Genomic DNA, 144,179 nt, shown 5'->3' on the forward strand with positions numbered 1-144,179 from the left:
GACTGCATTATAGAGGAGAGAGAGGAGCAGTTTGTTATAAACCTCAATGAAAACAGTTCACGTTCGACAGAGTGAACCTTGTTTCGTCCTTTATCATTATTATTACTGGTACTGTTATTGAAATTAACAATTAATTGTTCTTGAATGAAGCGTTTTGTTAGCAACCTGAATGAAAATAAATCTGATTCGACAGAATGAACTCAGTTTAACATTATTGTTAAATTTATTTCGTACATTGTTGCCCAGGTTTCTCACGGTCCGCTGTGACAGCTCGGCAGCCAGCCGAACGCCGCCAGCTGCAAAGCGTGCGCGAAGGATTTTCCACACCCCTACGTATCACGTGAACAACGAATGCTTTCTATGGAAACGAGCGTACTCGCTCATGTGACACTGTTTATGTTTCGTCCCAGCTCTCGGTGAATAGACTTTAGTGCCACCTATTCACAGTTCCCGTCAATTATTTCTATGCTTCCTACTTTGAGATCTCTGCCAGAGTACAGGTGTAATCGGGCATCTGCACTGAAGGCGATAGGTTCAGCCCCAACGAGACGCATCTGTACATAAAGGCGTGGTGTCTGTTCTTTCTCCCAGCATAATTCAAGATGAAATCGTTCACTCATGAACAGGGGGATGTGAGTGTCTAGAGGACACGATATTTTGCAAACGACTCATAGTCATCATGAGGCGCGCTGACGAACTGAGCTGACACAGGACTTATATCTCCTCCACCCTCCCTCATACCTGGCATTCTGTACAAGGTCCATAGCTAGATGTGAGTGTGCATCCACCGTCTCCTCTATCCCTCCTCCTCCTCCTGTCAAGTTGTTCCATCAGAGGGTTGCACCCAGAAACATGAGCTGATGATGTCTCTGCTGTAGCTTTGATTGCCTGGAAATCAGGTTGTTGTAAGATATCTTCTTAGTCATCTAAATCAGACACGGCTTGGGTTCCCAGGCTTTAGTGAGTATGTAGCCACTATCCTTATTTATCAATAGCTCCCTTACTTGAATACCGATATATTCTTTAACGACACACTTTCGTAAGTTAGACATCTTTATGTATGGATGTAATCGATTACATATAATTCCGGTAGGCAGTGTTCTGTGACTGTTGACATGTTAGGCTGCTGCAATCTTGAGTGTCTTTGGTGTTTTCGGTAACAATTCTCGGCAGTGTGCACAGTTTGGCCTATGTTAGTCATGCCACTTTGGCAGGGGATATGATGGGCACAGGATTTCTGTAGTCCAAGGTCATCCTTCATACTACGAAGCTGGAGAGTGGAAGACAGTTTGGATTTGATGCCTGTGTATAATTCTCCCGATCTTCCCAGATAATGAGACACAAAGTAGAATAAAAACACTGCCACGTCCTCCTGAGATTCCTCTTCTGCTTCTGTCAACTGTATGGTTGGCATAGGATGTACAGCTCTCCAAAAGTGCCGTTCTGTGTAGTCGTTTTTCTGCAACACCACCCTCAGATTCCAAGTATTTAGTTCAGGGTGTTAATGTTACAGAGGGTGCGAGCCCTTAGTACCAGTCTTTTGAGCACATAATTCCTCTGCCTCTGGTGGTGTCCGCTGCCCGAGTGTAAGTTGATATGTGTCTTTTTATGGTGAATTCTGTGGCCCAATGTGTGGTCTGTTCTTTTCGTTTTACCAGGGCATGCAGAAAGGAGTGCACAGGGTAATTCCAATTCGATGGTAAAATTGATGTTCTGCTGAATGGAACTGAATGTCTGAAGAAATCATCCATATAGTCTCTTCCATGTGGCCATATGACTAAGATATAGTCAACATTCCGGAAGAAACGGGTGGGTTTCCATTGAACTGATTCCAGGGCTTTCTTCTCCACATTTTCCATATACATTTTGGTGACAGTTGATGAAAGTGAGCTCCCCAAGGCTACCCCTTCCACCTAGTCACAGGAGCCATAATCGAAAAGAAAATATGACGATGTCAAGATATGCCCAGAAAGGTTGGTCGTCTCTATGTTAAATTTCTGGTCAATAAGTTAGAAAGATTCTTGTAAAGGCGCTCTGATGAAAAGAGACACAACACCGAAGTACACAAGGATGTCACAATCACAACTTAAAGTTGTTATAGTGCCTACAAAATCCATGGAGTTTTGAATGTGATGGGGACTTTTCTGACATGAGGGTAATGCATATCTTTCAGGAATTTAGCAAGTGCATACACTGGGAGCCGATGTTTTAGCATTAGGGCGTTAAGGCACACCAACTATGTGTAGATTTGGAAGTCCATAAAGTCTCGGGGGAATAGATGCTCTCTGTCATACTTTCTTAACAACTTCATTTAGGAAGCTGTCTTCTTTGAGTAATTCCATGATCTTCCTCTCAATTCTCGTGGTAGGATCACTGTCAGTCTTCTGATATGCACTGTCTTCTAGCAGGCCCCACATTTTCTTGATGTAATTCTGGTGAGATAGGCTCACAGTTGGGTCGCCTTTGTTGGCTAGTAAGATCATGATATCCAGATCTTCTCTCCCTGCCACAAACGTTTGTTTCATAGGATGTGTTCATATGAGAGCACGACAGTTTTCGGTACGTACGTCTTCAGCCGCTTCAGGTCCAGTTTGCTGTTACCTGCTCCACTGCACTGATGATTCCATGATTGGTGTAGGTTTTGGAGTTGGTGCTAAGCTGAGGCCTTTCTGAAAAACTGGAACTGTATCATCCAGTTACTTGGTCATAAGAGTTATGATGAACGTGTGGGGAGTGTCTGATTTGCACTTAAATTACGATATTTATCAGGTGACCCTCTTTGGAGCGAAGTCTGCTATGGTCTAGATGACACCAGTATTCCATTCCCAAGTCCAGGAACTGAACTGGTTGGCCTGCTCGAGATATGATTTCAGTAGTTCTCTGTTGGTGGATTCCAGGCACCAGTGGCAGGTACATTTCTTGTTCCTTCTGATTACTGCCGAGTCGATGCAGATGCCTGAGTGACTTTGCAAACAGCTCATCTGGTGGCATAACTTGTCGAATCTTGTCCTGATGCAATACACCTTCTCCCCATAGAATTCGTGACGAAATAGTTCGTGAGGGATAGGCCAAATGTCCAACAGGCACAATATTTCAGTAAACGACCACCTTGCCATGATCAGGTGCGCTGATGAACTGAATACCTGGGAGCTGGAACAGGGCTTGTACCTCTTCCCCTCCTCACCACCATCCTCTCCCCTTTACACAGATGTATCATTGGAAGGTGCACACTGATCAACACCTACATGCTATCAGCTGTCACCGACAGCTGCAGACGAATGACGTGCTCAAAACATTGGTACACAGGCCTCGCACTCTCTCCAACATAAAGAGCCTCAACCAAGATTTTGAACACCTGAAGATGATGTTCCAGGAAAACAGCTACACAGAATGGTAGGTTTGGAGATCTCTACATCATGTAAGTAGGCTGTTTAGGTTTTCTTATTGGTAACGCCACGCAGCGCTCTGTATAAAAAAAATACTGGCTGTGCTGTGTGCAGTCAGTGGCTGGTTGGCATTGTTGCAATATTCACCATTGTAGTGTTGGGCAGCTGGATGCTAACAGCGCGTAGCGTTGCGTAGTTGGAGGTGAGCCGCCAGCAGTGGTGGACGTGGGGAGAGAGATGGCAGAGTTTTGAAATTTGTAAGACTGGATGTCATGAACTGCTATATATATTATGACTATTAAGGTAAATACACTGTTTGTTCTCTATTAAAATCTTTCATTTGCTAACGATGCCTGTCAGTAGTTAGTGCCTTCAGTAGTTTGAATCTTTTATTTAGCTGGCAGTAGTGGTGCTCGCTGTATTGCAGTAGCTTGAGTAACGAAGATTTTTGTGAGGTAAGAGATTTGTAAACGTATAGGTTAATGTTAGTCAGGGCCATTCTTTCGTAGGGATTTTTGGAAGTCAGATTGCGTTGCGCTAAAAATATTGTGTGTCAGCTTAAGGACAGTCGTGTATAAATTGTTCTAAGGGGACGTTTCATATGTCGACCCTTAGCCAAGGATACCTCACTGGAATCTTCTGATTTTTTCTTGTAGTTTGTGTAGTTAGTGTAGCCTTTGTTTATTGCTAGCGCGTAATCATAGAGAGAATTTCCTTTGTAGTTGCAGTCTTTCATTGTTGTACAGTAAAACAGTTGTGGCATACATTTAGATTTGCACCAAGTATTTCGCAGCTGCGCTTGCAATTAACCAGATATTATTTTCAGTGCTACATTAATGTGTTCTCTTATTTTGCTTTTTAAATTGTGGTTTTCTGTGTTGTTGTGTGAAATATTGTGACGATAATGGCGTGTGACATACGTAACACTAGGCTCCAAAGTAAACTGAGAAATAATAGTGACGACGAGCGTAGCTTACCAGCACCACTGTGTAATGAATTAACAGACATTCTAAGTAGTAATTTGGTAACCATGCATAGGGAAATGGAGCGGGCGTCAAATAATGGTGTAGACAGTGAAACAGGTAGTGAACAGGGAAGCATTATCGATCGATCGGTCGGCAACAGCTCACCTCAGGAATCGGGAATGACAGGACACAACCTTGCAAATACTGTACATTCAGGCTTTGCATCCTCACCGTTTTCTCAAATAAGTCAAGACACATTTTTTGCCTATCAAAATGTAAATGTTGCCGGTGAAAATGCACTGCTAAAAAGCATAGAAAAACAGATTCCAAACACTAATACATTATTATTGCAATTAATGCAACAAATGAAACAAATGGGACAAAAGCTTCAAAAGTTAGACACAATGGAACAAAATCTTCAAAAGTTAGACACAATGGAACAAAATCTTCAAAAGTTAGACACAATGGAACAAAATCAGAGACAAACACAGCAAAAGTTAGACGCAATGGAGCAAAAGCTTCAAAAGTTAGACTCAGTGGAACATATGCTTGAACAAACACGTGAAGATTTAACTACTGAATTACATAAAATCGAATCGAAATGTCAAAAAGTCTGTAATGACGTAAAAACACAAATTTGTGATCATTTCCAACCTATTTTTTCGCGGCATGAAAATGCATTACAGAATCACGAAGCAGCCATAAAAGAACTGCAAACAATTGTTCATGAAAATCATGAGACCTTGCAAGCTAAAATTAACTCAGTTGCATCTACCGATTCGGTTACGCAACTTACAAAAACTCAAGAAAACTTAAAGGACACAGTAGATACTCTGAAAATTGGTTCAGAAAGACACATGGAGGACATTAGTTCATTATCAGAGAAAGTAGTTGAACTTTCGGATCAGCTAAATAATTTATCTACGAAGGTAGATGATAATCTGAATGACACAAAACCGGTAGTCTTTAATGACACAGAAGAGTTCGAACAAATTAGGAAATTCAAACAAAATCAAAATCAAATTAATACGCAACACCAAAGAGAAATCCGGGAAGTACAAGATCAGCTGACACAGGTAATACAAGAATTACGTATTTCAGAGGACTCTCGCACACCAATACGGGAAGAGGGACATAAAAATACGGAACCGCCACAAAATAATAACACAGGGCACTTTGGAGATTATGAAAGAAATTGGCAAAGTACACCGAATTTTGAGATGGAACCGCCGAAACGACGTAACAATGACCGACATGCAACCCGCCGGCACGATGATTTTGACTATAAGCTGTTCATTACTACACGTAAATTCAAAACATTTAGGAATTCTGGCAACGACATTCATCCACAAGCGTGGCTTCATCAATTCTTTCATTGTTTCCCCCTCCCCCAACTGGTCATTAGAGCACAGATTAGAATTTATGTGTGGCTATTTAGAGAATGAACCAGCTATAAGAATGCGATCGGTCATTCACGATTGCCACAGCGAAGGAGAATTTTACCATGCCTTCCTCTCAGCATATTGGTCTCAAGCCACACAAGACCGAGTAAAACATGGCATCATAATGATGAAAAATTTCGAACAATCTGAATTTTCAGGTCTTGTGAAATATTTTGAAGACATGTTACATAAGAATCAGTATCTTTCAAACCCATACAGCCCATCAGAACTAATCCGCATTTGCTTAATCAAATTGCCTGAACATTTACGGCATATTATTTTGGCAGGCCGTTGCAAAGACGACATTGAAGCTTTTCAGGGACTCTTACAAGAATTAGAAATTGACACTGACAATCGCGGAACGCAAAAACTGGAACACAACAATTACAGGTCACATCCGTCGCAATTCCGCGATGAAAGAAATAATAACTGGACACGACAAGGCTATTCTCACAATACAAATCGTGACCAAAACAGACACCACCCGTATGACAACCGTTGGCAGAGTAGTAATAATTACAGGGAAAGATCACCTCTCCGCAGTAGTGACTATCACAGAGACAATCAGAGAAACAGACAATATGGGAACCAAAATAATTATTATCAAGGGAGACAGAATAACTTAAGACGCAACGGTCCAGCGCGCAGTTACGATTCAGGGAGAAATTCTCCACCACGTGACCGACAAGAAATTAATTACAGAAATTACCGACATGACAACAGACGATATGATCGTAACGACAGACCTGAACTGCATCAGAACTGTCGGGATTCAAACAGAGCAGGGCCCTCTCGGCAAGGTGAATTTGTAGAAGGTCTCCTAATCCCAGTAACGACGCGCGCCAACAGACAGACAATGACTCGCACCGCAGGCAGCCGCGTGCGCCGGCTGGCTCAGAGAAAAATAACATAGACGCTAATCTTGAGAAAAATTCCAGTATTCTTTACCGAAGTATACCACATGATAATTGCGTTCAAGTTCAAACTCTGAGTACTAGGAAGAGTAAAGGTTTACACCACATTTCACATGTAAAACCGTTTATTGAAAGATAATCTGCTTTTTAACTTTGTCTTTGCCATAAAATTTTTCACTTCACGCTACTAGTACAATTTGTCAGACTTAGAATCTGTTAACATGCAACAGTGTTTGAAGTTAAATATCCAGTCTATAACCTAGGGAACATTTTTAAACAGAAATTACGAATGCATTGTTATAGTGAACAGACGACACAGTGTTGTTATTTGTACATTCTTGCTTGTTAGTTGCACGATTACCTAACGACTATAAGGCTTACATACTTAGAACATATACTGTTAATGAGGTTTTAATGCAACATTTTGGTTCAGTTGAAAAGACATTCTTTATTTGAAGTACTTTCTGTGAGATTAAAGATGACTTAGCGTTTGGTTTCTTTGATAGCTACACGATTATATCACGACGCTACTAATGAGTGACAATTTACAATGTTGCTTTCGCGGTGTATCTGTTTTATATCTACACAGTTTTTCTGAATTCTTCTGGAAAGGAAAACATGTTTTAATAGTAACTTTGTGTTATAGCTACAATGAGACAGCCTTTTCTGTAGCACAACAATACGTTACAGTACAGTACTTACTTCATCACGGCAATAAGCGTAGTAACTACGATATCTATACGCAAAGCATTTCACTTTTGTTTATCATGAGGTAAGTACATTGACTTCTGCAGAACTTAGCTTTCAGAGGACGATAACTACGACACTTCCATAGAGATTATCTCACAACAAGACGCACAGTTTAGCGCTACAATACGCGCATTTGAGTGCCTAATTTTGTACTTAAAACATTTATTTTTAAAGATATTTGAAATACAACGATACAAAGGTTTTCCGTGATACATTTCATTCCACTGCTGTAACCTGTAACATCTGAGGATATAATTACATTAATCCTCAGGGGGTACACGCCTACTTTGTGTACCATGTGTTTGGCAAGCACAAGGAGCACTAGCTAATATGGTATTTGCTTATACAACTTTACACATCGGTACCATATTTCTCTAACACATTAATTACACAGCTATCTGATCATTTAAGTGGGAGAGACAAACATTCATTTTACTACATCAGTGACAGATGTTTACGTAATTACACAGTTGGATAACTTCACACTTACGAAATTGTATTTTTTTTTCTGTACTTCGTGAACTGTTCATATTTTTTCAGAACCATTGTGATACTATGAGAGCTTTGAATGATGTATTTGGTATGGGATCATGATTTTTAAAGTACGTTTGAGGTAGATGACACTTTTGACATGAGCAGAGAATTTTTTTTAGGTTTTGAAATTGTTGGAGGAAGCTACGACGATTTTGAGAATTTAATTGAGGTGTTATGATGTTATTATTACGACGACTAAGTGAATTATGCTGCTGAGGTATGTTTAAGCTGATGCTATATGAGTTATTTGATTATGCTACTTATCTGTTATGATGGAATATTGAAAAATTGTCGACGAATAAGGTAAGAAATAATGAGTAGAGGTTAGGGACTCTGATTTGTGAAAAAGGATGTTGGAAACCGAGAATCGTACTTTAAGAGTTATGAAATGAGTGTATATGCGTGAATGTATCACTATGCTGGCGAAAATTTTTTGGACACTGTTATATTTAAATGATTTTGTTTCTACAGATTTGTAATGCAAATTCTTGATCTGTGAAATATTTTTATATGAGACTGTCACTGTAGCGGAAACTGGTGTCGTAAATATTTCCGTAAGACAGTTAAGTGACCACCTGCACGTAATGCGTCGTGGGCACCCAGCTGGGCGACAGCCACCTGGAAACAAGCCATTAGTGTGTGCCTTTCAGAGGCACAGGTAAAAAAAAAAGAGGGGGGGCCATTATGCTCGCTATTGACATTTCTTTGTAGAAAGCGTCGCAAATACGACACGCTCAAACTTGAAAACATATGATTACACTTTGGAGTTCTTAATTTATGATATTTACTTAAATGAAATGATGAGAAACATTCCAATCTATTGTCTTGCTAGTTGGAAGATTGTTTACTGCATTATGAAATGACTTATGGCTAGCAAACGACGTTTCACGCCTTGCTTCGCCTATTTTGTTTAATATCTAGTTTCTAGCTGCCCTGCAGCATTGGTTAAAGTAAAATTTTATAGATGTACTAATATAAATATTTTATGCCTACAGACCAAGTAAAGAATAACTTCGTGATATACATCCAAAAAAAAAAAAAATGAGGGAGCACAAAAAGACATTGCCCTTCACAGGAACTGCATACATAATTTTCTTTTCAAGTACTTGGTGATATATTTCATTGAATAAGTAGTGGTGCACCATTTTAATTACATAGACATTAAGATGCGAATATACATTTCCCTTATCTGCGTTGTTGTCTTCAGTGTACTATTTTTTCTGCTTGTGGGTTTGTCATGTTTAGATATAAGTTATTACATTTATTGCTGCTTGCTTTGTTTACCTGCACCTTTTTTTAATTGCTGTTTGTATTAATTGTTTTGATCTGCTGCATTGCCTCGTCCCTTAGTTAAGCATCTGAGCTCAGTAGATTTCAGTTAGCTTAAGAGGGGGTAGCCTATATAAGAGAATGAGTTGCGATGGATTTGAAGAAATGCACTGAGAGGTTATATGAAAAAAGTACAGAAAGCAGGTATAGGTAGGATTTTCTTGGAAATAAATGATGAGGTAAGATACTGGAAAATAAATGAAGAAGTAAGAAATATGTGAACATATAAATACAGAAAGCATGCTTGGATAGGATTTTTTTTGGTGGAAACAAATGTTGAAATAAGACAAAAGATCTAAGGAATGAAGTTTTGGGTTGGACTGCAGTACCAAATGTTACACTGAAAACAAATCCTGCCCTTTCCTCTTGTGTTAACCCACTATGTGTTTGTGTAGCCTTGGGTATTTGTGTTCTTCCTGTGTTTATGTGTTTATCTGATGAGAGTTACGTAGTAGAATTTTTATGATAGTGTGTTATTTACTTTGTGAAGATGTTTAGACATTATTTATCTGTTCTGTTTTATTGCTCATGTGTGAAGTTGATGTTTCAAAAGTTATTCTGATCTTTTATGTATGTACTTATGTCATAATTTTTGCAACACTGATGTATTTGTTATTTCGATTCTTTTGTAAAGCCTGTACTAAAACAAATGTTATCTGTATTGTTTTGTTCTTTAATGATATATTTTGTACCTTTGTTATTGTATTCTTATGTTATAAAATTGTAATGGACACCAGTTCATCAAATTAAGTAACTTGTAAATTACATTTCACTGCACACGTTTCTGTTGGTCATAGTATATGGACAATATGTGAGAAGTAGGGACTGATAGTGTTTGCACGTGTGTTAATAATTCAGTAAGGTACTGGATAACAGCATTGCTGGTTCTAAGGACATTTCAAAAACAATTTTTGTGAGTGCACAAGTGGTGGTTATGGACTTGCTATATTATCCGCAAGACTCTTCAATGGTGATTGTGCGCCTTCACAGTCAAACAGATGGCTGCTGGCCATCTCTACAAGGACTACAGTGGGTCTGCACCTTCGATGGCCCACCAATATCATTATTTCTACAAGGACTGCAGTGGGTCTGCACCTCTGGTGGCCCACCAGTAGTAATCTCTGCCAGGACTATAGTGGGTCTGCTTTTTGATGACCTACCTACCGATAGTCTTCAACATTGACTGACTCTGCTGTGGCCCATTGCCTGTCTGCAGGTCAAGAGTCAGCACTGTCTGTCCGCTGGAAGGACAACACTACTTCTTCAAGTCTGCTTAGAAATCCACTACTTCCAAGTGCAATTTCTTTTATTGCTCAGTCTTTGCGAAAAACACTGGAATTTTACTGTGATGAACGATCAGGACTGTCTTTATGGACTGTGAGAAAATTTTAGCCTTTGACCAACATTGTATCAATAAGTGTGTGCATTTGATATCTTTGTTATTGTAATTATGAAAAATTTTATCAAATTATTATTGGCCACTGCCCAAAACAATTTGTAAAATTTTTTGTGGGGAGCATGGGGGCTATGTAAGTAGGCTGTTTAGGTTTTCTTACTGGTAACGCCACATAGCGCTCTGTATAAAAAAAACACTGGCTGTGCTGTGTGCAGTCAGTGGCTGGTTGGCATTGTTGTAATACTCGCCATTGTAGTGTTGGGCAGCTGGATGCTAACAGCGCGTAGTGTTGCGCAGTTGGAGGTGAGCCGCCAGCAGTGGTGGACGTGGGGAGAGAGATGGCGGAGTTTTGAAATTTGTAAGACTGGATGTCATGAACTGCTATATATATTATGACTATTAAGGTAAATACACTGTTTGTTCTCTATTAAAATCTTTCATTTGCTAACTATGCCTGTCAGTAGTTACTGCCTTCAGTAGTTTGAATCTTTTATTTAGCTGGCAGTAGTGGTGCTCGCTGTATTGCAGTAGCTTGAGTAACGAAGATTTTTGTGAGGTAAGTGATTTGTAAACGTATAGGTTAATGTTAGTCAGGGCCATTCTTTCGTAGAGATTTTTGGAAGTCAGATTGCGTTGTGCTAAAAATATTGTGTGTCAGCTTAAGCACAGTCGTGTATAAATTTTTCAAAGGGGACGTTTCAATCACACACTGACTGTGCAGCTGGTGGAAGCGCATGAGAAACCTCGGGAGGATGCAGCCATTGTAATTATTCCATTTTGGAGCATTATCCAGCAAGAGTGAAAAATGTCTTCTGCACACCAGCTGAATCACAGGCACTGCTTGGTAGTGTCAAGCGTGACCTCAGAGTACAGAAATCCGCAGTCTATCATAATCCCTGCCAATGTGGCATGACTAATATAAGTCAAATTGTGCATACTGTCGAAGACCATAGCCGAGAACACCAGCGTCACACCAGACTGCAGCAGCCTACATCTACATACATAGTCTGCAAGCCGCCATATGGCGGATAGCGGAGGCTACCATGTATCAAAATTAGTCTTTTCCCTTCCTGTTCCACTTGCAAATGGAGTGAGGGAAAAACGATTGTCTAAAAGCGTCTGTATGAGCCTTAATTTTTCGCATCTTACCTTATATGAAACGCGAGTTGGTGGCAATAGAATCATTTTGCAGTTGGTTCAAATGGCTCTGAGCACTATGGGACTCAACTGCTGTGGTCATTAGTCCCCTAGAACTTAGAACTACTAAACCTAACTAACCTAAGGACATCACACAGATCCATGCCCGAGGCAGGATTCGAACCTGCGACTGTAGCAGTCGCACGGTTCCGGACTGCGCGCCTAGAACCGCGAGACCACCGCGGCCGGCTTTTGCAGTTGCCTCAAATGCTGATTCTCTATATTACTGTAATAGTGCCTTGTGAAAAGCGCTTTGCTTTCCCTCTAGGATTCCCATCTGAATTCGTGAAGCATCTCTGTAATACTTGAGTACGGATAGAACCAACCATTAACAAATGTAGCAAAGTACCTCAGAATTGCTTCGACGACTACATTTAATCCGAACTGGCGGGGATTTCTAACGTTACTCAGGAATGGGTCGTTCTAGCATTCTACATGCTGTCTCCTTTGTGGAGAGCTACACTCTCCCATAACTCTCCCAATAACACAAAGTCGAGCACTCACCTTCCCTGCAACCAACCTAACTTGCTCATCTCATTTAATACCACTTTGGAACGTGGTTTGTTGGATGTCATGTGAGAAAAGTGCAAGCTGAGTTTCGCACTAATGATGCTTTTCAAATCCGTGCTGATATATGGACAGAAGCTTTTCTGTTTCAAGGAAATCTATTATATTTGAACTCAGAATTTGTTCAAGAATTCTGCGACAAATCGATGTTAAGGATATTGGTCTGTAATTATACAGGACCGTTCTTTCACCTTTCGTATATACAGAAGTCACCTGCACCTTTTTCCAGTCGCCTGGGACTTCGCGCTGTGAGAGAGATTTACAAAAAGTGCAAACTAAGGACGGGGCCAATGTTGCAAAATACCCTCTGTAAAATAGAATTGGACCTGGCGACTTGCTTATTTTCAAATTTTTCGCTTGGTTCTCTGCACCATACGTGCCAATTTCTGTGGCCATGCAGAAGTCTGTACAGCAGTCAAACGGCGCAATGTTTGTACGATCCTCCTCCTGCGTGAATGATTTCTTATACGCGAAATTTCAAACTTTAGCTTTCCTTTTGCTGAATTCTACTGCCACCTCAGACTGTTCTATGAGTAACTGTAAAGAAGCCTTCGATCCGCTTTGTGATTTTATGTATGACCGGAATACTCTAGCATTCCTGGCAAAATACTTTGCTAAGGTATGATGGTGGAAGTTGTAGTTTTGCGCATTGATCTACTTACAAACACACAGATTTCTACTGAATTTTTCTATCAATATTTATGTGTTCTTTTTTGAACCAAGTGTGCAGGAATCTGTTTCCTCAGCATTTTCCGAATTTTATTATTGAACCACGAAGCTGTCTTTCCATCCTTAATCCATTTACTTAGCACATGTGTCTCCAGAGTACGATTTACAATCAGTATAAACTCTACCCATTATTCCTCTATGGCCGTCATAATGGAGCCCACATTACATTTTTATTTTACTTCTACTTGCTACCAGTTGGACAAGAACATTCAGTAGCAATAAGGCAGGGAGAGAGTACCATGTATTGAGCTATGTAGCAGATGGTTTCAGAGCATGGGGATGCACCTGTTACTGGTGACTAGGTTGTGCTGCAGTACTGTATAGACAGCTGGAAATTATATACTGAGTGTGGCATGAAGCAGTACAATGTTGTTAGTTAATATTCATTATCTGAACACTGTTATTCTCCTCCAGCAGTACTGTCGACATTAGTTGTACCGGTAGAAGATTAATAACAATTTCATAAAATCATTAAGTTAAGTAAAAACGTAAATGATAAGAACATTTGAACTTAGACGTTACTGGTGAAAGACGAAAGGACCAACCAGAAAAGCACACTGAATAAGGAAGTCACAGACTGTTAAGTCTAATTGGGTAATGTTATCGAACCGCTACATTCCGAAAGGTAAGACCAAGAAATCTGTAACTCTATATCAGAGGCCTTATCAAGTAATTTAAACAACATTGCCCTTAAGCGTTAAGCTTCAATTACCAATTCATACAAGTATTAGTCATGTCAGGTGTCTGAATCCGCTTCAGCGTGCTCCAAATACGTTGACACAAGTGTCGTCATCCATTGATGGTTATGGTATGGGTAGGAGGAAGAAGGAGAAGTCCGGAAACCTTGCACAACCTGTGGATTAAGATCAAGAAAGTAGGAGAGAATAGTTTACATTTAGTGTAAGAATATATATGGTTGAAAGATAAGTTGGGTGACACCTTACTTAGATGCATAAGTGATCAGTGTATCAGCTGAGGTTCAGAATAAGAGGAAATAGTTTTGTTCATATTATACATAGTGTTATACTTCTATGGTCATTTGTGTGTAAGCTGGGAATTTTAGGGCTGAGTTTTCTTTTTGTATGTCTATGAGGCAGTAGACATTTGTAAGGGGCAGGGAATGATGGGGGTTTCCTGTTCCCAGGTTGCCACTGGTTGGAGTAAAGATAAGGGGATTCGTTACAGCAAGAGGACATAGTCAGAAGCCATCGTTGACCACTGAATCTGACCCTTAAAGCTTCGAAATGGATAATCAGGTGAGACACCCAGAAGATGTATTTATGGAGCTATGGTGAGAGAGGGAAGATAAAGATGCGCTGTAGGAAGTGAGCAAATATAGTAAGTTGCACTAGCCATATGAACAATAGTGAGTGCAAATGCAGTATATAATCGAAGTAGTGCCATTCACAGTACGGTGATGTAAGTGAGTTCAGTTAGATGCAGGGGACGGGCTGTTGAAAACGGTTTTTGGGACTGTGGACATCTGGGAACTGAACGGTAAAATGGAAAAAGTGAACGATGCAGAAACAAGGAAAATGGCCACCATGGAATGACATACTACATAGTTAAACAGGCTGGAACAAGGGGTATTGAACAATACATGGATATTACGATGGTTAGCAATGGAGGTAACGCACCCACTAAAAACGTCAGTAAATACTGTAAACTGGGACCTGTAAGTTATACAGGCTCAGGAAAATATTTGGACAAGAGAACGTCAGTAACAAGATCTTGCAGTCTTTAGCTGATAGCTTGTGGAATGTTCTGGTAGTGGTAACAGAGTTGCGGGAAGCATTCTTATATGCAGCTCGGGGCAGCTGAGTCCCATTCTGTTGATGCCGGAGCAGTTCTTGGTAGGTCTGCAGAAAATGCAGAAAGGATTGCCACTTCAACAGGAACTTGCGATTGAATCAGAAAAGACAAATGTACCATTGTATATCACATAGCAACGTTTGAGATTAGGACGGCTTGAGCACAACTGTATGTAATAACTAGCGAACCAGTTTCAAATGTCGTGTTAAACTAGAGAGCATTGGTGAAATCTGCCCAAGTAAAGACATTAGAGGTAATACCAACTGCAGAAGATATGTTGAACTGTGTGCCTATCTGCGATTCAGTATCTCCGCTATATGGTAACAACTTGCCTTTTCATAATATCGTTACATTCCATCCTGGATTTTCCAGTGTTTGATTGTAACGGAACTCAAAAATTGTCAGAGGGAGGCGGTTACTATCCTCCCAACTTTGGTGATGCACATGGGTATCAGCACTTTTGACATGCAATTGTACTTAGGTAAAGCGGAAGGTCATGGTTGTCCCCATGATGTCCTGGAGCCACGACATTATTTCCAGCGAGTGGGTCCACAATAGGGTTACTCTGTCAACATTGCTGAAGCTGTATTTTGCAAACTGCTATGTGCAAGGCAGTCTCATGGAGGCTAAACGTTTGGAAGTGCACGAAATTGGAATAATTATTAATGGGATGGTCTGTGATGGAACAGGGCAGATCTTTAATCTGTCAGCCTCTGTTACAGGGGAAACCAAGTTGAACATAACGCAACTGGAAGCGCATCGGCCAGAGAAGTCATTAGCGATCCTTCCAACGAGAAATATGACGTACCTGAATGAAACGTTGTATTTCAACCTAGTCCTATCCTTATATCAGCTAATAGATATGCAAGAGGGGCGTGTTATCTCGTAGAGCAAACACGTCTACATCTACAGCAGTAGCAGTATGAATAGTAGCACACGATCAAGACCTCAAGCATCACAGCCACAGGCACTATGTTGGTGCTGCCTATCTTTCTCAAGTGGGGGCAACGGCCTTGCCGCAATGGATACACCGGTTCCCGTCAGATCACCGAAGTTAAGCGCTGTCGGGCGTGGCCGGCACTTGGATGGGTGACAATCCGGGCCGCCATGCGCTGTTGCCATTTTTCAGGGTGCACTCAGCCTCCTGATGCCAATTGACGAGCTACTCGACCGAATAGCAGCGGCTCTGGTCAAAGAAAACCATCGTAACGACCGGGAGAACGGTGTGCTGACCACACGCCCCTCCTACCCACATCCTTATCTGAGGATGACACGGCAGCTGGATGGTCCCGATGGGCCACTTGTGGCCTGAAGACAGAGTGCTTTTTTTCTCAAGTGGAAGGCTGCCCGTCAATGTAATTCTCCACTAGATTAGAAACTGTTGAACTGGTTAACTGTTCGTGCATGAGAAGGTGTGAGTGCTGCAAGAAACTGGTAAATAAATAAACGTCGTGTGACTAGGGCCTCCCATCAGGTAGACCGTTCGCCAGGTGCAAGTCTTTCGATATGACGCAACTTCGGCGACTTGCGCGTCGATAGGGATGAAATGATGATGATGATTAGGACAACACAACACCCAGTCTCTGATCGGAGAAAATCTCCGACGCAGCCGGGAATCGAACCCGGGCCCTTGGGATTGACATTCTGTCGCGCTGCCCACTCAGCTACCGTGTGCTGACAAGAAACTGGTTATAGTAATGCGAGACAAGGGACCCTGAGTGGTGTTAAAACAAGCGTTGTTGCTTGCTGTGCAAAATGCAGTAAGGTCACAATGAGTGAACATTCATGTAAATAGGTGGTTAGTGTTCTGAAGAAATTAATCATCAGATGTAGCTTAAATGAGAATGGAAGTTGTGTGTAGTAGCACAAGGGTAGATGGGTAAACCGATCGACTAAGAATTGTAGAGGGAATATAGGGCTTCTGAGCTTTGTTGCTTAATGTAGGAGGAAATTGTAAATAATCTAGGTTGTAACTAAATGTTGAAGTCTTCTGTTGCATACAGCTCACAGTTTCACACTGGGGGTCCAGGTCTTCTCCAAGAGGGGAGGTTTGTAACGCCATCGCTAAGTTTGTGAGTTACTATATGAGAAACAGCTGCATTGCAACTGTATGTGAGACAAAGAGTCAGGCACAGAGGCACTGATAGGTAGCCCCACAACCGTCTGTTTTGCACCCTACAAGGCAGCTGTGTCGAGCTACGCAATCACGCAGTGACGTTCCAGAAAAGTCATGGAACTACGAACCAGCCTGCAGAGTATTTCCACACCACTGAGACACGAAGGTATTGATCTGTATGTACATTTTGGTACTAACTATTTTAGTGATTTTTTCATCTCCCTCCTCTTCAACTTCAGTGACTTTATTAATGCATGTAATAAATTTTGCACATTTGTTTCCAGATTAGCTACCAGTTGTTCAAGTTGACTGCTATTGAAGTGAACAAAAATGCCACACGTTTGTGTTAACAGTGCTGACACATTTTGCTATTTTTTTTGGAGAAGTGACATTTGCTTCACAAAAACAGCAAATGACTCCATTGATCAAAAAAGCTTACAGTTGTTTTTTTGGGTACAAAATAGGTGATCAGGATAAACCCTGGGTTCTACATGTGACCTGCAACATTTGTGTCAGCAACTGCAGGAACTGGATGCATGGGAAAGGCCATTCATTGCCCTTTGCAGTGGCCATGATCTGGCGTGAGTCAACTAACCATGTCAGTGACACACTTTTAAATGGTTCCTATCAAGAAGGGAACGTCTAAGAAGAAGAAGTGAACAATGATCTATCCTAACGTTCCATCTGCCATATATCCAGTTCTACATGAGGAAGGATTGCCAATACCTGAACCACCGGCGGAGTACGAGATTACTTCTGAATGTCTTGAACCATGGACATCACAAGATCTAGAGTTTCTTCCAAATATATCATCAACTGATGATCCACAAAAATTGTCTCATTGGATATTTTGGAGCTCTCTAAAGCTAAGGCTGAGATTTTAGTATCAAGATTGCAGCATCACAATTGTCTAGAAACCAATTTAAATGTTTCATTCCACCACAGAAGAGAGCAACAATTCACTCCTTTTTTTATCATGCAAGATAGTCTTGTGGCATGTGTGGATATAAATGTCTAATGAATTACAGCCCTGATGAGTGGAGACTCGTCATTGATTCATCAATGTTGAACTTACAAACAGTGCTTTTAAATATTGGTAATGAGCTTCCTTTTATTCCTGTTGGGCATAGTGTGCATATGAAAGAATTATACCAAAAAATGAAAATTTTACTAGAAGCCATCACGTATAATGACTCTCAGTTGCACTGCTATTAGGCATGCAGTAAGGGTATAGTAAATATTGATGCTTTCTCTGTGAATGGGGTAGCCGAGCTCGTGATTCTCATTACAGTAAACATGAATATCCCACCAGAAACCTCTTCAACTAGGCATAAAGAAAATTAAAAGTGAATCTCTAATAGACCCTAATAAAGATTCTGCTCTCGTCCTTGCACACCAAGTTGGGTCTCATAAATAACTTTGTTAATGGAGTGAACAAAGATGATGACGCATTTAAGTACTTAAGGCAAAAATTCCCTTACATAAGTGATGCCAAAGTAAATGAGGGCGTCCTTGTAAGCCCAAAGATTCGAGAGCTTTTTGAGACAATACTTTTAATGGAATCGTACAAAGTGATGAGAAGCAGGCACGAGAATATTTTAAGACAGTCTGTTTATACTTCTTAGGGAACAAACGAGTAATAAATTACAAGGAGATTGTAAATAACATGTTGTCACCTACTGAAAAACCTGTCATTGAAAATGCGTTTCTTACGTACTCATCTTGACTACTTTCCCAATGATTGTAGTGCAGTCAGTGATGAACATGGGAATCGATTTCATTGAGATGTAGCCACTTTTGAGAAGAGGTATGCCGGAAAGTGGAGCCCTACTATTTTAGCAGATTACTGCTAGACTGTCATAAGGGATGTTCCCGAGTATGTGTGTAAATGTCAAGCCAAATGAAAACGATCATCTTCTGAATTTAGCTCTGAACAAAATAAATAATTGTATATACTGTACATATGGACATTTAACATTTGTAATCCTTTATATACATTTGTGACCGGTTAATTTATATATTTTCTTTTGTATTTTACATAGTTCTGGCACAAAGTCGCTTACAAAGTATTTTTCTTCATGCTACATTATCTTTATTTTTTCTTAATATTTTACTTTTGTACTTACAGAATGGAATTGAAGTTTATCAATGAATAACACATAACATAATTCAAGTAATTATTCACTTAAAATTTGTTATGCTGAATCTTGAAACATGAATACATATTTAGTTAGTGAGTTATTTATACAAAAATGTAGATTACTTTAAAAAAACTAAAGCTAAATATTTATGAAGAGGATGATTTTGTACCATTTTATACTGAAATAAACATAACTAACTCAAAATCATGCAATGTACAGACTTTCACTTAAAATTTGTTGTTCAGTGTAATCAGTATGTTGATTCCATTTTAATGTATTATCCATTTGTATTCCATAAATATTAGATGTGCAGTTCCATTTATTTTCTGACCATTGATATCAATTTCAAGAGCCTTTAGCTTGCTGTTTTCTCTCTGAATCCGCATTAAATTTGTTTTTGAGATGCTTTATGGTAGACTATTTACTGAAAATCATCTGTATATTTGTTGTATTACTGTTTAAGTTGTAATCTGCATTGAGGGTTTCGTGCCCTTGATCGATGTACTTGAGTTATCAGCAAGCATTTCTATGGTTGCATTGTTGTTTACTGGTAGGTCATTAATGTACGCAAATTAGATTAGTGGTCAAGGATCAGGCATTGGGAAACACCATACTTAATATTTTCCCGTACTGGGTTTATTGTTTCACCAGTTAAGGCGACTCTTTGATTTTTGTTGTGTAAGCAGGATTCTAGCCATGCTAATGGTTGGTCTTTGATGCCATAATGTATGGGAGTACTAATATTTTTTGTTGTGTTTTACACAGTCAAAAGCTTTAGCGAGATCACAGAAATCCTTACAAGATACCTGCTACAGTTCAGTTAATCTTTCTTCTGTGGGACTGTATATTGCTCCCACTGTGGACAGTCCGTCACAGAAACCAAATTGGGATGGTGTCAATGAGGCAAAGTATACTGAGTGTTCAATAGCCTGTTATACATTACCATCTGAAAATTTTTTGAAAGAACTGACAGCAGAGAGATAGGCTGATAGTTAGGTATCACACATCTCTCACCAGCTTTTGTGTATTGACATCACACTGGTATGTTTTCATCTATTAGGAAACTCACCATATAATTTTAGTGCCCTATTGGATATTCTGTAGTACCCAGGAAAGCTTTTCCTTTTTAGGGATCTGATCATTTTTATAATTTCGTTGCTTTTTGGGGATTTGTGGTGTATGATGGGTATAGAGAAGAAAATTTTATTGAATTCAGAGGCAGCCCTTTTCATATTATTGTAGTCATTTCCATTTTCTAACTTCTGATATTTTGTCCTTAGTTGTTTCACATTTTATGAGTTCTTGTATGGTTTTCGTTTTATTTTTTGACCTGTTAATTTCCTGGGTGTAATGCAGATTTTCGCCTTCTTGATTACACAGTTTAAGATTTTGCAATATATCTTATAGTTTATTTTTACTGCCTTGTGTGTACTATTCCTCTGTTCTTGGTAAGTTCCCTCTTTCTGGCACACATAATATTCTAATCCCTGATGTTATCCAGAGTTTTGGCCTTTTGACATTTGATTTAGTTTTGATTTATGTTTCAGGGAAGCTGGCTTCAAAGTCAAAAGCTAGATTCAAAAATGAGTGCAATTTCTTATCCACAATATCTTCATTATAGGCTTCTTCATATAGTTCCTGTTGCAGGATATTTCTGAACATATTAGTTGAGTCATTGTCTATTGTTCCAACATGCCTGACTTGGGTGTGTGCAGTAACCATCTTCTGTTAACATGTTTTAGGACTGCTATGTGACCATCATATTCAATAGGTCATTTACTACAGCCTGTATTTTTACATCATAATATTGTGTGAGTCCAGGAAAATACTGTCAATAGCAGTTTTGCTTCCTTGGTGGAAATGAGACCACTGAGTGTAAGTTAAAGCAAGACATAAATGTCTTGCTGTTTGTTGGTATTAGCTGTGCTGATTGTCGTTTTACTATTAGAAACTGCATGTATCAATACAACAGAACAAAACTACACATAAACTCCCTCAAAAATTAACATTACTTTATTGATCACAGCCACAAAACACAGAGAGAAATACAAGCTCGTTTGATGATTACGAGCTTGCAGTTCCAAATCATTGAACATACTGAGAACAAAGCATCAGTGTTATCTCTTAACTATGCACCAGCTCCACTACATGTACGGTAGATATAAAAAGCTTAATCAAATAATAACAAAACCAAAACACATACATACAAAACACAGTGCCCTTATACCTCATTCTAAATGTTTCACAGTGTGGTGTTTGTAAACACATGGACATGGCATGCATGATTCAACACTAAGTAACTGCACAATGTCGCTACATCAGCGCCCATGGAGAAAGTAGAAAATTATCCAAATAGTGGGCAGGAAAGTGGATGCGTGGATGCGATGACTGGATCTTGAGGTATGTATTGTCAGCTTTGCTAATGTAATTTGTGCCATTGGCTGTGAAGGCAGTGGTGAGGTGAGACTGTTGGGTGAGACTGTAGTCTTGGGAGATTTGATTTTGTTGCTTCTTGGAAGACATAAACTGGTTTAACCCTTTCTATAGCAACAATGGTCGCCTTTCCATTTCGGAAATGTCAAGTGTCTTGTCTCCCCTTTTGACTACATGGTAGGGTCCTGAGTATGGCGGCTGGAATGACTGACTCCTTTCAGGCATAACATGACATGTGAACAGGTTTTCAAGTCTTGATGCACGAAGGTGGTAGCTGTATCATGTCTTTGAGGCTGGTGTGGACGGATTCGCGCCATGTGCTCTTGCAGTCAGCATACGTAATCTGGCTGATATTCTCTTGGTTGTGATGGAGTGTTTGTTTCCTCGAATTCTCCTGGGAGCCTCAACGTCTCGCTGTGCACCAGTTTCACCTAAGAAGCGTCTAGATACGATTTGAAAGTGTTTCTGAGGCCGAGTGGTTTCGTGGAAAGGACCCTGGTTCACTCAGCATCATGACACATTAGTGCTGCCTTAAGTCAGCAGTCCCATGTCTCAGTCATCCCATTACTGACTGGGTGATAGTTCATCGTTCTGTGGTGATACGTGCTGCAAAATTTCACGATCTGTCTGAACAGGTAGGATTCAAATTGTCGTCCTCTGTCTTGGAATGGACAGCCAAAGCGCAGGACCCAATACGACATGAAACCGAAAACCTGAGTTTCTGCTGTTTCTCCAGTGGTGCAGCTTCCATCTCCTAGGTAAACATTTCATTTTCTTTCGGCGAAAGAAGCAAGTTAGCCATTTGTGTTTCGTGTAGATAATAATGTCTCTAGTTTCTAGGTGAGTTCTGAAGTATTTGACAGACCCATAAAGAGCCAGAAGTTATCTGTCGTAGGCGCTCCATAACTTGCGAGGAAAATGCGAGTGGCTGTCATGTGTCACTACACCATAGTTGCAATGCTGCGCTGATTGCCATCTGGCTAGCGACAATCACTAGTGTGTGTGTGAATTCCTAAGGGACGAAACTGTTGAGATCATCGATCCCTAGACTTACACACTACTTAAACTAACTTATACGAAGAACCACACACACCCATGCCCGAAGCAGGACTCGAACCTCGGGCGGGAGGGGCCGCGCAATGCGTGACATGGCGCATCAAACCATGCGGCCACACCGCGCGGCTATTACTAGTGCCAAAGATGCAAAAGGCTCAGGATGCGCCAAAAGTGGGGCTTCTGCGATGCTCTTTTTGTCTGTGTCAAACGCCACACATATTATATCAGTTCATGCTATAGGCGAGTTATCGTTGTTGTTTGGGTCGGTGAGTGGTGCAATTAACATCGCCTGTAACTCAGCACAGTGTGGTAAGTGGCGACAATAAAAATTTAATGTACTATGGAATCAAGGCAATTCCTTGGCCGTATTTGGGCGTGAAATCCTTAAGAAGGCTTCCACCTTCTCTGGTAGAGGTAGAGATGCTGCTGCAGTTATTCTATGCTCTCGTAAATTCACCTGGGGCTGGCCAAAGACACATTTAGCCTTGTTTAGGACGACGCCATCGTGTTCGAACCACTTGAACACTTCTGTAATGGAGAGTCAAGGTTAAAATTCCCATATGCAATAATCATACTGTTATTCTTGCAAATTTTTACAAGGACAGTTTCCAGCTGAGCAAGGAATTTTGGGATATTTCGTACTGGTGCCCTGTACATATTTATAATTATGATTGCCTGCTTTTCTGGTTCTAATTGCAATGTGAAGACATTTTCAGTATCCTAGTAATTGTTGATCAATGTATGTATAAAGCCACCACTATTACTACTACACCTCATAATCAAAATTTCACTGATCAAGCCTGGACTAAGTGAAGTGATGTGTGGACATTCATCTAAAGTAAATGTTGCTTCTCGTTTGCTTCTGCTGAAACCCAGTGTATACTGAACTTAATTCTTGTATTAGAATGCTTTACCACAATATGATTTCTATGTAAATTCAGTTTAGTATACGCTAGTTGTTGGTTTTTTCCTCTTTGTAACGTTTCTGTGAGATACATGAACAAACCTTTACAAACTCATTAACGAGCACACTAAGTGCTTTATTTGTTTAAACAATCATTTATCAGGTGATTATAACTGAACTTTTCCTATTTAACACATTATAACATGGAAACTAATTATCATGCTTGTACCAAACTTGGCAGGCTTAATGTCCAGAGCATGGGGTGCACTATTTCCATGTGTTACAGCGTCACCTTCCAGATTCACTATGGCCACCAGGTGCCATGGTAACCCATCGTGGTTCATAGTCGAACACACCTGGCTAGTTGCAATGCACTTTTTAATGTTTAACATGAGCTTGGACAAAAAGAGTAGGGCATTAGTTATGAAGCTCTATTATCAAACCAATGGTACTGCTGCAGCTGCACTTCGAGAATATCGTCGACTGAAAGGATTATGGAAGGGTCCTCTTTCTCCACCTGCTTTGCGGAGCATAATGAAGTTCGAATCAACTGGAGTCCTGGATGTCACTCCAGGAATAGGTCAACGACTTGTTGCACGAAAGGTGGTTGATGAAATCGCTGTTGCTACAGCAGACAATGCTGCACACAATTCCCAACAGTCAGTCACTGCGCATGCTGTCACAACAGTTGAACATCCCTTGGTCCAGTGTATGGAAGTTTCTTCAAACCATTCTCAAATGGTTTCTGTACAAGATCCGTATCATACAGCAGCTTACACTACAGGACATACAACGACTTATTGATTTTACTCTCCATTTTCTCACAAGGATTGAAGTTGATTGGGGCTGACCCTGGACAAACCTATCGTCAGATAAAGCTCATTTTTCTCTGATGTGTGAGGTGAAAAGACAGAGTGGGGGGATCTCCACGTCCATTCACTGCATATCAAGTTCCTCTGTATGGTGAATGTGTCACTGTATGGTGTGGTTACCTAGCTATGTTCATCACTGGGCCAATCTTTTTCAACAGATTGTCCCTAAATGACCAAAGACTTGCAGTGTGACAGGCTAGCATTACTGTGATATGCTTCGTCAGCATGTCATACCTGCCCTACAGAGAGAGACACATTGAACTCAACGGTTTTCATGCAAGATGTTGTCCTGCCACCCTTCACTCGTGAAGTTCACCTACTTATCTGAAACACATTTGGAAACGATCGCATTATCAGCCGATCATTTCCAAAAGCTTGGCCAACACCATCATGTGATCTTATTCTCTGTGATTTCTGGTTATGGGGCTACTTGAAGGTCAGGGCTTAGCAGGGGAACATTCACACATGTGCTGATCTGAAGCACAGCATATCAAGAGAGGTAGCCAGCATACTTATAGACATGCTTCGTTTTGCTGCGCAGAATGCAATCCTGTGCTTTCAGACTCTTCTGGACACTGATGGGAGCCATATTGAACCCCTTTTGTAGGAGTAATGATATGCTGCACCATAGCACCAAATTAAATGTTTCTGTTGAATTGATTCCGCATATTTCTCTTTTCCATGTCCATGATATTAATGCTACCAAGTTTGGTACTCGTGCAGTAATTAGTTTACATGTTATAATGTGTTAAATAGGGAAATTTAATTAAAATCATCTGGTATATTGTAAAGACGTAAGTTGAGTCTAAAGAGAGACACCACCTATCCTCTGCTGACAATGGGTGTTGAACGTTTCTGGAGATGCTTGTGCAATTTTTCGTGTCGGTGGGTACCTGGCTTTAAGCAGGGTTCACCCAAGCATCTAATGTGGCGCCACACCTTGTGACTTTCTGTAGCGACATCGTGAGTTACCGTTCACACAGGTCGCCACAAATTCTACGTAGTTACACAATTTTCAACATGACGTCAACTGAAATCATATGGGCTGGTATGAATGTTATAGTGCATGTTATAGCATTAGAACTGTGACAATAGTTAAATACAAGGAAGACGAAACTCAAATATTAGATTCGAAAATAGATTTCACATAGGGATAAGTCAGGAGCCATAAACACACTTGTAAAAGAAACAACAGACAGAGACGAAAATGCTGTCTGCAATAGCAAACTAAGAGCTGAAATGTAATTATCATATGGAGACACGCCATTCTTCCAAGATTTTACAGTCTTGATGTATTTATTGATACAAGCATTTTGAATAACTAATCTTTAGTTCAACAACTACCACATCGCATTCCGGAGCTATTTTCTGAATATAATCTACGATTTATAGATTGCTTGGTCTCACAAATCATGAAGCTTATACGAGTCGCTTTTTATGATTACATATATTAAGTTAACTGATTAATTCGTTCCAAAATTTTTTAAGGTTGTGGAATATGTCATTGGTTTACAAATATTCCCCCCCCCCCCCCCCCCCCCCCCCACACACACACACACTGCTGCAGAAAATCAAATATAGGTTGCCGTTCTTCAGTTCCAGAAGCTGTGGAAGCTTACCTGTCGACCTCTGTTTTACTTTTTTCAGTTATAAAACGAAAACACTGAAATCGAATTGAGTACAGCAGCAATTACACCACGATCATTGCGACAGAATCCTCGTCTTTCGAAATACTGTCACCAGGGTGTATCGGTGGAAGAAAAGTGGCGCAACGAATTGCTACGAAGTTGAGCTTTATGCGGCGTGACAATAGTAGCGTCTGTTAAGTTGCTAAGTTGCGCCACTAAAAGCTTGGAATTCGCACCTGCAGCTAAGTCATAACTGCAATATGCCACTATCTGTGTTGCCGGCTTCAGAACATCTTCAGGAACAAATAGTACTTCGAAGCGTAAAAGCTTTGGTCACGAATGGCCAATGACAAATGAATAACGCATAGAAGCGCGCCAATATTTCGTTTTGCAGTTCCAATGGTTGTTCGAAATGTTTAGTAAAGAGGGTTTAAGAGAGCAGTTTTTGTCGATGGGCGTGAGAATAAGTGACGTAGCGTTAATTAAATGTGAGTAATAACTAGTATCTTTTGTAGTACTGTACTTATTTTAACTATCTGTCTCATGGGTATATTATTAACGCTGTAATGTTAAGTGTAATCGATGGTCGTTTATGAATTCCTACCCTCAGTTTGTCATAGTGGCTAGTAATGATTGAGGTTAAAACACTTTCGGTCACGCGTAGTGGCACTGGAGCTCGATTCTGACGATCATGTGTGGGGATTCTTTTATCAAATATCCCACTCCCTTTTCACTTGACGTCTCGATATTTTTTTCGATGATCTTTATGTTCTGTAACAAATTTATTTTCATTGATCCCAAAGTAGTCTACAGTTTTGTACTTATTTTGTTCGTGGCAGTGTGTAGTGTTGGCTTACTCTTTCTGTATTGTCAGTAAAATTAACGTAGCTTTTATTTTTTAATTCACATTAGACTTTAGTAGAACCAATGGTTTATTTCTCTATTGGTTGGACTGTTATCAATAGGCCTACTATATCTTACGAGTATTATCTTATTGTACATGCTCATTCATTTGCTCAGTCATGTGTTCTAGAACTTATTTGTAATAAATTCTGTACAGAATGGAAATGGAAAGAGTAGGCTATACATTGTTAACTGTTGTAAACAATTTATCCTTACTCAAGGCGTGTTAAATTTGAGTGTGCCGTTCTGACATTCATTGTATCAGTTATTCAACAGTTGCTATTTAACATATTGCTGAGTTTTCAGTTGACTGCATTGAATTGTATCACAGAGATGGTCATCTGTATGACAAAAATAAGAAATGCACATTTAAAGAATATTACTGCTTGTCATGCAGCCAACAGAAAACATTTAAATGGGGGGGGGGGGGGGGTTGGTCATAGGGAGGTTGTTGGTTAACTCAGTTTTCAGGCGATCACTTTAAAAGAAGTTAATTTTGAGCCTAAAATTTGCAAAATGTAAAGAAGTTACAATGAATTTGACATAAAAATATTTCATGGTTAAACTCAATGAACTGATGATATTTTAGAACTGCAAGTCGTGTATCGTGTGAATGTAATGGGCTTCTGAACATTGTTCGAACACAGATACAGAAAGGTTGCATACTGGTGGATACAACTGAGCAACGAAATGGACAAGTATGCTCAAGTAGATTTTCATGGAAGATTAATAATACTGACAATAGGATGGGCCCCATGCAGTTTTTTAAATTAATTTACAAAAACTACTTGGTGCATTATTAAACTTCATATCATACTAGCAGAAGGGTGATTCCATGTCAGATCAACAAATGACAGTATGGTTTTAAACCTGAACATTTTGGATTTATTTAAAATTGAGTATGCATGTACTATTCATAAATACTATGGATTTTGATAAAATATTTTATAAATAAATTCTCGAAAGTCAAACATATACTGAAAGTTGGGATGATAATTGGATCACTGTCAAAAATAATTTTATATTTACGATGGTGCTGTAAAACATGTTCGAAAATTTATTTACGATACAGTCCATATCAATTCAGGCAGGCTAGGAAAAAATCTGACCTTCGTATTCTTTGATGTTATTGAATTTAACATGTGTTAAAATGAACGAATAGTAAGGAAAACACATTTTTTTGTTTTCTCTATAAAAGAATTTCTGCTACAGGATACAACCCTCCAAAAATGACACTGTGCATCACATTTTAAAGATGCGAATTTGGAAAAAATGTTAAAATGATGGATCCCTGTAACGGTTTTACATATTTTGATGTTTTATTTGAAAGATAATTGCTTGATGATTACAAAGACTTATCTGTCAAAAGTTCTTACTACAGTGTTATAAACATTTGTTATAATTTATGGAAAAAAATTTCAAAAATGCCAATATATAAATTTTTTCTTTATATATTTTTTTATATCAGTACCATATAGTTCTACATTTCCTGAAAAGGAGAGCTTCCACTTTTAGGTTAAACAGGTTTTATAAACAATTCAAATTTTTGCTGTACATAAAACATGTTTTATTGCCACATTCTAACATAATTTTAGCTTTGAAGGATAAGTGAGACTCATTTCTCAGGCATTTTAAATGGTCCCAAAATGTATGTGAAAGGTCCGAAGATGGTTTCAATTTATACAATTTCTGTGCACTCTGGTTTTTCTTCCCCCCCCCCCCCCCCCCCCTCTCCCAGTAAGAGCAGTCAGTGAACTAAAATGTGTTCCACTGCTTTGGTATAGAGTGATGCCTTCCTGTTGAACCAATAGGAATTGGAGTACTTGCAATCTTCAAACCATTGTGAACAGGAAGTGAGCACTGATGGTGATGGTGCTGTCCTTCAGGTGGAAACCTGTATCCAGCAGCTGGCCCATGTGGTGGAATAAAGTTCACAACAATTTTGTTTAACTCATAACTGGTGTCCATAATCTCTGTAATCCACCGGTCAGTCATACATAGACGCCACAAACATCCCCCTTCTCAGGTTGTGACTCTGAATATTGCACTGCTGTTTGTGAGGTGTTGGCCGAACGAACGAAATTTCTTCTTTCTTGGTCTTTGAAGTGCGTGCAGTATGAGTTTTCCCATCATTTTGAATCCAAAAAGTTTTCTAAATTCCTTTCACAGGAGTAGTTTGTTTGCACCATTCTTCTTTTTAACACGCGATCTAGTGTTAGATTTCCTCTTTGGACAAGAGAATGAGAGCTGTGGATATGTAAGATTTCACGACTCTTTTAAAATCCTCAGCATTCTGAATCGCAGCTGTATTTGGTCTGGAAAAATTTTGTTGTGTGGTGCTTCTGCATGCCTCCTGCACCATCACAAGGCTCTTTCCTGTGACCAGTAGCACTGTGTACTCAGTTGGCACAAGCGACTTACTCAATTCAAGCAGCTGGTAACGATTTTTAAAATGACTAAGAGTACCATAAGAAATAATGATGATTTTCTGTGCCCCTGTTTGTAGTTGAATTTTGCGCATTGCTAGCAAAGCATGTGCTGAGTCCTGTCCTGTGTCATCACTTCTAACTGTAACACTTGTGATCCTGTTTTGAAAATATGTCACTCCTGTAAAAATTGAAACTTGATCATTACTCCAATGATACCCTCATACTTCTTGCGGTAGAATTACAGACCACTTCTCAGCAAAATCACAATGAAGCACTAAACTTCTGAAATGAAATGTGTAGTTATCGCAATTTCTTCAGATTCTGTTGTGTTATTGCTTTCACTGACCATTTAGCATGTTCATCAGTGAAACTGCCAAAGGCAACAGTTTTCTTAACTGTTTGTTTTCCTCCCATGTTACATGTGTAATTTCTCCAGAGTTATCTGCTACGTCTTCCAGGTCAAGTGTCTGTAAAGACATTCCTCCTTTCCAGGGCAGTCACCACATTCTTGAAACAAACAAGTCTCTTGATTTACAAAGACTATTAATGACTTCACATGCCCAAGGTATCATATGTGACATGCTCCAGTGAGTTCTTGAAAGTTACCACACAAAGTTCAAAATTTACACCGTACAGACGTAAGACATCTCTTCACAACTTTCTGACCTTCGACTGTTATAGTGTCTTTTTTGTTGGCATTCTGGTGAGAACAGCCCCATATATCTTCCAGATAAAATGAGTGCACTATTTGAATTTGAGCTGCTTCTACAGGATGACCATAATAGGGATCTGGTCTTGGAAAGACTGCTTTTACAGACCTCGCATTTCTTGATTTGTCTACCATGTACTTTGATACTGATGGAATGCAGTTCAGAATTGTTTTCTTTGAAGATTTCTCTGGAATAATAGTTAAAACTTGCACCTTATCACTATAGAATGCACAATATTCAACATCTGACTTGATATTTGTGAAAAATTACTGGTTAGAGGTGCAAGAGTGCTTTGGTTCATTTTCTTCTGAAGATGGAATTTCTACTTTGAAGAGAGTGCACAGTTTTGCTGTAGTGTATTCATCCATAGCTTTCGTAATTTCTCTGCACATTCTTAGTATATAGAGATTATGAATCGACTTCACGGACCACAGTTTCTTAACAGGACTAACACCCCCCTCTGTGGTTGACTGATTGAAGGTATTTAATTTTTCCTCCATTGATGGAAAACCTGAATCATCTGTACCATGGGAGGCTTCACTTTGTTCAGATACTATCATTATTAGTCTGTATTTTTGTTTGTCTCATATATCACTCTTTTATGGATATGCAAATAGTCAGCACACTTCACTCTTTTGTGGCTCCAGTTAGAAGACATTTCAAACAGTCCTTTTCACAAAACACATTGCAACTATGTCAACTGGCAAATTCCTCACAAAAACTCAGAACTCACTGGATGATCCCAGATTTCTTAGAAGCCTCTTCAGTAAACAATTTAGCACTGAACGACTACAATACAGACACCTGCAATGAACAACCATAACAAAGAAACAGAGTGTAAGAAATATTTGCAACGAAATAACTGCAACAAAGATGGTGACTAGAAGTAACTGCAACAAATCAATAGAAATAATCATAGTAACAAAGAAATTAGTAAGAAAGAACTTTAGTGAAGAAAAATAACCTGTCCAACTTAAAAGTGGAAGCTCTCTATTACTGAGGATATAGTACTATATGGTACTAAACAACAGCAAAAAATCTAACTTTTCTGTGTTGGCATTTTTGAAAAAGGTTTTTTCCCTAAATTATAAGGAAAATTCAAAAAGCGACAGTAAAAACTTGGACAGATATGTCGGAATGGAGGATACCATTGTTACCGTTAAGCAATTGTCTTTCAAATGAAAAACTTTAATGAAATATCTAGAACTGCTTTAGTGACAGTACTCAGCAAATGCCTGAAGATGGCCTTGTAAACCGAAAACTGGTTAACAACGAAAGAAATTTTGTAGAACAAAAGCAAACCGGTGCTTTTCATTGATTATCCAGAACTGCATTTTCAAAATTCTTCAGAAATTTGCATCTTCAAAATGGTGTTTCACAGTGTCATCTTTGGAGGCCGGTATCTCAGGGCACACGGCAGGAATTTTTTTGGGGAAAACAAAAATTAGTGTTTCTTATGTATGCCAGAATTTTAACATATGCTAAATTCAATAACATCTGAGACTATGAAGATAACCCCCCTGCCTGAAGTGACACAGATCATGCCAATTGTACAGTTCACTGCAGCATTCTAAGAACCACCTAGGCCTAAATCATCTTGGTTGCATATAGAGTCTACTGTGAAATCAGAATGAATAGCTCACAACTTTGTGACCTGGAATGTTAGTTATTAAAAAAGCTATAGCTTTTGTTAAGTTAGTGTTCACATGTGTTTGGAAGGTCATCTGTTGATATCAGCTCATGAAACTCGTGGACAAGCAATTTCTTCTATTTTATTTACTTTGTACAGTTGAATCTGGCCTTTCTGGATATTTGTATACAAGCTGTCAATATGTTTGTCAGTCAGTCCATTGGCTCATATTTTTAACTTCAGCCATTGGCCTTGCTGATGTGGAATGGCTTGGTTCCTATATGCTACAGGTACCGGTAATGTAAGTACATCCACAGCAAAAGTGTATTTGTGGAGAGTAAAGAATAACCCATAGTTATTGAGAAGATAGAGCAGTTATTCCAGTTGTCACCCGGCCAAAGGTGTAGATGGTTGACTGATAAAACTTATTACTGTTTGCCAACATAGCCGTGCTGTGCTGACACAGCAAATTGCTGAAAAAAGGGGAAACTACATGCTTTGTTTTTCCCCCAAGGCCATGCAGCTATGCTGTATAGTTAGTGATGGCATCCTCCTGGGTAATATATTCTGGAGGTAAAATAATCCTTCATTTGGAACTCTGGGTAGGGTCATCAAGAAAAATGAAACTGCCATTATAGATTGAGATGTGGAATATTATATCCCGTAATTGGGTAGGTGGGTTATAGAATTTAACGAGGAGTTTGATAGGTTGAAGTCTGGTGTAGGAATTGGTGGCAGGAAGAATAGGACTACTGATAAGGTCAGTAGAAAGTGTTAGCAGAATCTTTAATCGTTTCTTTCTAGAACAACATTATAATAAATGAAAAGCACCAGTTAGCTTTTGTTCTGCAGTATTACTTTTAACACAATAAAAGTAATACTGTAGAACAAAAGCAAACTGGTGCTTTTCATTTATTCAGTAGAAAGTAATAGACTCAAAATCAAATATGTTTAATTTAGTAGTAGTCTCATGAAGAATAATAAAATGGAAACATTGGAAAGCTACTACTAACAGCATAGTGAACACATTGTCGTAGCAAAGATATACAAAATGCCAACACACGCCACAGAAGTGAAAGCTAAAAATACCATGTAGCTGCCCAGATAAAGAGGTTGAAGGAATTTGATGAGAGAGAAAGGAAAATATTCACATAGTTAAAGATGAAAAATTATTTCTGGGTGACTTGAATTTGGAAATGCGAAAAGGAAGAGTAGCAAAAATAGTAGAATGTTACACAGAGCATAATGTAGTCGTGATCAACACGTGATTTAACAATTGTGAAAGAAGGTACCTGAGGCATTAGCAGGTTTCTGATTACACAGGATGTTTATTTTAACTTGAGACAACTAAATCTTTCGAAAATGATGTCTGGTTTTTAAATAGCTGCCCTGCCACTATACACGTTGCTTGTTTCACTTGAGAGGATTATCTCCACCAATATTGTACAAAAAGCATGTTATATGTGAAAAGCTAGTATTAGTAAAGGAGACATCAGTTTGTGATAAAAGTGGCTGTGTCTTACATCCCCCTCCCCAATGAGCAGGGTCAACTTCATATTTTCAAATGGGAAACAATGTCCCCATTATTGTTTAATATTTGGATTCTATGCCAAAAGATACTATGTTACCATACAAGTAGCTTATTTGCCTAAAACATCAATGCCTAGCCATATTGTGGGTACTATAGTCACATTTGTACACTCAAGTAATGTCTGAACATCAATATCAACCATTACAACACAAAGATTTACATCTACATCATGACAAATTTGTTGGCACTAAATTGCAGGAACAGGCACACTTGGATATTTGCCAATTATAGTGCCATCCACCACAAATGGGAAACTATGGATTTAGTAAACAGTATTTTTTGGCATAGTATCCGAAAAGAAGGAAACGTAGTAGGTGAATATGGAATGTAGGTAAGGAATGAAAGAGGAAGCTGCCTCGTAGAATTTTGCACAGAGCATAACTTAATCATAGCTAACACTTGCTTTAAGAATCATGAAAGAAGGTTGTATACATGGAAGAACCCTGGAGATACTAAAAGGTATCAGATAGATTATATAATGGTAAGACAGAGATTTAGGAACCAGGTTTTAAATTGTAAGACATTTCCAGGAGCAGATGTGGACTCTGATCACAATCTATTGGTTATGACCTGTAGATTAAAACTGAAGAAATTGCAAAAAGGTGGGAATTTAAGGAGATGGGGCCTGGATAAAATGACTAAACCAGAGGTTGTACAGAGTTTCAGGGAGAGCATAAGGGAACAATTGACAGGAATGGGGGAAAGAAATACAGTAGAAGAAGAATGGGTAGCTTTGAGGGATGAAGTAGTGAAGGCTGCAGAGGATCAAGTAGGTAAAAAGACGAGGGCTAATAGAAATCCTTGGGTAACAGAAGAAATATTGAATTTAATTGATGAAAGGAGAAAATATAAAAATGCAGTAAATGAAGCAGGCAAAAAGGAATACAAACATCTCAAAAATGAGATCAACAAGAAGTGCAAAATGACTAAACAGGGATGGCTAGAGGACAAATGTAAGGATGTAGAGGTGCATATCTTTATGGGTAAGATAGATACTGCCTACAGGAAAATTAGAGACCTTTGGAGAGAAGAGAACCACTTGTATGAATATCAAGAACTCAGATGGAAACCCAGTTCTAAGCAAAGAAGGGAAAGCAGAAAGGTGGAAGGAGTATATAGAGGGTCTATACAAGGGCGATGTACTTGAGGACGGTATTATGGAAATGGAAGAGGATGTAGATGAAGATGAAATGGGAGATACAATATTGCGTGAAGAGTTTGACAGAGCACTCAAAGACATGAGTAGAAACAAGGCCCCCGAAGTAGACAACATTCCATTGGAACTACTGATGGCCTTGGGGGAGCCAGTCCTGACAAAACTCTACCATCCAGTGAGCAAGATGTATGAAACAGGCGAAATACCCTCAGACTTAAAGAAGAATATAATAATTCCAATCTCAAAGAAAACAGGTGTTGACAGATGTGAAAATTACTGAACAATCAGTTTAATAAGCCACAGCTGCAAAATAGTAACATGAATTCTTTACAGACGAATGGAAAAACTAGTAGAAGCGGATCTCGGGGAAGATCAGTTTGGATTCCGTAGAAATACTGGAACACGTGAGGCAATACTGACACTGACCTTACGACTTATCTTTAGAAAAAAGATCAAGGAAAGGCAAACCTACGTTTCTAGCATTTGTAGACTTAGAGAAAGCTTTTGACAATGTTGACTGGAATACTCTCTTTCAAATTCTGAAGATGGCAGGGGTAAAATAAAGGGAGCGAAAGGCTATTTACAATTTGTACAGAAACCAGATGGCAGTTATAAGAATGGAGGGACATGAAAGGGAAGCAGTGGTTGGGAAGGGAGTAAGACAGGGTTGTAGCCTCTCCCCAATGTTATTCAATCTGTATATTGAGCAAGCAGTAAAGGAAACAAAAGAAAAATTCGGAGTAGGTATTAAAATCCATGGAGAAGAAATAAAAACTTTGAGGTTCGCCGATGACATTGTAATTCTGTCAGAGACGGCAAAGGACTTGGAAGAGCAGTTGAACGGAATGGACATTGTCTTGAAAGGAGGATATAAGATGAACATCAACAAAAGCAAAATGAGGATAATGGAATGTAGTCGAATTAAGTCGGGTGATGCTGAGGGAATTAGATTGGGAAATGAGACACTTAAACTAGTAAAGGAGTTTTGCTATTTTTGGAGCAAAATAACTCGTGATGGTCGAAGTAGAGAGGATATAAAATGTAGACTGGCAATGGCAAGGAAAGTGTTTCTGAAGAAGAGAAATTTGTTAACATTGAGTACAGATTTAAGTGTCAGGAAGCCATTTCTGAAAGTATTTGTATGGAGTGTAGCCATGTATGGAAGTGAAACATGGACGATAAATAGTTTGGACAAAAAGAGAATAGAAGCTTTCGAAATGTGGTGCTACAGAAGAATGCTGAAGATTAGATGGGTAGATCACATAACTAATGAGAAAGTGTTGAATAGGATTGGGGAGAAGAGAAGTTTGTGGCACAACTTGACCAGAAGAAGGGATCGGTTGGTAGGACATGTTCTGAGGCATCAAGGGACCACAAATTTAGCATTGGAGGGCAGTGTGGAGGGTAAAAATCGTAGAGGGAGACCAAGAGATGAATACACTAAGCAGATTCAGGAGGATGTAGGCTGCAGTATGTATTGGGACATGAAGAAGCTTGCACAGGATAGAGTATCATGGAGAGCTGCATCAAACCAGCCTCAGGACTGAAGACAACAACAACAACATCCGAATACTGAACAAAACTTGTGGAGAGGTGGTTCCTATTTGGCAAAATTTGACACTAACCACTCAGGGAGTGATCAGGAGATGGCAAGTTGTAATACAGACATACATCACATTTATTAATGTTAAACTTTTCACCTACAGATTTTTTCATACAATGTTGTTGGAGGTATTTATCTGAAGTTGAAAGTAACAACCTATATAATGACAAGACAGCAATTTAAAAACCAGATATTAAATTGTCAATCAAATTCTGACAGTCAGTTCAGCACAAAGCCTTGAAGAAAGCTACTTACAATAGTGGGCAAAATGTTGGACACACTTATGTATTGACAATGCAATCAACAGTCCTGAAGAATTTTGACACAATTGCTGCAAAAACCTATGCTTACAGATGTTAAATTTTTAGTCATTTCCAGGGACAAATGTGAACTCGGACCATAATTTGTTGGTTACCAACTGCAGACTAAGACTGAAGAAATTGCAAAAAGGTAAGAGACAGAGGTAAAAACCTTGACTTGGTTTTGTTCACACAAAGCAAAGGTCGGTTAGCTCAAATTATGCATTCTGAGGCATGTAGAGGGAGACAGTCAGGAATACAGTAAGCAGGTTCAAATGAATGTATGTTGCAGTAGATATGTAGAGGTGAGACTTGTGCAGATTGTACTTGTGGAAGAGCTTCATCAAACCAGTCTTTGAAATGAAAACAACACAAATGATGACGACATAGTACAGTCATAAAGCTTACATTATTCATCTGGAATGAAAACTTGCCTACTTGTATATTTTGATAAGTTTGGTGATGTCTCGTTACTGTCACTCAGTGTAATATCCACTCGATTGCTGGTTCTTAATTTTTCGAAGAGACTAGAATAATATATAATATGCAGATTTGCAGCAGTTTGAAGAAACAATAATAAAATTATTTTTGTAAGTTCATATCATATTTCTCAAATCTATAGAAAACTACTTACTTTGCACATATTTCTCCATATAGTAAGATGATGATGCCAAATTAAATTGTTTAGATTAGCTGCGGGTTCATATCACGTAGTTGAAATCTGCCCTCGAGAGTTCATTGAAATCTGTCATATGTGCAGTGTTTAAGGTTGGAGCACTATTACCACTTTCAGAAGTGTGTTTAAAGTGATTCTTGATTCTCAAGAATCACATCATATACCTTTACTGTGTTTAAAGTGGTTTGTCGTGTAGTTAGATTCAGTATATCCTAATTAATTCAGTGAATAAATTTCATTTGCCTTAGTTAGTCATCTTCATTGTGGTCTGTGTAGTAAAGGTAGTCTGAAAGGTGATTTGACGAAACTCTCCAGAGTCTTCTATCCTGTGCGAGTCTCTCTCTATTTGCTTACTCTGTCTCACTGATTCCCTGTGCGAATTTTACTTTTCAGTGTTAAATTCTGTCCATATCCTCCTGGACAGTCTTTTTTGTAGCACCACATTTTAAAAGATGGTATTTTATTGTTGGTTGAACTGTTTAACATTGTCATTTTATTTCTGTACAAGGTTACAATCCACACAAATTACTTCCAGAAAACACTTCCTAAAACATTAAATTTATGTTCAATGTTATTGAATGTCTCTTCAGAAATGATTTTCTTCAAATTGCCAGTCAACATTTTTTATTGTCTCTACTTCGGTGTCATTAGTTACTTAATTGCCCAAATAGCAAAACTACTACTACTACTACTTTATAAATTCCATATTGTAATCTATTTCCTTGGCATCACCTGATTTAATTAGACTACATTCCACTACCCTTGTTTTCCTTTCTTGGTTGATGTTCATTTATATCCACTTTTCATGACACTGTCCACTATTTTCAACTGCTTTTCCAGACCCTTTGCTGTCTCTGAAAAAATTAATGTCATCAGCAAACCTCAGAAATTTTTATTTATTCATCATGAACTTTCATTCCCCCCCCCCCCCCCCTTTTTTTTTTACTTGCTCAGTGTCAAGATACTGTAATATTGGGAATAGGCTACAATGCCGTCTCACTGTCTCCTCAACCACAGCCTCCTTTTTATATTTGAATCTTATAACTGCAGCCAGCTTTCTGCCCAAGCTGTTAAAACATATTGCTCCTTGTATTTTATCCCCGCTACCTTTAGAATTTCAAAGAGTGTATTCCAGTAAACATTGGTGAAGGCATTCCCTAAGTCCACAGATGCAGTTATTATAGGTCTGCCTTTCATTATCTTCTAAGGTAATTCATAGGCTCAGTATTTTCCTGCGTGTCCCTCCATTTATCTGGAATCCAAACTGATCTTCTTGGAGACAAGCCTCTATCAGATTTTCTGTTCTTCTACCGAGCGAGGCGGCACAGTGGTAGCACACTGGACTTGCATTCGGGAGGACGACGGTTCAATCCCGCATCCGGCCATCTTGATTTAGGTTTTCCGTGATTTTCGTAAATCACTCCAGGAAAATGTTGGGATGGTTCCTTTGAAATGGCACGGCCGATTTCCTTCCCCATCCTCCCCTAATTCGATGAGACCAATGACCTCGCTGATTCGTCTCTTCCCCCAAGCAATCCATCCAATTTTTATTCTTCTGTAAATAATTTGTCAGTATTTCCCAACCAATAACGTTTGGATCTAGTATTTCAGTGATAATGATGTTCATCAACACCTGGTGCCTTTGGAAATAGAATTATTGTGGTTTTCTAAAAGTCTGAGGGTATTTTGCAAGTTCCATATATCTTGCACTGCAGTTTTTTCATTGTTCTCTCCCTTAAGGATATCAGTAGATCTGAGGGAATGTTGTCTACTCCAGGAGTCTCATATCAGTTTACATCTTTCAGCGTTCTGTCAACTTCTCGTAGCATATCATATTTTATCTTCATCACTTTCCTCTAAGTTAATTCTCTCATGTAGTCCCTTTATAAACGTGTTCCACATTTCAACTTTACCTTCTTTTTGTAGTACTGCTTTCCAACAAAGTGCTTGACATTCGTACTGCTGCTTTTTCTTCTCCAAATGTCTCTAATTTTCCTGTAAGCAGTATCTACCTTTTCCGTGGTATACAGGCTTTTATAGACTTGCATATATCCTGTAGCCATTCCTATTAAGCCATTTAGTACTTTATCAGTCTTACTTTGTCGACTTCTGTAATCCCTTTTGACTGCAACATTTACTGCATTTTTACATTTTCTTCTTTCAAGAATTAAATTCAGCATCTCCTGTGATGTTGCAAGATTTCTATTAAGATTGGCGTTTTTATTTATTCCTCTGTTTCCTTCACTATTTAGTCTTACAAACCTACCCATGTGTTCTAACCTACTCATTTTCCCTGTTTTAGTCAATCATTTCCTAATGCGCCCTTTGAAACTCTTGTTTCTTTCAGCTTATCCAGTTCTGAACTCCTTGGTTTTGTGTAATCGTGCAGTTTTCTCTGTTTTAATATGCAGTTCATATCCAGTAAATTACGGACAGTCCACATCTTCACATGTAAGACTCCCTGTGGACCTGGGGGTTAGAATAGGCCCAAGGTATTACTGCGTGTTGTACAAGGTGATTAAAAGGAGTTTCATACATTTCGGCCTTTATGTGGTGGTCCTCCGTAGGATTTGACCTCCACTCTTCAAAAATTTTTCCGAATAGCGAACCAATTGGGGAAGGGTGCCTTACAAGGTGCGTCGTGTCCAGAGTGCATTAAGATCTTTAGCCTACTTTCTCGTCGTCGCATTGCCCATTCTCCATCTCCTGGGTGAGGACACATTCCTGGGTGCGTTTTCCACCATGCACTATGCAGTGTCGATTTCTGCGTCGACGATGACCATGGACTTCTTTTCGCCTGATATCCAGCATGCTACCCAGTATGTTGTGGTGGGGTCGCCATGTGCCCTCTTGGTTGTAGCCTCCCGACCACACACGGATCGCTCTGCTGATGCCTGCACTGTTAACTTCCCACGTATGCCAAGGGGTAGATGCCCATCCCTGTGGGGTATAGAGACTCCCTGCAGTGGCCATCCTGCCAGGTGGCTGGGTGGCGCCAGTGGGGAGGGCTTCTGGTCGGAGTTGGTGGCATCAGGGCAGATTATAGGTGATGAAGTGTAGTCCATCATCTCTTGCTGGTGGTGAAACACCAGCAGTCTATAAGCGATCAAGAGATCCATTCAACGCACAGAAATACGACCGCAAATCGTTCCCCTCCCTGGCCACACTGTGGGAGCAATGTCAGGCTAAGGATGGCAGCAGATCTTATTCGCCCCGGTGCCTTGTATGTCAGAGAGCTGATGGGGAATCTTTCATGACGATGAAGCCTCAGTTTTTTGTTGAGCATTTAGAGGACAAATTCCGGGAGGTGGAGGGCTTGTCCAAAATGAGATCTGGGTCAGTCTTGATCAAAACAGCATCCTCTGCCCAGTCATGGGAGCTACTCACTTGTGACAAGCTGGGGGATGTTTCTGTAGCCATCACACCCCATAACAGCTTAAATATTGTCCAGGGTATCATATTTCACAGAGACCTTCTTTTGCAGTTAGACGATGAGCTGCGAGCCAGTTTAAAGTGTCAAGGTGTACATTTCGTGCGGCATGTCCACCGGGGCCCAAAGGATAATCAGGTTGCCACCGGTGCCTTCATCTTGGCCTTTGAGGGTGATACATTGCCCAAGAAGGTCAAGGTGACAATCTACCAGTGTGGTGTAAAGCCCTATATCCCTCCCCTAATGCGGTTTTTAAAGTGCTGGAAGTTCGGTGATAAGTCTTCCCGCTGTACTTCCAGCATCACTTGCCAAGTTCGCAGATGCCCATCACATCCCAGTACTCCATGTGCCCTGGCTCCCATCTGTGTCAACTGCAGAGAGCACCATTCCCCTTGCTCGCCTGACTGCAGGATTCTCCAGAAGAAAAGGAAAATCATGGAGTAACAGACCCTGGACTGACTGACGTACACTAAGAGGCTAAGAGAAAATTTGAATGCCTGCATCATGTGCGTGTGACATCTTATGCTGCCAATACAAGAGTTCTCACTCCATCAGCTCTGCCAACCCAGGTCACCTCTCACACCTGGAAGACTACACCTGCCCCCTTGATGGTGGGTGGCATTTCCCTCCCCGTTGCTCCTGCACCACCTACTTCGGGAGCAACACCCCTCTCTCCCCCCAACCATTGGGGACGTCCGTCCTCAGTTCTAAGCTGGAGAAGCATAAGTATCTCGCTAGGAAATGATCCCTTGTCACTCCCTTCCCAGGTTTCTTCTAGCGGGAAAGAAGACACCCGTCAGGGAAACCCAAGGAGCAGCAAGAGAAATCCAAAAAGAAAACCCCTAAGACCAAGGAAATTGTGATGGCACTCACATCACTGCTGCCTATGAGCTCTGCAGCTGAGGATGGGTGGAGATTTTGGCATCCACTGAGGACCTAGATCTTGTCAGACACAGTGGATATAGACTGCTTAGGCAATAAGTCAGTGGCGGCAGGTGACTCTGAGGTGTAAACTGCCACAGTGAATGTTCCATGCCTTCCCAGTCTCACGATGATGTTATCCTCCAGTGGAATTGCGGTAGGTTTTCCCACCACCTGGCTGAGCTATGGCAACTGTTAAGCTTTACACCTGCTATCTGTATTGTTCTCCAGGAAACCTGGTTCCTAGCAAAGTGGACCCCTGCCCTCCATGGTTTTAAGGGATATTACAGAAACCATAGCGACTATAATTGAGTGTCCGGTGGATTTTGCGTTTATGTCTTAAACTCGGTCTGTGGTGAACATGTGCCCCTTCAAACCCCTCTTGAAGCTGTGGCTGTCAGAATGAGGACAACACAGGATGTAACTGTCGGCAATGTATATCTTCCTCCAGACGGTGCAGTACCCTTGAATGTATTAGGTGGCCTGATCGACCAGCTCCCTAAACATTCCCTATTTCTGGGAGATCTGAATGCCCACAACCCCTTGTGGGGTGTTACCTTGCTTACTGGCCGAGGCAGAGATGTCTAAACTTTTGTCGCAATTCAACCTCTGCCTCTTAAATACTGGGACAGCCACACATTTCAGTGTGGCTCATGGCAGTTACTACGCCATTAATTTATCAATTTGCAGCCCAGGACTTCTCCCTTCCATTCACTGGAGAGCACATGAAGACCTGTGTGGTAGTGACCAATTCCCCATCTTCCTGTCACTGCCCCAGCATCAGGAACACAGACACCTGCCCAGATGGGCTTTGAACAAGGCGGACTGGATAAATTTCACCTCTGTGGTCAGGGCTGAATTTCCCTCACATGGTAACATCGATCTGATGGTTGAGCAGGTGACTGGCACTGTTGTTTCTGTGGCAGAAAACGCTCTTTAGGGTGCACGAGGCATAAGGCAATCTCTTGGTGGTCGCTGGAAGTCGATGAAAAAATTAAGGAGTGTCGGCAAGCTCTACAGCGGCATAAACAGCACCCTTCCCTGGAGCACCTTGTAGTCTTTAAACGGCTCCTTGCACGTGTTCACTATGTTATCAAACAATGGGAGGAGGCGTGTTGGGAGAGATAAGTCTACACCATTGGGTGCCAAACGTCATCTTCCCAAGTCAGGGCAAAGATCAAATGTCTTTTCGGGTACCAGGCCCCAACAGCTGTCCCCCAGTGTTACCATAAATGGCGAGTTATGTACTGGTGCAAACTGATTGCTGAGCACTTTGCTCAAGCCTTTGCGTCAGAGAATAACTCCCCAGCCTTTTGCACACTCAAATGGCTGCTGGAAGGGAACGTCCTTTTTCACTACATGCTGCAGTGAATTCTATAATGCCCCATTTACAGTGTGGGAGCTCCTCAGTGTCCCTGCACATTGCCCTGACACAGCTCCTGGGCCTGAATGCATCCATAGCTGGATGATTAAACATCTCTCATCTGACTAAAAGCGACATCTTCTCTTCATCTTCAATCGGATCTGGTGTGATGCGTCTTTCCATTACAATGGTGGGAGAGTATCATTATTCCGGTGCCCAAACTGTGTAAAAACCCGCATGACGTGGACAACTATCCGCCCATCAGCCTCAACAACATTCTTTGTAACTGCTGGAACGTATGGTGTAGTTGGGTTGGGTCCCGAGTCACATTGCTTGCTGGCTGCGTGTCAGGGCAGCTTCTGCCAGGATCGCTCTACCACTAATAAATTTGTGCCCATCAAATCCGCCATCTGTACAGCCTTTTCCAGATGGCAACACCTGATTGCCATCTTTTTTGACTTAGATAAAGCATACTACACGACTTGACATCATATCCTTGCCACATTGCATGGGGGGGGGGGGGGGGGAATCTCCGGGGACCACTCATGATCCAAAACTTCCTGTTGCTCTGTACTTTCCGTGTCCAAGTTGGTGACTCCCATAGAGCCATCCATATCCAGTAGAATGGAGTCTGTATTGAGTGTGTGTCTATTTTTAGTGGCCATTAATGGTTAGCTGTCGGGCTGCCAGTCTCACCTCCTGTGTATGCAGACAACTTCTGCCTTTCGTACTGCTACTCCAGTACTGTTCTTGCTGAGTGGCACCTCCAGGGAGCCATCCACAAGGTGCAGTCTTGGACTCTGGCCCACGGCTTCCAGTTTTCAGCCGCAAAGTCATGTGTTACGCACTTCTGTCGTCGTCGTACTGTTCATCTGGAACCCACACTTTACCTTAATGACGATCTACTCTCTGTAGTGGAGACATATCAATTCCTAGGACTGTTTTTCGACACTCGATTGACTTGGCTCCCTCATCTTCATCAGCTTAAGCAGAACTGCTGGCAGCACCTCAGCGCCCTCCGTTGCCTGGGCAACACCAATTGGTGTGCAGAAAGCTCTACGCTGCTGCAGCTCTACACAGTCCTTGTGCAATCCCAAATAGACTACAGGAGTGTGGTTAATGGTTCGGCAGCACCTTCAGCATTGCCTTTACTCGACCCTGTGCACCACTGTGGGGTTAGATTAGTGACAGGATCTTTTAGGATGAGCCTGGTGACCAGCGTACTGGTGGATGCTGGTGTCCCTCCACTGCTCGCCAGTTATGCAGCATATTTCCATAGTTCCCCTGAACATCCGAATTACTGTCTCCTTTTCCCACCCGCTGCAGTCAATCTTCCGCATTGGCTGCCCAGATCGGGGCTAACGATTACGGTTCGTGTGTGGTCCCTTCTCTCCGTACTGGAGTCTTTCCCTTTACCACCATTGCTTGCGGTCCCATTTATGTACGCCTCCGTGGTGTACACCTTGGCCACAGTTTCGTCTGGACCTTTTGCATGGCCCTATGGACACCATTAACCTCGCTGCTCTCCACTGTCACTTCCTCTCGATTCTTGACGTGTTCCGCGGCTTTGAAGTGGTTTACACTGATGGCTCAATGCTTGATGGTCATGTAGGCTTTGCATATGTTCATGGAGGACATATTGAGCAGCACTACTTGGCAGTTGGGTGCAGCATTTTCACTGGCAGCCATATCTCGTGCTGTTGAGTACATCTTCTCCTTCCATGGCGAGTCATTTCTCCTGTGTACTGACTCATTGAGCAGCCTACAAGCTACCTACCCTCACCGCTCTCTGGTAATGTCCATTCAGGAGTCCATCTATGCCCTGGAACAGTCTCACCGTTCTGTGGTGTTTGTCGGGACCCCAGGACATGTCGGAATCCCTGGCAATGAACTTACCAACAGGCGACGCGGAAACCGCTTCTGGAGATGGGCATCGCTGAAGCTGATCTGCGTTCTGACTTACACCACAGGGTTTTCCGGCTTTGGGAGATGGAATGGCATGACAGCACGCTCAACAAACTGCATGTCATTAAGGAGACTGTGTGGAAGTTTTCCATGCAGACCTCTCGCAGGGAATCAGTTGTCCTCTGCCGGCTCCGCATTGGCCATACGTGGGTAACGCATGGTCACCTACAGCGGTGCAAGGACCCACCTCAGTGTCGCTGTGGCTCCCAAATGACAGTCGTCCACCTCTTGGTGGACTGCCTACTTTTAGCTACACTGTGGCAGACTTTTATCTTTCCCAGCACTCTGCCTTTGGTGTTGGGTGACAATGCCTCCACAGCAGCTTTAGTTTTACATTTTATCCGTGAGTGTGGGTTTTATACTTCTATGTAGGTTTTAGTGCATGTCCTTTGTCCCTCTGTGTCCTTCACCCTAGTGCTTTTAGGGTGGAGGTTGTAATTTGTTGCAGTGGCTGGCTTTCCTTTTTTATTCTCGTGGTTGGCCAGCCACTGTAATCTGCTTTCATGTTTTGCGCTCTTCTGTTTCTCTGTTGTTTTCTTGTCCTCTCTTGTTTGTTTTTAGTATTTGTTGCCTTCCCTTAATCCTTGTGGCTTTTCCTTTCTTTCCCTTTTGTGTTATGTGTTTTGTCCATTTTACTCTCACACTTGTGGCATTGTTTTATTAGGAATGTCCTTGTAGTTTGAACCCTTCTCTCACTTTTAAACCTACCCATCTTCACCTGGAAGTATCTTATAGTGAGAATCCAGTTCTGAATTATTTACCATTCTGTAAGCAAGCTGAAATCTCTAGTCTATTAGTCTTTTCTACGAATACAGATTTGTTTTGCAATTCTTAAACCATGTGTTAGTGACAATACTCTTCTCAAGTATGCAACCGCATAATGCAGTCATCTTGACATAATGTTTTAAAGGACCAACCTGCTACCATCTTCAGGTGGATGTGCTGGTTCATGATCTCACCAGAACTGAGTTTCCAACAGAATCGGCAGCTCCTCGAATTTCAGTTGACTCCTTTAAAATACATTCTCAGTGGAGAGGAGTGTGAGAGTTCATGTGCATCTCATTACACATAATCTTATTTCTCTCAGTAAGGCTGGTCTGCCATTGCAGGTTTCTCTGGCTAGAACAAGTGAGTTTGACAACAGTGCTCTACATAAGTCATAAATATTGCGGTAGTTTGGCTAATATAAATGATGCAACAGTGGCAAGGAATTCTATATACTCCAGGTTTCCTCAGTCCCAAATCGTACTTCACTGATCGAAGAAGTCTTGTGATCGTTGGCAGTGGCATAAATCTACTTTTAATGTCGAATCTTCTCAAAATTTTCTAGGATATTGCCAGCAGAGGCAAAAAAAAAGTAAAATAAAATGTCCTCTAATGGTTCCAAAAGGCTGCACTGAAGAGCAGAATATATTTGTTGGTCAGTATAACCATTTTGCTTAAAAACAACTTTACAGTGATCCAATTTCTGCATCAAGTGTCCCAAGTTAGAGATGAAATAAGCTCTCTTCACCAAAGTGTGTAAGACCGTGTGTGTTGGTGTGGTGAATGACAACTGGTAGCTTTAATATATATTGACAACTTTCCATGCTGAATCACATCATGGTAAATATTAGGGATTTAGCCACAGCTAAATACAGATATAAGCCTCTAAATAGCTAAAAAATTCATTGCACTATTGACAGCCTGGGTTTGACCAACCACTGCTACTTTTCATATGACCCAATCACACCAAAATTCCAGAGGGTTATTCCTACCTATGATGTCTGTATGTGAATGAAATTTAATTAACATTGGATGCCTAGATGAAAAGATATGCATCCACAGATTTGGTCCAAATTTTCTACGTGCAAGTTTTAGGGTATTTTTTTGGGGGGGAGGGGGGTAGTATCTAAATTGTCTTGTTTAGCCCTTTTTTTTTTTCCTTGCCTCAGCTGGAAGGAGTGTGCTTTAAGCTTTCAAAGCTATATTGTTTAATTTCTGGACCTTGCATGTTGATGAGTAAGAATATCTTTCAAAAGTAGGGAAAATGGATTAAAATTAATAGATTTTGAAGTTGTAAATAAAAAATGTGTAATTGCAGTGTCTTTTAGTAGTATAATATTTGCCTGTGGTTTCGGAAAATGGTTCAAATGGCTCTGAGCACTATGCGGTTTGGGAAATGTAGCTATGCTAATAAGAAGTGTTTTACATTATTTTACCACATAGAATATAAGTATAATAAAACCTCACAAAATGCTCTTAAGATTATAAAATTTAGATGATCATAATGGAACACTATGTTGTGTTAGAATGTTTCAACAGTGCAGTGCTCACCTAAGGCGGGTGCGCTCCCCTGTGAAAGGGGCCCCCAGTTGGAAGGAGCGCAACATCAGAGACACTGACAATCATGGGGGTTTCCTCACGATGACTCGTACATCCTCTCCATTGACGTCGACGATAGGTAAACGTAATGGGGCTACTGATTTTGAAGACCCCGCTGCACTGCGGTTCCTTGTGGTATCACGTACTGAAGATGGTCAGTTCTTTGCCACGGTCAGTTCATTTATTATTCAGAAAGATGTTGATGCGACTGCTGGCCCTGTGAAATCCTGCTTTCGTTTATGGAATGGTACTTTACTTTTGGAGATGTCTTCTGTTTCTCAAGCACACCACCTTCTTGCTGCCTCGCTTCTCCACGACTACCCTGTTCGTGTCGAAGCACATGGAACTTTGAATTCTTCCCATGGTGTCATTTACACCAGGCTGCTTGAGTCTAAGAGGCTGAAATATAATCTGATCTCTCTGATCAGGATGTCATTGCCATCCATCATGTAATGAAAAATGTCAATTCCTCCTTGATGCCCACCCGCACTCATTTCCTCACCTTTGATAGGGTGGTGCTGCTGTCCAAGATTAAAGCAGGCTACGAAATAATCACAGTCCGGCCATACTTTCTGAATCTGATGTGCTGCTACCAGTGTCATTGGTTCAATCACACTAGAACATCTTGTCGACATGCAGCCAAATGCGTAACTTGTGACTGGGATGCACACCAGGGAGAATGTCCGCCTCCTCCTCCCCACTGCATCAACTGCAATGGCAGCCATGCCACCTCCTCTGGGGATTGCCCCATGTATCTAGATGAGGGGTCTGTTCGAGATTCGGGTAAAGGAAAAAGTGCCTGACCCAGTAGCTTGCAAGTTACTGGTTAGTTGCAAACCCTGTGTTCTACCGTATGGCACTTATTCAGTTTTCGTTACCCCTTACCCCATGAAGGACATGGCTACGCAGACATGTGACCTCAAATTTGGCTCTGAGGTTGTGATGTTGCCCAGTGTCAAGATAGCATCGCCATCCCCCCCATCCCATTGCACAACAAACTGTCAAACTATACCCTAAAGGGTTGCAGCTACCCTCTACACAACCGGCAGGTAGGAAAGGACAGAAGGAGTATTCCCAAGAAGACTTCCTCCGTCCCTCCAGCCAAACAACACCTAAGTCTCCCTCTAATCAGAAGGGCTCGAAGAAGTTCGCTAAAGACAAACCGTCTTCTCCTTCACCTACTCGAAGATCCTGCTCAATGGAGTCGCCATGTGGTCACTTAGTCCGGCTGGCCTCTGTCTCACCGGTGCCCACAACCAACCGTTTTTCTGTGTTGGACTCCAGACCGACCACACAAGCACGCCGATGCTTCTGTGGACACCATGGAGCAGGATCCTCCTCCTTCTGTGCCCTCTAGTAGCGACTCTCCATCAGCTGTCCCTTGGTGACCACAGAGTTAACACCCCTACATCTCTTCATCCTCATGACTATCCTCCAATGGAACGTTCGTTGCCTTCGGTCCCACAAAGAGGATTTATGGCTGCTTCTAGCGTTGCAGCATCCGCTTGTGCTCTGCCTTCAGAAGTCAAAATTGCGCCCTCAAGACCACTTTATGCTTATACATTAGTTACTGATTTCGTTTTGACCTTCCCCCTGAGGTCGGCATCCCATCTCATGGAGGCGTCATGCTGCTTATACGGGATGACCTTCATAGTCGACCCATCTCACTGACTACCTGCCTTCAAGCTGTTGCCGTTCGCCGTTTCCTTCCCCGCCTGACTTTCTTTCTCTGTACCATTTATGTGCCTCTGTCCTTCGATGTCACCAGGGCAGACTTCTTTCAGCTTATTGGGCAGCTACCTCCACCGTTTTTGCTACTCTGAGTTTAATGCACATCATCCCCTTTCGGGTTCTCCCAGGGCCGGTCAGAGAGGTGGCTGACATTCTTAACCAAATCAACCTCTCTGTCTTAACACTGGAGCACCCACTTTCCATTCTGACTCCTCACACACATATTCCCATTTTGGACGTATCCTTTTGCACTGCCCAGCTTGCCCATCGTCTTGAGTGGTCTGTTCTTCCTGACGCCTACTCGAGCACCATTTCCGGTGTGCTCTGTCTGCTGACTCCTACATCATCCACATGCATACCCAAGTGGCAGCTTACTAAGGCTAACTGGCAGCTTTACTCCTCCCTGGTGACCTTCAAAGAACAAAGAGTTCCTCATTTGTGATGACCAGGTGGACTGTCTCACCAATGTTATCCTTGCTGCTGCAGAAAGTTCCATTCCTCACACTTCCTCTTCACCATGTCATGTCCCAGTCCCTTGGTGGACTGAGGCATGCCGTGACTCAATTCGCACACAGAACGTGCTCTCCATGTTTTTAATTGCCGCCCTAGGCTGGCAAACTACATTCCTTATAAACAGATGTGTGCAAAGTGTTCTCGAGTTCTTCGGGATAGCAAAAGAGCTAGTTGGGTTTCGTTCACGAGTTCTTTTAACAGTTCCACTCCATCCTCTGTCATGTGGATCAACCTCCGACAGCTCGCTCGAGCCATGATGCATTCCCCTATTTCTGGCCTGACAGTAGGTGATGATGTCATCGTGGATCCTGTTGCTATCTCCAACACCTTGGGTCGCCATTGTATGGAAGTTTCAAGCTCTTCCCACTATCATCCTGCCTTCGTCCATCGGAAACGTGTGGAGATGGTTTGGGCGATACCCTTTTCTTCCCCGAATCGTGGGTGCTACAATGCTGCCTTCACTATGGGGGAGCTAGATCATGCTCCCAGTTCATCCCAGTCCTCCACCCCAGGGCCAGACACTATCAACATTCAGATGTTGCAGCACTTCTCTCTTATGGCAAGCACTTTGTGCTTAACACATACAACCGCATCTGGACTGAGGGCACATTTCCTGGACACTGGTGTGAAGCCACCGTCATACCTATACCTAAGCCTGGTAAGGACAAAAACCTTCCTCCTAGCTACCGCCCCATCTCTCTTACCAGCTGCATTTTCAAGGTGATGGAATGTATGATTCATGCCAGGCTGGTGTGGTGGCAAGAGTCTCACTATTTACTCACGATGTGGATTTCGAGCACAGCATTCTGCAGTTGACCATCTCGTTACTTTGTCCTCCTGTGGAAATACCAGACTGCGCCCGTGTTTTTCGATTTGGAAAAGGCCTACGACACCTGCTGGAGAACTGGTATCCTTTGTACTCTTCACACGTGGGGCTTCCATCGGCACTTGCCCTGTTTTTTTGGGGCATTTGTACAAGACAGAGTTGTCAAGGTGTGTGTGGAATCTGCCTTGTCGGACACCTTTATTCAGGAAAATGGTGTGCCTCGGGGTTCCGTCCTCAGCGTCGTCCTCTTTGCTGTCACCATAAACTCTATAATGGCTTGTCTCCAACCGGTATCTCCGGTTCCCTCTTTGTTGATGATTTTGCCATCTAAAGCAGTTCTCCGCGGACCTGTCTCATTGAGCAGCGTCTTCACCACTGCCTTGATTCTCTTCACTCCTGGAGCATTGCCAATGGCTTTCGCTTTTCCACTGAGAAAACCGTCTGTATGAATTTCTGGTGGCACAAATGGTTTCTCCCACCATCTCTACATCTTGGGCCTGTTGCCCTTCCGTTTGTTGACACTACAAAATTCCTGGGACTCACGTTCAATAGGAAACTCTTGGTCCTCCCATGTCTCTTACTTAGTAGCCCACTGTATGCAGTTGCTCAATGTCCTACGTGTCCGTCCTCAATGGTACTTCTTGGGGTGCTGATCGAACCACACTCCTGTTTATACCGGTCCCTTGTCCGTTCGAAAGTGCAGTGTCATTTGTTCACTCTTGGTGGAGCCAACGTCATGTTTCTGCGGGTCCCTGGTCATGACGGTCTGCCAGGAAACGAGGTTGCTTACGCTTCTGCCAAGGCTGCAGTTTTCGTACCTCAGCTTGCAAGTACCGCTATTCCTTTCGATGATCTGTTGCTGTCTGTCCGGAGGTGGTGTCCCTTTGGCATTGGCAGTGGTCCTCCCTTCATGGGAATAAGCTTTGGCTTTTCTCTTGGTGCCTTGGACGACCTCTTCTTGGCCCTCCCGCTGGGAGGAGATTATTTTAACTCTGCTACGTATTGGACACTACCTCTTTAGCCACAATCATTTGCTCAGTGGCGCTGCCCCACTGCTTTGTACACATTGTGCCCAAATTTTAACTGTCCGCCACTACCTGCTGGAATGCCCTTTTACCGATTTACGTTCCAGCTTGTGTTTGCCATCTGATTTATCAGCCATTTTAGCGAATGACACGCAGGCTGTCGACTACGTTTTACTTTTTATCCGCCAAAGCAATATGGCGAAGGCCATTTAATTTTTAGTTTAGGATCTCCATTTTTGTATGGTGTTTTTTAGCCTATTTTCCACGTGCCTTGGTTAGCTGTCTCCTATTTTCTCCATATAGTCATTTCACTTGTCTGTGTTTGTGTTCTGTAGTTTTCACTTGGGCACGTATGATCTGTTTTTTTTTTTATTTTTTTTTCCACCCTTAAAAAAACAGTGCAATGCATAGTGGTGCATATCTACATTGTCCCACCAGGATAAGCAAGAATCTCCATCCTGTGAAGAGATGGATGTTGTTGATGCTTGCTTTACTGCTAATACTTAATTATCATCACTTACAAAGTCACCATTAGAGCTTCAGCAGATTAGCAAAAGGGACTAAATGGGATGTATAAAGAGCAAAGTTCTGAAAGCCAAAGACAGTGTTACTAAGGTAACTGCCACAGCTACTGTTGTGAGCCATGTGGACATTGCTAAAATACAAATGGAGCGAGCCAAAAACGTAAAGATATGAATATCTTAATTTAAGAACTTAAAATTAAGCTTCAGACTTCTAATTGCGGTTAGGTTCGAATTTTGACCCTGGCCCCAAGTAGCTGGGCTATTGAAAAAAATTCTGAAGAATTTGCTGTTTCAACCAAAATGGTGAAGATGGTTAGGAAACTAAAGATAAAAGATGGGATTTTGGAGACACCTGCAAACTGAAAAGAAAAAAGCTGTGATGAAGTAAAACAATATGTCCTCACATTTTTCTAAGAGGAGTTTTCTTGTTTATGTCCTGGCAAAGAGGATTGTGTTGCAGTGAAAATAAACGAGGAAAAGATTCACAAGTAGAAACACCTGCTCCTGTGTAACCCGAAATAAATGTTCATTGCTTATTGTAAGCAATATGGAAATCAATTGAGCTTCTCAGAATTTTGTGCGCTCAGGCCAAAATGGTGTACTACAGTTGGTGCTTCTGGATGACTGTGTGTGCGCGTGCGCGCTTGTGTGTGTGTGTGTGTGTGTGTGTGTGTGTGTGTGTGTGTGTGTGTGTGTGCAATTCATCAAATGTCAAATTAATGTTAGCTTAAGTAACATCCATCCAAGATGACTAAAAGGATTTGATGAAAAACTGTATGCAGTTTGGAATCAAGATCGTATTCTTCAATGCTGTGAGGGATGTCCAGGAAAATGCAACTAGAGGCTTTTCTTGAAGATGCTTTTGCAGAATATGACCCTGAAGAATCAATGGAATACAAGCAATGGGTCCATTCTGGCAGATGCAGATTAGAGACAGGTCAGAGAACTGTTAAGATTTGATGGAGGCAGTGATTTTGAAAATTACCAGGTTAGGAAGCCATCACTGTGTCAAAACACCAAAGTTTATACCTTAAGCAACTAAAAAGAAATCTTGCAGCAAATGAATTATGTTGATGAATTTTGCTGAGAATTATTCATTTGTTGTTAAGGATGGCGTGCAAGGATTTCATTGGGAGAATAGTCAGGCCATATTACATCCATTTTTTGTCTATTTTGGTGCAAAGAATGTTAGAGCATTGGCATTTGTGTGATCAGCTACTGTCTCCTTCATGATATCATTGCTGTCAATGCCTTTCAAATAAAGTAAATAGCATACTCAAAGACAAAGATTGAAAACATTAAAAACATTTATTACTTTAGTGATTGTTCAGCTACTCAGTATAAGAATTTCAACAATTTCCTCAATTTATGTCTACACGAAAAGGATTTAGGCATCACTGCTGAATGGAATTTTTTTGGGACAAGCCACAGTAAATCACCTTGGGATTGTATTGGGAACAGGAAAAGACTAGCAACTTGTGCTAGTATGCAGAGGTCCTTCAATAACCAAATATTGACTCCATCTGATTTGTTGAAATTCTATGATGATATTATTCCAGGAAATACCAAAGGAAAAAAAATTGGGAAAAAATCAGTCTGATCAAGAAACGAGGTTTGCCATGGGACACACAATATCTGGAACAAGATAAAATAATCTATTTAAGCCAATTAATTGTAATCAGCTTAGAGTATGCAGAGTTTCCAATGTTGCTACAACATTCACATTAATGCCTCTGAAGCAGATGAAAAAATACCAGCAATCTCAATTTCATGTTTACAACCAGGACATGCTGCATGTATGTATGACAATTTTTGGAGGATTGGAAATTTGTGTGAAGTTTCACAAAGAGAAAAAGATGCCCTCATCAGCTTTATGCACCCACATGATTCTGCTCGTTCCTTCCACTGGCCAACTCTAAAGACACTTGCTGGATTTCTGAGCAACATAATTTTAGGACTTAAGCACTATCATCATCATAACCATCATCAGGAAGACAATAGTTATCCACAATCTGTCCTTGACAAAATTGTAGAACTGTTTAACCAAAAATGGAACTGACTTTTTAATATTTTTGTTTTGAAAATTTGTTGTTTTGTGTCTTACACTTGTTTTTATTTCATGTGTTAAATTAATATTTGAATAATATATATATATTAAAAACAAAGATTCCAAGACTTACCAAGCGGGAAAGCGCCGGCAGACAGGCACATGAACAAAACACACAAACACACACACAGAATTACGAGCTTTCGCAACTGGCAGTTGCTTCGTCAGGAAAGAGGGAAGGAGAGGGAAAAATGAAAGGATGACTGCTTGTGTCTGTGTATGTGCGGATGGATATGTGTGTTTGTGTGTGTGTGTGCGCGAGTGTACACCTGTCCTTTTTTTCCCCTAAGGGAAGTCTTTCCGCTCCCGGGATTGGAATGACTCCTTACCCTCTGCCTTAAAACCCACATCCTTTCATTTTTCCCTCTCCTTCCCTCTTTCCTGACGAAGCAACTGCCAGTTGCGAAAGCTCGTAATTCTGTGTGTGTGTTTGTGTGTTTTGTTCATGTGCCTGTCTGCCGGCGCTTTCCCGCTTGGTAAGTCTTGGAATCTTTGTTTTTAATATATTTTTCCCATGTGGAAGTTTCTTTCTATATATATATATATATATATATATATATATATATATATATATATATATAATTTAAAAAAAAAATAATTGTGGGGCTTACTGAGCAAAATATTTCACTTTTCAATTTTCTTGAAGAGCTAAAATAATTTCTTGAAATGTATTCTTACTCATCAAAATGCAAGATACAGAAATTAAAGAATATAACCTAGAAAGCTTAAAGCATGCTCTTTCTAGCCATAGCAAGAAAAAAATACTCTTAAATTTGCATGTAGAAAAGTTTTAGCAGCTTTGTAGGTGCATACATTTCACCTCGGCATACAATGTTAAATTTGACCCATATATAGACATCACAGGTAGGAATACCCCTCTGAAGTTTTGGTTTGATTGGTTCATATGAAAAGTAGCAGTGGTTGGTCAAACCTTGGCGGCTCTCAGAATAGTATGATGAATTTTTTTAGCCACTTTAGAGGCTTGTATCTATACTTAGATGTGACTAAACCCCTAATTTTTGCTGTGGTATGATTCAGCATTGAAAGATGTCCATGTATATTAAAGCAAATGACCAAAGGTTTTCTAGAAAAACTAGGAAATCCTAGCAAACTTGGCACATTTGCAGCTTTGTATGTGATGCGAAGATCAGTAGCCTCTCTTTAAAAGCCCCTAAAAATTCAACAACTGAAGATACTGAAATGAAATTTGGTATATAACCATCAAAGACCATATAGAATCTTCACACGCCCCCGCTTTGGAGATCAGCCTCCCGGCTCGTGATCTGCAGCTGGCGTTGTGCCGTAAGGTGCTTGGGATGTGGCATGACGAGTGGCGTAGCCCAACTTCGCCGAATAAACTGCGGGCTGTTAAGGAGACGACCAATGTGTGGCGGTCCTCCTTGCGGGCTTCTCGCAGGGACTCCGTCATCCTGTGTCTGCTCCGCATCGGCCATACCTACCTGACGCACAGACATCTTTTGCGTCAGGATGATCTAGCAAAGTGGTGGAGGTGCATATCTGTTGCAATAGACAAAACACTAAAAATCCACCAAGATAGAAATTGCAGCTGCATGTGAGAGTCGTTCGGGTAAGACTCGGTATCAGGGGTGGGCATAAAATGGTGATTGAATCCTCCTATTGCCCACCAGACTCCTGATGTAACTGAAAACTTCAGAGGACACCTCAGCTCACTTCTATGTAAGTTCCCCAATCATGGTGTTATAATCATTGGTGGGTGTGATAAAACACCCTGTGAAACTTTATTAAATGCCTTCTCTAGAACATATAGTTAGGAACTCCACTCATGATGGAAATACATTGGATCTAATGGCAACAAATAGACCTGACATCTTTAAGGATGTCCACATTGAAATTGGTATCAGTGACCAGGACATGATTGTGACAGTGATTACCAAACTACAAAGGACAATTACAACAAGCAGAAAGATATGCATATGTTCAATAAACTAGATAAAAAATAAAGTGAGTCATATCTCAATGAGGAACTTGAAAAACTTTCAGCACAGGTCAGGACCATGCAGTGGAACTTTGACTTGACTTTGAAAGGATAGTTGTCCACGCAGTGTATAGACATGTACCCAGTTGAAAAATTCATACTAGGAACTCAGTAGAACAATTCATACTGGGAGGGAACCTCCATGGTATAGTCACTGTAAATAAACAAGGAATTACTGCATAATACGTATAAAACACAGTGCAGCACTCTTGATGGATAGATGTTGAATAAAATATGTTTGGCTATCAAGAGAGCAATGCATGATGCCTTCAATGACTACTGTAGCAGAATATTGTCAAATGACATTTCACAAAAGCCAAAGAAATTCTGATTGCATGAGTAAAGGCTATTAGTGGTATCAAAACTAGTGTCCAGTCCATAGCAAATGAGACAGGAATTGAACTTGTGGGTAGCAAAGCAAAAGCGGAAACATTTAACTCTGTTCAAATGTTGCTTTGCAAAGGAAAATGCAGGAGAATTGTCCCAATTTAATTTTCACACCACTGAAAAGATGAATGAAATAAGTATTGGTGTCAGTGGTGTTGAGCAACAGCTGGAATCATTAAAACTGAACAAAGCCCAATGGAATCCCTATCAGATTCTATACTGAATTTGGGCCCTCTTCTCACTACAGCCCATTGCAGATCCCTCAGACAAAAAACTGTGACCAGTTCTTGGATAAAGGCACAGGTCACATCTGTCAACAAGAAGGATAGTAGACATAATCCACAAAACTACTGTCCTATATCCTTGGCATCAGTTTGTTGTAGAATCTTAGAACATATCCTGAGCTCAAACATAATGAGGTATCTTGAACGGAATGACCTCCTAAATTACCAACCAGCATGGATTTTGAAAACATTGATCATGTGAAGCCCAACTTACACTTTTCTCACATAACATAGTGAAAGCTTTGGGTCAAGACAACCAGCCAGGTAGATGCAATGTTTCTTGATTTCTGAAGAGCATTTGACTCAGTACTGCACCTATGCTTACTGCCAAAAATATGATCATATTGGGTGTCAACTAAAATTTATGACTGGATTGCGAACTTTTTGGTAGGGAGGACAGCATATGATCTTGGATGGAGAGTCGTTGTCAGATGTAAAAGTAACTTCGGGTGTGTCCCAGGGAAGTGTGTTGAGACCATTGCTGTTCATGTTGTATGTTAATGACCTTGCAGACAATATTAATAGTAAAATTAGGCTTTTTACAGATGATGCAGGTATCTATAGTGAAGTGCTGTCTGAGAGAAGCTACATAAATATTCAGCCAGATCTTGATAGGATTTCAACATTGTGCAGAATTGGTAACTTGCTTTAAATGTTCAGAAATGTAAAATTGTGCTCTTCACAGGACAAAAAATATAGTATCCTATGACTATAATATCAATGATTCACTGTTGGAATCGGGCAACTCTCACTGGGTTTAACACTTTGTAGGGATATGATATGGAATGATCACATAGTTTGTCGTGGGTAAAGCAGATGGTAGACTTTGGTTTATTGGCGAGATGCTGGGGAAGTGCAGTCAATTTACAAGGGAGAGTGCTTAAAAATCACTTGCGTTGACTGGTTAAGGAATATTGCTAAAGTGAATAAGACTTGTACCAGATAAGACTAATTGGTGACACTGACGTATACAGGGAAGGACAGCCCGAATGGCCACAGGCTTGTTTAATCCATGGGAGAGTATCTGAACTCACAGATTCTTGAAGACAAATGTAAACTATCCCAAGAAAGTCTATAACAAAGCTTCAAGAACAGGCTCTAAATAATTACTGTAGGGATATACTCCAACCCCCTGTGTGTGGCTCGCATAGGGATCGTGAGGATAAGATTAGAATAATTACTGCACACACAGAGGAATTCAATAAGTCATTCTTCCCTAACTCCACATGTGAATGGAAAAGGAAGAAACCCCAATAACTGGTACAATGGGACCTACCCTCTGCAATTCACCTCACAGTAGTTAGCAGACTATAAATGTAGATATAGGGAGGGAGGGGGGAGAACTGGATGCAAGAATCAGGCACACAGTAGAAGCCATTCTGAAATAGTATTAGTGGCATTTTACACAGAATATGTTTTGCTATAGACTGAAGGCTAGTATAAATCATCACTGTACTACATTACTAGGTTCATAAAATGGTATTTTGAAAAGTGTTGTACTTTTTCTGTGCTCTACATAATGAATGTTTATATAAATATAAACTTGTCAGTTTTACATTTTTATATCTTTTGTAGGTTTCACATTTTTTATGCTTATGAGTAATCTATCTTTCAAGAAGTTACATTTCTCAGATACTCGCCCAGTGAGAGATACTCTTCAAGGGGTTACATCAAAATTTTGGCCCCTTTTATCCATTGTTTGTTTCCTTCTTAACAAGTAAATGAAAGATAAATCACAAGCATCAAAAAGATGAAACATATGGAACATATAGCTTGTCGAATACATGTTTGACTTCAACAGGAGAATCTGCAATAGGAAAGAATAAATTTATCAACTTAAAGAAATATTTCAAAAATAAAGGCAAAAATTATATGCAAACTATGTGAAACTGGTGATAATCAGAAAATATGTGGCTCTGATAATCTGCAACAGAAATGGTTGATCCGTTTAAAGACAAATTTGGCACTTCTAGTAAAAGTGGAAAAAGTTTGGAGTAAGCAGCTACATGGCAAGAGAGGAGGGGAAAAAAGTGGAAGAAAAGTCCATATACTATCTGCTCCTGACCATCAGCCTGGACAGTCATCTGCTAAAACTGTTCTGTTAGTGAAAAAATTCTATTGTAACGATGTTAGTAGGCAAATGCCTGATGAAAAAGATTACATTTCCACGGGACAACATACTGGTGATAAGCCTATGCATATTCAAAAAATATTAATTTTTGGAATATCTAAGAAGTATGCAAACTTTTCAAATCAAGTTACCCACAAGTCCAAATTGGATTCTCAAAATTTGCTGAAGTTACGGCAAAAAAATTGTATTATATCTGGAGCAAGTGACACACACAGTTTGCATTTGAACAGTTCATCAGAATGTGAAACTAAAGAGAGCTGGTGCAAACTTGCTTGAGCTCGTTGTACCAGAATATAAAAGCTCACTTTCCACATACAAACACAGTATGTTCAAAATTGTGTGCAACCCACTGAATATCCAGTGGTTCACAAATGAGTACTATCCTGGTGCAAGCACTTTTAAAGACACATTAATTTCTACAGTTAAAGAGCAAATGATACAAAACATCTTACAAACAGTGGGTTACTGTTGATTGCGCGTTTCACACTGAGCACCGAGCAAGGTGGCACAGTGGTTACACACTGGACTTGCATTCTGGAGGATGACGGTTCAATCCCGCATCCAGCCAACCTGATTTAGGTTTTCCGTGATTTTCCTAAATTGCTCCAGGCAAATGCCGGGACGGTTCCTTTGAAAGGGTACGGCAGACTTCCTTCTCCATCCTTCCGTAATCCGACGAGACCGATGGCCTTGCTGTCTGGTCTCCTTCCCAACACTTATGAGCAAATCAACAGAGGAATTCATGCAAGACTTTTGTACACAGATAAGACGACATGACTTTGTTACAAAACTGCAGTTTTATATAAAGAACAAAACTTTACTAAATCGGAATTAAGCTGTTGTCGTCTGTGAGTTTGTAGAAAATATCTTTTGTTATTCAAGACAAGATGAAGCCCAAGGGTTCCATTGGAATAATTTCATGACCACAGTGTATCCATGTGTTGTTCGACAAAAAATTTTAAAATAATGAAGAATAATATTCTCACCTACAAAAGTTTTGCTTTCGTATCAGACAGTTTGACACACTACACAGTACATGTACATCTGCTCCAAAAAAGGAGACGAAGCTTATAAAACTTTATTTTCTTCCCAATTCGTAAAAAAATTGGTTCTTCAGTTATAGTTCAGCAGCACAATATCAGAACCGAAAAAAACATTACTAACTTGTCATGCTGAAGATTTTGAAGGAAATGAGGCAGAATGGCATTTTTGATACATCACACCGAAGAGGGTTGTGTGATGGTGTTGGTGGCACAGTAAAATGGTTTGTAGCCTAAGCTAGTGAGCAAAATCTTATCAATCATGAAATCTTCCAACTGTTTGAGAGCAGGTAAAGCAAATGTCACAGAAGTAATTTTTTGTGTGTCATACGATGGGCATGCAGCTGAAGAAAGCATATTGGCAAAAAGATTGTCACAGGGACTTTATTCCTTTGAGCAAAGACAAAGTTAAAGCAAAAGCTGTTTCTGGTTTTAAACACTTACATGATCATAAAATTAAAGTGCGTACAGATGCAGATGTCATGTCTTTTAAGTAGAATACAGGATTTCTTGCTTGTCTTTATGGCAACAGGTAGTGAATGGGTTGTCTGCTGTCGATATATGAAAAAGAAACAGAGTTAAATCTTTTATTTATGCATCGTTGTGGACTAGCTCCTTTCCTTTCATACTGAAGGAGACCGGATGAATTGACTGTTCCAAAGAACTTCATATGTTGTAATTTACACCCTGCAGTTGCCACTTGAGGAGCATACAGACTTGAAGAGGGTCAAAAAGCCTCAGAGATCATATTGTAAAATAATGTGTTATGCCAATAATCTGGGACTATTGTTCTAGATGACTAGGTAACAACATACAAAAGAAGACTGCAATATATAATTTTTAGAGTCTAAAAGATTGTAACTGGATCATTATAACATTTTTATTGCTGAAGATAAATAGAAAATTTTTCGCTGAAAAACATTTAAACAGCTCACTGTTAAATAGCTACAGCTACAGCAGTGTTTAATTACTATTTTTAATATAAATGTATTTGGAAAATATGGGCACAATTAAGTAAATTATTTATAGTGTTATATATTCAAATGTTTTCATAATTAACTTGGGAAGGCAAGTACTGACTTTAAATTTTAATAATGCAATAAATTGCCATTAAATGAAAAATACAATGATTTGACAGCCTTTATGGTTTCTTAGTAAGAAGTGTGCAATCCTGCTGACTACATGCTGGATGGTGCATGTACCGTTAACAGGATGTATATGACCCAGGCCACCTGGGAAAAACCTGGGAATTTTTTTAGAATTTCGGAAATTTTTTATTCTTTTAGTTTTCAGTTACATTTTTGTAATTTTTCTGGTAAGAACCGATACTCTTAACAAAACGTACTACTGTACCCCGCTACTGCAGAATAATACTTCAACAATAAAACATAAACGAGATAAAAATACGAAAATAAATTGCAAAGGAAATGCGCCATATACGACACAGTGCTCATGCAAGCGTCTGCCAACAGCAAAATATGGCAGGGCTTTAGGAAGTCTATGGAATGCTTCATAACAACAAATTGCCCCCGATGAGCGTGAAGTCACAACTGTTTACATTAGATTCATTTTAGCAGTTATGAGTGGGTTCATGCATATGCACAGTTGAGTCACGTTTGAGTATTAGATTCTCCTGCTTCTAGTTACAGGAACATGGCTGCTGGCTGTGCAAGCAGTCACAGCAGGCAGCTAGGTGCTACCAGGAAAAGGGGGCGCCAAATTCATATTCTTGATGGGGAAACCAAAAAAAAGTTGTCCCACAAAGCACCTTGCATCCAGCGCACATTGGTCTAACGATTATTCATATTATTTTAAAAATTCATCCCTTTTGGTTTTTGAAAACATTTTATGTTGATTTCTGAATTAATAAGAAGTTGATTTTTGAATGTGTGCATAGTGTTCGTGATGCCTCTGTCAGGGGAATCTTTTTCGCATCTAGAAATAAACTTTCTGCAGACAAAAGGGGACGGGGCTATACGTGCTGAGCGGAGTAAAGCCTAATGGATGGATGCTAATTGCTGTCTGGTTATGTGGTTGATTGGGTTTGCAAATGATCAGTGTTATAATTACTAAGAAAATCCATAGATTAAGACTACCAGAATGGAAATAAATGACTGACAGGAATAATTTTTTGTCACACAAAACAGCAAGTTATTAGCTAATAGGCAATAAAGAGTGCAAATTTTCTGAAGACTTCTTGTTCTCCCAATTACAAATAATCCCATCTGCTATTAATTCAAGGTGTTCTTTTTATTTTTTGTTTTAAAAAAAGGGGCAGGCTGTCAAACCGACCAACTCGGAGCAGGAGAGGCACTACAGGACACTTCAGTTTCCACTGTCCTGAATATAATTTCATGGGATCCATTACAAAATATACGCGTTTCAATTTCACAGAGCGAAATTCAGTGACGTGTGACAGAAAAATGCTGTATGGAGAGACGTGGCACTGCACTTTGTAACACATAAGACAAAATACGAGGATTGGAGCTTAAATAGTTGCAACAACTTATTCACAACTGATGCAAAAGAGCTACATGCTTGCACCTGTTACTGCGTTTGTAGGACCCGTTGCCAGTCATGTGGAGTCGTAGTAAACTGTTAGCAGTTCTGGTGATTCTCGTGTAAGACTGTGACGGTGTTATCCTAACGCATTACGTTCCTCCACAACAGACCGTCAGTGCACAGTATAACTGTTTGTCTTTAGGGCATCACCTGCGAACAGCTTTGCAGATGATGTGGCGACACTTTCTGCGCAACCAACCCATCATTTTGCATGAGAATATGCGGGCGCATACAGCCCAAGCTGCAGCTGCTCTGTTCGCTCGATGGAACATAAGTCCTTGTGACTTGGATTTGATTCCGAAGATGAAGGAACCACTTCGTGGCATTCGCTGCAGAACTGTTCCAGAGATTCGACAGGCAGTAGACCGCTCCATTCGCACCATCAACAGAACAGGCTCTGCTAACAGTATACTATGCCTTCCACATCGTTGGCAATGGGTTCTACACAATGCTGGTGACTACTTTGAAGGACAGTAACAGGTGCAAACATGTAACTCTTTTGTATCGGTTGTGAGTAAATAGTTGTTACGATTTAAGTTCCAACCCTTGTAACATGTCTTACATTTCATCGAACACACGTTTTGTGTTTGACTTTTCAGAACGATGTGTGCTACAAGATAAACATATTTTTGAAAATTCGTCCCCCCCCCCCCCCCCCCCTTTCAAGTATTGACCCGGTTTGCAAATATAGTCACTCCAGGGCTGATGCGCAGAGCAGTCCGAGTTATAGTGGATAGTCTCCTCTGACCCGTCTTAATGTTTAGTGATTTTGCTGTTCGCCCACCAATTACTCTCATGTCAAACGAAAACGAAATGGATATCTGTGGCCATGAGCTACGAAGTGAATTAAAATACATTCACATAATTACAGAAGGCTAAAATATGTTATTAGTTTCAGATTTTATTTTATTTCCGCCTTTCGGACAGTTAGACATTAATAGCCTTGCAGAACAATGAAGTTATTTTTGTCTGTTTGCTAAAGAAATTTGACTTTTGTTAACCTTTTCCACAGAGGCAGTCTATGTATTTGAAACGAAATGTTTAAATCCCCAGTACTGTCTAGTTTCAATTGTTCACTGCATTAAAAGAGCACATTTTCATCTTCTAGCACATATGGCATTATGCCATAATAAAGAACCAAACAGTACTGGTGCTCCAAGAAAAATTACATCCAGAAAACTACACTGAAAAGCTTAATATCAGGTCGAGGTCTACTTCATTGGGAATCTGGACATACAAATGTGCACTTTTAAGTATGCGCTTTAAATGTGGACGTTTTAGTATGGTCCACGAAATTCTGATGCTCTTGCAGTATCCTCTGATGTCTTGTTTCTTTCATGACATAACATATGATCTTTTAATGTTTTACACATACTTTCGGTCTTCCTATGTCATGGTAGCTGCGCAAACACAATGACACCTGTTATCTGTGCTCTGTGGCAACTGCTCAAACGAACCTGTTTCTAACAGGTCGATGGAAAATATTGCGAATAGTGGTTTGAAAAGCGTTACTTTTCAAAGTAAATTTTGTTTTAGGTAAGTTGAACTATGTGCGAGAATGTACCATGAATTTCGTAAATCACAGAGCATTTGACTCTTGTTTAAAAATCAACTCTTTGATGACGAGCCATTTAGAAGAAATTCGGACCCTGAAGATTGGACATTTATTAACTTTCCCTGTTTGTGTGGTTGTGCTACTTAACGGTGATGTTGCTGTTGGCTGACTACATAAAGTGTCCTATACTCTGAATACCCGCTGTCATTGGCTGGCGAGATTACGCGACATGAGCTATGACTGGCTTACAAAAGGGCATCGAAATATTGATTTCAATGATCTGGAAAGTAACATGCAGTGTTTGGTGGAGATCCAATGTATACTTTCGTAATACAAAAATATGCAGTGTACTTGTTGCTGCACATCAAAGATATTTCCAAAACGTGTCTTTTTCCTGGAGTTTCATTATCAAAAGTGCCGGAAATTCTACACCTGTGTCTAAAACCATAACCATTCAAAGGATCAATAAATTTTACAGTTCCAAGGGAAAATATGTCATTACCATGAAAATTTTTTTTTTTTTTCCACCCGGAAGAAAGTGTATTTTTAACTAAAAAGCGGGTTGTTTTTTCTGTCCGTGTAGACACCCTGATTAAAGTGAAATTTATTTTTAAAATGATCCCACTGGAATACGATCATGAAATTTGGCACACACATTTACAAATAGCATATAAGTAACATATGTCTTTTTCAGAACTGAAACATATCAAATTTTTTAATTAAAAAAATGGTTTTACATAATTCAACTCCTTTTAAGAATGTATTAAAGTAGCATGCATTTTTAAACCTTATAAGAGACTGAATAAATTGATACAAACCTCAGGTCTGTAAGTAAAGTAGTTTTTGAGAAATTGCCATTTTAAGTTTGCAAAATGTGACGAAAATTAGGGAGCTTTGAATACTTCAAAAATTAATAAGTGCAAAATGAATGATCCAACAAAGTTCTAATTTGAGATTCTTCATGTAAGCAACTGCTACTACTGATATAAAAAAATTATAAGGATCTGAGATGTAAAGAACCAGACCTTTGGTTTATTTCACATGGACTGACACATATCATTAAATACACAAGAGGATAGACAGGCAGCGCAAAGGGAAAAGATGCTGCAAAGGCCGAGTCCCCATGATGGCCAAGCATAAACCCACTAAAGAGCAGCAAGCCCCCTGGGGGAGTTCGGAGATCACCCTGGCCAGGGGAGTTGCTGCATCCGGTTGTATATGTGAACAAAGAAGGAAAAGAAGAAGAGAGGGGGAAAAAATCTGGCTTTTCCAGTTAAAACACTTTTTTGTGAAAATGCACTTTTTCTGTATTAGTGGCAGAACTGTAAAACCTATAAAACCTTTGAATGGTAAAGGTTTTTATACACTGGCGTATAACTTCCCGGCACTTTAGGAAATGAATTGCATTAAAAAAAAAAAAAAAAAAAAAAAATCTTTGTAAATATCTTACATGCGCAGCAACATATATGCTGCATATTTTTGTATTACAAAAGTATAAACATGAATTCCACCAAACACAGCATGTTAGTTCCACGGCATTAAAATCGAGATTGTGATGCAATTTTATCAGTCCATCCTAGCTTACATCATGTGATCCCGCCAGAAAATGATAGCACATATTCGGAACATAGGAAATGTGATGTAGTCAACCAATAGCACCATCATTGTCAAGAAGCGCGACATGCAAATAAGGAAAGTTAATGGTTTAATTTAATACACAAATACTGTAGTTACAAAAAAAGTTAAACTTTTACATATTATATTGGTCTTTTTTGTTAGTGTTATCCTTTAATATATTGTCACGTAGAAGAAGGTGTAATTAGATGAATGACGAACACCAACTTCACTTAACGAAGGTTTATTCAGCATTTTCACATACAAGAGCGTGGAGCAAACTGCCTCTGGCCCGAACACATAAAGTATACTTACAGATACAGAACATTCCAGTGCAATGATTCTTGACATTTGTAGATACTTCTAGAATGTACTCAAACTGAATATATAAATTAAAATTGTACAGTGCAGGTGAGTTTTGAACTCAAGACCCTTCTTGCAACAGTTTAGTATCATAACCATTACATCGTGGTGCTACTCTGCTTCTTCTGCGACATTGCTCCCTCCTTAAGAGAATAGCATCTCAGTGTTACGTTGTCCTTGTCCGGGAACAAGGCATCAGTCTTGCATACTCCGGCTCTCGATGACTGATCTTCTTGTTAGAACTTCTTTTGCCACTACACTCATTGTCACCTTTCCACTTCCATTACACGCTCTGGTCGTTCGGTGGTCTTTGTTTGGACGCCAGGTCATGTTGGCATCCCGGGGAACGAACGTGTCGACAGGCTGGCCAAAGGGGCGATCGACGCCCCCCACTTTGGAAATTGGCCTCCCAGCTCGTGATCTGCAGCTGGCGTTGCGCCGTAAGGTGCTTGGGATGTGGCATGACGAGTGGCGTAGCCCGACTTCGCCGAATAAACTGCGGGCTGTTAAGGAGACGACCAATGTGTGGCAGTCCTCCCTGCGGGCTTCTCGCAGGGACTCTGTCATCCTGTGTCGGCTCCGCATCGGCCATACCTACCTGTCGCACGGACATCTTTTGCGTCAGGAGGATCCCCCCCCTGTGTCAGTGCGGGTCCCGATTGACGGTCGCCCACATTTTGTTGGAGTGTCCCCGACTGCGCACCCTCCGGCAGTCTTTTTAATCTCCCGGGCACGTTGCCTTTGGTTTTAAGCGTCGATGCCTCCATGGCTGACGACGTTTTAAATTTTATCCGTGGTAGTCCTTTTTATGGTTCCATTTAGGGGGTCCTGCCCCTTTCCCTTTCTGTGTCTCTTGTCCTAGAGTCTCTCATTGGTTGCAGATTTTAGTGTGTATTCGGATGGTTGACTCTTTCCCTTTTTTTGTTCTCATGGTCAGTCAACCAGTCTCTGGCCCTCTTCTTTTCTTCCGTTTCTTTCTGCCCGGTGTTCGTCTGTACTCTTCCTGTCTCTAGTGTTCGCTGCCACATTGGTGTTCTTTTAGTGACTGGGGGGACGGGCATCTCCTCCCCCCTTGGGGTTTTACCTGCTCCGTAAATTTCCGTCTCGCTTGTTTTTGGAATGGGGGACTGATGACCTTAGCTGTTTAGTCCCCCTTAAACATCCCAACCACCACCACCACCACCACCACTGTCTTAAAACTTTATAAGGCCCTAAGTAGTGCCTGAAGAGCTTCTCAGAGAGGTCAACTGTCTGAACAGGAGTGAAGATCCAGACGAGGTCACCAGGCTGGTTGACAACAGGGCAGTGGCGAGAGTCGTACCTTCGGCGATAATTTTCTTGAGCCTGCAACGTGTGTAGTTGAGCTAACTTCCGACTTCCTTGGCTCTGTTTAACACCTGGCCGATGTAGTTGTCGTAAGGATGTAACGAAAACAGTGTGTCCGTCGTTTTAGTCTCCTCACACCCATACACCAGGAAAAATGGCATAAATCCTGTGGTGTCTTGTTTGGTGGTGTTGTAGGCAAACATCACAAAAGGTAACACCTCATCCCAGTTGGGCGGCTCAACACTGATGAACATTGATAGCATGTCTGCCAAGGTCTTATTGAGGCATTCAGTAAGCCCGTTAGTTTGCGGGTGGGAGGCAGTCATCATTTGATGAGTAGTGTTGCACCGACGGTTTATCTCTGTCACAAGATTAGATTGAAAAACTTTCCTCAATCCGTAATTAATGACCTTGGGGCACAGTGTTTTAATATGGTGTCTCCCACGATGAATTTGGCTACCTCATATGCTTCGGCTGTTTTCACAGCTTTTGTACTGACAGTTTGTGTCAGATAATCGGTGCAAACAATAATCCATCTATTTGCCACTAGCAGACATTAGAAATCGTCCAAGGATGTCAATCCCAACACGCTGGAAAGGCGTTTAGGCTGGTGGAATTGGTATGAGTCGGCCAGGTGGTTTCTGAGGTACTGCCTTTCTCCTCTGGCACTCTTGACAGTGTGATGCAGTGACACACTCCTAAATAAACCTAGCCAGAAAAATCTCTTGCAAATTCTATCGTATGTCTTAATAAATCTTAAACGGCCGGCCTCAAGCGTTTCATGGAATTTCTGTAGAACATTGCATGTGTTTAGAAATCACTGGTAGCCATCTCTTTCCAAATGGATAAAGGTTTTTCTTGCAAAGTAATCCATTAACTACCTTAAATTCTCCTTTCACATCACCTGACCGATTTAAGGCAAGCATAATTTGAGATATCTTCACGTCGTCCTGCTCGGCTGCGAGGCAGTCACTATCTTCACCAAAGTCTTTATGGTCTTGCACAGGGTTTCTTGAGTCGGCATATTGGTGTTTTCTTCCACTTTTGTCCACTATGGTAATATCATACTCTTGAAGACTTAGTGCCCACCCGACGAGTCGCCCTGCTGAATCCTAAGAGCTGTCAACCAACCGAGTGAATTATTGCCTGTAACAACTGTCAATGGCCTACCATAGAGATCCTGTCTAAACTTGCACATGGCCCAGATCACAGCAAGACAGTCTCTTTCTTTAGTTTCTCTATGCTTTTGTAAGGGTCCTAGAAGCATAGGCTATAACATTCTCTTTTCCATCTGACATTTGCTGTGATCCGTTGGATAGGAAACTTCCTTGGTCCTCCCATGTCTCTTACCTGGTGGCCTTCTCCATTTGTACCAGTCTGTTGTCCATTCAAAACTCGACCATGGATGTTTCGTTTATGCATCTCCACATCCACCCTCTTTTGCTCTCCCAATACTATCCACCACCGTGGCAGCTGTTTGGCCCCTGGCACCTTTTACACTAGCCCAGTTGAGGGACTGTATGCAGAAGCTGGCGAACTACTGCTGTGACTTTCTCCTCAGCAGGAATGCATGCCGTTTGTCTGCCATGCATTGCCATCCACCCAATGCCTCCTTTGATGACTTTTGTGGTCGCCAGTATGGGGTGTGTTCCTCTTGTTACCTCCTGGAGATCACTTTTGGCTTTTACTCCAGCAGCTTAACTTCATGCTACCTGCCACTTTCCAGGTGGGTGTTAACCCTTCACCATCTTGGCTTTGTGTGGCGGCCATTGTTCACCCTGGCCTTCGTTCGCCCCAATGTTGCTCTCTCACCTTAAATTTCACGACTTTCACACGGAACTTAGCTATAGTACCTTCGTGTACACTGATGGTTCTAGGACTGACCATGGTGTTGGGTATGCCTTCGCCACTGGCACCGACAGTTTTGGCATAAACTTCTAGAACACTGCTCAGCATTTACAGCATAGCTCTTTGCCCTGTGTCAGGTCACGTAGTACATTTGGTGACAGGCTTTTCAATTGAGTGACCTGCTCCGACTCTCTGTGCCCTCAAAGCCTCTGTCTGCTGTACACTGTCGATCCCTTAGTGCAACGGGTGTAGGAAAGCTATCACTTGCTTATTCTTCATGGAGCCCCTGTGATGTTTATATGGGTGTTGGTCATCTCGGTCCGACAGGAAACGCAGCCACTGATGCTGCTGCCAAGGCTGCAGTTCTCGTACCTCAGACCGCTAGTTCTTCCATTCCCTCAGTTTATCTCTGTGTTGCCGTCTGTCAGCAGGTGGTTTCACTTTGGCATGACCACTGGTCCTCCCTTCATGGGAACAAGCTCTGGATTATTAAGCCTCTCCCATTGGCTTGGACAACCTCCTCCTGGCCCTCTCGCTGTGTGATCTTTTTAGCTAGGTTGTGTATTGGGCACTTGTCTTTTTTAGCCATCACCATTTGTTAAGTGGTGTTCCCTCACCACTTTGTGTTTATTGCCCTCAACCTTTGACAGTCCACCGTTTCCTGACGGAATGCCCTTTTTTAACCACTTACGATCTAATTTGTGTTTTACATACAGCCAGTTGACATAGTTTTAATTTTTATCTGTCTTAGCAATATGGTGAAGGACATTTAATCTTTAGTTCAAGGCCCCTGTTTCTCTAGGGCATATTTTATAGACATTTCTCCACATCCGTGTTTTTAGCTGTCTTCTGTCACTTCAGTTTAATGTGTAGTTGATTTTAACACTTTTTTTGTTCCTTTTGTGTTCTCCGATTCTGTCATGGGTGCATATGACCGTAGTTGTTTTTGCGCCCTAAAACAAATATAAAAAAAAAAATCTCCGAACTTGTCTTCAGTCAATCGTGTGTGATGTGATAGGACGAAGAACTAACATGTGCAACTCATCACCCAACAACTCTTACAGAACTACATGAACATCTCAAGCGTGGCATAATGTATCCCAGGACAGTATTCCCAACCTATAGAATTGGGTGAGTGCCAGTTAGCACCTGCATTGCCACCTGAAGCGGTTACACCATGTACTAGTATAGGTGTTTCACTATTGCCTGATACCTGGTACTTCAGAACCGCTTGTGTTATTGATCTGTAAATGTAATCATTTCATGTACTACATATGCAATGTTGCAACGGAACTTTTCTTATGTTTATACAGTATGTACAGCAATAAAATGCCAGCAAAGTGTAAAACCCTCGAGTAGTTGAAAAAGGAAGTAGCCACAATGTAAACTTTTCAATAATGCCGTACATAGTATTGGAGAATGAAAGTGATAAAATGTTGAGCATGTTAGAAACTTACTGCAAGTTCAGTATACTAAAAATAGTCATGAATGACACAACTTCATTCCAGTTACTGTATTACAAAGCTTAACAGCAGCAAAATGACAAGACAGTTCTCTATACATAAAATTCATGGAAACCTACGTTTTCTTCTGTTCGTCTTTTTATATGTTGTACAAAGGTGATGTACTGTACCTAACACATTAAAAATATCCAAAATACGTAACCACAAAATGTCAGTAACAAATATACGACTATCCTACTTCTGAGCATTGGAAAAATAGCACACTGAAATATAATTTTCTAGTTTTCTACAATCACAGCAGAGACAGTGCTGTAACATATATTACAGTATACTGTTCCACTTAAGATGATCAGTTACTTTTATTTGTTTTTTGCATTTACACAAACAAAAATTAACGTTGGATGTTAAAACCGATAAACTTCTCCGAATATGTAATAAAAGAATCTGTCATTCAGATGATGTGGCACAGTAGGCGATATTGTACTAAGGGATTTTTTAAGTATAGTGTTTACATAGGATTTAGATAGGACAGTTAGATTTCACTGTTATAGCCCACAAATTGTTAGAAATGCCATTGCTATAAACGGCATTGCCTGTATATTCTAATGTCTGTCTGTTCCTCAAAACTGCTTCAACTTCAGAATTCTACCATGGTGTCTCCTTTTATCTCCTCCTGTTATCACCCAAAAATGCATCTCTTTCAGAATCCTATTGATGGGGCAGTATTTAATTGGTTTTTACTGCTCCACAAGGGTACGAAATTACATAATCTTCTTAACTGTCTGTTTTTCACATTGATTTTGGACACAAGGAACAGTCTGTCATTTATTAATGTTTGGGCCATTTCTCCCAAGATTTGATGTGGCTGTGCTCTTTCTGACATAGTAGGTAATGGTGTTCCTGTATTTTCTGACGTTCCAGGTCTCGAACTATGCAGTACTTACAATTTGAGCGAAGACGACCTGTTGGAAACATGGATGGCTTATGCTGTTTCAAATATTGGAGATGCGGATCCGACTGTGGATATGTTAAATCAAATGGAACGAAAAGAACTTGCAAAAAGCATAGGAACTTCTGCTACTACTTCTCAAAATAGCAGCAAAAAATCCAGTCTGATGGTTTACAATGTGTCATTACCAGAAAACACGTATCCTTTACTGATTTTTCGTTCATTCAGTTTGAAGTGTAAGACAACGCACATGCTCACTAGTTTATAAAAATACAATGTGCCTGGGAATAGAGAATCCTCAGATCTTAACAAAATGTTTAAAATAACTAACAGTTGTAAAGTTGGCATCCACTTTTTCTGCTGTGTAGTCGGTATTACCTACCTTTAACAATTATGGCAATTAGTGGATGAAGCAGTATGTAAAATAGAAAAAGGCAGCTTCTCAATCTGTAGTAATTTAGTACACTTGCTACTCAAACTTTTAGTAATTTAGTACACATTTGAGTGGAAGATAAGTAAAACATTCTTATGCATTGCTGATTTTTGCTGACATTTTCTTGATTTCCAATATGTTGAGTACTTTTCCTGCTACCGGTTGCTAGGAATTCAACTGTCAGCCTGTCAGTGTTCAACTTACACAGATGAAATGTTAGCTACAGTCACATGACAGTCATTACTTCATGTGCCACAGATCACATCAAGGAATGAATGTGGAAAAATTCATGCTATAAGGTAACAAAGAAAAACAGCTATTAGAAAATGCATAAATAATGATATGAATTATTTTTTGCTTCTCATACTATATTTAACATTGTAAAATTAGCAAGAAAGATGTTACTTCACTGTGTGTCTGCTTATACTGAATAGATGCTGGTTATCTCCTGCTAACTTAATATTTTCTAGGTTATCATGGGTAACTTGCCCTGTGTACAATAAGAAAAGATGTCTTCAACAATAAGTATTGCTACGTGTACAGTAAACATGAACCTTAAATACCAGTACTTAAATTTAGCTACTTGGGTTAATTTGCAGTAATACTAGCAAGACCTGTATTCACGGTGAAAGATGCTCGACAAAAAAGAATTCAGAACGGCTACAGAGTATTTTCCGTATTAGAGCTTTCTTAGAAGTAGTTGCAATTTCACATGCAACTAAAATTTTGCCTCAAAAAGTGGCATTATTGCCCAAAATTGGAGTGGTGCCTTCCACTGTTGTTTCCACAAGCAACAGTGAAATCCTGTTGGCAATCTTTTTCAATACGGCTTCAGTTATACAGATAGTGGAGGTGTATCAAGAGGTAAAGAAGTGGAATAGCAGATAAATATTGGCTAATCATGTCTTAGCCAATAATAAAATTTCACTTAATAGTTAATTAACTGTTTAGTTTTGGACAGTTTATTTTTTGCTATATTAACAAGAGTTTGTCAACAGAAATTATCGTGCCATTGGTGTATTAAAAGATCTTTTCAGAGGCCAGTTTACAGTTCTTGAAGAGCATTCATAACCAGATTATGCTCTCATTACCAGAATCTGACAAATCTGTACATAATATTGTGCGTTGGATAAGACTGGCCATACTGGAGTGAGTGGATAGGGCAGGTCTTGCACTGGGTCTGCCACAGGGATATAATCATTGTGGCAAGGGGCTCAGAGTGGGAATGGCATAGATGATGATGATGATGATGATGATGACACAGGCACCTAGTCCCTGGGCAGAGAAAATCTCCAACACGGCTGGGAATCGAACTCTGGACCCTGTGATCTAGGGGCAACAACGCTAGCTACTAGACCATGAACTGCGGACACGAATGGCATAGGGATGGACTAGAATGCCGTGTTGGTTGGTTGGGTGGGTGATGGAGTGCAGTTTTTGGGGGAGATGGGTAGGATCTTCGGTAGGATGTCCCTCATTTCAGGGCATGATGGTGGGTAATAAAAGTCCTGGTGAAGGGTAGGGTTAAACTTTTCCAGTTCAGGATGATATCTGGTAATAGCGGGCATCAGATGATACAAGCCTCTTATATGTTAGTTGCATAAATTTATTGAGAAGTTGCAAGAGAAATGACACTTGTAACTGTGACCAGCTTTGTAATGGAAATGTAGAAAGGGAAGTCCATGATTTTTTTAGTGTGTTTTTTATTATTATGTCATAGTTAAGAGTACAGTAATAACAAATTAAATGTTCACAAGTCTTGCATGAATTGTAATATGGTAGTTTAATAATTTTTCTTATACATGAAAGAATGTGACATAAACGTTTCTGAAAGTGTGATCTATGATGTGTGTCACAGTACAAAACCATTGCAATTTGATTTTTCTGCTGCTCTCTAAAAATCATTCTTTCGTGTGTTTGTTGTGGCATCTGGTAAAAGCCTAAATAGATTGAGGGTGTGCCAAAATGCAGGAGCAATTGAAAGATGCTAGTTGATAGTGGGAGGCAAGTGGATTCATAAAGTTAAAGGGACTAACTTTTCAGGCATGGAAAATGGTTGCGCCTCTTAAGTGATGCACTGGGATCTGGTTTTTCTGTACACTATATCCTGAGTGGCATGTGGAAACACTTCTTAGTTATTACCAACCAATACCATTAATATGTAAATATACTGTGATCTATGTATAAAAAAAGCACATATCGTAGAAAAACAGTGTGTGTGGTGTGTGTGGTGTGTGTGGTGTGTGTGGTGTGTGTGGTGTGTGTGGTGTGTGTGGTGTGTGTGGTGTGTGTGGTGTGTGTGTTTTGCTTTAACTGCATTGCCCCAGGAGATAATTTCATAGGTCAAATATATAGAATAATCACGGACTATGATTTAGCGAACAGTGTGATATACTTCAAAGCAGGAAACAGCCCAAACAGGGAATCTAGATCAATCTTTGTCGATATGTATTTCAGGTAACCTGATTTGATTTATCAGGGAAGCAAAGACATTGGTCAAGCGTGCTGCTGCACACACCAAAACAGAGTTTATTGTGCTGGTGTCATTCCATGTGTCTCCAGTAAAGCCAACCAATGCCCTTGAACAGTGCAAGGAGATCCTTTACCAGTGCTTCACTAGACACAATTTCTTTAGGTCTGGTTGATCATATTGTTCTGTCTTTTAATCTCCAATGCCTCGCATTTGAAGATCAAATGTGATGTGGTTTCCTCGCCCACACCACTCATCTTACATTTGGGGTCTTCTTATTTTATTCGCATTGTATGTAGGTGTTTTTTGAAATTACCGTGGTCTGTCAATAGACCAACCATGAGTTTCATTTCTCTCCTTTTTACGCCCAGGATTGACAGACTTCTCTTAGAACATGGCTACGACATCAATACCTTGCCATGTTATTGCTTTTGGACCTTTGCCCAATATTCTACATGCTGTCTCTTTGTCCAGTTCATAGTTTTATTTTGATCATTGCCTTGGTGATTGTCAGGACAGATTCTGGTCCAATAAATGGTGTCATCGCCCCTATCCTGGCAAACCTATTGGCTTGCTTATTACCACTAATCCCTGAGTGACCAGGTATCCACAATAGGTTTACTCTATTGCTTTCCCCTAGTTCCATAAGGACTTTGTGGCATTCTGCCACGATCTTTGATCTTGTTGCAGAGGCTGCCAGTGCTTTCAGGGGTGCTTGGCTGTCTGAATAAATGAAAATGCTATGACCTCTGTGGCACCTACACAAATTCTCCTCTACGCACACCCTGATAGTATATATTTCTGCTGGAAACACAGTGACCATCTTCCTTAGAGAGATTGCACTCTCCAGCCTTGACTGCACCCCGTATATCTAGCCCCAACACCTTGGTCTATCTTCGAACTGTCAGTGAATCAGACTAAGTCCTCAGTACAGTGTTCAAATTTGTTCTCGTTATATAGTCAGCTGGCATTTCCCCAACCATACCCATGTCTACCTCAATCAATATTTCAGTGCGAGAACCTGGATACCCCACTGAGTTCCAGTTTTTGCTAGTTTTTAACCTGTGTGTTCCAGGTGCTGCCTTCATTTTTACCCACAGGTGTAATGAGGGCATGTTCCACATGGTTTCCATCCCAAAAGTGGGTGCGCTGCTAATTCCGCATATAAGGGCTAAGCAGGCCAATCTCTGCACCTTAGCTAGCTCCTTAGCAGCTACGTGCTGTTCCACCTGTTTCCACCACATTGTAGCCCCATAAGTGATCACAGGTCTTACTACTGTGGTGTATATCCAGCACATACTCTTGGGCTTCAGCCCCAGTTTTTACCACAAGCTCTCCTGGTACTTATTATACTACCTTTTGCTTTGGAACAGGTGCTTCTTATGTGAGGGGTCTGCAATATCTCATCCAGGATTACCCCTAGATATTTCAATATCCCCATCACTGGTTGAGTTTCATCAAGAAGCTTGAGATTCCAATATGTGTTTTGTATCTGCTTCCTTGTGAACGGTGATAAAACAGTCTTCTTAGGAATGACCCTTAGATCCTGTTTCCTGCACCAATTTTGCACAATGTTCAATGCTCCTTGTGACATAGCTCTTACTGTACTTAAAAATTTGCCAAGTATTTCTATGACAAGATTGTCTGCGTATCTCTGGTGAAAGTACTGTCTAAGAGTTTAATTCTACAAGGAGTTCATTCACCACAAGGTTCCACAGTAGAGGGGATAGGACCTCTCTTTACTCTGGTGGTGTTGATTAACATTTTTCCTTGCATCATGGTGGCTTCTATCTTTCTACCACTAAGCATGGCTGTAATCCACCTGCAAATAGTGGTCTCCAATCCACGCACCTCTGCTGCCGTAACCATGGATTTGAAGGTTGTGTTGCTAGAAGCCCTATAGATGTCCAAGAAGGTGCAGAGGGCTGTTTCCTGAAAGTGTAGTGCTTTCTCCACCTTCCCAACTACTTTTTTGGTTGGTATCCGTGTTGGTTTATGTGTAGAGGAATCCTAGTTAACCCCCTCTTCCTAACATACACATTGACCAGTTCTTGTAATGTTTTAAGAAGAAAGGACAGGCTGGTCTCATATCCTTGGTCTGGAAATGATCAGTTCTCCCTGACTGTGGAATGAAGATAACCTTCAGTGCCCTCCAGATGTTAGGAATGATTCCTGTTGCTAGGCTAACTCTAAATAACCTGCATAGGAATATTATTAAGGTCACTTCTGCTTGTTGCAGGAGCACGAAAAAGAATTTCATCTGGGCCAGGTGACTTGAACAGGTAGAATGTTTCCCACCACCCATTGGATTTTACTATGTTCAGCATATTCTCTGGCAGGTTTCCAGTTCTCCCTTCGAATACCTGAAATCTGATATCTTGTCCTGGCCTATGTTGTCTGTGAGAGTACATTGAGGAAAATTAGTCTTGAGTAGTTACAGTGTTTCGTGTGCTGTCCTTGTATACTTCCCATCCTCTTTCCTTAAAGTTCCTCTTGGATTAGTTGGTATTCTAATGAGGATTTTGTGAAGTCTGGCTGGAACAGCTGAACCCTTTACCTCCTCACAGAATACCTTCCGGACGCCTGCTTTGCTTGCTTAATTGCAAGCTTATATTTGACAAGGGCCTCCAGATATTCTGCCTATTGCCCTTTACTTCTCACTATATTAAACAGTCTTCATACCTGTTTCCTCTGTGATTCCATGTTGTTGTTTAACCAAGATACTTTACTTTTCGTACACTTCTTGGAGCTAGAGCAGTTGTCGTGGTATTAGGTCATGATGGCATAGGTCACTGCCTCTGCTTCCTCCTCAAACTCTACTGGATTCCTTATCGAAGTACTGACTTCCGATGGGCCTGAGTTAAGGTCCTTCCTATACACTTCCCATTCTGTTTTCCTGGCATTTCTTATGACATGGTCTGTCTGATGCCCATTTCAACCTCAAGCTTAATATACATGTGGCCTGATGATGATGTCTCCAAAGCCACATGCAATTATTTGACATAACTACCCATCAAAGTGGAACTGAAGGTTATGTCAGTTACCTCTTCCCTTATTATGTTCCTAAATGTAGGTTCCTTGCCCCTATTGAGGATCTCTACATTATTAGCTAGAAGAAATTATAGAAGTTACTCACCTCTATTGTTGGTATTGGTGCTGCTCTGCACCAAGTAGTAAGCATTAGCATTGCATCCAACGAATAGTTGCTCGTCCTGTTGTGCGCAGGCTTCTGTCAGTCTCCACCTGAGAAGGAGCAGCACTGTACTCATAAGGAAAGTATTCCGAGGCCATTACAAACTCCCTTGTGATACATTCCTTACATTGCCGCATCCTAATGGTCACTAAGTCTCTAGAACAAAAGTCCGCCATTGGCATGAAGAGGATTACATTTTTTACATAAATGGAAGTTTTGGAGCTTCTTACATTTCTAGCCTAAACCAGCTTACCTCCAGTTATGCCGAGGTCCAGTACACCCCCTTTATATACACAGGGTTTCTGAATCGGACACGTCCACTTCTTGTCTTCTGTCTTCCTGGGAGACGATACAGGGCAGCAGTGGCCCATTTACTGTGTTGCAGATTTATCTACAGCACATTCAGGCTCCATCTTGCCACCATTGTCGCTTCTGATGTCTTTGATTACCCTGACAGCAATCTGTGAGAACCCCAAGAATAGTCTCGGGCCTTGCTCCTGCGTTGCATTCAGGGACATCTATCCAACTTCCACTAAAATGGTTTGGCCGTTTGGTGCAACATTTGGGTTGTTTATCTTCCAATCCTCTGTCAAGTCTTTCAGGTTTTGAGACCCTATTTTCTCAGAGTAGCTGAGGTTTTCACACACACATTAATATCTTTGCAGTCTTGAAGAGCTCAGCTGTTGTCTTTACCAGCAGCTTCACGTCCTCCCAGGTGATATTAGGGGCACATTTTCCTTAAACCAGTCACTGTACCCACCCCCTCACAGACAAAGGTAAGATCAATGTGATCTAGATAGAATCTCCTGAATTTGGATCCTGGACCAGCGTCTCCCACATCTTCTCAAACAGCGACATCTGCATGAGCTGCTCCTGCTGCGAGGTAATCTTGACCAGTGGATAGCCTTGCTGGATAATTGCCATCCTAAAAACAGAGACTGCAGTATTATAGGTCTGTTTCCCTATATCTTACCTCAGCTTTTTCTGGATACGCTTATCCTGAGAAGTGGGAGTCTTTGATTCCTCCCTTTTTTTCTTACTCCCTCCCCCCAATGTAGAAGGGGTTTGTACACCCCCTTCGCCCAGGTTTTGGGCCCAATCCCTTTTTTGTTTAGGGAGCCACTCTTTTACTTCTTTTAGCTTTAGTTATCTAAGAAGTTTCCTCTTCTGAGCCCCAGACAAGTGTTTGATCTTAATCTGTTCAAACTTCTTGAACAAGTCTGTCCCCCTGTTCAGGTGAGGGGATGTTTTCCACAGGTTCCAGCCGTGATGTTTTGGTGTCTGAGATCTGAACTTGCCCCTCAGTATTGCTACTTTATTTTGTGTCCATTTTGGTCCCACGAGAGTTGTGGTTCTAATCTGTCCACACCACGGAAACCTCGTGAGGTGCAGGGCTAATTACTCAGCGAGGTCGCCTGGTGTCTCTGAGGCTCCATTCACGACATGTCTTCCATGTGCCACACACCCCTTGGCATGGATTGCATCACTGCTTGGGTTGGGTATTGAGGAGTTGGGAAAGGACAAGGAATGGATGTGGGATGGCAAGTCATTGTGGGACACACTTAGTCCGGTCCAACGGCTAAGACCTTACCGACTGTAGGTTCCCACAACCGGCATAGCCCTCAGCTTCACATGAGCTCACAAGCCTCTCCACCCACATGGACAGTGCTACTTTAAGGTGGTGTCCCCCCCCTGGAGAGGAAACCTAGTAGGACTGCAAGAATTTTACTCAGTGTTTCACTTAAAAGGAAAATCACCAATTTGACCTTTTATTTTAAGGATAAAAAGCACAGATATGACATGAGCCTCAGCAATCGATTCTGTGTGAAAATTTGTGGCATTTTATGTACCTTATGCATTTATGCCCTTCTGAAAGTTCGTGCACATGCGCACTTGTCACTTTCTCCACCACACTGTGTCCATTTAATGCGAGACTGTGAAGTACTGTGCAGTGGATTGGGGGAGAGGTTTGTCGTCAGTGAACCAACAAGTAATAGTTTGACATCTCCAGGAGTGATCAGGTATGGATATCAAATTGCAACATTTAAACGGATAGAGCTGCTGTAAGCTGTCGCTGGCATGTATCATTATATGAGACTATTTGAATTTTAAAGAAGCTGAAGGGATTTCTTTTTCGCTATTCTCTATACATTGCGATTACACTGGAGATATAGTAGACAACTTCACAAAGGAAGACGTGCTAGGTATAGAACAAAATAGTTGATTGATTTTTCAACGCAATAAAGAGACTGCCCATTCACCAGTCACATTCGTCGAATTGTGCCATTGGTGCAAAGGGACAAGGATGTGAAAGTGAGGAAGTAGGTGATGATGCTTTGGTGATGTAATATTGTTGGCTACCACATTACCCTTGTCCATAACAGAGGAGTATGTGAAACAAGTTGCCACCTTTTGGATAAGTCTAAAGAAGAGGCATCTGTCTTTCAGGATCATCAAGAGAAACTTTAAATTATTAAAACTAAACAGATCTGGAGTAGATACCTAGAATGTCAGAGTACACATCAACAAAAACTTTCAATGGTAAACGCAGTTCATCTAGATAAATTTAATAGTACATTCAAGAAATAGATAATCCACGATGTTAATATACAGCAGTGGGGCAGTTAAGCAGCAGTGAAAGTGGGAGGAAAAATGTTTAAAGGATCTGCTGGGTGGATGTAAACTTTCAAGAAGAAACAGTACAACCGCAAAAAAAAGCACACTATGTAACTGAAAGTAAAAGTTGGATAATGAGACAGGGATAGTTCTATACACACACCTTTTAAGATTTTGTACAGTGTTTTACTTAATTTGATGCAGTGTAGTGCAGTGTAGTAACTATGGCATATAACAAAAAGGAATTGTCCCTTATCAAGCAAACAGCAAAAATAACTTTTTTACCTAATAGTTTTGAAAAATCAGATAAGTATTTCTTATCGGCCACAAATCTCTTACCGCAGGCACTGGCATTTGGTGAGCCAGTACAGCCACAACAAAAGCTTTGTGCAGCATGGAATGCAGAGAGCATGTCTGCAGTAGTGAAAGGGTTAAAGTTACATAAATTTGCACGAGTTGCCCTATTCTTCAGTAGGAGGGCATTTGACCTTTCATATTTTCTGTGGAACAAACAAGTCTGCAGAAATTACTTCTAATGTCTTGTGGAATGGAATAATATCTTCTGATCGGTATAAACTCGCTTAGCAAAATATTAGTCACTTCCTTCAAAGGACCACTCAGGGGCTCAGAATTCGTTTTGCTGAGTATGGGCTTGGTGACCCTGGGGCTCCTGAGCTGGGCACTGGTAAGTGCTGCCAGCCCTCTGTCACTGTAAGCTCTGGGCATACTTCAGTGACCACCATGGAATGTTGTGTGTTTAAGAGAATGGGATCTTGGCTTCACCACCTGGACCAACCTCAAGGTGTGCTAGGGGCTGATGAGGTGAATGGTTATTGAGGTAAAACAGTCACTAGTGGGCAACCTCTGGTGCACCTGCCACCCCCAATGGTATAAAGCTTGCTCAGGCATTCAGGGCTCTGCCTGGGTCGATGGTTGTTTTCCTAGCGTCTCATGGGATCCCTATGGAACGGTCTCATCAAACGTCTACTCCTGACAGGATGGGTGTACCGTCAGGCAGTACCTGCACTCTCCCCTCAAAGAGAGTTCAATTGGTCAGTCCTCCCAAAAATAAGTCTCAGAATAGTAGTAACAGGGCATTAGTGTGCCTTAACACTTTCATTGTAGTCGAGCAAATGGTGATCTTTTAGATCATAACCTCTTTCTATGTTCACAAGGCATTGGAAGGTATTGCTGGGCTCTGAAATTCATCAAACGACTTCGTAAGGGAACACTTTTAGTTGAAACTGTTAATTCTAACCAGATATCTAAGCTTCTGGGATGTAAGGCCTTGGGTGACTACCCAGTCGAGGCTGAGTTGCACAACACCCTCAACTTTAGTAAGCACGTGGTTCCCTGCTCTGATATAATGGAAGTGGATCCGGGGAGTTACACGAAGAATGGAAAAATAAGGGCGCCACAGAAGTGCAGAACTACATGAGGAGAGTCAATGGTAAATTGGAAAAATCAGCAACATTTATTCTAATGTTTAGTACTCCAGAATCACCTGAACATGTCCTTGCAGGCTATATCAGTCTTAAGCTTCGCCCGCTTGTTCCTAACCCAATGCTATGCTACAAATATCTAAGATTTGGCCATACCACTATGGGATGTAATGAGAGGGCTGCAAGTGGCAATTATGGAGGCTCAGCTCATGAGTTGGGCAATTCTTGTACACTTCCTCTGAAATGTGTAAACTGCTCTGGGGATCACCAGTGTGGAGCAGAAAATGTGAGGTTTACAACAAGGAAAGGAAAAGTCAAGAGTTGAAAATAGAGATGTACACCCTGTGGTGAAGCTAAAAAACCTTTCAAAACTGCGACCACCGGTTTTTGTTTCTTCTTTTGCATCACCTCTTAATATAACAATCACTAAGTATGATATCACACAAACTCAGACCCCAGATTAAAGTATGAGCACATACACTTGTTGATGTGCCTGTGGCAGAAACACTCAACTTGAAACTGGGGTTCTTTGAAAGCTGTCAGCAACAGGCTTACCATCTAAGCCACATACCATTACCCAACATCATAAGCCACCCCCGCAACACAGGCAGCCACCCCCTGTCAGTAAAGAAAAATGACCTTCGGAAAGTAGTTCAAAGCCCAAAAAGGCAGTTGTTAAAACTTAAGTTCGGCAAGCTCTCACCCTTTCTGATGGGGACTTTGCTTTGGAGGATATGGATTTCCAGTCAGAGGAACTGGAGTCAAAGAACTGGCTAACATTCCCCTGACCTCCCCGGTAAACCACTGCCTCTGAAGGAGAACAAAAAGAATAACCATCGCCAATCAATGGCTTCCACAGGGACTTCTGTTGTTGCAGTGGAATTTGAATGGATGTCTCTCATATTCGGAAGAATTTCAGCTGCTGGTCCGGGAGAAACCTTTCTACATCTGCTTACTAGAAATGCATTTCAGTCAGAGACGCACCTGCATTACGGGGCTACCATGCGTAAATGAAGGACAATACTACTGGAGACAGAGCTAAAGGTGTAGTAGCTGTTTTCCTTGATGACAGATGCGGCTCCTCTCCTGTCCCTCTTACCATGGCTATGTAAGCATTTGCTGTGAAAGTTCTCGCACTCTTCAATATAACAGTGTGTTCTTTGTACCTGCTCCCTAATGATTTTTTGGATGCAGACGCACTACCAGAACTCTTCTAGGCATTCCCATGCTCATTCCTCCTTGTGGGGACTTCAATGCACACAATGTGCTGTGGGGCTACCGCTTGCTCAAGGGGTCGGATGATCGAGCAACTCGTTCATTCTGAGAATATCTGCATTCTGAACATGGGTCAGATGACACACTTTTTCCATAGAGACAGGGTCTTCCTTATCCATTGACCTTTGTTTTTGTTCCCCAGCTATTGCGGACTCAGTTCAGTGGAAAGGCCACTTCTCAGTTTGGGTCCGTCTACTGACTAGGACGGTGGTTAACAGGAGACCACCAGATGCATGGTACAAAGGGCAAATCGGTTACAGTACAGTTGACAGGCTATTTTTGAACAAAAGGATTGTGCACAAGAGATGACGGACCACATCATTTTTGAGGTTTCAGTTTAGAGATGTTAGCAAAAATATGAATACCTCTGCACTGGGATAAGTTACAACATTGCAGTTGACATGATTGTTTTTAGAAAAGTGTCCTCTACAACATTGTCTGTTATACAAAATACTCTAAATTCAAAAATAACCAGTCAAATCGACCTCCAAAGTTTGGTATCCAAATTTTCAAAAATCCCGTTTTTAGGACCAAAAATAGCAAACAAGGACCGTTCTATGAGTGTCTGTTTTTTCCCTATAGTTAGATATCATACACTACTAGCATCATATAGAGCAAGAACATTTACAAATGTTTCCTTAATTTTTTATGAATTTTTGAAATTAGAAAATTTTCATTTTTTGTAAAGTTTGGGGTTAGTTATCTCAGGTGGCAATGAATATAAAAATATTACTTTTGCACAGTTTGTACACCTGTATGACAGCAACATACTGCAAAAATTTCAACATTGATATCTGACTGAACAAAAATATGAATGTTTGAAAATGGGGAGATAATTCACATTACTCTAAAACTGATGTTGCCTATTCATGTGTGATATTGGTGGGATATAATCAATTATTATTGAAGTAAGGTACTGAATTATATACAAAAAGTGGAAACGTCACTGAAATTAACATTTATATTATTTTGACATACTTCAAAATATTTTCAATTAACACTGACCGGGGTGGCCGAGCGGTTCTAGGCACTACAGTCTGGAACCGCGCGACCGCTATGGTCGCAGGTTCGAATCATAGCTCGGGCATGCATGTGTGTGATGTCCTTAGGTTTGTTAGGTTTAAGTAGTTCTAAGTTCTAGGTGACTGGTGACCTCAGAAGTTCAGTCCCATAGTGCTCAGAGGCATTTGAGCCATTTTCAAATAACTTCCTTTCAGATGGGACTTTTCCTAAACCTGGTGGTGAATGTTAAGAACAGTTATTTCTTCTGACAGCTTCTGTGATTTCTTTCAGACAGCTTCTGTGATTTCTTTCAGACAGCTTCTGTGATTTCTTTCAGACAGCTTCTGTGATTTCTTTCAGACAGCTTCTGTGATTTCTTTCAGACAGCTTCTGTGATTTCTTTCAGACAGCTTCTGTGATTTCTTTCAGACAGCTTCTGTGATTTCTTTCAGACAGCTTCTGTGATTTCTTTCAGACAGCTTCTGTGATTTCTTTCAGACAGCTTCTGTGATTTCTTTCAGACAGCTTCTGTGATTTCTTTCAGACAGCTTCTGTGATTTCTTTCAGACAGCTTCTGTGATTTCTTTCAGACAGCTTCTGTGATTTCTTTCAGACAGCTTCTGTGATTTCTTTCAGACAGCTTCTGTGATTTCTTTCAGACAGCTTCTGTGATTTCTTTCAGACAGCTTCTGTGATTTCTTTCAGACAGCTTCTGTGATTTCTTTCAGACAGCTTCTGTGATTTCTTTCAGACAGCTTCTGTGATATAGAATAAGACCTCCCAATTGCTGTGGTATGTTCAAGCACTGAAAGTTTCCTTAAAACATTTTTCATTAGTGTCCCAACTTTGTCACTAGTAGATTTCTCGAAAGATGTTCTTGGACCAACAGGGTGGTAAAAATGCACAAAAACATCATTTTCCAAACTTTTTCTTTCAACCTCAGCAAGCCACCACAGCCCATCATACACACATGCCACTACGCCATTCAACGTTAAAGACAGATGTAATTTTACTGACACAATGATCCTCAAATTTTGGTTTCTGATGTTATATAGCATCGAACTAAGTTTTCTGCAATGCCAAGGGATTTGTGGAAATGCCTTGTTTCTTTAATTCCTCTACAGTTTTCAAATCTGGTTTGAAGTGTTGTTTTCATATGCAGAACACTTCTTCTTTCTTGATCAGAAAATAGGTCATTGCTTCAATATTATTATAGCAAAAGACAAACATGTCCTGTACTGTGAGACTTGGGTCTGTGGTTGGTCTTTGTAGGCTATCTTTACTTAATTCATATTTTGTTGTAACTCCTACTCCATAACATGCATTTTTACAATGGCAAGATGCAAAAAAGTGCCATTTAGCCTCCATCCCAAAGTCTACTTTGTGGTTGCACAGATTTGGAAAAATTATTTTTGTTCTTATACTGACTACCACTTTCATCTGGAAAGTATATCAGTTTCTCAAACTTGGGAAAATTTTCTTTTGTGTAATTTATTACATACTTTTGAAACACATGTAGAGCCAAAGGGTTGTACTCAAAGTAGTCGCTTAGAATGCAAACTGAAGAACTGCAAACATCATCTCTCTCATTTTTAAAGTAGAGAATAAATGAATGCACTGTTGCCTGGTCATTGACCCAATGGTACCCTTGTATTGCATCCTGGATCACAAATGTAAAATTTTCTGCAATATCAGCTATCACTATGCTTCAGTTTCATGAAGTTGTGCTTTTTTGGCCTTCAAACACTTACTTTGGATTTTAGAAACCTAGTGATGACTTTCGAGTTTTTGTAAGTTATCAATTAAAGATTCCAAGTACTCTTCCTGAGATTTAACCACTGTTAAATTTATCCTGTCAGTTGTGACCCACTGTTTGAAGGTAATAGTGTCTGGCATTTCCTCATCATATTCGTGAAACAGTTCAATAATGATTTCCTTACCAGGCATTTAGTACACAAACTCATCATGCAGTCATAACTGTGTGTGTCACAGACCATTAAATCTAGTAACTCTTTGTGGGTGCAAAACTCAGTGATCTTAACTACAATCATGAGTTTGAAATTTTGATGATATAAACACACACATGTAGTGTGTCCCTAAGGATCCAACCAAAATACACCACTTAGGGCAGAGGTCACAAAATTTTGCCTTTCCAATTTTGCATTCAGGGTGGGAATTTTTTAAAGCTACATGAAGTTCGTTTAAATTTCGCAGTATCAGGTCATTTTGCTTTATTACTTCAACTCCATTTATAATAACTCTTTTGCTATCTTTGCTACCTGGGTACATTCTACTGTTTTCATCATCTTCAAAAAAACTGCTGGATCTTTTAAATTGTTTCTTCACTTATATCTACTCCTTTCTTCTTTCCTAAAACTGGAAGAATGCCTTGCTCTTTCACTAATTTTCGGGTTAGTTTAACCAAACAATGACAAACACTGAATTCAGGAACTAGTTTTTTCTCTTGACCATAAGTCAGGGAGCAAACTTAAAATTTTAACTTTTCCTCTTTAGGTGTCACTAAACATTTAATTTTTAATTTCTCTAATAAGGTTAAATATTCAGTGTCAGATGATGCCGGTGGTAGGTTTTCTTCTTCTTTAGAAGTAATGTTGGTATCTGTATTACTAAAGCTTGATTCCAAGACTTTTCTAATTTTGTCTGAAATTTGTTGTACCTTATTTTCAATAGCTGCGTTTCTTTCTCTGCTACTTAATTTTATTATTTTCGAAGCAGGAGATACGTCTAACTTAGAACAAGCAAAATCCAATATGCTGACAGCAAATATTTTAGAGTAACAATTTGGGATCAGTAATGTTTCAGATTTCGAGGTAGAATGGGACAGGAATGATTATGTAAATAAGATCACATTTGAGGAAGTGGAGAAAATGGTCAATAGATTGCAGTGCAATAAAACAGCTGGGGTGGATGAAATTAAGTCAGAACTCATCAAATACAGTGCAATGTCAGGTCTTAAATGGCTACACAGGATAATTGAAATGGCCTGGGAGTCGGACAGGTTCCATCAGACTGGACAAAAGCAGTAATCATACCAGTCATTAAACATGGAAACAGAAAAAAGTGTAACAACTACAGAGGTATCTCTTTAATCAGCGTTGTGGGTAAAATCTTCTCAGGTATTGTTGAAAGGAAAGTGCGTGTATTAGTTGAGGACCAATTGGATGAAAATCAGTGTAGGTTTTGGCCTCTTAGAGGTTGTCAGGACCAGATCTTTAGCTTATGGCAAATGATGGAGAAGTGTTATGAGTGGAATAGGGAATTGTATCTATGCTTTATAGATCTAGAAAAGGCATATGACCTGGTTCCTAGGAGGAAGTTATTGTCTGTTCTATGAGTTTATGGAATAGGAGGCAAACTTTTGCAAGCAATTAAAGGTCTTTACATGGACAGTCAGGCAGCAGTTAGTTGACGGTAAATTGAGTTCATGGTTCAGAGTAGTTTCAGGGGTAAGACAAGGCTGCAACCTGTCTCCACTGTTGTTCATATTATTTATGGATCATATGTTGAAAACAATAGACTGGCTGGGTGAGATTAAGATATGTGAACACAAAATAAGCAGTCTTGCATATGCGGATGACTTAGTTGTGTGATGGCAGATTCGATTGAAAGTTTGCAAAGTAATATTTCAGAGCTAGATCAGAAATGTAAGGACTATGGTATGAAGATTAGCATCTCCAAAACGAAAGTAATGTCAGTGGAAAAGCGATATAAATGGATAGAGTGCCAAATACGAGGAACAAAGCTAGAACAGGTGGATGGTTTCAAGTACTTAGGATGCATATTCTCGCAGGATGGCAACATAGTGAAAGAGCTGGAAGTGAGGTGTAGCAAAGCTAATGCAGTGAGCACTCGGCTACGATCTACTCTCTTCTGCAAGAAGGAAGTCAGTACCAAGACTAAGTTATCTGTGCACAGTTCAATCTTTCGACCAACTTTGTTGTAAGGGAGCGAAAGCTGGGTGGATTCAGGTTACCTTATCGACAAGGTTGAGGTTACGGATATGAAAGTAGCTAGGATGATTGCAGGTACTAGTAGATGGGAACAATGGCAGGAGGGTGTCCACAATGAGGAAATCAAAGAAAAACTGGGAATGAACTCTATAGATGTAGCAGTCAGGGCGAACAGGCTTAGATGGTGGGGTCATGTTACTCGCATGGGAGAAGCAAGGTTACCCAAGAGACTCATGGGTTCAGCAGTAGAGGGTAGCAGGAGTCGAGGCAGACCAAGGAGAAGGTACCTGGATTCGGTTAAGAATGATTTGGAAGTAATAGGTTTAACATCAGAAGAGGCACCAATGTTAGCACTGAATAGGGGATCATGGAGGAATTGTATAAGGGGGCTATGCTCCACACTGAATGCTGAAAGGCATAATCAGTCTTAAATGATGATCATGATTTGGGTACGGAATTTCCTGGAATCACATTAAGTTTCACTTGGGAAGCTGTAAGTTTTATTTCCCTCAAACTTTTAGTAATAGGCATTTTATGAACTTTAAGTGGATCACAGCAGTGCTGTCTTCCAAAAATGTTGTTGTACTAACGAATATATTTCTTCTCATGATACTAACACACTGATGTTACAGAAGAACATACTCGAAATTTAAAGTCATTGACATTTTTCAAGTTTTTTGAAACTGAATCAGAAACAGTTTTGTGACACACTTCACTTGCTATCTGCCCAACAGAGCACTGTTCATCCACATTATTGCATTCCAGTTACTCTCTCAAATTACACACAAAACAAAGCACATAACACATTCTACACTCTCAATGAAGTATGTACATCCGCTCTTAACAGAGGTTTCAGAACAGACTGACAACAACAATGCCATGCCCAGCAATAATGTACTTCTACAATGCCACACCCAGCAATAATGTACTACTTAATTGACAATAGACCTAAACGTTTTATTGCCACAGAACAAAAGCAAAAGCTCCTATTGTTTAATATTGCATTATTAAAACTAAATAAACTTATTGAATTTTGGATGGCAGTGTTAACTAAATACATGTTACAATTAAATTTTATTACAATGGAACAATAAACATTTAAATAGGCAACAGCCATAAGATCAGTTTTACGGTAATTTGAAGTATTTCCTCATTTTCAAAAATTCGTTCATTCGGCTATCAATGTTAAAATTTTTACAGTATGTTGCTATCGTATAGGAGTACCAACTGTGCAAAAATAATATATTTATATTCAGTCCCACCTGAGATAACTAACCCCAAACATAACAAAAATGAATATTTTCAAATTTAAAAACTCATAAAAAATTAAGGAAATATTTGTAAGTGTTCTTGCTCTATATGAGGCTAATAGTGTATGATATCTAACTATAGGAAAAAATACTCTCATAAATCGCTCCTTGTTTATTTCTTTTTAGCTTTTTTAATGTCCTCTAACCCTAGGCTATCCAGTGGCTGTTCATTATCCAATTCTTGCTCACAATCATTAGAGATAACTTCTGCTCTCTCTCTCTCTCTCTCTCTCTCTCTCTCTCTCTCTCTCTCTCTCTCTCTCTCTCTCTCTCTCTCTCTCATTTCAGCAGGTCATTAAAGTACCTTCACCATCTTTCCAGAGTCTGTTTACTCTCACTTATTATGTTTCCTTCTTCATCTATAATCAAGCTGTTTATTGGAGCAAATTGTCTTCTACCATTGTTTACTTTTATGAAGAACGTACTTGATTCCTTCTTCTTCTTCTTCTTCTTCTTCTTCTTCTTCTTCTTCTTCTTCTTAGACCAGTCCATACATTCTATTTCAGCCTTAGTCCATGGCCTTTCACCCCCCGCCCCCCCTCCAGGTCCGGATATTAGAAAAAGGCCTGAGGTATTCCTGATTGTCGTACGAGGTGACTAAAAGGAGGTTCACGTGTTTTAAGCTTTATGTGATGGTTCCTTGTAAAGTTTGACCTCCATTCTTCAAAATTCTCCTGAAGAGCGAGCAAACTGGGGAAGGGCGCCTTAAAGGTGCATTGTGTCCATCGTGCATAGAGATCTTTAGCCCACTTTCTCATCATCACATTGCAGCTCTGCCCATTCTCCATAACTTTGGCAAGGACACCTTCCTGGGTGCATTTTCACCATGCACTATGCAGTGTTGATTTCTGCCTCGATGATGACCATGGACTTCTTTGCACCTGATATCCAGCACGGTAGCCAGTCCGTTGTGGTGAGGGCGCCATGTATCCTGCTGGTTGTAGCCCCCTGACCACACAGGGATCACTCTGCTGATGCCTGCGCCATTAACTCCACACACATGCCAAAGGTTAGATGCCCATCCCTGTGGGGCATCTGGACTCCTGGCAATGGCCATCCTGCCAGGTGGCCTTCGTTGTGGCTGGGTGGCACCCGTGGGGAGGCCCCTGGTCGGAGTGGGTGGCATCAGGGTGGATGACACGTGATGAAGCGTAGTCCATCATCTCTTGCTGGGGGGTGAAACACCAGCTGTCTCTAAGTGATCACTAGCTCAATTGAAAGCACAGAAGTTTGACCCCAAATCGTTCCCTCTCCCTGGCGAAACCTTGGGAGGAACGTCAGGCTAGGGATGGCAGAAGATCTTATTTGCCCCGGTACCTTGTATGTTCGAGAGCTGATGGGGAATCTTTCATGTCGATGAAACCTCAGTTTTTTGATGAGCATTTAGAGGACAAGTTCGGGGAAGTGGAGCTTGACCAAAATGAGATTTGGGTCAGTCTTGATCAAAACAGCATCCTCTGCCCAGTTGTGGGAGTTACTTGCTTGTGACAAGCTGGGGGCTGTTTCTGTAACCATCACGCCCCATAACAGCTTAAATATGGGCCAGGGTAACATATTTCATAGAGACCTTCTTTTGCAGTCCGACGATGAGCTGTGCGCCAATTCAGAGTGGTGAAGTGTACATTTAATCCAGCATGTCCACTGGGGTCTGAAGGATAATGAGGTTGCCATCGGTGCCTTCATCTTCGCCTTTGAGGGTGATACATTGCCTGAGAAGGACAAGGTAATGGTTTACTAGTGTGATGTAAAGCCCTATATCCCTCCCCTGATGTGGTGCTTTAAGTGCTGGAAGTTCGGCGATATGTCTTCCTGCTATACTTCCAGCGTCACATGTCGAGATTGCAGATGCCCATCACATCCCAATACTCCATGTGCCCTGCTTCCCATCTGTGTCAACTGAAGAGAGCACCATTTGACTTGCTCGCCTGACTGCAGGATTCTCCAGAAAGAAAGGAAAATCATGGAGTACAAAACCCTGGCCTGACTGACCTAGAATGAGGCTAACAGAAAATTTGAATGTCTGCATCTTGTGAGTACGACATTATCTTACTCTGCCGCTACAACAGCTCTGGCACCATCAGCTCCGCTGACCCAGGTCACCTCTCTGAGCTGAAAGACTACACCTGCCCCATTGATGGTTGGGACATTCCCTCCATGTTGCTCCTGCACGGCCTACTTTGGGAGCAATCCCCCCCCCCCCCAACTATTGGGTACGTCCGTCCCCACTTCTACATCTACATCCATACTCCGCAAGCCACCTGATGGTGTGTGGCGGAGGGTACCCTGAGTACCTCTATCGGTTCTCCCTTCTATTCCAGTCTTGTATTGTTCGTGGAAAGGATTGTCGGTATGCTTCTGTGTGGGCTCTAATCTCTGATTTTATCCTCATGGTCTCTTCGCGAGATATACGTAGGAGGGAGCAATATACTGCTTGACTCTTCAGTGAAGGTATGTTCTCAAATCTTTAACAAAAGCCCCTACTGAGCGTGTCTCCTGCAGAGTCTTCCACTGGAGTTTATCTATCATCTTCGTAACACTTTTGCAATTACTAAATGGTCCCGTAACGAAGCGCGCTGCTCTCCGTTGGATCTTCTCTATCTCTTCTATCAACCCTATCTGGTGCGGATCCCACACTGCTGAGCAGTATTCTAGCAGTGGGCGAACAAGCGTACTGTAACCTACGTCCTTTGTTTTCGGATTGCATTTCCTTAGGATTCTTCCAATGAATCTGTCTGGCATCTGCTTTACCGATGATCAACTTTATATGATCATTCCATTTTAAATCACTCCTAATGCGTACTCCCAGATAATTTATGGAATTAACTGCTTCCAGTTGCTGACCTGGTATTTTGTAGCTAAATGATAAGGGCCCTATCTTTCTATGTATTCGCATCACATTACACTTGTCTACATTGAGATTCAATTGCCATTCCGTGCACCATGCGTCAATTTGCTGCAGATCCTCCTGCATTTCAGTACAATTTTCCATTGTTGCAACCTCTCGATACACACAGCATCATCTGCAAAAAGCCTCAGTGAACTTCCTATGTCATCCACCAGGTCATTTATGTATATTGTGAATAGCAACGGTCTTAGGACACTCCCCTGCGGCACACCTGAAATCACTCTTACTTCGGAAGGCTTCTCTCCATCGAGAATGACATGCTGCGTTCTGTTAACTAGGAACTCTTCGATCCAATCACACAATTGGTCTGATAGTCCATGTGCTCTTACTTTTTTCATTAAGACTGTGGGGAACTGTATCGAACGCCTTGCGGAAGTCAAGAAACACGGCATCTACCTGTGAACCCGTGTCTATGGCCCTCTGAGTCTCGTGGACGAATAGCGCGAGCTGGGTTTCACACGACTGTCTTTTTCGAAACCCATGCTGATTCCTACAGAGTAGATTTTTACTCTCCAGATAAGTCATTATACTCGAACATAATATGTGTTCCAAAATTCTACAACCAATCGACGTTAGAGATATAGGTCTATAGTTCTGCACATGTTCGGCATCCCTTCTTGAAAACGGGGATGACCTGTGCCCTTTTCCAATCCTTTGGAACGCTACGCTCTTCTAGAGACCTACGGTACACTGCTGCAAGAAATGGGGGCAAGTTCCTCCGCGTACTCTGTGTAAAATCGAACTGGTATCCCATCAGGACCAGCAGCCTTTCCTCTTTTGAGCGATTTTAATTGTTTCTCTATCCCTCTGTCGTCTATTTCGATATCTACCATTTTGTCATCTGTGCGACATCTAGAGAAGGAACTACAGTGCAGTCTTCCTCTGTGAAACAGCTTTGGAAAAAGACATTTAGTATTTTCGCCTTTAGTCTGTCATCCTCTGTTTCAGTACCATTTTGGTCACAGAATGTATGGACATTTTGTTTTGATCCACCTACCACTTTGACATATGACCAAAATTTCTTAGGATTTTCTGCCAAGTCAGTACATAGAACTATACGTTCGAATTCATTGAACGCCTCTTGCATAGCCCTCCTCACACTACATTTCGCTTCACGTAATTTTTGTTTGTCTGCAAGGCTTTGGCTATGTTTATGTTTGCTGTGAAGTTCCCTTTGCTTCCGCAGCAGTTTTCTAACTCAGTTGTTGTACCACGGTGGCTCTTTTCTATCTCTTATGATGTTGCTTGCTTGCTTACTTCTAAGCAGGAGAAGGGAAGCGTAAGTCTTCTTCAGCTTCTTTCGCTGGGAAAGAGTCCCTTGGGTCACTCCCTTCCCAGGTTTCTTCTACTTGGAAAGATGACACCCGCCAGTGGCAGAAGAGTCCAAAAGCAGCTGGTCATAGGGCATCACACTCGCCCTCAGTCCCGGAGACTGAGCCAGTGAAGTCCTCCCAACCAGGGAAACCCAAGGAGCAGTGAGAGAAATCCAAAAAGAAAACCCCCTAAGACCAAGGAAATTGCGGTGGCACCCACACAACCATTGCCCGCAAGCTCTGCAGCTGAGGATGGGGTAGAGATTTTGGCGTCCGCTGAGGACCTAGATCCCGCCAGATCTGCAGACACAATGGATAAAGACCACTGAAGCAATAAATCCATGGCAGCAGGTGAGACTGATGTGTAAACTGCGTCATTGAATGTTCCATGCCTTCCCAATCTCAAGATGTCAGCTTCCAGCAGAATTGAGACATTTTTTCCACCACTTGGCTGAGCTATGGAACTGTTAAGCTTTACACCTGCTATCTGCAGTCCCCTCCAGGTAACCTGGTTACCAACAATGAGGACCCCTGCCCTCTGCTGCTATAAGGGATATTACACGAACTGTAGCGACTATAATTGAGTATTATGTGGAGTTTGTGTTTGTCCTAAACTTGGTCTGTAGAGAACATGTGCCCCTTCAAACCCTTTTTGAAACTGTGGCTGTCAGAATAAGGGCAACACAGGAAATAACTGTCTGCAACGTATATCTTCCTCCAGATGGTGCAGTACCCCTGAATGTATTAGCTGCACTGATCGATCAACTCCCTAAACCTTTCCCACTTCTGGGAGATTTTAATACCCATAACCCCTTGTGGGGTGGTACCATGTTACTAGCCAAGACAGAGATGCCAAAACTTCACTGTTGCAATTCAACCTCTGTCTCTTAAATACTGGGGCTGCCACACATTTCAGTGTGGCTCATGGTAGTTACTCGGCCATTGATTTTTCTATTTGCAGCCAAGGACTTCTCCCATCTATCCACAGGAGAGCACATGACTACCTGTGTCGTAGTGACCACTTCCCCATCTTCCTGACACTGCCCCAGCATCAGGCACACGGACGCCTGCCCAGATGGGCTTTTAACCAGGCAGACTGTATAACTCTCATCTCTGCTGTTACCGCTGAATCTCCCCCATACGGTAACATCGATGTGATGGTTGAGCAGGTGACAGCACAATTGTTTCTGTGGCGGGAAATGCGATCCCTTGCTCTTTATGGTGCTCGAGGCATAAGGCAGTCCCTTTGTGAAAGCCGAAAGTTGCTGAAACAATTAAGGAGCGTCGGCAAGCTCTGCAGCGGCACCCTTCCCTGGAGCACCTCATAGCCTTTAAACGGCTTTGTGCCCATGTTCGCTACCTTATCAAACAATGGAAGGAGGAATTTTGGGAGAGATAAGCCTCTACCATTGGGTACCACACGTCACCTTCCCAACTCTGGGCAAAGATCAAACGTCTTTTCAGGTACCAGGCCCCAACAGCTGTCCCCAGTGTTACCATAAATGGCGAGTTTATGCACTGTTACCATAAATGGCGAGTTTATGCACTGACACAAACGCGATTGCTGAGCACTTTCTCGAGCCTCTGCATCGGAGAATTACCCTCCAGCCTTTCGCACACTCAAATGGAGGCCGGAAGGGAATGTCCTCTCGTTCACTGTACGCTGCTGTGAGTTCTACAATGCCCCATTTACAGAGTGGGAGCTCCTCAGTGCCCTTGCACATTGCCCCGACACAGGTCCTGGGCCTAATCACATCCACAGCCAGATGACTCCAAGCAACATCTTCTCATTGTCTTCAACTGGATCTGGTGCGGTGGCATCTTTTCATCGCAATGGTGGGAGGAGACCAACATCTGGTGCTCACACTCGGTAAAAACCCGCTTCTTGTGGATAGCTACCGGCACACCAGCCTCACAAACATTCTTTGTAAGCTGCTGGAATATATGGTATGTTGGCGGTTGGGTAGGGTCCTGGAGTCACATTGCTAGCTGGCTCCATGTCAGGACGGCTTCCACCAGGGTGGATGACTGCCATTTGGGAGCCACAGCGACACTGAGGTGGGTCCTTGCACCGGACAAGGTAACCATGCGTTAGCCACGTATAGCCAATGCGGAGCCAGCAGAGGACAACTGATTCCCTGCGAGGGTCGCTCTACCACTGATAAATTTGTGTCCATCAAGTCTGCCATCCGAACAGCCTTTTCCAGATGGCAACACCTGATTACTGTCTTTCCTGACTTACATAAAACATACTACACGACTTTGTGACTTCATCTCATTGCCACATTCCATGAGGGGGGGGGGGAGGGGGTGGTCTCCGGGGACCACTCATGATTGAAAACTTCCTGGCGCTCTGTATTTTTTGTGTCCAAGTTGGTGACTCCCATAGTTCCATCCATATACAGGAGAATGGAGTTCCGAATGGCTCTGTATTGAGTGTGTGTCTATTTTTAGTGACCATTAATGGTTAGCTGTCAGGCTGCCAGTCTCACTTCCTGTGTATGCAGACGGCTTCTGCATTTCGTATTGCTGCTCCAGTGCTGTTGTTGCTGAGCGGCACCTCCAGGGAGCCATCCACAAGGTGCAGTCATGGGCCCTAGCCCACAGCTTCCAGTTTTCAGCTGTCATGTGTTATGCACTTCTGTCGTCATTGTACTGTTCATCTGGAACCCACACTTTACCTTAATGACGATCCACTCACTGTAGTGGAGATATATCAATTTCTAGGACTGGTTTTCAACACTCGATTGACCTCATCTTCGTCAGCTTAAGCAGAACTGCTGGAAGCACCTCAGTGCCCTCCGTTGCCTGAGCAACACCAATTGGTGTGCAGATCTCTCTATGCTGCTGCGGCTCTACAGAGCCCTTGTCCAATCCCAAATTCACTATGGAAGTGTGGTTTATGGTTCGGAAGCACCTTCAGCATTGCATTTAGTCGGTCCTTTGCACCACTGTGGGGTTCGATTAGCGACAGGAGCTTTTAGAAAGCCTATTGGTGGAGGCTGGTGTCCCTCCACTGCTTGTCAGTTACGCAGCACACATTCATAGTTCCCCTGAGCACCCAAATTACCGTCTCCTTTCACGTCTGTGGCAGTCCATCTCCTGCTTTGTCGGCCCAAATTAGGGCCAACAATTGTCGTTTGTGTGGTCCCTTCTCTCCGTACTGGAGTCCATCCCTTTACCACCTCTACTTGCAGTCTGTTCGTGTATGCCTCCATGGTGTACGCCTCGGCCGCAGCTTCATCTGGACCTTTTGCATGGCCCTAAGGAAGGACTCCGTTAACCTCGCTGCTCTCCACTGTCATTTTCTCTTGATCCTTGACATGTTCCGGGGCTGTGAAGTGGTTTACACAGACGGTTCAATGGCTGATGGTAACATAGGCTTCCCATATGTTCATGGAGGACATATTGAGCAGCACTCATTGCAAGTTGGTTGCAGTTTTTTCATTGCAGAGCTGGCGGCCATATCTCGTGCTGTTGAGTACATCTGTTCCTGCCCCTGGCGAGTCATTTCTCCTGTGCACTGACTCATTGATCAGCCTACAAGCTATCGACCGGTGCTACCCTCGCCACCCTCTGGTACGTCCATTCAAGAGTCCATCTATGCTCTGGAACAGTGCCGCCATTCTGTGGTGTTTGTGTGGACCCCCAGGACACATCGGAATCCCCAGCGACAAACTTGCTGACAGGCCGGTCAAACGTGTGATGCGGAAACTGCTTCTGGAGATAGACATCTCCAAAACTGACCTGTGTTCTGTCTTACACCGCAGGGTTTTCCAGCTTTTGGAGACGGAATGGCATAATGGCACACTCAACAAACTGCATGTCATTAAGGGGACTGTGTGGAAGTCTTCCGTGCAGGTCTCTCGCAGGGAATCAGTTGTCCTCTGCTGGCTCCGCATTGGCCATACGTGGCTAACGCATGGTTACCTTGTCCGGTGCGAGGACCCACCTCAGTGTCGCTGTGGCTCCCAAATGGCAGTCGTCCACCTCTTGCTGGACTGCCTACTTTTAGCTACACTGTGGCAGACTTTTATCTTCCCCAGCACCCTGCCTTTGGTGTTGGGCGACAGTGCCTCCACAGCAGCTTTAGTTTTACATTTTATCCATGAGTGTGGGTTTTATACTTCTATGTAGGTTTTAGTGCATGTCCTTTGTCCCTCTGTGTCCTCCACCCCAGTGCTTTTACGGTGGAGGTTTTAATGTGTTGCAGAGTGGCTGGCTTTCCTTGTTTATTCTCGTGGTTGGCCAGCTACTGTAATCTGCTTTCATGTTTTACTCTCTTCTTTTTCTCAGTTGTTTTCTTGTCCTCTTTTGTTTGCTTTAGTGTTTGTTGCCTTCCCTTCATCCTTGTGGCTTTTCCTTTCTTTCCCTTTTGTGTTATATGTTTCGTCCATTTCACTCTCTCGCTTGTGGCATTGTTTTTATTAGAAACAAGGGACCAATGACCTCGTAGTTTGGCCCCTTTTCCCACCTTCAAACCAACCAACCATTCCCTTTCCTTTCGGCAATGTCCTCTCTTTGATCTTTCTTTTCTCTCGATAATCATCCAAGCAGCTTCTTGTGCAGTTTGCCTGTAATGTCTTTTGGTATGCAGTGTTCTTTATTTAGTCACTCTTATAATTGTCAACCCATTCGGGCCTTATTGATTTTCCCTCCATTCCTAGTGTTTCCTTACCTGAAATGTCTATAGCTTGTTTTATAGTCAGCCATTTTTGCTTTGTGTCATTACTGTTTTGTATTGTTCCTTGTTCTTGTTCTAGGGCCTGAAAAATTTTGACATTATGATTTGCAAGTGCTGCGATATTGTACCTTTCTTACCTAGTATGTCTTTCTTTCTGAGCATTTGATATCCTAGCTCTTATTATGGCCATTACAAGAAAATGATCTGAATCCACATGTGGCTTCCATGTGCCCTTATGTATCTCCTTATGGGGAAACCTCGTACATTCTACTATCATATTCCAGGAGGCTGCAAAGAGGATCAATCTTACGCCATTATCATTAGTGATTCCATGTTTACTGTGGGGCTCCAATTACAGGCTGGAAAATGTCGTCTCTTCCAAGTTGTGCATTAAAATCACCCAGCAGAATCTTGATGTCGCTCATATAATACTGGTTACAAAAACCTGGTTGAAACCTGAAACTGATAGCAGTGAGATTTTTGCAGATAATATAAATGTGTATCAAAAGGATAGGCAAATTTGAAATGGAGGTGGTTTATTTATTGCTGTAGAGAAGAAACTCAACTCCATAGAGATAGAAGTTGAAGCTGTATGTAAGATTATTTTTGGGTAAGGCTTGGGTATCAGAGATAGGAATAAAACCATAATTTGATCCTTCTATTGCCTACCAGACTCGTCACTTGATGTAACCGAAAACCTCATTTTTCTTGTACACAAGTTCGCCAGTCATGCTGTAATGATTGGTGGAGATGTTAATTGTTGAACAATCAACTGGGAAAATTACAGTTTCGTTAGTAGTGGGGGTGATGAGAAACATTACTAAATGTCTTATCTTAAAACTACATAGAACAGATTGTTTGGAACCCCACTCATGATGGAAGTATGTTGGATCTAATGGCAACAAGTAGACATCACCTCTTTGAGGGTGTCCACATTGAAACTGGTATCAATGATCATGACTTGTTTGTGACAACAGTTATTATCAAAATACAAAGGACAACAAAGATGAGCAGAAACATGTTCAGTAAGCTAGATAAAAAAAAATCATTAGGGTCATATATCAATGAGGAGCTTGAAACCTTGAACACGGAGAAGATGCATGTAGAGGAACTATGGCCAAAGTTCAAAAGAATAGTTGACTATCCACCAGATAGATATTTATGCAATAGAACAGTTAATAATTGGAGGAACCTTCCTTGGTATACACTGTAAATAAATAATGGCATTATTTGACTATAAATAGAGAGATACTGAATGAAACGTGTTTGGCTGTCAAGAGAGCAATGCATAAAGCCTTCAGTTACTGCCATAGTAGAGTAGTGTCAAATATCTTTCACAAAACCCAAAGAAAAAAATTATATAAAAGGCTGTTAGGGCACCAATGTTAATCTAGTCCCTAGTGAATGCAATGGGAATTGAAATTGAAGATAGCAAAGTAAAAGCTGAAATGTTTAACTCTCTCTCTCTCTCTCTCTCTCTCTCTCTCTCTCTCTCTCTCTCTCTCTCCCCCTCCCTCCCTCCCCCCCCCCCCTAAATTTTCCTTTACAAAGGAAAACCCAGCTGAATTTAGTGTTAGTGATGTTGAAAAATAGCTGAGATCATAAAATAGAACAAAGCCCCACGCCCTTGTCTTTAGCGACTTCTTGGATGACTGTGTTGTACAATGTTATTCGTAAGACTGCCAGAAAATTAAGATATACACAGAAAAATGGCATGCTGTGCTATCTCACCAAATTTAAATTCATAATATTTGCGGCAGAGTCAGACCCTCTTATAACTATAATATATCGTGGATCCCTCAAACAAACAAAAATATGCCCATGTTTCGAAGAAAGCACAGGTTACACCCGTCTATAGGAAGTGCAGTAGAAGTGATCCACAAAACTACTGTCCAACATACTTGACAAAGATTTGTTGTAGAATTTTAGAATATATTCTGAACTCAAACATAATGAGGTATCTTGAACAAAATGACCTCCTTGGTGCAGGCAAGCATGTATTCTGAAAACATAGAGCATATGTAACCCAACACTTTGTTTATCACACGTTGTACTGAAAGCTTCAGATTAAGGCAGTCAGGTAGATGCAGTATTTCTTGATTTCTGAAAAGCATTTGACTTAGTACTACACCTACATTTATTGTCAAAAGTATGTTCATATGTGCTATGAAGTGAAATTTGTGACTGAATTGAGGACTAACATTTGTGGAAAATACTGTCCCACACTGTGCGATAGCTTATGGAGTATGTATTTCTATGTTTTTTTTTTTGTATAAAATGTGATTAATTTGTCAGTTTAATTTGCTTCTTGCCAAGTCCCTTTCCTATTTGGTTCTCTGGAGTTTGTATTGTTTTACTTAATGGGACTTCCTGTTGTGTAGGTATTCATTGCCTCTTTTTATTTCTAGATTTAGCCTTCTTCAAAGTCAGAGAGAGGCTACTTCCCTGACGGCTTTTCAATAGCTATTTGGAAAAAACTCAACACTAGTTTTTAATTACTGTTGAGTAACATACCGATATGTTTCACATTAATTTAATGCTATACATATGAAGATATGTGTATATACGGTTACTCTCAATATCAATGTGCAACACTGCCTCTACATAGAACAAATCAATCTGCCCAAATGTAAGATTCCATTTATCATATTTGGAGTCTCATTTGCATTATTAAAATTACATACCTTCTTATGGCTTCTGCACCTCTCCAAAGTAGGTTGGTGATCAACAAAACTTACATATTTGCACTCGAGCAAGTACGTCCCCCTGACAAAGTTGCTCTGTTCCATCATGACATGATTTCCCACATCCAAATAAAATAACATACGTGCACAATACCTGCTTTATCACCTACGGTAACTTTTTATGTAGTTTTCGTTCATGGATATTGTTTGTGTGTAAGAAGACATTGGGATATACGCACGTCCTCTGGAAGTGTTAAGAAAATGTTCTTCTCTATAAATTCTGTTGACATTTCAAATCTGTTACTTGTGCTTCCCACTAAGGAATTGTTCTCCAGGTTTTATCTAAGTTCTGCATTAAAATTTCAGATTAAGATGATGTAACAGGATTATCTATCATTTACTGGCTTTGCGTAACTCTTTGTGGGGGTTTTCAATCTCTTCATTATAGTTCAGTATTGTAGGAAACAGTTGGTGTATAAACTTTCTTTCCATGGAATATCTTTTATTCATTTTTGAAACCAGTTTTAGTATTTCATCAGCTGTTCTTTCAATATAGGCGTACTCCATGCTTAGTTTCAATGTTGTAAAGCATATGTCCTCATTTTAACTATTTTTAAAAAAATGTAATTTATTTGAACTTCAATTGTAGGCCCACTCCCGCTTTTCAAATTCCAGTAACCTGGTCTCAGAGTCTCATGTTCTTTGAAGTGGTGATCCCAAATAAAACTAGTGTAAGCACATGTTTAGACACAATTTGTTGTAGAATATTAGAATTTATTTTGAGCTCAAACATAATAATGTATCTCCAACAGAAATCTTTACCAACCAGCAGATTCCGAAAACAACATAATGTGAAACCCAACTTGCACTTTCCACATATGAAATACTGAAAGCCATGGATCAAGAGAGTCGTGCAGTATTTCTTGATTTCCAAAAAGCATTTGTCTCAGTTCCACAACTATGCTTTAAAAAGTGTGGTCGTAAAGGATATCTGGCAAAGTTTGAGACTGAGTTGACAATTGTTGTTTAGTAGGGAGGACACAGCAAGTTATGGGAAGTGTTGCGACCCTTGCTGTCCATGTTGTATAGACATTGAGGATCATGTAATAGCAAGTGATGCTGTTATCTGTAATGGAGTATAGTCTGAAAGAAGTTGCACAAATATTGTCCAGCCTTGATTAAATTTCAAAGTGGTGCAGGGATTGCCAATGTGCGTTAAACATTCAGGAAAGTAAAATTGTACACTTAACAAAACAAAAAAGCCATAGTATCCCATGACTATAACATCAATGAGTCAGAGTTGAAAACAGTAAACTCTTACAAATGTGTGGTTGTAATGCATTGTACTGTCACATAGCCTCTGTTTTGGGTAAGGCAGGTAGCAGACTCGGATTGTTGGTATAGTAGCAGAGAAATATGTTCCATCTACATGGTTAATGCTTACAAATCATTTGTGTTGACCATCCTAGAGCCTAGAGCATTGCTAAAGTGTGTAGGAGCCATACCAAATAAGATTAATTGGGGGCATTGAATGTATACAGAGAAGGGGGTTGACAAATGGTTACAGGTTTGTTAGACTTGTGGGAGTGTGCCATAGATGTTGAAAGAACTAAACTGGTTCTTTGGAAGATGATGTAAATTGTCCAGGAAAGTCTATTTTACACAGTTTCAAGAGCCAGCTTTATATGAGGAGTCGATGAATACCCGCTACATATCTCTTGTAGGGATTGTGAGGACAAGATTAAATTAATTACATTGTGCACAGAGGAATTTAAACAATTATTCTTCTTGTGTTCCATACGCAAATGGAATGGGAGAAGCGGGGAAAGTCCTGATAACTGATAAAACGAGAAGTACCTCTCTACCATGCACTGCAGTGGTTTGGGGGTATGCATGTACATACAGATGTTTTTAAGGTAACTTTACCTTCTTAGCCAAACTTAGTGTGATATGGACACACAAGTAATGGGATATATCCTGTGGCTGAATTGTTGTTGGATTTCCCAGTGCATTGCTCACACCATTGTCTCATCTGGGTTGGAATACTGATTCTCCATGTCCTCTGACAACCTGGTTAGTTGACGTATGTATTATGTGCCTGTGGAGACTTCAGGTCTCCTATAAATAATCATAATTTGGTAAATAGAAAGATTCTCCTGGTGTCACTCAGAATGCTTTCCATCTAGAGGGCTATATAGACTTTGGTTTGCCATGCTGTTTGAAGTGTGGGTTGGTGAGAGAGCCCATTCTCAGTGTCCTTTAAAGTAGTCAGTCAAGGCTTACCTTGGCATTGCAAATGTCTGTATTTGACATACTTTCTAGCCTGGTTGGTTCTCATGATCAACACTAAAGTGTAATAGTGAACTGTTATTTAAAGTGCCCCTGCTCCCAGTCTACCAAGCTTCAGAATTATTTCTTACTTCCTGAGTAGGGAAAAAGCGAGAATGTTGCTCCTGCCACAACCATGGTTGGTCAGCAGTTTGAACTCAACACCAGTTAAGCCCTGTCAGTATATTTCCATGTGTAGAAAGTTCTGCCAGTTACAAATTTTTAACTGTATTATAAACGTCCAGGCTTCCCAAATCAGTATATGAAATATGTATGATCACTACTAGACACACAAACATCCGAGAGTTTTAATTCTGTCTCGTGTGTGCAAGCCATGGGATAAAATAAGATGCAATTCGGAGAAATAGTGCAGTTCTGGGAGAAGTTAATGAAACCATCCCTTTACTAGATTTCACGTAAGATTATGTGCTCTGGTATTGAGTGCCAACTGATAAGATTGGCTAGCTGTCAGAGGTCAACTATGCATGGTTAAATGCAGTACCTATTGGTTGAAGGGTCACTTGCTTAGTGTCTTTTGTTGGACACCTGCCTTACAGTACTATTCAATCTCAGTAATGTAGTACTTTTTTTTTACAAGTTTGATATTTGGGTTTCCAGTACAAGTTACCTGGTCACCCTAGCATGGAGTACTACACAAAATATACAAAATGTAAAAATTCCATGTGCATGAAGTTTCAACACACGCCAATTATCTGTAGACATAAAATATATCTGGAAGGATGTGGTTAGAGAGAAAGCATTCCCTCACAAATTATTTTCATTGTAACTGTATTTGTGTACTAAGCAGATTTGTTTTGGATTGAGCTGCTTGTTCAAAGCTGTTATGCCTATGGTCATGGCTCTTCAGCATTTAAAGACAAAAGTTCTGTGTAACACAGTTAATATTACTGGCACACAACCAACATGCTGCAGATCTATTTGAATTAAACCCTCAAGCACAAGGTCTTGTCATAAAATTATTGATATCAAGTAAGGAATGCAGAGTAAAGACTTCATCAATATGAAGCATTGCAGATTGAGAGAAGCATCAGCAGCAATTTGATAAAACTGATGACCTACCCATTTAACAAGACATACTTTTTCAGCTTAGTATATGTAAAGCAGCTTTGATGATTAAGAAAATTGTGGAAAGTTGCTTAAAGGACTGGTGGATTCATATTACACCATATATACCAGTCCTCAAAAATAAATAGCTTTCGCAAAATAGTATATAGTTCTATTAGAAACCTTGGGTTGCATTTGGGGTGAGAAGGCAAAATATAAAATGTTTTTTAATGGACGATTGTTTTCTTCACATACAGTATCTCGTACTTATTTAATAAAAAGAGTAATTTCCCCATATTAACAAACCCATTCGTTTTTTGCGATGCATGAGTGTGTTTTTTGGTCTTAAAATACGATTTTATATGAAATAGAAATAACTTTAGTTCGCCAAAATGTACTTATGCAGCATGCATAATTGAAGTCTTAGCAGACATTACGTCAAAATTGCCAATATAAAGCCCGAGTGTTCCCCTCCCATTACCGAAGAACCACGAATCCAGCAGTTATATCTGTTCTTTATCTCTCAGTGAGTAGGCCTTTCAATTTTCGCGTATCAGAACGAAAAGTGGGTAGTCTTTGGAAAGACTGAAAGAAGCCTGAGGCATATGATTTCTGTTAATAATCATAAGCCTTTCATGGAACATCAGAATTAGAGAAAAAACATGCGCCATTTTACTAATGGGCAGTCATTTCGGTTTGGGGAGGTTTTCTGTGACAAACCCCGTGAAGCTGTAACCAATTTGCTCACATGAATAACGTATGAAAACCTAAAATATTTAAATTTTGTAAAAATAATGTTGATACGTTCGAATCGTAGCCGTGAGCGGCTTATATATTGTTCTGTAGTATTTTGTTGATAATCAGTTACGTAACTTGGTTTTTCCACACCAGTTGAATCTATACGACAAAGCACGAAATGTGTGAAGTTTGTATTAATTGCACTTTGACTTAGTTTCGTCGTTCCATCCTTAAAGCTCAACAAATCTGTATTTATCAGCCGTAAAATGTAACGTCTTAACTATTTCTCAGAAATCACAGTGAAATTTTACAACTCTACTCGACGCCCACAGCTAAGGTGAGTATTTATTGTGGCTTGCATTTTACTAAATAGTTCTCCATTATCAGAGTAGAAACGCCGAGAGGATCTGTGTTAGGGAGAGAGCAGGTAGGAATACCTCCAGGCTATTTGGAAATGGAAAGGTACATGTACGTTGCCACGGCGTCGGAGGAGGCTGCTGGTGGGAAGATCAAAACCAGTTCTACGCGCTGTGTTGCCGGGTTTACCTCCAATAGAAAGAAAAATCGGCTTCGTATTGAAACTTTACAATTAAAACTTCTTCCTCGAATGCTTTGTAAACCAGTCATTACGTACTCTCTAACAGGACTGAAACGAAGATTTAGTACATATACATTTAGTGGCTCCAGTAAGCACCAGAGTCGTGATTTGTGATTGGGAAAGATAGCACGAGAAGCGCGCCAACAAGTTCAGGTACAAGGTTCTCCCCCCTCCACAGCCAGCACCTCTTGGCCGCTAGAGCGTTCTTCAAGGCCAGCCGCCATAGTTGTTCTGGTTTGACAGCGAGACGCTAGGAGATATGTTAAGATGCTTGTGGTAGATTATGCTTTTAGAATACCGGTATTGTTTCCGAAAAGGTGAGGCGTTGGGCTGTTTGTCACAGGAAATAATTGTAAGTACAAAATAGTAACTTGCGAAGTATTGTGTGTCGTAGTTAACGTAGGTTCCGGGAGAATACAATGTAAGTTAATCTCGCCTTTGTGTTGAAAAGATGTGATGCTCGTTGAAGTAAAGTTATCCTATAGTTTCAAAAACCGTGCACGTTTTTGCTTCTTTCTTTTCTGACGTAGAGGGGTCAGCTAGTGTCAGTGGCCAGCGGGTCATTACTGCGTGCCGTGCTGCGTTGCCTTGCCGGTGACGGTTGAATTCACTGAAGAGAACACGCTTACATTTTGGGGAATTCGATGCGGCAATAATCTCTTACCATGGCATTAGCAACAACTAGCTTTCGGAGTAACCGTAGAATGGCGTGGAGGTAAACTGAATTTAAACTTTTGTCTTGTGCATGAATGTAAAATGTTTTCGGTGGGTAAATGTGCCCTGATATTGTGTGACTATATCGTTGACACAATGTTTCGTGCGAAGTGGTTTGCACATTGTGTAACAGGAAATCGTAATGATTCCTATTGTGAAAACATGCTCGTATTTACATTTTAATGAGTTTATCGGTTAAAATGAGAAATATGCTAGCTTAAATATTTGAGGAACTGTCTTGTGGTTTTATTGGTATGGTCTTACCATGTTCAAGCAATTATCCGGAACAGATTTCGCATTACTCCTTGTTAAAGATTTTAATTTTCTTAGTAAAGAAAAGATAAATAAAATTATGCGCTTTTGCTAATTTCAGAATAAAAACTTTCCGACTTGACTTTTCTCTTTTATCAATACGAACAAAATATGTTAGCTTATACTGCAGAAGCAGATAAGCAAAAATATGTTGGTTCTGTTGTAGTCTCTTTCAGCATTTTCTTTTGATATTTTTAAATCATTAAAAAGGAACAGGTAACAGTGTTTTTGACATCACCGAAATATTCATATGGCCCATGATGGGTGTAGGTCTTGTGTACATATATTGGAATTGTGACTAGATCCACACTCATCAAGGGATGTATGACTGCCAGCTGAAAAATACCGTACCACAGCGGTTGCAAGTAGTATAGATAGGCAACCAGAAAAAAATATTATTTTGACAATTGTATCATTGTAAGATTTTGTTTATCCTAGATGTGATAAGCAAGTAATGTCTTTTAAATCAGCTTTTGCTCCTAGGTTACATACTTTGTTCGTATAAGTGCTAGTGCCATAAGTTTTTTGTTTTGGATTTTGTTATGACCTTACCTAACTTGTGAATTGTTCACAACTAAGTCTGTACTGTTTTTGTGTGACATATTTGATGATTCTCGAATTTTCTTGCAGTGGTTTGTATTGTGAATTTTGCATGTATGTTTTAATATGCAGTGGATTGTAATTTGCCAATTGGATTTTTTTATTAATGTTATTGCATTGGAATTACTTGGAGTATTACACAAGTACTTCTAACATTCTGTTCCAAATTACGTGAATATACACATACAACTTTACATATTAACTTGCTTGTTTTCAGATATTTAATACAATGTGAAATAACTGCTTTTCTTATTACTTAAGTGGTTCAGGGATAGAATTACTATCCATGGAGGTGTTTTCTGATAATTGCATGTTTATAGAAATAATTTGTGTTTTTGTGTATGTTACTATTGTAATGTGAATAAAGTTTTTGTTGGTAGGATACACAACTTTATGGTGCAGAATTCAGTTACAGTCTACTAAAAACATCAGTTTGTGATATTTGTTATTTTTGCAGATATATAGAATTTTCTATGCATGATATGCCAGAAACTACTTACTGAGAAACTGCAGAAATTTTCTTGCTTTCCTCCTCTTGAAATGGGGCACTGAGAGAATGGGCAAAGGTATCTTTCAAGAAGTTTGTATTGTTGAATATATGCAAATGATATTGGAATAGCTGTACTTCACAATATGAGTCTTACCTACCAGTTTGTAATCCAGAAGTAGTGTTATTTTGATATTCTCAACTAACCCTGGAACAGTAAGCAGTTCATGTCTAGGAATTTATTTTGTGTTAGCATCTTTTCATTTCTGAAGAACTACTGTAAAGTAGCCTACAAGTGTTTTACTGTGGTTAACAGTAATTGTCTGTTCTGCTTGTTATTTCATTTACCCAGTTGATCATAATTCATTTTCTAAATTACATAAACAGGAGTACATGTTGTGTTTTATAGTTTTGCCTGTATTGTAAATTATGTGTATAAACTGTTCTGAAGAATTGGCTTCTACATTTGATGGAACCCTGATCATCAAAGTTTCATTGGCTGCTGACGGGTTCAATAAAATATCTTGGCCGGTCTCAAATTTCTTAATACTTGGAATTTGAAATAAAGCGTGTGCTTTTTGTTTTAATAATTTGGTCATGGTTACAGGATCTATTCTGTCAATTGCGGATAGGCTGAAGGTGGCAGATAATTGTTTCTGGTTAGTGGCAACCACTGTTAATGAGCAAAACTATTCTTAGTAGCATTTTATTATTCTTTACAATAAGACATTAGCTTTGAATATCCAGTTTGAAAAATGAGTTTTATCTCCATGTGCCACTTCTGTTAAGTGGGAACAAATAATGGTCTTTGTCTTTTGTATGCAGTTTCCCATGTGGGGCAGGGAGTGCTTAAATCTCCACCCAGCAACTTGAAATTGCGAGTGTCGAGCTATTAATCTGTATACTCATCACCCTCCCCACATTCCTATGTAGAGTGACAGTGTCTGGACTTCCATTGTATTTGTGTTTCTCAGAATAGTTATATCAAAGTATAACATGTCAAATTTACAGGTGTTGCAGCAAAGGGTCAATAGTGCAAGAGAAGAGCAGAAGGGAAAATATTTGTTATATTTTCAGTATGCTAGGCTTGCATAATACCAGTTTGCTGAAGTTACTGGTTAATTTGAGTATGGGATATAAAACGGCAGTAGCAATTACCTTTTTACTATAGTTTTTCTGTAACTGAATTCTGCACAGGTGGTGTTAGTTAAAGGACAGTATCTTTAATTGGTGTAGTTGCTGTGTACAAGCAGTGTGTCTAAACATTCCAGGAGTGTGTGCACAATGTGAAATATAAAAATGCCAGTGGCTTTTGGCGGGTCTAGGTCTAGGTGACGTTGTGTTTGAACGTGACTAGATCCATACTCGTCTATAACTACTGGTACAGACACTTTTCATTTGCTACTCCTGGCTTTTAGGAAGGTCTGAAAAATGAAATCAAATTATTTTTCTTACAAGTGTAAGATAAGTTTTGAGACACTTTGAAGGTAAGTACTATTTTTTTATAAATTCATTAGGCTGTTACTTGAGTAGCTTAATTTAGAAACTTGGAAATTTGAAAAAATTTACATTTTGAAATTTTCCTCCGCGGTTTGTAAATAACTTTTATGGATGCCCATCTTGGTTAAGAGTTTCATTTTTAATTTTTGTATTGTACATTTCAATAAATGGTCTGGTCATCAAAATATTACTCATAAAAATATAATTGTTGGGACAGAATGGTGATGCAGTGGTTAGCACATAAACTCCAATTTGTGAGAACCATGGTTCAAATCCACATCTAGCCATGCAGATGTTGGTTTTCGCAATTTCCCTTAATTGCTCTCGACAAATGCCAGAATGGTTCCTTCCAAAGGGAGTGGCAGATTTTCTTCTCCATTCTTGGAACTTTTTTTAAAAGTTCATGCTGTATCTTTATATGTAATACGATACTTGTTTAATACTATACATTTGTACTAAGACTGTTACAGATTCAAAACTAGCTAGCAAATGTGTTGGGCTGCTATTGTAGTTTCTTTGCAGTGAAATGCTAAGTGTCATAGCACTAAAGTAGTCTGTGGTAACCATTTTGAAATTACATGAAACATTTTTTGATTTGTTTCCACTTGTTGTTTCATGCCATGCTTAAAGGAAAGTAGTGGTGCCACTTACAGGGTGTATACTTTCCAGAAAAAATGCAGGAATTTTTCATTGTTTTGGTTGTCAGTTAATTTTTTAAATTTTGAGTGATTAGAACTGACAATCTACTAAAGAATTTTGCATTAGCCCACTACTTTAGGATAATACTGTAGCAAAGAAACTTAAACGAGAGAATAACACCAAAAGAACTGGTTATGATGCGTCATTCTCATGAGCCTTGTTTTGAAGACCATGCAATACAAAAAAAAAACTCTCAATGAGCATGGCATCACAACTTCTTACATTTCTAACAGGTCGCAAGAAAATATTGCGAATGGTGGCTTGAGAAGTGTTACTGAAAGCTAAATTTCCTCAATATGAATTATGTTAAGTGTGAGAATGTGTGACGAATTTAAGTCGCACAGCGTTACTCTCATTCAAAACTTAACACCAAGAACCAGCCTCTTAGAAAACTTTCGGGGGCCCAAGGACCAGCTGTTCACGCCATTACGTAATATATTGGCATGTTTATGTTTCATATATCATAAAGGGTAACACACACTGAAAAAAAACCTTTAATTCTTTCACAGATTACAAATTGCGTTATGATGGCAAAAGTATAATTACCCTTCAACAAAATCCTATGCGAGTTGTTGAGCAATTTCACACATGATTGGCTTTTCTGTTATGGAAAAGTAAGTGCTTGATGGAACATGTATTCAGCCAAGTAATGCACGAACTGTTTGATGCGCAGCAGTGAATTTTATAATCATGCTTGTCAGATATATTCAGCTGCTGCAATTTAAACTGTGCTGTAAGGATTTTGCCTAACCATGTCATTGGGAGGGGGGGTGGGGTAAACAGCAAATACTTTTTGGCGAATAATATTACATACGGAAGTTTAGCTTTTGTTGCAGCTGTGCGGTATGTATATTACCTTAAACCATTAACTTTTCTTATTTGTGCAATTGTGCTGCTTAACAGTGATGTTGCTATTGTCTAACATCACGTGCCTTGTGCTCTGAATACCTGCTGTCAATGGCTAGTGAGATCACGTGACATGAGCTGTAATAAGGGTGATAAAAGTGCGTCGTAATCTCGATTTAAGTGCTTCGTAAGGTGCCGTGCTGTATTTGGTGGTATTTGTATTTATACTTATGGAATACAAAAGTATGCTGTGTAAATGTTGTCATGCATCAAAGATTTTCACAAAATGTCCCCCCCCCCCCCCCCCCCCCCCCCCCCCCCCGTCCTCCTAAAGTGTCTGAAACTTCTGCCCCGGATGAATAAACATATCTTTCACAGCTCTGAGGGAAAGTATGATGTCAAGTAGAAATACACTTTCACTGCGGAAAAGTGGAGTTTCACTAGAGAAGTGTTTTTTCGACCGAGAAAAATTTTTAACTGAGAAAAAATCTTGGAGTTTTTTGCCTTATCTGCGTAGATACCCTGCACCTAGTAGAGGTTGAGTGACTGTCCAGTGAGAGGAAGTTACATTGCCCCTCTCGTTACAATCTTTACTGGGCTGCCCTTTTCCCCCATACCTGTAATTAAACCTCAAAAGTTAACTAGTAGTAAATACACATGAATTTTCTGCAGCAAAGCAATTTTGCAGTATTCAGTAAGCACTGAGGTTAAATTTAAGTAATTTTTCCGTTTGTGTGATCATATAAGAGAACTGACATCTGGTTTCAGAGAAAAGAGGATGTTCCTAAGGAAAATACTCCAGATGGCAGTGCAGTGAAGAAACTAGTATCACAAGGGCGTAGTCCAAGAGCAGTCTTCTCTCCAGCAAGTTTTTCTCCCAAAGTGTAAGTGTTTTCACTCTTTATATGCTAAGATGTATTACAAATTATGAATGCTGTAAATTGGACGGATTGACAACACACAGACAGACAGACACAGAGAGAGTGAGAGTAACATATATTTGTTGTTCTAGTGCAACTCCGTCTACGAAGTATGAGTCTCGAACTAATTCTGGTGACATTGTCTTAGAGCATGGGAACTGTGAAGGTGCCTCATGGTCAGCTCAAACTAAATTTACACCAATAGTTACCCATGATGAAGTAAAACACCAGAGGTTTCGTTTTATGTTTGAACGTCTTCAGGAGAAAGCGGAAATTTTGGATGATGTGATTCATGAATTGGGTCAAGAATTACTTCAGCAGAACAATCTTTCTGAACCCACAAACCCAACTGTAAGGCATGCGGTTAGTATTTTAAGGTGTTATACAGAGATTGAAACTGAAAAAAATCTTGTTTTTGCACAGTATTTATGAAAGTTCAATCAGTAAATTGTGAATTATTGTGCTTTGATTTTTTTATTTTAGGAACTATTTGTAGCGGCTGGGAGAGTTTGTTGTGATGCTAATGGCAGACTAAACCCAACCTCTGTACTTTTGGAGAGTGAACAGAGTTTTGGTTGTGGAAAATCTGTTGCTCTCGACCTTAGCCAGCTTGAAACCTATTCGCTGTTTCCAGGACAAATAATTGCCATAGAAGGTGTTAATCTTGATGGAAAGAAAGTGATTGTTAAGAAACTGTACACAGACATAAAACCTGTCCTTGCAGACTCTCTCCCAACATTCAGCAAAGATGATGGTAAGACCTTAAAGCAAATTCTTATATGCATAGTACTCAATGAAAGAAACTATTTTTTATTGTTTAAAATCTTTCCTCCATATTTGTAGTACCCTACCTATCCATTAAATAGCTAAATTCCAGCACCATAATAGGAAGAAATGACTTCTGGGTTGAATTGGGGTCTTATTTGTGAATTGCTGCACTTTTGATTTGCTTTGTGGCCATGATTATTTATAGTTATTTATAGAAGGCAAAGGCAGCTTCCTTTATACAGTCGAAAAGTTTTTGCTGGGTTTCCTGTGCCTTTTATATCAATATGATTTAAAATTCAGACACTGCTCTTGTTTCTTGCTCCAGAGGTTAAAGTGAAAAAAGTTTCTCTAGTAAGAGATGAGTGTTTAAATACATGGCCCACTGTATGGTGAAGGGACACTGCAGTGCTTGACATCCCATTCAACAAGGGGCACTGCACTGCTGACATCCCATTCAACTATCCCTTCATTAAAGTGTGTGTGTTTGTTTGTTTTTTCACTGAAATAAAGATTTTGCTGTTCATAAATATTCTATTTTTTTTTTTTTTTTTTTTTTTTTTTTTTTAATAAAGATTTTGCTGTTCATAAATATTCTAGTTGGTGTTGGACCATCTTGGTTAACTGGAGGAGAGGGGGCAGAATTTTTAAAGCTCATATTCATGATGTCTATATTTTCATGAGTTGGTTTGAAGATGAAGGTAAGAGAACAAGGAAATACAAGAGGAAAGGAAAAAGACATTTATTTAAAGAAGTGAAAAGCTTAGTCAGCAGAAATCTCCATAAAACACTAATGACATGTTTCATTCAAGACACACATCAGTTATTCATTGACACTCATTTACACTGTATATTCAGTAAATATATTCCTATAGTATCTGTGTTGTATTAGCTTACTCTCCCTGAATTTACACAATGGAGACAGGAGCTATGACATTCAAGTGAATTCATTGAATAATTTTTGTTAAAGGAAAGGTAAATTGGGCCTTAGGAAAATATTCTCGTTTTTGTTCTTAGCTGAGTCAAGAGGCATTCATCTGATACTGGGTAATCAGATATTTGAAGTTTAAACTTAGGTATTTCATACAGTATCTTCTGAATGGTCAGTGATGTTAATGTGAGTGAATAATGAATTATGCACCATTCGGTTACAGGAATACAAATAATAACACAGTGAAACATTTCTGCTAATAGGTTTCCTGCCATTAAGTATAGTTATATTGTAACATGGGGAACAAGGAATTGTGAATTTGGTCATGGCAGAAAGTGTTTGGGGGGTAGAAATTGTAGAGGCAGACCAAGGCTTGAATACAGTAAGCAGGTTCACATGGATGTAGGTTGCAAGAGTTACGTGGAGATGAAGAGGCTTGCATAGGATAGACTCCTGTCATGGTGAGCTACATCAAACCAGTATTTATAGCAATGAGCACAACATATTTTGGGTGATATGTAGTAAACTAAATTGGCAGTAGCCTTCCATCATTTGAATCTGCTGGTTGCTCTCTAATAAATTTGTAGTATTATTACTCTCATTTGTGGTTAAAATTGGGCTATGAAATCCAGATCATTTTCTGATACTGACATAATAGTTCAAACAACAATAACTATGACTTACTGTGAACTGTCACATTTATGGTTGTAAAATAGGTAATGAAGGTAAAAAAAAAAGTACTACTGAACACAATCAACAGTGTTACTGTCCACTTCCATGCAGAAGTAGATAACATTAGTAATGCCGGTGTATAATTTGTGTTTTGTCTTCAATATCTTACATGCATTTCTCTTTCTCACAAACGATTTTACATTTATCTAGTTGAGATTATTTTTTACATGTGTAACCTTTTGTATCAGGACCTCTCCAAGTTGTCGTGGCAGCTGGTCCTTACACACAGACTGATACATTGATGTATCAGCCTTTGGAGGACTTGGTGTCTTACATAAGAAACCATGAGCCACATGCATTGATACTAGTGGGGCCATTTGTAGACGCCAAGCATCCACATGTTGAGGAAGGAAAACTTGCAGAAACACATGATTCTCTGTTTGAGAAGATAGTTGAAGGAATTATGGAACCAATTAGAGGGTGAGGTTATGTTGCTGACAGCATGAGCTTTCAACATATTATTTATCTGACGGCATTGTTTATGTTCTAGTTGCAGTGTATTAAGAAAGGGTATAAAAATCCCATTAGTGAAACTTTATTTTCTTTCTAGGTCTCACACACAAGTTATTGTTGTACCATGTTGGCGAGATGTTCATCATCATGTGATATACCCAACACCACCATTTTTACGTACAAAAAGATTAATGTATACTAACTTGCATTTTATGTCTGATCCGTGCCAGTTTTCAATTGGTGGTGTTAAGTTTGGTGTTACATCTGTAGACGTCTTGTTCCACCTTGGGAAGGAAGAGATATCTTAGTAAGTGGTGCTAGATAATATTGTAAGATATAAGTAACTTTTAAGTTGGTTGAAGTTTGATTCTGTTTGGTTTTAAAATATCCACAGAACCCAAACTAACCTCTTACCTGACTGTTTTGTGATACTTCAAATATGGTTTTAGTCATGTTAAACTAAAAGTTAATTCAGTGATAAGATCAGTTCAAGAGTAGAAAGTGTGCAAAATGTGTTGATTTGTGCTCTGGCATTTGTTTGTAAGTTACACCCATGTTCTGACTAAGACAAGTATCGTTAATTTTCAATGCATTCTTGCAGTCCTGCTCAGGGTTCAGACCGTCTTGGGCGGTTGGCTGGTCATGTTCTGTCCCAGCGGAACTTTTATCCACTTTTTCCACCTGCTGAAGAGTTAAGTGTGGATCTGGGCCACTGGGAAAAACTTTCACCACTTCCTGTTGCACCACACATTCTTATTTTGCCATCAGATTTACGTTATTTCATAAAGGTGAGTTTAATATTTCCAGTGCCTAATTGGTAATTTTATACAATGCATAGCTTCTAGAATGTAAAGAACATTTCCCACCAACAGTATTTCTCTCTCTCTCTCTCTCTCTCTCTCTCTCTCTCTTTCTCTCTCTCTCTCTCTCTCTCTCTCTCTCTCTTTCTCTCTCTCTCTCTCTCTCTCTCTCTCTCTCAATCTTTCTCTCTCTCAATCTCTCTCTCTCTCTCTCTCTCTTTCTCTCTCTCAATCTCTCTCTCTTTCTCACTCTCTCAATTTGATTTATACATTGATTCTATTGTCAATAGTACATGAAATTGTATTGGATAAAATAAGTTTTTTCTAATTATAGTTTTTCATGGAATTGTTTCAGGACATAAAAGGTTGCTTGGTTGTTAATCCAGAGCGGCTTGCCAAAGGATTGGTTGGTGGGAGTATGGCACGTTTAGAAATAAAAGCTGCAGGACAAGGATCGCAGTTTCCTGTCAGTGTTGTTGCTCAGATTTTGAAGATTTAACTGTATTAATGGACGTCCAAATTTTAAAAATATTTATGTACTTCATGCTTGGAAATTATCTTAAGATAATAGGACTGAGATGAAACATGCACACAGTTGGTCCGTGTCAAATTTCCTGCAGATTTTAAGCTGTGAATCATTTGTGTGAGATATTAGAAACCTCTATTAATGTAAAGATTTTTATGAAAAGATGCAAGTGGAAGTAGAAATTTGATGGTTTTCTTTCAAGCTAAAACTGGCCCTAGGTGGTACCATTCAGATGTGCCATTATCTTAAAGTATCATTTCTTGTTGTTCATTTAGTTGCAGCTCAAAAGTCGGCAGAGTAGTTTGTTAACGATGAGCACTTAAAAGTTGAGGTTTTCATTTGATAATTTTTTGTGAATGCCAAACTTAATATCAGCGCCTTGAAGTGCTGTGAACGATGTGTGATATTGATCACTTTTTCTGAAAATATGTTACTTTAATGTGCAGAATTAATTTTTTCTCTGGAGAACTGGTCCAGGTTTCTGAAAATGTTTAGTCTTAAGGTGAATGTTTTGAGACACTATAAAACATTTTGTACAAAAAATTTATTTCATTGTGTTTGTATGTTTCTGTGCAAAACCTACAAGACATAACTTGTAATGGTACCTCACCTTAAACCTTCGGCTTAAAAACATAACCATTAATAATAGGGGAAGCTGAAAGTTGCACACAATTTTTTGGAGAAAAACACAAACCCATTCTTTCCTTGCTTCAAATTAAAATTTACAAGATAGATCATTTCCTAAAACTGTTTTTCTACATAGTGCTACCATTGTTCAGACTTTCATCATAGTGGGAAACCAACCTCATCGTAGAAAGATACTGTCAGTGAAGACAGCCACTGTTGAACAGTTGTTCGTGTTGTCATTGCTGTAAAAGTGCCTTCCTGCAAAATCACATTAAAAAGTTCGAGCAGGTGAGAGATCATGGTTGTATGGCAGGTGATCAGCCTGTTGCCAACTGAACTGTTGAATAAGGTTTTGAGTGATGCCGGTAGAATGGGAATGTGCATTGTCATGAAGCAACATATGCCTTTTCTGATTATTCCACATCTTTTGAATTGTGCACCAAAGTTTTCTTAAACACAGTGCACTGACAGTTTGTTCTTACAACATTATTTTGAATTTGTTTTTTGAGGGATTGTGAATGCCTCCTTTCCATTGACTGTCATTTTGTTTCTGGACTACATTGCCGGCCACAATTCTGTTTTGGAATTCCATCTCCCTTGTTACTTTATTAGGTAAGAAATTTCAAAGCACTGCAAAGGCACTTTATTTCGTGAGCTGTTGTAAGTGTTTTTGGAACCCAACAGGAACACACTTTGCAAAAATTTAAGTGATTTGTGACACTTGCAAAACAGGCTTTCAAATTTGTGGAAACTTGTCACAAAGCATTCTTACTGTCAACTATCTGTTTTCACGAAGTTTCTCATTCACTTTCTCAACCAAACCATCTTTGACAACAGATGAGCAATGGTTTGACCAGCATTGAATTGCCTCCCTCACTTTCTCACCATTCAATCATACATATCTAAAACTTGATGATGAATTTCAGCTGGATTAATATTTTTTGTGTTCAAACATCTTATACAGAATGTGGTCGCAGAGCTGGTGTTAAAACATTTTGAATGATCCCTAACAAATGCAAACGCAACAGAATCTAGCTGTGTGGGAGTCAGTGGAAAGACAATGGACCACCGGGACGAGTGTGAATATGTGGAACAGTGACAAGAGTGCTGTGATGGCGGCAGAGCAGAACAACTTTCTTGACACACTCTTAAAAGTCCTGAGGAACAGTTTTATTGGGAATTTGTTTCTAGAAAAATCATGCCAAAACAAAGTTCCATGTTGTACATATACTGTAATGTGAGGAATGTGACTAGCTGAAACTGAGGGATGGTGTCTGTGTGTGACACAAATTTGCATAAGTGATAGGCTTTATGGTGTAGTAAGTTTTGAATATTGTATTCATTGTGAAAGATAAATATTCTGGGCTGTTATGCAGTGGTCAGATCAACATAATAGCCTGCAAATTTTCATGATTATGGTTGTTCTTGTGTTAAAATGTTTTATCCAAGGGTCACCTTCAAGGATTTAGCCCCTCTTTCAGAAGATTCCTCTGCAGATTGAATCTTTATATTTTTTAACATAAATCTTGAGGCTGCCGCCCCTCATCGGTGGAAGTGATTTCCATGCTTTGCGCAATTCACCATATTAATTGTGTTGACTAAATTTCTGTAGCACTAGAGGGCAGTGCCGGTCAGTATTATGAGTAGTCTGACCACTGCATAATAGTGCAGAATATTTAATTTTGATATTTTACACAAGAACAGTGCAGTGCATAAAGAACTCAAATTTTATTGCACCTTCTAGGCTGTCTCTTAAATAAATGTACATTAGTCACATACAGTCAATGAGACACCCTCTCATATACCAGCTAGTCACATTCTTCAAGTAACAATATATTCGCAATATAGAGCTATTTTTCGACATGGCTTCTATGGAAACAAATACCCATTAAAACTGGAAACTAGCATCCGAATTCTCAGCTAAAGTGACAAACTTGTAGAGTGAGTGACCATAGCCAAAAAGGGAGAAGTAGCACACCCATATGTACTCATGGAAGCAGAATGCTAAGCACTGATCAGTGATGTTAATACCAATGTGACTTGTCTGACAGAAAATGCTGTAATGCCACACACTTTCCTGTTTTTGCTTAAAACATGTAGGTTGAGGTATGTAGATGTGTTTGTTACCCATTTGGTTGCAGTTTCATTGTTAGTGACGACTCTATACGTCCCTTATCAAAATGTTTTCATATTAGCGCGCGCGCGCACACACACACACACACACACACACACACACACACACACACACACAGTACAATGTATAGTGTACTCATAATATTCACCTTACTGCCAGTAGAATTCCTTATAGGTTCTATATCGAACTATAATCGTGTTGTAGTAAACTGTTATTACACAGTCAACATGTTGTTGTTGTCTTCAGTCCAGAGACTGGTTTGATGCAGCTCTCCATGCTACTCTATCCTGTGAAAGCTGCTTCATCTCCCAGTACCTATTGCAACCTACATCCTTCTGAATCTGCTTAGTGTATTCATCTCTTGGTCTCCCTCTACGATTTTTACCCTCCACGCTGCCCTCCAATGCTAAATTTGTGATCCCTTGATGCCTCAAAACATGTCCTACCAACCGATCCCTTCTTCTGGTCAAGTTGTGCCACCAACTTTCTCTTCTCCCCAATCCTATTCAATACCTCCTCATTAGTTACATGATCTACCCATCTAATCTTAAGCATTCTTCTGTAGCACCACATTTCGAAAGCTTCTATTCTCTTCTTGTCCAAACTAGTTATCGTCCATGTTTCACTTCCATACATGGCTACACTCCAAACAAATACTTTCATAAACGACTTCCTGATACATAAATCTATATTTGATGTTAACAAATTTCTCTTCTTGAGAAACACTTTCCTTGCCATTGCCAGTCTACATTTTATATCCTCTCTACAGTCAACATATTCACATAAAAATCACCTTTAAATACATCTGTCCTTTGTGCTGTGCTATAGTTCTTTAAGGACACACTGTAGTACCTATACCAAATTTAATAATTTATGTTGAGTGGTTTCCGTTTTACAAACCCTGCGACGCACACTTTTCATGAACTCTGCCTTCTTTTTACTCACTAGTGACTACTTGTTATAGTACAGCTGTTGAAAGCTTAGTTGGTAACACTGATGGAAATACTGTTGGCAACAATGATGAAAACAGCTGCCAGGTTTTTTTAAAAATTATTATTGAAAGTGAAGTTTGTTTACGGTATTCGTATCTCAGCTAATAAGTTTATATTATGTAAAAATGCTGTGAGTACAAAACAAGAAAAGAAAACATGAGTTCAGTGGGGGGAGATCTGAAGTCCTAGTTCATTGTCATTAGCTTAGGCCTAGTATTAGTACCGATGCTGCTTGGCTCTTGAAACAAGCTCCTCTTCTAAGAAGCTTACCTGTAACTTGGCGAATTAAGAGATATATGGAAAAGGAGGAGGTTGCTATGTTAATATCAAAAGTTTAGGTAACCTAGTTAGCCAAATTGTGGTGTGTATAAAATGTAAAGAATTCCTTACCATCTCTACTGGAACCAGGCTAGGCGTACAAGTACCGATGATAATAAAGTGCAGTGACTGTTCTTTTTTAAGTGTCCACCACTAATTCTCCATGCTTACCAGACTCTAAAACAATCAGAAGTGAATGTTCAATTAGCCTACGCATTCCAATGTATTGGGAAAGATTAAGTGGCGAAAACTTTCTGTGGTGTAATGAACTTGCTGACTCCGCCAGTTTTCAAATATTACTATAAGATGCTGCAAAAGAGGTCTGCGTAGAGAGTATGAAGGCTGCTGCTGAAGGAAGTATCAGTGAAAATGATGGTAATAGAGATGTGAAAATTGAATGACCAACAATCATGATGCTGATTGCCTAGCTAACCACTCTGGAGTAAGTGGAGGAATAGAGGTAAAATGAGTTGTGTAAATGTTCCAAGAATTGCTGCTGAAATATTGAGTGCATTAAAAGTACTATTTAGGAGACGGGGACAGTGCTTCATACCCTAATGTTTGTGAGGCCAAACCATATGGTCCCAACATCTCAAATGAGAAATTGGAACGTTGCGGTCACGTCCAGAAGCGGGTGGGTAGTTTCCTCAGGAAATTGAAACAGAAACTTAGGAAAACAAAACTTTCCTACGGGAAAACCATTGGGGGTTGTGTCTGCCTTATTGGTGAGGCTATAAATCAAATACAACTATATTATGGCCTAGCTGTAAGAAGGAATGCTACAAAATCTCTAAAGGACATGAAGGCAGTAGTGTGGGCAGAATCTTTTAATTTGACGGCTACCAGTGAAGACACATCTGGACGCGGGCTATGCCCCAAAGGTGGGACAAGCTGGTGCAAATTCTGAAAAGCCCAAGAGAAAAATGAGCCTTATGACCACACTCATCTTCTTTTCGCTGTCATGGAACAAATAAAACCCATATTTAGAGACTTGGCCCATCCTGATCTCTTGTGTAAGTGCCTACACGGTGGAACGCAAAATCCGTGAGTCGTTCAACAATGTTGTACGGTCATGGCTACCAATAGCAGCTTTTATTTTGATGTCTGCATTTCAGTTGTGAGTGTACGAATTTATTACAAGCTTCAGTGAAGGAAATTTAGCAAAGTGTAAAATTTTGAGTCATCTAGGCATATCTCCAGGCACGAACTGTGTTAAGGTTTTGAAAAAGGAGACTTAACTTCGGATTAAAAAAGCTGACATGGCTGTCACAGAAATTGAGAAATAGTGTTGCCAGGCCACACAGCAAGCAAGAAGAAAGATTGAGGACCAGTTTGAAGAACTAAAAGATCCAAATAGACCTTCATATGAAGTTGGAATGTACTAAAGTAAGAATAAAATCATTGTTTCATAGTCTTATCTTTATTTGCATTTCCCCAACATCTGTTTTTCAATGGTTAGGAACATTTTTCTTGGCTACTATTAATGTTAACATTATTTTTAAAAATTGTTCCTTATTTGTTAGCTGTTGATTTAAATTGAGGAAATATGAATATCTTTCAAAGAACTATAGTATAGATTTAATTAAAGTAAAAAATTGCAGTTTTTATGGCTACTTTAAAAAATATTTTTTTTAATTTAAGTTTTTATTACTTTTAAGACATATCAGCTTAAAATGAAGATAAAGATATAAGAAACACAACACAAAAAAATCATGATATGTCAATTGGTTAGGGAGAAAAATGTTCCTAAAGTCATATAATTTAACATGGCGAAGGTAGAACCGTCCAACTCCCCTTAACCAAAACTGTTAATCCATAATCTTATCTTCTGCTTAGCCATATTGATGTTCAGAATGGCCATCCTATTGGCTCATCTTAAAATTTGGTTCAGTCCTCTTCCTCCTAAGCAACTGCAAGCTAACATACTAACTACATCCTCATTGTCAGTTACCCCAGCAATTGATTGATGTTAACATTGAAATCTAAACTCTCCTGCACTCCTCCATTCAACCCCAATATGTTTACGTAGCAACTTATTTAGATCAGTCTTCACTTCACTCACTCTTATGTGATGATTAAAGTTGATTAGCATATTGAATATTCTTTCCCATCATTTGGCTTCCTTTTTGAATTTTCATCTGCTGCAGTTTCTCACTGTGAATGAAGAAGCTGTTTTCTTATACACAATTCACAAGTAAAAGATAACTGTCATGATTAAAATATAGAATTGTCGAGAAAAGCAGACTCGTCGCATTTACCAGTTCAACAAAGTAATTTATGAGCGTCATTTAGTATTGGTCACAAAACGATTTGAAACAACTGCTAGTTTCCAACAGATATTTAATTCTTAGTGAGCAATATTAATTGCAATATGACTTTACAGTGTGAATGATATCTTCATAAACTATACAAAATTTTATTCTGCTGATGTTTATGCTGATGAGAAGCCTATACCTCCAGTGATAATTCCTAAGATTACAGGTGAGAAAGATACACTTATGTGAAACAAAAAACAGAAAGCTGTGTGAATGTATCACAATTGCTCTTAGCATCAGTTTGGCCAATTATATTCATTTCATACTGTACTTTTCTCCTGAGATTTGCCTGCCTTTTAGCTCTTTTGGCATGTGTTACTATGCTATATGAGGACTGTTGTTTTCCATGATACCCACTTTAGAGAGTAGTATTCTCAGTATTAACATGCCGACAATTGCGAGGCTCATGGAAGGCATAGAAGAGGTTCATGCCCAATGTTCCACTGTTTTTAGCACAGTACACTACTGGATGGTGAAATATTGAACAAGGTATTGCAATAGATTTCCCGTACACTGGTGTAAACTGAATTGAGAAATACAAAGTAATGTACAGTACTGTACGAAAAAGCATGTGGCAAGCTTTGTCTGCTTCTGGCCTCCAATTAACATTTTGAAAGCTGTTAAGATCCTGTAGTGAGAGCAACAGCTCTCTGAATAGTTGTAGCCAGTTATAGCAAAGAATGATAGTTTATTGTAATAGTGTATTTATTATTTGTGGGTGAAGGACAATATTATTCAATCCTATCATCTTCAAAGGTTTTTCTGCTTTCAGCTACCAATGTAATAGGGCTCCGTTTTGCACATGTGGTTTACTAAGGTTGTGAGCACAGTTCTTTAATTACTACTACATTTTATCCCAGCCTTTCAATAATATGATGCTGCAGTTCAGTGATATGTCACCTCCCACTGGCTCCGTGTGTACTGTTACACGATTCTAAAGAAGTTACAGGCAACAGTGACCACTTCACTTCTGGTAAAGTATCCTGTCATGTATCACTGAAAGTTCCCATCATCACATTGCCTAGGCCTCCAATTATGTCCTAACTTGCTGTTCGGCACATCTGTTCCACTTCAGACCATCTGTATTCTCACAAATCTTCCTCCCCGATCTACCTATCTTATCAAATCCAAATTCTGTGATAGGTAGTGTATTGTGAGCCTGCTTGGTAATAATGCGAAAGTGACTAAAAATAAAGTTGGCATTAGAAGTAGACTACTCTATGTGTATCACAAACAACAGCTCCTCTGGACACAGATATTGTCAGTTCTCCGAAGCATGAAGCACATAGAAACATAAAATTTTGTCTGAACTTAGGAACAAGCAGAAACATAAACAATGTAGTGTCAACCAGACTTTGTGGTGTGTTGGTCCAGTGGTGAAGACAATGTAGGGGAGGTCAGCCTACTGAAAACGTGCCAATTTGTGTCAGTGTACTACATAATGCTTTCCATTGAAACACCTTAGTGTACAGTTTCCCTTCTTGAGAATTCGGTGTGGCTCATAATGTGGTAGTTGAAGAGCCAGTGTGACACTTGGTATGCAACATGGTGAGTGAACATGTGCTCAGATTGGTATAGATAAATATGAAAGATGTATGTCAGGATGGTTGTGGACATTGGATCCTTGACAGGTGATCTCTCAGGTGTCTGATAAAAGTAGCAGGATCTAAATCAGGCAGAGTAGTCTAAAATTCTCCAGGTAGTTACAGTGTCCCATCATATACCAATTCTTTGGAGGAGGCATCAAGATAGGTTTTGTAGGCATTTTGCAATCCAAACTAAACTGTCAGCAGAGCCTCTGTCTACTCGATTTTGTGGCACATCAGCACTGCTTTGATAGACCAGTGCCTCATCAATCATCTCATGGCTGGCCATTGTTTTAAAGGTGGCTTGTACTGTAGCACGTTGTGAAGTCGGTAAATATATCTGCTTTGAACTGTTTTCTGTGGTCCATCATGGTTTGGAGGGGTCATCCAAATTGTGACACCAAGCTAAGCATATAGTAGTATGCCAAAGTTTCCCTGAGGTACTGTCAGCTGGTGCTGCTTCTGGCCATAGCTTGTGATAGCCATTCGTGGTTAGCAAGTAGCATTGACTGTTTGAAGGAGGCAAAGATCCCACGACATCTGTGTGGACATGAGTGAAACAAGTTACTGTCTGTGAAGACAAACGCGGTGGTCTAGCGGTTCTAGGCGCGCAGTCCGGAACCGCACGACTGCTACGGTCGCAGGTTCGAACCCTGCCTCAGGCAATTTCAGTGAGCTTGCTAGAGTGAATGGCTATATTGCATTGGGATCCAGTTGTGAATTTGTTACGTTGGACAGCAGGTTGCTGTGCAAGAGAAGTCTGCTGCTACAATCGGCTCTGTGATGGTAAAATCCAACATGAATCCTCAGCATAGACCCAAATCCAGTTCAAACTGTTGTGTGCCATGTGTTTCTATTCAAGAATTGTTGGCTGCAGGCAGGACAACATTGTCGGCCAACAATGGTGTAATGTGGTTCGTGGGTAGTAGTACATGTTGGAACCTGTCCATCACTTGCTCACAGCCAGGTGCTATGTTGCAGATGGCAATCTGGTGAGGTGCTTACGTCAGACTGCCGCTGGCATTTGGGTACGTGCAGGGCATAGTAGAGCAGGCCTGTTCTGTAAAGCTACTGTGATACCAACAGATTCTGTCACTGGTGCAGAAAAGGTAGCCAGTGCTTTGTTATGAGAGTGTCTTTAGAAACTCTGTCAGTCATTACCACTACTAACATTGCAGCAAGACAATAAATCACTAATTTGCTGGATTAAAAAGTCCAATCAGCTGTCAGTGCATTGTAGGCTGCATGTGATGCAGTTGCTGACTTCTGTGTGTACTGTGCAGTTGCCATACTGGTGGGTGTAGGCATCATTGCATCGTCTTCTTTATCCGCCAGGCCCACCACCATATCTGAAGACATCCGCGTGGGATGCGTTAACTTTTATCGTCTGTATGTGAGGCACCAAACAGCTACTGAAAATACACTCCTGGAAATGGAAAAAAGAACACATTGACACCGGTGTGTCAGACCCCCCATACTTGCTCCGGACACTGCGAAAGGGCTGTACAAGCAATGATCACACGCACGCCACAGCGGACACACCAGGAACCGCGGTGTTGGCCGTCGAATGGCGCTAGCTGCGCAGCATTTGTGCACCGCCGCCGTCAGTGTCAGCCAGTTTGCCGTGGCATACGGAGCTCCATCGTAGTCTTTAACACTGGTAGCATGCCGCGACAGCGTGGACGTGAACCGTATGTGCAGTTGACGGACTTTGAGCGAGGGCGTATAGTGGGCATGCGGGATGCCGGGTGGACGTACTGCCGAATTGCTCAACACGTGGGGCGTGAGGTCTCCACAGTACATCGAAGTTGTCGCCAGTCGTCGGCGCAAGGTGCACGTGCCCGTCGACCTGGGACCGGACCGCAGCGACGCACGGATGCACGCCAAGACCGTAGGATCCTACGCAGTGCCGTAGGGGACCGCACCGCCACTTCCCAGCAAATTAGGGACACTGTTGCTCGGCGAGGACCATTCGCAACCGTCTATGAAGGTGGGCTACGGCCCCGTACACCGTTAGCCATCTTCCGCTCACGCCCCAACATCGTGCAGCCCGCCTCCAGTGGTGTCGCGACAGGCCTTGGTGCCAATGATGGTCGTATGCGTGTTTGGCGCCGTGCAGGTGAGCGCCACAATCAGGACTGCATACGACCGAGGCACACATGGCCAACACCTGGCATCATGGTGTGGGGAGCAATCTCCTACACTGGCCGTACACCTCTGGTGATCGTCGAGGGGACACTGAATAGTGCACGGTACATCCAGACCATCATCGAACCCATCGTTCTACCATTCCTAGACTGGCAAGGGAACTTGCTGTTCCAACGGGACAATGCACATCCGCATGTATCCCGTGCCACCCAACGTGCTCTAGAAGGTGTAAGTCAACTACCCTGGCCAGCAAGATCTCCGGATCTGTCCCCCGTTGAGCATGTTTGGGACTGGATGAAGCGTCGTCTCACGCGGTCTGCACGTCCAGCACGAACGCTGGTCCAAATGAGGTGCCAGGTGGAAATGGCATGGCAAGCCGTTCCACAGGACTACATCCAGCATCTCTACGATCGTCTCCATGGGAGAATAGCAGCCTGCATTGCTGCGAAAGGTGGATATACACTGTACTAGTGCCGACATTGTGCATGCTCTGTTGCCTGTGTCTGGTCCTGTCAGTGTGATCATGTGATGTATCTGACCCCAGGAATGTGTCAATAAAGTTTCCCCTTCCTGGGACAATGAATTCACGGTGTTTTTATTTCAATTTCCAGGAGTGTAGTTAATAGCCGGTTGCCCAGGACCATACCAGTGTTGATCATGCACTTCAGGTGCCACAAGTACTGTGATGGTTTGCATCCCCCCAATGTGTTCTTGTGTTAGAACATGACCGTGACAACATTCTTAAGAAGCCAATATTCTTCTGATTAACTCTTCGTACAGACGGCCCTATGAATTGCTTTCGGGGTGTGCAGTAATTATGTCCGACACCTCAGCAGCATACTGGTGGTCAAGCTGACTTACAAACTTTGTAGCATCCGTAGTTATGCTCGAATAGAAGCAGCTGGCTGGGGACTGGTGCGAACCAGAGAGCTTGGTTGTGAGGCCGAAAGGATGGCAGTCATACAGCAAGTCTCGACACAGTGAGGATTGCTGTTGGTGTTTCCATCATCTCACAAATCATCCTGGATAGTGTGATTCAAATTTTTGCTTTATGCAAGCATATATCATACATGCATTGTTAACTGCAACAGGCAGATGATGTGCTTTGTTGGTGCTGAACTTTGTAGTGATCTTGATGAGAGAAACATATGCTGCAGTGTTCTGCGTCATGCCAGTTCTTCAGTGCACACAGATCAGCAAAAGTGAAAAATCCGTGGAATACACATGTTTGTTTATATATAAAAGCTAGCTTATGAATTTTTCCTTGTGAGAGACTGCTTGTACAAGGTTGTGTGTGTATTTAAAGTTCTAGATTCACATATTTTACTGTTCACATCGCTTCTTCTGTGTAATCTTTCATCGATTGTATCAGTACCCATTTTTGTTGTGATATAGTGTGAAATTTTGAACATTCGCGAATCCCACAATAAATCAGTACTGTTATCATCAATTATAGGCTTCAACTAAATTGTGCTCTTGTAAAATTTTTGAGGACAATTGGCTTATCCTTGTTTAAAACAATGTTCCTTTAATTTCATTGTACAATTATATGAAAAAAGATTAGTTTCAGAATTTTTAGCCACCACAAAACTATATTTTTGTAGAATGAGATTTTCACTGTGCAGCGGAGTGTGTGCTGGTATGAAACTTCCTGGCAGATTAAAACTGGGTGATGGACCGAGACTCTAACTCGGGACCTTTGCCTTTCACGGGCAAGTGCTCTACCATTTGAGCTACCCAAGGACGACTCAAACCCCATCCTCACAGCATTACTTCTGCCAGTACCTCGTCTCCTACCTTCCAAACTTTACAGATGCTCTCCTGCGAACCTTGCAGAACTAGCACTCCTCAAAGAAAGGATTTGCGGAGACATCCCCAAGGCTTGGCAAAGGCACGTACAATATTCTTTCTTTCAGACGTTATTTGACGTTTGTAAACACCTGGAAATTGCCATGACTACTGTCAAACAATTGGCAGCTGCTGCAAATCAGTGTGTTGGAAGAATTTCCGAGAGCCATATATCTGTGATACCTGCACCAGAAGTACCTCAAGTATTATCCTCTCCTGAGGATCCAGTCTCCTCTGCAGGAAGTATAGGACCTGTCATTACCCATCCACTTGACTGAGAGTTGTGTGTCAGAGGTAGATCTAAATGTCTTGTACAGGTGGACGGGGAAAGGGAGGATGCAGGGTGTTGCACTGATCCCCCTGACCAACAAGTATCAGGTGCTGACTTTCACTGAAACTGATACTGAGCCAGGGGGACTCACTTCTTTTTGTCCAGTGGTAGGAGGCGGCAAATGCAAAAGGGTAGCAGTCCATTATTCCTTGGCAGTTTAAACGTACAGTGAACGATGGTGCCCGTTAGGTGCACTATGTGTGGGTGTGAGATCCTCATTCAACATGTTAAATAGTCTATTCTGTCAGCCATTGAGGGACCAGGGGCAACCAACTGCGGATTGTAACTCGTGTTGAAACAAATGCCTGTCATCTGGGCTCCGAGGTCATTCTTGGGTCATTCCAGCCACTGGCAGAGAATGTTGAGAAGGCCATCCTTGCGCATGGAGTTTCAATGAAGCTCACAATTTGCAGCATTGTCCACAGAACTGATAGTGGTCCTTTGTTTCAGCCCTTCCAATTGACTCATAACCAGAGACTTCGAAGATTCTGAGACAGTATAGGCTGCGACTGCCTATACTTGCACCACAGGGCTGAGAACTGTAGGGTCCCCCTAAATATGTCAGTTGTGCACTACACATCAGAGGCCTCTTTACTTAGGTAGCTGGGTTGTGGGGTGTCCCCAAGGATTTTTTTAGATTATGTGACTCTACATCCAGTCCGGATAACAATTGCTGTAGGAAATCCAGAAGAATCAGTGTAAGATCGAAAGAAATGCCTCCTGCAGGTGAGAGTATTAAAATCGCAAGTGTAAATTGCCGAAGCATTTGCAACAAAGTGACATAGTTCACAGTGCTCCTGAAAAGCAGTGAAGCTCACAGAATACTAGTTACAGAAAGCTGGTTGAAACCTGAAATTGATAGCAGTGAGAGTTTTGGGAAAAGTGAAGTGTATATTGAAAGGATAGGCAAACGGGAAATGTAGGTAGTGTATTTCTTGCAGTACACTACAATAAAAATTGAAGCTGCATGTGAGATTGATTGGGCAAGACTCAGTATGGGGGGGGGGGGGGGCGGGGTGAGGACGTAAAATAATTGGACCCTTCTATTGTCCACTGGACTCATCTACTGATGTAACCTAAAACTTAAGAGAAAACCTCAGTTCACTTGTATGTAAGTTTTCCAGCATACTGTAATCATCAGTGGATACATTAATCTTCCAATAATTAATTGGGAAAATTAAGTTTTGTTAGTGGTGCTGGCCGGTGTGGCCGAGCAGTTCTAGGCGCTACAGTCTGGAACCACGCGACCACTACAGTCGCAGGTTCGAATCCTGCCTCAGGAATGGATGTGTGTGATGTCCTTTGGTTAGTTAGGTTTAAGTAGTTCTAAGTTCTAGGGGACTGATGACCTCAGAAGTCAAGTCCCATAGTTCTCAGAGCCACTTGTTAGCGGTGGATGTGATATGTATCCTGTGAAACTTTACTCAATATCTTCTCTGAAAACTAGCTAGAACCCCCTCATAATAGAAATATATTGGATCTAATGGCAACAAATCAACATTGAAACTGATATCAGTGAGCATGATGCGGTTGCGGTGACAATGATTAGCTAAGTACAGAGGACGACTAAAACAAGCAGAAAGATATGTATGTTCAGGAAACAGGATAAAAGAAACCAGTAGTGTCATAACATAGTGAAGAACCTGAAACTTTCAGCAAAGATGAGGAGCATGTAGAGGAACTTTGGCTCAAATTTGAGAGAATACGTATGTACCCAGTGGAACACTGCATAATGGGAGGGAACCTCTGTGGTATACAATCACTGTACATAAACAGATATTAGTGCACAATAGATGTAAAACAAAGTGCAGGGCTATTGATAGAGAGATGCTGAATGAAATGTGTTTGGCTGTCAAGAGAGCAATGCGTGATGCCTTAAGTGACTACCATAGCAGAATAATGTCAATTGACATTTCACAAAGTCAGAAGAAATTCTGTCATATGTAAAGACTGTTAGTGGCATAAAGTTAATGTCCAGTCCCTAACAAGTGAGACAGGAACTGAGATTGAGAGTAGCAAAGCAAAAGTTCAACTCTGATGCATTTGCAGCAGATAGCTGACTGTGTTCATCAAGATTTTTGAATATTTTAGGAAACGCTGTTGTGGGGCTTTGCTGTTGAAGATTTTTAAAAAATAACCTGGTGATTTTGAACAAGATGTTTTTAATTTTTAAACTATGTTCAATTAAACAATGCAGTAATATCCAGTGTTACTGTTTTTAGTCACAACAAGCTTATTTGTTTTGTGTACATAAGTTTTTAAAAATCTTAAAATAGTGAAACATGAACTGTAAAATAAACTTCATACATGTTGTTAATTTATTACACTTGTGGAAAGTGTACTGTAGATTGCTATGATGTGCACTGAAATCAGCTGTGTTCTAAATGTAAACAGTAGCCTCATTCTAAACAACCTTTGACATGAAAAGTTTACTGGGGACTATGTGCATATATAGTTGGTTTTGATGTTTTAACTTGAGTGGTGTGTATTTTATGATTGACTTGCATTTTACCTTATTGCAACTGGTTCATTATGTGTCCTTAGCATGTAGTACCAGAAATCTGGATATGTAATGAACAATATTTGCAATTGAGTGCTGTAAGTTTTAATACTTAAAGGAATTTTAGTCAAACTTGGAAGATACTGTTGTAGAAAAGTTTTTACAATGGGATGCTTTTGTTTGTCAGTGTACCTAACAGTGAGAAACAACTGAATGTGGACATTACAAACACAGTTGTACTAGCTGTGAAGAATAACGTAAAACTCCATGCTCTGGCCCAAGATGGGCCCAGCTGACTTGTCATCCCCTGCCAAAGGCAGGATGGATGGAGGGCATGTGGTCAGCACACTACTCTTCCGTTAAGGTTTCTTGATGTGGAACGACTATTACTCAGTTGAGTAAATCCTCAGTTGCCCTCAGGAGGCAGCATTCACTGTCCACAAGTCCTCGCACCAAGGAAGAACCGTGGGAAATACAGTGAATCAAACCTGGGTCCTTCACATGACAGTCAATCACTCTGATCACTTTCAGATATGGTGGTTGATGCTGACGAATGCTTCACAGAATGTACAGACTGGGAAAAAAAAGAGGCCTGATGAAAATGAAGGGGCCAGTCTTAAAAGAATGGTTCAAGAAATAAGACTGAGTATAGAAATGGCGAAGGGTAAGTTTTGAAACTTCAGTTATAAACAGTGAATCTTTTACTGAGAAATTTGATAAAAAAATTTCTACTTTAATAACTGTTATATAGTCTTAAGGAAAATTGTAAGGTTTCACTACAGTCTATGTTTAAAACTTTGTAATGACGAATATATCTGAAAATAGTAATATACCACCCTAAATGAGAGTTTAATAATTTGTACAGCTTTTGATGAATTATATAAAAGTCATATCTAATTATCTTATTCATGTTGTACTGTTTAAGTGATAAAAGAATCATCACATCCAACTTTCATTTCAGCTGGAATTCAGTTTTATTAAAAAATGTTTTTGTCATTGTACCATGAACATTGTTGAGAGGTCATGAATCTGATCGTCCAATGAAATTTCTCATTGTGCTGTCAGCATTGATGTTTCCAGGGGTAGTTCATATCTTCTCTCATCTCCCTAGGTGATGTCCGTATATCCACATCTAGTAAATGTAGCATCTTTAAACCATCTCAATTATTATTCAGTAGTCTGATGATTTTGGAACATCTGCAAGTTCAGATGTTGATAGCGAGAGGTCAGACTTCTCTCGGTATTCTTGTTGAAATTTACATCTTATGTCAAAGATTCTGAATATCCAGATAAATGGAAGAGGAAAGGAGTCATCCAGTGAGTGCTAGTATAATCAACTTTTCATGATGGTTGCAGTTATGAACCTTCCACACACACTGCAATGGAGTGTTCAGTGCTTCTACAATTCCATACACTGTGTTCCACAGGCACTGCAACAGTGTACATGCAAGTCCTGACTATCTTCTTCAGGTGCCAATTACCGTTTCCACATGCTCAAACCCATCTTGTTACAGAATGTGTAGTGCAGGGTGAGTGGGCCAAGACCTGACTTGTCTCGAATTTACTTAGTCTTTGGAATTACCCAAAACAGCACCTCAGTTCACTGAATATTTTGGTTCGCACAACTCTTCAGTTTGATAGAATTGTGGTGCCATTAGTTTTGTTTACCATTTGCTATTCGTTTGTGTTATGAAGGATGTTTACAGGTTGAGTGGCTGGTAGCACATAAACAAGCAAAGTAGTGATCAGTTGTCACAACCACTTAAAAATTAATGAGAATGACAGTGGAGAGGGATGAGGATTCTCACTATTTATTATCCAGTCACATAAGCAACAGGTTCATCAGATTTTCTACAAAGTGACATCATATCATCATGCAGAAAGTTGTTAAAGATTTAGTTGATAATGAAAGACAAAAGATTACAACAATCGACAGACAAGATTCAGTGCTCTGTACATCAAGAAGCACTTAATGCTAAATTTGCAGGCATGGAGCACGTGAAGTATTTGGTGGTATGAATAGTAAAATTTCTGAAGTAACAAACATCATTCTGCCATCAGCTGCAACAGTTTTTGAAGTTACTCTACAGAGAGTATATATTATTTGAAAAGTGTGTTCATTAAGTCAAGGGGCCTGTCTGAAACAGTATTTCCATATAACACTCGGTATTGTTGTGTTTAAGAAGTAAAATTTAGTGCACAAATGTTATTTCTGTACAACACTCAGTATTGTTGAATCTAAAGAAAGAAAACAGTGCAGGAACGAAAATTATAACATACAGAGTGGGTTGCGGACCTTGCATTTTAAGTGGACTTGACTGAATACCTCCGACAGTAAGACATTGCAAACAACTTATTTCTATTTTTGATGAGGATGCGTTCAAAAAGAAAACTGCTTTGTATGAGGGATACATACTGACAAACCACAGTCCAATTCTCGAAGCTCACTGGCATTAAAGTAAACATAAAGAATTCATTGTGGCAATGAAAGAATTACAAGAATAGTTTCTTAAACTGCCAATCATATGTATATATTTGAGACCATGTGCCATTTCAGCTGAAGGCATCCCGGTGCATGTGCAGATGTAACTGACTGATCTGCATGGCAATTCCCAATTTAGTCAAATATTAAAACTGTCTAGGATGTCTGTATTGCTTTTCTCAGGTAGAGTTTCAATGTCTACACAATGAGGTTACCCAGGTGCTACAATGTGTGTGCGAGAGGAAGACTTATGAAGCTAAATACTGTATAAGTCATGACTACATGGCAACCCAAGTGCAAAGATCTATAAAACTGTCTACATATGTCAACAGGTTGTACCAGGCCAAAATTATACTTCTTCGGCATGCCAAAAACAAATGATACCGAATTTTTGTTGTATTTTTGGTCTATATAGTTAACTGTTAATTTAAAAACCAAGTGTGAGTTTATTGCCTTTTAAATACTGAACATTCGTAGTTTACTCCTCTTGCTGAGATGGCATGGCAGTGATGGATATGTGCTAGCCAGGCTGGGTGCTATGGCACTCGTACCAGGGTACTGTCCACGAGCTGAATTCTTGTCCACTTCTGTTGCAGAGTCTGTGCCCCACAAGATTTGCCACATCTGGGTGTGCAACTTGTGACATGTATAGCGAGAACCAAGTCAACAATAAAATTATGAATCAAATGAAAGTTATGGTACACTGCAGACTGCAGAATTGGTAAGAGTGTAGTCTAAAATGTGCACATATGTCATAACACGTCCAATATCGAGAGCTCCCCCGCTATCCTCCTAGTTATGTTGGTTTTGCAATTTAGTTTTCTTGCGTAATCACCTCCTTTTGGCACTCCCTGGGGTTTGACCTCCATTACTAAATTTCTCTTCCGTAGTGTGAGCCATTTGGGGAAGAGCACCTTACCTAGTGTCTCAGACATGTGCCCTCCTAGTTCATTCCACCTTTTCTTTCACGTCGTCTGATGCCAGGGTGCATAGCCAGCACGGTAGCCAGCCTGTGTGGTGGGGTCGCTATGTACCCTTTTGGTTGAGCCTCCTGAACACACAGGGATCACACTTCTGATACCTGAGCTGTGACCACCTCATGCAAGCCTTGGAGTGGTTGCTCTTCATCCTGGAGCATCAGAACTCCCGGAAATGGTCGCTGTGCCAGATGGTCCTTGCTGTGGCTGGGGGGCACCTATGAGGAGAGCCCCTGATCGTAGTGGGTGGTATCAGGGCGGACGCTATGAAAATGAAACGCATACGGGTCCATAACTCTGGCCGTTCTTCTGCGGCCGTCTCTCTGTGTGGAACTTAGTCTTCTAGTGCTGCTTCTCCTGCCCCTTTGGACTTTCCTTCCATGGCTACCCCCTGGGGAGAAGGTCAGACCCATCGGCTAGGTGCAAAGTCTTTCCCCTGCTATCTGGTTTGCACCAGGACTGATGGGGATACTTTCACCAATACCACCCCTTTATTCTTTGTGGAACACATTGAAGACAAATTTGGCGAATTGGGCTCCCTGAGCAAGATGCGGTCGGGTTCGTTGCTGATCAAAACTGCTTCAGCTGCCCAGTTTGCGGCCCTTTCTGCCTGTACCCATCTCGGCACACTTCCTATGTCTATTACCCCCCACCAGTCTTTAAATATGGTTCAAGGTGTGATTTTTCACAGGGACCTCATCCTCCAAACTGATGAGGAACTTTGAGACAATCTCGGAGGGCGAGGTGTTTAGTTTGTCCAGCATGTAAAGAAGGGTCCTAAGGACAATTGCATTGATACTGGTGTCTTTATCCTGGCCTTTGAAGGGGATACCCTCCCTGAGAAAGTAAAGATGTGATGTGAAGCCGTACATCCCACCTCCTATGAGGTGTTTTAAGTGCTTGCATTTTGGACACTTGTCTTCCCGCTGTTCACAGGCCCCTCTTTGTGATGACTGTGGACGTCCACTCCATGAGGAGAGTCCCTGTGTTCACCATCCTCTGTGTTAATTGTCATGGCAATCAGTCTCCACACCCACCAGATTGCCCAGTAGTATATAAGAAGGAAAAGAAGATAAAGGAGTATAAAGCCCCTGATCGTTTAACCTACACAGAGGCTCGCAAGAAGTATACACATCTTCAGCCTGTGTCCATGACATCTAGTTATGCTTTAGATACATCTTCACCCCTTCCTTACCCCAGTCCCGGACCCCTCTCCTCCCCCCTCCCCTGCGGCTCCCATACCTTCTCCTCTGGGCGCCGCCCCATCTCCACAGCCAGAGAAGTGTCCCACTCCTTCGGCGTCTGCCAGTCAAGGGCGCCCCTACTGGGATGCACCTTCAGGCCAAAGGTCTGCTGCCACATGAGAACTGCGGTCTGTCGGCCCCCAGGTCGCCCGATCTCTCTCTGTTCCCGATCTTGCTGCAGCTGACTCCTTTCTGCCACACAGCCCTCCTCGGTCTCAAACAGAAAAGAAGAAGAAACATAAGTCCTGGGACAAAGAGCCTCTGGTGTCACCAGAGGTCCCATCCGGTGCTTCACAATCAGATTCTGACCTGTCGTTCATGGATGTTGCCCGCTCCTTGTCGGTGACGGGTGGTGACCCGGCGGTATGACTGGCTTTAGCCTATTCAACCCCCATGTAAATCATTGTTCTGTGATTATCCAATGGAATTGTAATGGATTCTACCATCACCTTCCGGAATTGCAATCCCTTATTTCATCTTACTCTGCAGCTTGTGTGGTTCTACAGAAATCTCATTTTACTGATGCTCACTCACCGACCCTCTGTGGGTTCCGTGTTTTCTGTCGAAATAGGGTCGGACCCCTGCGGGCTTCTGTTGGCATTTGTACGTTGGTCCGTACAGACATTGCTAGCATGTGGATTATTCTTCAAACTACATTGGAAGTGGTTGCTGTTATAGTCCACCTAGACTCTGAGGTCACGGTTTGCAATCTTTCTCCCCCTCCTGACAAGACTCTTACACCAGCTGCCTTAACTGCCCTTCTTCAGCAACTTCCTCCTCCCTTCCACCTTCTTGGGGATTTTAATGCTCATCATCCCTTGTGGGGCAGTGCATTTCCATCTAGACAAGGTCTTCTCTTAGATCAGTACATTACAGACCTTGTGCCTTCTTAATGATGGCCCCACTACTCATTTCAGTGCCTGACATGGTACCTTTTCAGCCATTGATCTTTCTCTCTTTTCCCTCTCTCCTCCCTTCATTACACTGGTCGCCACATGACGACCATTGTGATAGTGACCATTTCCCATTGATTCTCTCTCTCTCTCTCTCTTCCCCCTTCCTACTCCCCGATGGACAGGTTACCTTGTTGGTCTTTCCAACGTTCTGGTTGGCCTCTATACACTGCACAGGTTGTGTTTTCTCCTTCTTTGTCGGGTTGTACTGATGACGTCCTACATGACGTGTCTGATGCTATTGTTCATGCTGTTAACCTTGCAGTACCGCGCTCATCTGGACCATTTCGTTGCCGGCAAGTCCCATGGTGGAGTACGGCCATTGCCATTGCCATATGTCCAGCTTTGCAACACCTTAAGAGGCACCCATCCGTTGCTTCGCGCTAAAGCCCGTTGTTTAATCAAACAGAGCATACGGATATGTTGGGAACGAATTGTTTCTTCCCTCGGTTCTACTGTCCTTATGTCACGGGTATGGACTACACTTCGCTCTCTCCGAAGTTGCCATCGGCAGTCCACCCTCCCAGGCTTTCACCTCTCCGATGCTCTTTGTATGGACCTGTTGATTCTTGCAGAACATCTTGCGACCCATTTTGCAATGGCATCAACACCATCATCCTATCCAGCTGCTTTCCTTCACCGGAAACAGTGGGCAGAAGCTTCCACCTTATGTTTTACCCCTTGTCAGTCAGAATCTTATAACGATCCTTTTACTGAATGGGAATTTCTTTCCACACTTTCTTCTTCTCATGATACAGCCCCTGGCCCAGACTCTATTCATAACCAAGTGCTTCAACATCTCAGTGCTCCACAGCGACAACATCTTCTCCGGGTGTTTAACCGTATTAGGCTGCAGGGGGATTTCCCTTCTCAGTGGAGGGATAGCATCGTGGTTCCTGCCCTTAAGCCTGGTAAGAACCCCCTATTTGTTGAGAGCTATCGGCCAATTAGTCTAACAAATGTTGTTTGCAAGTTACTTGAATGCATGATAGCCCATCGGCTCAATTGGGTCCTCGAATCTCAGGATCTATTGTCTCCTTACCAGTGTGGCTTCCGAGAGGGACGGCCTCCACTCGATCATTTACTTCGCTTGGAATTCGCTGTTCGACAGGCTTTTTCCCAGCGCCGCCATTTGGTTGTAGTATTTTTTGACCTACGCAAGGCCTATGACACGGCCTGCTGCTATCACATCTTACTTACACTTCATCAGCGGGGTCTTCGGGGTCCACTCCCGATTTTTATCTGCCAGTTCCTGTTCCATCGGTCATTCAGGGTTCGGGTTGGTACTGTTTTCAGTTCTCCACGGACCCAGGAGACGGGCATCCCACAGGGTTCTGTCTTGAGTGTACTTCTTTTCTTCATTGCTATCAATGGACTTGTGGCCTCTGCCGGTCCTTTGGTAGCCTCTGCCCTGTTTGTGGATGATTTCTGCATATGGGTTAGTTCCTCTTCGATGGCGTCTGCAGAACGGCAGCTCCAGGGAGCTATACGGTGTGCCTCTGTGTGGACCCTCTCACACGGGTTTCAATTCTCTCCTTTAAAATCGCGGGTGGTCCACTTCTGTCGCCGTTACGATCCACCCTGATCCAGAGCTCTCTATCAATGCTCAACGATTGCCTGTGGTCCTACAGTTTCGTTTCCTAGGTCTTCTTTTCGACAACAAGCTCACTTGGCTGCCCCATATCAGACTTCTGAAGGTAGGATGTTTCCGTAAACTCAATGTCCTTCGCTTCCTTCCCCACTCCTCTTGGGATGCTGACCACTACCTCCTTCTCCGTCTTTATCGTGCTCTAGACCTGTCTCGCTTGGATTATGGGTGTCAAGTTTATGGTTTGGCCACTGGTGCCTTCCCTACTAGCCCTGTTGATAGTCCCCCCCCCCCCCCCTATCTGTTCGGTGGTCCCAGCTTCTGGTGTCTTATGCACTCACTGTCCGTTCCTCTCCTACTCATCCTTCCTATTCTCTTCTGTTCCAAGACCATGGACGTCACCCACCTGATTCCCACCCTCGGGCGGGTTTACCAGTTGGGCTCCGCCTTGCGTGTCTTTGCCGCGATTTTCAGCTTTCTTGTTTGTCCTGTCTCCCTCGCTCCCTCCCTTCCACCACCCCTTGGTTAGTTCCTAGGCCTCGAATTCGGATGGATCTCCGCCAAGGTCCGAAAGATTCCATCCCCCTGATGGTGTCCCATTCCTTTTTCCACCGAATTTTATGGGAGTTTCGGGATGCTGTTGTTTTTTACACTGATGGCTCTAAATCTGGGATATACCTTCACGTCCTCTGTTGGAACAGAAAATCATCTGCTGCCACCTACATGTGCGGTGTTTACTGCGGAATTGATGGTCATTTCCTAGGCCTTTACCTTTATTAAACAGTCCCAACACAACCATGTTTTGTTATGTACAGACTCAATAAGTGGCCTTCTGGCTATTGACCGGTGTTTTTTGTGCAATCCCTTGGTCTCAGCCATCCATGACCATCTCGCTGATAATCACCGTGCTACTTGTTCTGTTGACTTCCTTTGGTTCCGTGGCCATGTGGGTATCCCAGGTAATGAGCTCGCTGATTGTTTGGCTGGGGGAGCAGTTACTTACCCCCCCCCCCCCCCTCCCCCGTCTGCTGTAACCCCTTCTGCAGCGGATTTACGGCTTCACATCAAATCCCACTTCGCACAATCATGGGCCAACTCTTGGAGGCTACTTCCCTGTCTAATAAACTTCGTGCCATTAAGGTGACACGAGGCCCGTGGCGTTCTTCCTTTCGCCTCTCCTGAAAGGAATCGACCACACTGTGTCATCTCCGCATTGGCCATACCAGGCTGACCCATGGTTTTCTTTTGCGTGATGAGCCACCCCCATTTTGTGGTTGTGGAGCCTTCCAGTCAGTAGCCCACATTTTGGTTGAATGCCCCCTTCTTTTGGCTCTGCATGCTAAGTACAGGCTCCCCCGTACTTTACCTTTGATGTTGGCTGATGATTCCCCGATGGTCGACCTTGTTCTCGGTTTCCTCCGGGAAAGTGGTTTTTATTCTTAGTTTTAAGGTTTTTAATCTCTGGTGTTGGGGCAGGGCGGTGAGTATTGGGGTATCTCCCACTGTAAGACGTGTTTGGAGATTCTCGACTCCCCTCCCTGACTGAGATCCTCTTTTCTCCTCTTTTACTCTGTTTTTATCATTTTTTAGGATTTGTTAGTCTCCTTTTCCCAATCGCACTTCTACATTCTAGCAGTTGCACTTTTAAGTCGCAGGTGGTCTTGCCTCTGCTGTTTCAGAGGTGGGATATTTCCTGCCTCTATCATACCGTTGGGTTCTCTCTCTTGCTGACTTATCTTATTTTGTTTTTACGATTGACAACTTTTCTGAGACGTCGCACTATTGGAATGGATCACATTTGAAACAAGGGACTGATGACCTTGCTGTTTGGTACCTTCAACCCCAACCAACCGATACTGAGACTGAGTTAGTGGTTGCAGAATGCAGCTGTAAGATTTTTTATGATGGAGAGTTTATACCATGGTGTAAACTCTGGGAGCTCCATGTTGCACATACTGCCATCAAGTCCAAAACTGGACAGTTAGCCAATGACAAATGTTTATTTGCAATGATGTGACTCAGAACCTTGCCACATACATGCAGGGTGAACCACATGCCAACAAAAGTTTGGAGGTTGTTCATGGACATTTTGTAGGTATTTTGGTGTAAGGGATATAGAACTATTTTTCGACATGACTTCTGTGGAAACAATAAAACTGAAAACTAGCATCCGAATTGTAAGCTAGTGTGACACACTTGTAGAGTGAGTGATCATAACCAAAAAGGGAGAAGTAGCACGCACGCTCATATGTACTCACGGAAGCAAAATACACTCCTGGAAATTGAAATAAGAACACCGTGAATTCATTGTCCCAGGAAGGGGAAACTTTATTGACACATTCCTGGGGTCAGATACATCACATGATCACACTGACAGAATCACAGGCACATAGACACAGGCAACAGAACATGCACAATGTTGGCACTAGTACAGTGTATATCCACCTTTCGTAGCAATGCAGGCTGCTATTCTCCCATGGAGACGATCGTAGGGATGCTGGATGTAGTCCTGTGGAACGGCTTGCATGCCATTTCCACCTGGCGCCTCAGTTGGACCAGCGTTCGTGCTGGACGTGCAGACCGCGTGAGACGACGCTTCATCCAGTCCCAAACATGCTCAATGGGGGACAGATCCGGAGATCTTGCTGGCCAGGGTAGTTGACTTACACCTTCTAGAGCACGTTGGGTGGCACGGGATACATGCGGACATGCATTGTCCTGTTGGAACAGCAAGTTCCCTTGCCGGTCTAGCAATGGTAGAACGATGGGTTCAGTGACGGTTTGGATGTACCGTGCACTATTCAGTGTCCCCTCGACGATCACCAGAGGTGTACAGCCAGTGTAGGTGATCGCTCCCCACACCATGATGCCGGGTGTTGGCCCTGTGTGCCTCGGTCGTATGCAGTCCTGATTGTGGCGCTCACCTGCATGGCGCCAAACACGCATACAACCATCATTGTCACCAAGGCAGAAGCGATTCTCATTGCTGAAGACGACACGTCTCCATTCGTCCCTCCATTCACACCTGTCGCGACACCACTGGTGGCGGGCTGCACGATGTTGGGGCGTGAGCGGAAGACGGCCTAACGGTGTGTGGGACCGTAGCCCAGCTTCATGGAGACGGTTGCGAATGGTCCTCGTTGATACCCCAGGAGCAACAGTGTCCCTAATTTGCTGGGAAGTGGCGGTGCAGTCCCCTACGGCACTGCGTAGGATCCTACGGTCTTGGCGTGCATCCGTGCGTCGCTGCGGTCTGGTCCCAGTTCGATGGGCACGTGCACCTTCCGCCAACCACTGGCGACAACATCGATGTACTGTGGAGACCTCACGCCCCACGTGTTGAGCAATTCGGCGGTACGTCCACCCGGCATCCCGCAAGCCCACTATACGCCCTCGCTCAAAGTCCGTCAACTGCACATACGGTTCACGTCCACGCTGTCGCGGCATGCTACCAGTGTTAAAGACTGCGATGGAGCTCCATATGCCATGGCAAACTGGCTGACACTGACGGCAGTGGTGCACAAATGCTGCACAGCTAGCGCCATTCGACGGCCAACACCGCGGTTCCTGGTGTGTCCGCTGTGCCGTGCGTGTGATCATTGCTTGTACAGCCCTCTCGCAGTGTCCGGAGCAAGTATGGTGGGTCTGACACACCGGTGTCAATGTGTTCTTTTTTCCATTTCCATGAGTGTAATACCAATGTGATTTGTCTGACAGAAAATGCTGTAATGCCACACACTTTCCTGTTTTTGCTTGAAACATGTAAGTTGGTTGCCTGTGTAGGTTAAGGTATGCAGATGTGTTTGTTTACCCATTTGGTAGCAGTTTCATTGTTAGTGATGACTCCACACGTCCCTTATCAAAATGTTTTATTATTAGTATATCTAAAAACAAATATGATGTGACTTACCAAACAAAAGTGCTGGCACGTTGATACACACAAACATACACACAAAATTCAAACTTTTGCAACCAGTGGTTGCTTCTTCAGGAAAGAGGGAAAGACGAAAGGATGTAGGTTTTAAGGGAGAGGGTAAGGAGTCATTCCAATCCCGGTAGCGGAAAGACTTACCTTAAGGGGAAAAAAGGACAGATACACACACACACACACACACACACACACACACACACACACACACACCCATCCGCACATACACAGACACAAGCAGACATTTGTAAGGCAAAGAGTTTGGGCAGAGATGTCAGTCGAGGCGGAAGTACAGAGGCAGAGATGTTGTTGAAAGACAGGTGAGGTATGAGCGGCGGCAACTTGAAATTAGCGGATGTTGAGGCCTGGCGGATAATGAGAAGAGAGAATATACTGAAGGGCAAGTTCCCACCTCCAGAGTTCTGACAGGTTGGTGTTAGTAGGAAGTATCCACATAACCCGGACGTTGTAACACTGCCAAGATGTGCTGGCCGTGCACCAAGGCATGTTTAGCCACAGGGTGATCCTCATTACCAACAAACACTGTCTGCCTGTGTCCATTCATGTGAATGGACAGTTTGTTGCTGGTCATTCCCACATAGAAAGGTTCACAGTGTAGGCAGGTCAGTTGGTAAATCACGTGGGTGCTTTCACACGTGGCTCTGCCTTTGATCGTGTACACCTTCCGGGTTACAGGACTGGAGTAGGTGGTGGTGGGAGGGTGCATGGGACAGGTTTTATACTGGGGGCAGTTACAAGGGTAGGATCCAGAGAACTGTTGGTTGCGAAAGCTTGAATTTTGTGTGTTTGTTTGTGTGTATGTTTGTGTTTGTTTGTGTGTCTATCGACCTGCCAGCACTTTTGTTTGGTAAGTCACATCATCTTTGTTTTTAGATATATTTTTCCCACGTGGAATGTTTCCCTCTATTATATTCATATCATTGTTTTAATATTAGTATACATACAGAGCACACATACGTGCAGCACAATGCAGACCTAGAAATGCCTCTATTCTGCTCTGTAAGCAGTAATGCACCGGTAAAAGAAAGATTAGTTTGTGGTTGTTCTTTACTAAGAAGCTAAAGCTTCAAATTGGCCTTTTTCAAGAAACTATTCATTGTCTGCCAGTGGAGCAAACTTGTAAGGACTTCTTATTGCACTGCCTGCATGAATAATTTCACAAGTGTCCACTGTCAGTACCTTATTTCACAGCACTCGTTCTCTGTAAAAAGGAAATTAGAACTTGGTAACTTCACAAATAAAACAGGATTAAGGTTAAGTCTTGCAGTAGAAACTTAACTGTTTGGGGGATCGAATGTTCAAGGAACACTGCAGATTTGGAGCTGCAAAGAAACAAACCAGCCGTAAGCTGCATAGAATTTTGCGGACATTAAAGCCCGTTAATATATAAGCAGTAAAGTAGTGCAGTGAAACAGGCTGAGAGCTGTCTTACACATAATGTTATATCTGAAGAGCTATGTACATATTGCAGTGAGCTGCACGGGTTATGTGTTATAAATTCATCTGGTACACAATACAATTTTAGTGTATGTGAGGAACATCATATCAAATCATATTATGTCCAAAAAACTAAATTTTACAGATACAAGGGACCAGTGATAACAATGTAATTATGACTTATTTGGCTTTATCAGGATTAATTTGTTTCTGTTAAAATAGTTCAATAACTTTAGCAAAGAAGACAAACTTGAGCAGCACTGAATGCAGTCTTGAGGACCAAAAGTGAAGTAGATGTTACTGTTGTCAACAATAACTGTGAGTGAATAGAACAAATCTGTTTGCAAATAAGACACCCAGCACATACCGCCCACATTTGCAGTGTTATACACATATTTTCAGTGCAACACCAATACAAGGGTAAGGCATCAAATGACATTTAATAGTTCCATAAGGAGCCATTGGAGACCACTTGTTCCTTGTAACAAAGTAGAAAATATCTTTGAAAAGCCATATATATTTAATGTAGGTAACAAAAAGTACAAACCATAAAAAGGCAGAAATGATGAAAATGACGTAGCCAGTCTTAAAGGGAGGACAATTCAATAAATAAAGAGATCAAAAATAAAAAAAATAGTGATTGTAGAGATAGCAAAAGAGGAAGCTGAAGTTTTAGATGTTGAAAGTTTTGTTGAGAAATGTAAGACATATTTGCATTTCAATTTTTTCAAGGTGTCGGTGGAGCTTGCTTATCACATTTTTCACACGAAATCTGGTGTCAAAGGGAAGTGTCAGTTCGTCTCCCATTACAAATAATATGATTGCTAAGCAGAATATTTGTGTGCCCATTTCATAAATTATTCGAATGTAATATTCATTTTATCAATATGTATTAATGGTGACAATAAAACAGGAAGAATAACTAATAGTCCAGCAACGATTCTCGTGCCCCCATAACCTGC

General features: G+C 41.0%; 1 protein-coding gene and 1 pseudogene across 3 annotated transcripts; both read left to right on the forward strand.

Annotated features, from left to right (window-relative positions):
- The first annotated feature begins 16,024 nt into the window (after nt 1-16,024).
- Nucleotides 16,025-16,142, forward strand: LOC126290892 (5S ribosomal RNA; annotated as a pseudogene).
- A 10,212-nt stretch (nt 16,143-26,354) lies between these two features.
- On the forward strand, nt 26,355-116,335 carry LOC126347233 (DNA polymerase alpha subunit B). 3 transcript variants are annotated; one of them, XM_050002253.1, is made up of 10 exons: nt 26,355-26,659; nt 71,449-71,674; nt 105,197-105,242; nt 111,430-111,545; nt 111,674-111,944; nt 112,065-112,335; nt 114,198-114,429; nt 114,560-114,769; nt 115,064-115,250; nt 115,618-116,335. In XM_050002253.1, exons 1-10 carry the CDS (start codon nt 26,584-26,586, stop codon nt 115,759-115,761), a joined length of 1,779 nt encoding a protein of 592 aa, XP_049858210.1. In that variant the 5' UTR covers nt 26,355-26,583; the 3' UTR covers nt 115,762-116,335. The 3 variants fall into 3 exon arrangements, with proteins under 3 accessions (XP_049858210.1, XP_049858212.1, XP_049858211.1); XM_050002255.1 differs by lacking the exons at nt 26,355-26,659; nt 71,449-71,674; nt 105,197-105,242 and adding an exon at nt 72,110-72,208; XM_050002254.1 differs by lacking the exons at nt 26,355-26,659; nt 71,449-71,674; nt 105,197-105,242 and adding an exon at nt 105,704-105,855.
- Nucleotides 116,336-144,179: the final 27,844 nt, after the last annotated feature.

This window comes from Schistocerca gregaria, chromosome 1 (assembly GCF_023897955.1).
Source record: "Schistocerca gregaria isolate iqSchGreg1 chromosome 1, iqSchGreg1.2, whole genome shotgun sequence".
Classification (NCBI taxonomy): Eukaryota; Metazoa; Arthropoda; class Insecta; order Orthoptera; family Acrididae; genus Schistocerca; species Schistocerca gregaria.

Excerpts from the sequence above, each read along its gene's own strand:
- LOC126347233 (XM_050002253.1), top strand. The coding sequence starts at position 26,584 with ATGTTTAGTAAAGAGGGTTTAAGAGAGCAGTTTTTGTCGATGGGCGTG. Across the intron at positions 71,675-105,196 it reads GTGTCATTACCAGAAAACAC|AAATCACAGTGAAATTTTAC; the intron begins GTATCCTTTACT and ends ACTATTTCTCAG. Across the intron at positions 114,430-114,559 it reads ATTATGGAACCAATTAGAGG|GTCTCACACACAAGTTATTG; the intron begins GTGAGGTTATGT and ends TTTTCTTTCTAG.